Below are 105118 nucleotides of genomic sequence, written 5' to 3'. Positions count from 1 at the left end.
CCAACTAGTCAGTTGTACACCTTCATCTTCGACAATCATGTTGTGCATGATAATACATACGTACATTATATCAGCAATGCAGTCGACATGCCACAAACGCGTTGGACCCCTAACTGTCGCCCATCGAGACTGGAGCACACCAAATGCGCGCTCCACGTCCTTGCACGCCGACTCCTGTCGTGCCGCAAAGTAGGCCTTCCTCTCATCTGATGCGCATCGGATCGTCTTCACAAAGACGGGCCACCTAGGGTATATCCCATCCGCCAAGTAGTAGCCCATATCATGCCGGTTGCCGTTGGCGACAAAACTGATGGTCGGACCGACACCCTGGCACTGCTCGTTGAAAAGTGGCAACGAGTTGAGGACATTGAGGTCGTTGTTCGAACCGGCTATCCCAAAATACGCATGCCAAATCCACAGCCGGTAATCAGCTACGGCCTCGAGGATCATCGTGGGATTCTTTCACTTGTAGCCGGTCGTGTAGAACCCCTTCCAGGAAGCGGGACAGTTCTTCCACTCCCAATGCATACAATCTATGCTGCCTAACATCCCCGGGAACCCATGTTGTTCCCCGTGCATCCGCAAAAGATCATGGCAGTCTTCGGGGGTAGGGCTTCGAAGGTACTGATCACTGAATATTTCAATCACGCTCAGACAAAAATACTTCATACATTCAAGGGCAGTCGTCTCACCGATGTGGAGGTACTCGTCCCACATGTCTGCCGAGCCACCGTAGGCCAACTGCCGGATTGCCGCAGTGCACTTTTGAATAGGTGTGTGGCCGGGTCTTCCAACCGCATCGTGCCTGAAGCGGAAATACAGATATCGATGCTCCAAAGCGTTAACAATACGCATAAATAGGGCTCTGCTCATCCTCAAACGGCTCCTGAAATGGTTGGCATTGAACCGCGGCTCCTGTGCGAAGTAGTCTTCGTATATGCGCTGATGTGCAGCTACGTGATCACGATCAATCACTTCTCGGCGGTGGACCACTGGGCGAGGTCGAGGTACCGCCGGCTACAAGGCCCTCTGCATCCATCGATCAATCTCACGGTTCGTATAGGCCTCTAACGCTTCGTTCATTATACGATCGTACTCCTCAGCATCCCCACCACTACTACCACCGGCGTTACTCATTTCTTGGTGTTGATCTTGTACAGAAATTAAGATAGAGAGAGTACTCGTTAAAACAAGTGGTGCGAATGAAAATGACGTGCAAACCGCGTATATATAGTGTTTCGAAAATAAAAAAATAAAAATATAAAAAATTCCGCTCGGCGGTGCGCTAGGCGATCCGGGCGCTGCAATAGCGCCTAGCGGATCGCCCAGCGCACCGCCTAGCGCCGTGAAACCGCCGAGCGCTCGGCGGTTTTTAATTCCGAAATCCGTTGGGCGGTTGCAATGGACCGCCTAGCGAACCGCCTAGCACCGGCGCTCGGCTAGGCGGTGCGCTAGGCGGCATTACGGATGGCCTAAATGTCGGCAAATCGGCTAAGCTGTCTTTTCAACCGTTCCCACTGTTTCCGGCATTGCTCCGCGTTGTGCGCCTTCCCCCCTTGCGGTTTGAACTAGAGGTAGCTTTGGCTAATGCGTCACCACATCCGGTCGATGTGCTGGTTCGCCCCGACGTATGGATCCTCCACTACACTGATCCACGCCTTCGCCAGCGCGAAGCACTCGTCCATGCTCTAGACGGTCCTCTTGTTCCCGCTGGATCCCTCCCCCACCTCACCTCTGTACACCGGGACGCCCCGTCCCCTGCCCCTCATTCGCCCGGTCCTCCCTGCCCTCCCCGTCGCCGGTGGTGCGCTGGCGGGAGTATCCCGGACCGGAGAAAGCCCCAACTCCTCAAACGAGAATGTGTCGACGCCAGCGAACTGAGTCTCGAGAGGAGAGCTCGCCGGGTTGTCCGTCGACAGTAAATCCATAAAGGGCCGATAGACGTTGTCCACCGGCGATTGGGGGACCCCATGTCTACTCCCCCCTGCAGCTACAGGCGACCCATGCATCTGGGGCATCGTCCCCGGCCTCGCCCCGGGCATCTGGGGCATCATCTCATACCACTGCGGGTACATGTTGTAGTACCCGGGCATCATTCCCGGTGGCATTTGAGACTGGGGCGTCATCCCCGGCATTTGAGGCATCGCAGCGAACATCGGCATACTCCCGCCGATGGGAAATGGGGCGTCGGTGACTCGCTCGAGGCGGGGAATCGTTGTCGTGGTGCACCATTGTTGATTCAAAAGAAAGGTACTTTTAGATAGAGAGAGAAACTTGTTAATACAAGTGGTGCAAATGAAATGAAGTTCAACGGGATGTATATATAGGAACCGAAAAAAAATATTTAATGAAAAAAAGAGGAATTCCGCCCGGAATTCCGCGGGCGTCAACGCAACGGCGGACGTCCGCACAGAATTCCCCGCGGAATTCTGTATCCGTGCCTGGGACGCGCAATGGCGGACGTCCGCCACGGAATTCCCGCACGCCGGTGGGAATTCCGCGTGGACGTCCGCCATTGCTGATGCTCTTAGCTATACTCATTTTTCAATTAAAATAATTTCATAACTTAATTCTAGACGTATTATATATGATAGTTGGTCATGCCAACTAAACGGCACCTTATATAATTACATTGTACTCCCTCCGTCTGCGAATACGAATCTCATTTATTTCCAGCACTAGTTTTAAGAAATGTTAAGAAAAGTGGGTTGAAAAAACTTAGTAGAGTATTAATTTCACTTGCATATATTAGTTTTAAATGATTTGTGAGTGGAATGTAGAGTGTCTTTATAGTAATAATGAACCGAGACTCCTATTTGCGGACGAACCAAAATAGAAAAACTGGACGGTTATTCGCTCGCGGACGGATGGAGTATTATTAATTTGATAAATGGCAAAGCTTTGTTAACATAATGATTTTATTTTACTGAACTTCCTTTAATTACAAGTATCAGAATCTTCAGTGTTATGTATGCCGATCAATTTTTGGAGGAAAATGCGGAATACACAAAAATTGGGAAAAACGATTTAATATTTGGTGAGATGTGAGCAAGCGTAACTGAAGAGCGTGATGATGTTGTTGCGAAGCAATCCAATGGAAGGTAGACGCGGGCCCACTCCCCTCTTTTTCCTTTTTCCACTTTTCTTTTATGTATGTATTTAAAATAATCATGTTTAGTTTTCAAAAATATATATTGTATTCAATTTATGAAATTAAATACCACAATTTAATCTTATAATCAGTAGTCAATTCCACCCACTAAAATTATTTTATAATTTAATCTTAGATTATAAAGTATCTTGGTGCTGGTACTATTTTATCTAATAAATCGAATATTATAACTTTGATTTTTTCTCAAACTTGTGAGGAAATTTTCAGATACTACAACTTTTTCCTACACCAAAAATATGATTCATTTTTCATTGTTTGGGTTAAACGTGACAATTATCTCCACAAGAAACTCACAAAACAATTTATCGCACACGATTTCATTTTTGAAATAAAATACAAAATACTATATTTATTAAAATATCCGTGTAACAGGTAGCATATCCAAATCGTTACCTACATTGACACAAATTTTGCTAGTACAAGTGCTTCTCAATAGGAGAAATTTAGATATAGGAGACAACTACACACAAAAAGAGAACAAAATTATTATGTTCATTTAAATAAAAAATTGTTATTTTATTAATAGTAAACAGCAGCCACATGTCACTACCACATCATCGATGAACATGTATTAAAAAAAGTTACACACATAGGCAACACAATTGATCACGGAGGGGCAAAATTGCAATCAATTGTTTAATACTTCATCGTTACGAAAAATATGAACTGTTTCTTAGGTTGTCCTTGAAAAGAAATGACTTTCAAATTTTAGAATAGTTAAACACATTAATCCGCATCATTTTATTTATAACTTACACTTAGGTGTGCACACGGTTCAAAAACTGTTGGTTCCGGTTCGGAACCGGCGGTTCACGGTTCACCATTTCTATGAACCGGAACCGGCCCGCCAAGGGTCCCGGTTCAAAAAACCGCCGGTTTTTGGCTGAAACTGTCGGTTTTTAGCCTAAACCGTCGGTTCCGCAGTTCGAACTTTTGTTTTTTCCATCTCGTTTTAGTGTTTATTTCAACGAAACTACAAGTCACAAGTCACAACTTATAAGTTACAATTTACACTTAATGTTGGACTTGAGCATTTGAGTTGAAAGAGAGTGTATTGGATGATTCTCTTTTATAGCTACATGTTCTTGGATGTGTTGCTCTTTCTTTCATTGTGAGATAAAACTCCTTATTTATAACTACATGATACATCTCCATCATCTTTGTTTATATTAGTTTATATCTTAACTATCTTCTATTATTACAACTTAACAACAAATATAATTATATAAAGTATTATTCTTTAATTCTTTATCATTATCGATTTGTTTGTGTATAAGTTTATGTGTGTGTTAACTAATAAATACCATTATACACATTAAGAGAATAATTATTATACAAATTGTATTAATCTAGTGATAACTATAATATGAATAATTATTTATCTATATACAAATCATATTACTCAATAATTGTTTATTCTTATCTATCAAGAATATATTCACAAATAATAATTTTATTTATATAAATTATACTACATCTATTAGAATAGCAAGTATTATACAAAATCATACTATTAGTCTACTACTAATATATAAATATATAAACTATATTATACCACTAAACAAATCATTCTTTAGTTATCTATTTTTATCATTATTATACCAATTATATTAATTGTTGTTTTTTTCACATTTTAATCAATATATTGAGAAAAATTAGCAACATACTTACATTTAAATCCAATTATTTGAACACGTTCACATTCTATAAATATACAAATTATTAGCAACATGCAACATTCAAATTTAATTAAACTATTCTAGTTGATGCTATTATTATCTATAAATTTGTCTTAGAAAAAGAATCATAACAAAAATAAAGATAAAGTTAGTGAATAATAAAATGTAGTAAAAAATAAAGAAAAGTAGAAAACAAAAGAAAGTTTTGTATCCCACATTGGAAAAAGATGAATGAATTATCTAAACATGTAGTTATACAAGAAAATATTTCAACATATTTTGTCCCACGTTGAAAGTGAAACACAAAATATTCAAGGATGTCTCTATAAAAGAGAAACAACCAAGAATGGTTCTTAGAATCATAGGCCCAACAAATAAATATGGCTATTATGAAATTATTGTATTTATTTATTTGTGAAAATTGATTTATATATATAAAAGTTGATTTTTATAAATAATAATAATCTTTTTTAATGTTATGAACCGGCGAACCGCCGGTTTCGGTTCGCGATATTTCTGAACCTGAACCGGCCCGCTTGAACCGCCGAACCACCATCCGGTTCTAACCGCCGGCGCCGGTTCTAACCGCCGGCGCCGGTTCCGGTTCATGAGCCAGCGGTTCCGAACCGCCAGTTAACTGGCGGTCCGGTTCGGATTGTGCATGCCTACTTATACTATTACATTACATTACTAATGATGTGAAACCTACTCTCCACTAACACCATATTTTATTTTTTTTCTCTCTCTTACTTTACCAAATACCAACTATACATTAAAATATGTGCTGAACCAAATGTTCATACTTTTTCAGGGACGAATTAAATATTTAATTTACACTCAGTTACGTTAGTTTTGATTTTGGGAGTCGTGAAAAATTAGTAACAATATCAAAGTTCTTTTGATCAAATTTGAATTTGTAAAGGATATACAAAATTAGTAACAATATCAAAGTTCTTTTGATCAAATTTGAATTTGTAAAGGATATACATTTCGGTCAAAGTTCATTATATTAGCATATCGCGACCAGTTTATCTTATATGTATACACTCCGTCCGACCCAAAAAATAGTGCTATATTTCCATTTTCTGTCCGTCGAAAGTTATTCCCCAATTTATCACTTGATTTTTATTTTCTATTTCTCTCTTATATTTTACATACTTTCTCTGTTAATATCATAATTAAAATTCACGTCATCCATTAATGAAACAATTTTTGATGCACCGATTCACAGACTATTTTTGATGCACTTGACTCGATTCAGTATTTTTTTTGAGAAATGTTAGAATGTTAAATTAAAAATATTAAAAGTTAAATAAGTATAGTAAGGGCATCCACATAGGGGCGGCGCGCCGGCAGGCAGCGTTTGCCCCGAGGCGGACGCCATTTCTGGGGCGGAAGGCCCTCCGGCGAGAAGAGTGCGAGGAAGCGCCGGGTACGCCTCGCCGCGCTGGCCTATAGGGCGCCGGTCATTTTTTTTTCGAAAATTGTATTATAAATACCACTCCTTCACCACCCACCTACCCATTTCAAACTCTCTCCATTAATTCACTCTCTACGTTTTCACTCTCTAAAAATGCACGGTGGAGACGACGAATCACCCAGCACTGACGAATCGGGATATGACGGCTATCCTTCCCAGCCGTGGGGTTGGAGTCAAACTCCCCCCCTCCGTGGGGATCGAGTCCAACTCCTCCTCCATCTCAGTGGAGGTCGAGTCCCACGCCCCAACCTTTTCAGAGGAATTTGAGCCGCTCGGCGTTTGGAGATTACCGTTCCAACCTGGACGCGCTTAACTATCCGCGGCCGGAGACCCCTTTCCAATCCAGCCAATCTCCTTTCACCGATGCAGATCGAGACGCACTGGAGACGATGATGGGTCTGCTCAGTACGGGCGTACCGGATATGCCGGCAGCACGCGTGGATACGCCGGTTCCGACGAGAGTCGGCGGGTCCGGTGAGGCGGGTGGAAGCAGTGGCGGCGGGGGCGACGGAAGAGGCGGCAGTGGCAGTGTCAGCGGCGTCGGCAGCGGCGGTGGCGGCTCGGGCAGCGGCAACGAGGCAGCAGCGCCGGCAGCCGTCGGTGGACGGGCCACGCACTACACCAAAGCGGAGTCCATTGTTGTGGCGAGGGCGTGGGATGCCGTCACATCGGACCCCATAGTGGGCACCGATCAGACCGAGGGGAGCTTTTGGAAGCGCGTCCTGTTGGCATACAACGAGTTCAAACCTCGAGGCGCCAAACCACGTGACGGGGAACAGCTCCGCAAAAAGTGGTCTAGGATTCTGAGAGCCACCAAGAGGTTCGCAGGCATATACAAGAACAACCTGCTCAGTGCTGAGAGTGGCCGAAGCGAAGCTGACGTGAAGGCACTGTCTATGACCCAATTAAACACAGAAGGTTGGCCGAAGTTCAACATGTGGGAGGAGTATCTCGTTCTCGAGCACTGTCCGAAATTCAAGGTCATCTGTGCGCAAAAGCGGGCAGGAGCTCCTAGGGCGAAACGTACTAGACACACAACATAGCCGGGGACTACAGGAGCGGCAGCGGCTCGCAATCAATCGACCTCAACGACAAGCAAACCGAAGAGCCCTCCGCTACACACTCTAGGCACCCACGCCCTCCGGGCCAACAAGCCTCTATCCGAAGCGCTAGAGGGGCTGCAGGTGCCTCCCGCCTCTCGTCGGCCGCATCTCACAGCTCGCCTCTATACCGCCATCCATGGCCACTGGTTCCCACGAGGTCTTGAGGGCGAACCTAGATGTGCAGTTGATGAAACAACTGCAAGACAACTGCCGTTTCTACGAGACCGCAACCGACCCGATCACCAAGGGTATATACTACAAGCTCATGTGTCGGATCCAGAATCAGCTGGGTTGTCCGAGGATGCGCGGGGGGGGGGGGCAGCGGGGGAGGTGGCGGAGAAGAGGAGGAGGAATCCGATTCCGCCACCGAATAGACGGTGGCAGTGTTTTTATTTGTATTTTTTTAAAAATGTTCGTTGTATAATTTTCCCGGTTCCATAATACAACGAATATTTGGTCCCAATACTTTTTTTTACATTTCAGTATTACCTCGGTATCTAATTATTTACATTCCGATAATTTTAATTACAATTGATTTAAAATAAACGAAAAATGAAATACAATGAAAAGTGGCTAAAAAAGTGGCGGGTTATTGGAAGTGTCCGGGCTTATAGCTGCGGACACTTTTTTTTGTGGACACGAACAAATAAACTGGGGCTGTGGATAAAAAAAATGGCGGGGCTATTGGGGCTATGGACAAAAATTCGGGGCTATGGACAAAAAACTGGGGCGGGGCTATTGGGCGTGTCCACCTTATAGTGGACACCCTTATAGTGACATCCTTAAATTGCGAAATGAGTTATCCGCAATATCAGCAGAGTGGATTCCATCTGCAATTGCAGCAATCAAAAAGATGATCGCAACATTACTTTACACCTAACCTGCTGGGAAACTGAGAATCACTGATTCCGTCTCCCCAATTCTCACCGTCTCTCAAATTTCTCTCTCTAGGGTTTTCTCAACTGAAATTTTGCGTATCATCATGGAATTGGAGTCCGACGACGATATGCACGATGCCAATGAAGTAGCCTCGCTGGATGAGGATGATGACTACTACAGCGGCGGCGAGGACGACGACAATATGGTCGAAACTGGGGAAGACGAAGAAGAAGACTATTGCTATGACTATGCCGATGAAGAGGACGACGACGCCGCTGATTACGACTTCATCGCCAACTCGGATGACGGCGATGACGCACTCGTCAGTCGCTCGCAGGTTCTACTCGTAGAGCGGCGCTTGCCATGTTGTCTGATTGATTTATTTAGTTGCTGCAATGACAGACGAGTAGCTAATTCGTTCAATTTGCTTGATTCAATGTGATTTAAGCTGGGAACAATTATGTGTGTATGTACATTACAGTCGTGCAAGGTGAAAATTTGGTTCTTTACAAGCCAGTGTCTTCTAATTTTTTTTGGTTTTGTTGGGTGGTTACTAACGTATTTCTGCAGGGAGGGAGATAACTGTAAATTACCGGTTTTTTCCCTGCATATGTAAAGAGCGGGGTTTACTGCTTCCTTTAATCAGAAATGAGGATGTTTGGTGGAATAGAATTTAGCTATTGTGTTCTAGAAACAAGATTGATCAATATAGGAATAATAAGTAAAAACCAAAACTTGAGTTAATATTTGATGAGGTCCAGCTTAGCTTTGAAATTTTATGCTCCTAAACTTGATGTCATTGCAAAGAGTGAGGGTCAGAGAAAGTTCTGTTTTGTAACTAAGAACTTTGAATAATAGTTGTGCTCTTTACTGAGTTACCGTTTGCTTGAAATGCCTTTTTGTATTTATGTTTCCACCCTCCCACTTGAGAAACTCACTGTTGTATGTGCTACAGAAGAATTATACTATCTTAAAAGAGGAAGATATACAAGAACGTCAATTCGAAGACATTACCAAAATATCTACTGTTCTTTCTATTCCACGGGAAGCAGCATGCATACTATTGCGGCGTTATAACTGGTAACTGATTGTACTTTACTCGTAAAACCAAGTTTTTGTAAGGCTAAAATCAAGTTTTGCTAAATTTCCATTAACTTGGGTCTCGAGTAACTTAATTATTTCCTTTAAGAAAGTTGAGGTACCTGGTGTGGGAAAATTGTTTGAAGTGCTTAAATATTTGGAAAATGTCAGATTTTTTTTTCTGTAATACGTATGATCTGGTTGTGTTATTTCAGTTTATACATCTACAAACTATTTTACATTATTGTTTTCAGGAGTGTGAATAACGTGCATGAAGAATGGTTTGCTGACGAAGAAAATGTTCGTAGAGCTGTTGGCATATTGGAGACACCAGTTGTTAAGGCTCCAAATTTTAAGGAAGTAAGTTATCAATTAAGATGATTCCTATCTTTGTTTCCTTTCAGGATGTGTTTCCACATGTGCTTATCTTAATTTGTACTCTAGTAGGTGTCCTGCGGGATCTGTTTTGAGCGCTACACTATTGACAAACTACGAACTCTTGCGTGCTCTCACCTTTTTTGTGACACGTGCTGGAAAGGTTTGTCTATCAGTTGCATACTTCAACTGACTTATTCTTGTAGATACATCAAAAAGGAAAGCTATATCCATATCCGCATCTTTGCATGCCCTTTATTGGATCAATTCAACAGAATTCCCCTAAAGCTGAAACAAACATTTTATCAAAAGAAAATTTTTCTTTCTTTGCTTGTGTTGGAAACTCGGAGAGGGAATTTCATGATCTTCTAAGACACTTTCTTTTTTGATTGAAGCTGGGAGGGGAATTGAGTACAATGGAAAACTCTCAGTGGTTTTACAGAGGGGGCACCATGGCTCCTAAGCCCTAAGGCAATTTAGTATCTTGCCCCCCCCCCCCAGTGTGGTGTTATAATTTATTGACCAGGTGGCAGTTTGAATCCTTGATTGAATATGATTGCTTAACTTAGTTGCATATACATATACACATTCTGTGCAAAATAGATAAAACTGAAGATCGAAACCTGGTTTTGCAAGCAGAAATATAAAGGTGCATGTGAACTCGAAGCAGATATAAGTGTCTTGTACCATGCCCTATTTGGTGGGAACTTAGTTCTAACTGAGATCGGGACTTGCTCAGAGTATAGCTCTTAGGACTCATTAGAAACAATTTGATCGCTACTTATCAATGCTTCTGTTTGTAATTTGCATGTTGTTAATATAGGATAGAATTGATCTAACCAACCTGAACATCTATTAATTGGTATAGTTGCTTAAACAATTGAATGGTAAAGTTCTTCATATATTTCAAATTTGACCTTTATTGTAAACTCAACTATGGTATCATTTATTAGAAAGTTTACATTAGTGTTTGTGTAGAACACATTACTGACTAGGGATGTACACATTGATGTGCATATATTCCTTGGTAGCTACAAGACCCAATAATAAGATACTCCTACTAGTATAAATTATTGGTAGTTGAAAATATTGAACAGATTAATTCTTATTCTGGTAATTGAGGTTGGGTGATTAGGCTGATTGAACTGATGAGTTCTTAATCTGGTAACTGAGGATGGGTGGTTAGGCTAATTTTGTTTTGTTCTAGTGGGAGACTGGGATATACAAGTTGTTTATTATAGTGGAATATATTCAAAAGTTGCTTGGTTTTTGGTTTTGAAGATATGGAGGGTTATTCCTTATGTTTTGATTTCCTTTTGGTGATTTTCAAAAGTGAGCTGGTTTGTGGATTTCGTATGAGGGCTGAAGTAAACAGATTCAGAAGTACTCATTTTTATGTTTAAGGGGTAACCAAACATGATGCCTGAATGGATGCCTTAGAGGTGTTGTAATACATTCACTGTGGTGTCATCTGATAAATCTTTTAGTTTGTCAACCTTGTGATAGGAATGAACGTATTATGGCCAACTTTGTCTTTGACCTCTGAAATGTACACATTGGATTTATCGTCTCTAACGAGAACGATGTGATCTTTGTTATTTTCTGATGAAGTTTATCTCTGCAATGTGTCTCTCTCTTTGAGATTTGCATGTGTGAGTGCTAAATAGTTAAACATAACTGATCTATTACCTGGCTGTACTTTTAGCTTACCTAAGTACTTCCATCAATGATGGTCCTGGATGCTTGGTGCTGAGGTGTCCAGATCCTTCTTGTGGTGCTGCTGTTGGCCAAGATATGATTGACAAGTTAGCTTCCCATGATGATAAGGAGAAGTACCGCCGCTATCTTCTTAGATCTTATGTTGAGGACAGCCGTAAGGTAGACAGATCACCTCTTGAATCCTTGCTAGTCCTGCTGATTTCCGTATGAATCTTTAGGTTACTGCCTTTATACTTTAGATACTAAGTGTAGAAGAATTTATAGCATCATCTTATTGAAAATTAACATCCATAAAAGGCATCATTCTGCAAACTGTATAAGTTACAAAATTGTTACTGCTTCATCTTGATAATAGGCTTATTATGCCTTAGTTAGTTCTCCTCATTCATTTAGGAATGTATTTGGAAGGTCAATTTTCTCTTATCTTCCCTTACAGATTAAGTGGTGCCCTGCTCCTGGTTGTGATTCTGCTGTGGAATATGTTGTTGGTAGTGGAAGCTATGATGTCACTTGCAATTGTTCATATAGCTTCTGTTGGAATGTGAGTTGGGGTTTGTTATGTATTTTACCGTCTTAATTTTCTTCATGAGGATAAGTTATGTAATATGAGCTGTGCTATGATCAGTGCGCAGAAGAAGCTCATCGGCCAGTGGACTGTGAAACTGTGGCGAAGTGGGTTTTGAAAAACAGTGCAGAATCTGAGAACATGAACTGGTATACTACTTCTAGAACGAATCTGGTGAAACTGACATCATAAGTGCGTGTTCATGTAACTAAGATATTTTCTTGGTATGGGTATACATATCAGAGTGTTTATTTCTGAAATGCATGTGTGTCTGAATTTAAAGCAAAGAAGTGGTACTATCATGTGCTGTTAATCTCTAGTATTTTTATTTAAAAATAATCTTCTATTTGCATTATCAATTATCTTGAGTCATGTTGCAGAATATTTTGCGAACTATGTCTTTCTTAGCCATCTAGGTAACATAATTGATGATGTTGAGATGTTATTTGATATTGAGTCATGACTCATGTCAGATTTATACTCTTGCAGCCGGGGTTGTGTATCTCCCTATCAGTTATAGATGTAAATTATTTCTTCCTTAGATGCAAATTTTATGTTTCCTACCTGGGTCTCCATATGATAATTGTATAATGTATATATGGCGTATCAAAAGGCTAGCTCATTACTTTTTACTTACAAGAAGTACATACTTCTTGGTGGTGTTCTTGGCCTTGTAGTTTGTGTCCTCTTTAAAGTTGCAAGATATTATTTACTTATAAGATAGCATAAACGGCATTCCTCATGCTGATTTTGCCATTTTTAGGATATTGGCCAACTCCAAGCCATGACTCATGTCAGATTTATACTCTTGCAGCCGGGGTTGTGTATCTCCCTATCAGTTATAGATGTAAATTATTTCTTCCTTAGATGCAAATTTTATGTTTCCTACCTGGGTCTCCATATGATAATTGTATAATGTATATATGGCGTATCAAAAGGCTAGCTCATTACTTTTTACTTACAAGAAGTACATACTTCTTGGTGGTGTTCTTGGCCTTGTAGTTTGTGTCCTCTTTAAAGTTGCAAGATATTATTTACTTATAAGATAGCATAAACGGCATTCCTCATGCTGATTTTGCCATTTTTAGGATATTGGCCAACTCCAAGCCATGTCCCAAGTGCAAGCGTCCGATTGAGAAGAACCAAGGCTGCATGCACATGACTTGCACTCCACCATGCAAGTTTGAATTTTGCTGGTATGCTTCTCTACTATTCTGCATTTAAACCAAAATATTTTGCGAAATACATATTTCCCTTTGTGTGGCTCTGCAATGGCCCATGGCTGAATTTCTTATCTGTTTCAATCAAATCCCTAATCATAGTAACTACATTGATTTTCTAGAACTGTTCTGCTCATCGGCATTTTATACTTTTTCAGGTTGTGTCTTGGTCAATGGTCAGAGCATGGTGAGACAACTGGAGGTTTCTATGCATGCAACCGTTATGAAGCAGCAAAGCAAGAGGGAGTGGTGTGTAATACAGGCATTTATGTCACCACCATCTTCGCTACATGTCATTTTTTTATGTCAATGTGCATCGAATATTTGTATCTGATTGCTTTCTTTTGACTGAATTGCAAATTGGATCCAGTATGATGACGCAGAAAGGAGGAGAGAGATGGCCAAGAACTCCTTGGAACGATACACTCATTATTATGAGCGATGGGCATCCAACCAATCGGTATGCAAGTCAATTCACAGTTATCTCATAAATCCTAAAGGACATTGTTTCTGTAATATAATTGCTTATATTTAGTCATCAGCCTCTTTTGAGTACTTAGTGCATTAGCATGAAGATTCCAGTTGAGAGATAGGTTTTCAATCAGACCAAGGCCAAGCACATGAAAATAATTTACTCTAAAATTTAAGATAAAGAGGCTGTACAGGAAGAAGATGAAATTGTGACCACAAATGTGGAGATCTACTTGAATCTAATCATTTTTTTATTTTGTGTTATGGAAGTGCTCAGAAAGTCAACATCTAACTATTTAGCTTAGTCTTAAATTCTGATTGGCTAGAAAGCTATGTATCCTTCATTCCTTTGACCTATTACTATGAAGAAGCTTGGAAGAAATGATTTCTGTGATCATATGAAAGTCATTGTAACTGTTTGGCATTGACATTTAACTAGTTCAATACTATATGTGGATACTGCCCCCATTCACTAACATATCCCAATTTTCCATATCTTTCTTTACATTATAAAGTTCGTTTTGGGATGTTTCTTGGTGTGTGTCTCTGACTCATATTTATGAATGGACTCAATATGAGTAGTGATAGAAGTTTGGTATCCTTTTACCCAGCAGACAGTTTCTGTAGTGGGTTCTCTAGGTCTGCGCTCAGTTGGATCAATTGGGATTGGCTCACTTCCCTTTTGAAAACTACCTCCAAGTTTTTTTTTATATATTTTTTATTGTCACCTAAAGATTATCATAAGTTATTGAACCTATTTTGTCATTCCATCATCATCACAATGAACTTCCATGCTGTTTCCTTTTTTTGAGTCTTGAGTTATTTTTTCCTTTTTCTGCATAACATGCAACTTTAAGCAAATTCAATGCAGTCAAGGCAAAAGGCACTGGCGGATCTGCATCAAATGGAAAGTGTACATGTAAGGATTTCCATCCTCCATTAGTCTATCTGTCTATGTCTCCAAATGATAATGGATGAATGTTGTGTTTCTCTATCTGTCTCCATTATGATTGTTTAGAAAGAATAGTCATTCAGGATCTGCTACAAAAAGTGACATCAGATACTGAGCACTTAATCTATCTTGTAAAGCATTCCTGCTTGTTTAGAGGATGGGATCAATGTTGTCAATGGAATATGGCTGTCGGCATGGTGGGATATGGCAGTTGTTAAATATACAAATAAAAATATTATTAATGTATGTAAAAATAAGAAATATAAAATGCAAAAAATAGGATATGATAGAAACATAATATCTCAAATCTCAGAACAATAATTCAATTCTTAGCACAGTAATTATAGCCACAAACCAATGCATATTTGAATTCTTCTTCCATGGAGAAAACTTTTTGTTTTCCTCTTTCAAGAAAATATTAAAATCCTTCTTCGTTTGAAGCTAATGAAGTGTTGCCTAGGTATCTATAAAATTAACTCCTCAATTCTCCCTGTGGCCACCTAAAAGGAGGTTTTGATGACTACATTAAGTGAATGAGGAGTTCCCTTTGCTTAGTTTCCCTATCAAAGGACACTTACAAACAGTGGTACTCGCAGGAATTTCAAACTGGGGGCCCCAAATCACATAACACAAGAAAAATGAAAATATGTAATAATGGAGTGCTCATTTCAGTTGGAAGAAGCTCGGCTAGAAAGGAGTTCGGTAAGCTCGGCTTACCGAGCTGGAACTAGCCTGGAACTAGCCGAGAAGAAGAAGGCAGAAGTCGGTAAGCTCAGCGGTAAGGAAGCTCGGTAAGGAAGCTCGGTAAGGAAGCTCGGCGTTGAGCTGGAATGAGCCGAGAAGGAAGAGTTCGGTTGTAAGCCGAGAAGGAGTTCGGTCTTGAGCCGAGGAAGGAGTTCGGTCTTGAACCGAGGAAGGAGTTCGGTCTTGAACCGAGAAGGAAGAAGCAACCTAGCCGAACTAGCCGTTGGAGCAGCAGTTAGTTAGCTGAGATGTAGCGGTTATTCTTCTTGCTTTCTTGATTCTTCTTGTAGTTAGTTAGTAGCAGTTGCTACTTGATTGTAGAGCTTTAAATAGCTCACCGTGTATGTAGTTTAGAGTAGAGTTTAATCAATAAAGAGTTTTCCAGTTTTCTCTCCAAGATTATCATCTTCAATACTCAAAGTGTGAGTGTGTGTGTTTTCTGCATTGTGTGATCTCATACAACAGTGAGTGTGTGTGTGATCTTATTGAGTGTGTGTAAGCCTTGTGTGTGCGAATCCTAACAAGTGGCGCCGTCTGTGGGAAAGGGATATTGAAGTTGATTTGCAAAGGATCAAACGGTTTCAGAGATGGCAGCAAGGCTTGATGCAGAAAAGTTCACAGGCAAGAATGATTATGGCCTGTGGAAGATGAAGATGAAGGCGGTTTTAATTCAACAAGGCTTGGCGGCAGTTCTTGCAAAACCAGAGGAGAAAGGAAAGGCTCCAGTGCTTGATGAAAAAGCTCAGGCAAAGATGGAGGAGATGCAGCTCAAGGCACATTCTGCAGTGATTCTGTGCCTTGGAGATAAGGTCTTGAGGGAAGTTCAAGAAGCCAAGACTGCGGTGGAGATCTTGGACAAGTTAGATGAAGTTTACTTGGCCAAATCCTTGGCTAACCGGCTGTATCTCAAGAAGAGGCTGTATGCCTATAGTTTTTCTGGAGATAGGTCCATCATTGAGCAGCTAGAGGAGTTCAACAAGATCATTGATGACCTGGGATCTGTTGATGTCAAGATCTCAGATGAGGATAAGGCCATTCTCACATTGAATGCCTTGCCTAGCTCGTATGACCAGCTAAGTGATGCAATTATCTATGGAAGAGATAAACCTATCACCTATGCAGAAGTCTATTCAGCCTTGATGGCCAAAGAACTCCAGAAGACAGCCAACAGAGGCTCTGCAAGCTCCAATGTTCAAGCTGCAGAGGCCTTGAATGTGAAGAAGTTCAAGAAGCAGAACTTCAAGAAGAAGTTTGAGGGCCCTAAACCCTCAAGTTCTGATGCTCAGAAGGAAACCAGAGCTTGCTATTGGTGCAAGAAACCTGGACATTTGAAGAAAGATTGTCATGCATGGAAGAGAAAGATGGCCTCTGAGGGACACAATCAATCTGATTGTGTGGAGAGTGCTGATCCCCCGGCTCAACTCATGAATATCAGTGATAGTGGGGTCAGTCATAGGTGGATAATGGACTCGGGGTGCAGCTTCCATATGTGCCCCAATAGAAGCTGGTTTCATGATCTTCAAGAAGCATCGGGTACGGTTGTTCTTGGTAATAATCACATTTGTCAGATCAAAGGAATAGGGAAGGTAAAGCTAAGCCTACAAGATGGCTCTATAAAGATCCTAACTGGGGTGAGGTATATTCCAGAAGTGAAGAGGAACCTCATCTCATTGGGAATGCTGGAGCAGAAAGGGTTCACCATATTGATGAGTCAAGGAAAATTGTTTGTGAAATCTGGAGATGCAGTGATGATGGAGGCTGACAGAGAGCATATTCTCTATTATCTGAAGGCTAAGGCTGTTGATGGAGAAAGCAATGCAGTGTCAGATGATTCCATAATGCTATGGCACAAGAGATTGGGCCACCCAGCTGAAGGAAGCTTGAAAGAACTCATCAAGAAGGGTCTGATCTCTGGAGATTTCAACAAGATGGACCCCTGTGAGCAGTGTATACTTGGAAAGGCTAAGAAGGCACCCTATCCTACAGGTATTCACTCTTCTACAGCCCCTTTAGACTACATACATAGTGATCTTTGGGGGCCTTCACCGGTGTGTTCAATTGGTGGAGGAAAGTATTATTTAGCTATCATTGATGACTATACAAGGAAGTTGTGGGTATATATTCTTAAAGAAAAATCTGAAACACTCACAAAGTTCAAGATATGGTGTAAGGAGGTTGAGCTAGAGAAGGGTAGAAGTGTTAAATGCTTAAGGACAGACAATGGCCTAGAGTTCTTGTCTGCTGAGTTTGATCTGTTTTGTAAAGAGAAGGGTATGAAGAGGCACCGGACTGTTCCTGGTAATCCTCAGCAAAATGGTGTTGTGGAGAGGATGAATAGGACAATCCTAGAGAGGGTGAGGTGCCTACTTCTTGGTTCTGGTTTGAGCAGCAGATTCTGGGGTGAGGCTGTGTATACAGCAGCCTATCTCATCAATAAATGCCCATCTACTGCCCTGAAATCTGAAACTCCTGATTACATGTGGTATGGAGCTCATAGTGACTACTCAAAATACAAGGTGTTTGGGTGTGCAGCCTATGCTCATGCTAGGCAAAGTAAGCTTGAAGCTAGGGCTCTGAAATGTATCTTGCTGGGGTATCAGAGGGGTGTTAAGGGGTATAGGCTCTGGTGTATTGAGCCCGGTAAGCAGAAGGTCTTGGTGAGTAGGGATGTGGTGTTCTTGGAGGATCAGATGCCATACCTGAAAGATAAGCTGGACTCCAGTGAAGATGAGGGTGATTTCTTCAAGGTGGAGCCTGTGGGGGTTGGCCTAGGAGCAGGTGGAGTTATTGACTCAGGGAGTGAGTCTGATTCAGATAAAGAAGAGGCTCCAACTCAGGGCAACCAGGCTGGTGAGTCTATATCAGACTCTATCAGAGACTATCAGCTTGCAAGAGACAGAGTTAGAAGAGAAACAAGGCCACCAACAAAGTTCTCTGATGTTGTGTATTATGCTCTGTGTGCAGCTGAAAGTATTGATGGTGCAGATCCACTCACATATAAAGAAGCTATGCAGAGCAAAGATAGAGAAAGATGGATTGAAGCCATGAATGAGGAAATAGAGTCTTTACTCAAGAACAAAACATGGATTTTGGTGGACAAATCCAAGCTGAATACAGATGGAAAGGAGAGGAAGCTGATCAGTTGCAAGTGGTTGTTTAAAAAGAAGGTAGAGACCACTGATAAAGACAGAATCAGGTTCAAGGCAAGGCTGGTGGCTAGAGGCGTTACACAGCAAGAGGGAATCGATTTCAATGAAGTGTTTGCACCTGTTGTGAAGCACACTTCGATTAGGATTCTATTGGCTGTGGTGAATCAGCTTGACTGGGAGCTACAACAGCTTGATGTGAAGACAGCCTTCCTAAATGGAGATCTAGAGGAAACTATCTTCATGGAACAGCCAGAGGGCTATGTAAAGATTGGAGAAGAAGGCAAGGTGTGCCTGTTACAGAAAAGTCTTTATGGACTTAAGCAAAGTCCTAGACAGTGGAATAAGAAGTTTGATGCACAGATGAAGAAGATTGGCTTCTCCAAGTCAGAATATGATGATTGCATTTACATCAAGAAGGCAGGCAAGACCCCCATTGCCTACCTATTACTCTATGTGGATGATATGCTACTTGCAGGGCCTTCTATGACAGAAATTCAGAAAGTTAAACAAGATCTGAAGTCAAGCTTTGAAATGAAGGATCTAGGAGAGTCAAGGAAGATCCTAGGCATACATATTCAGAGAGATAGAGGCTGCAAGAAGCTGTGGATGCTGCAAACTGACTATATTGAGAAAGTTTTGCAGAGATTCAAAATGGAAAATGCAAAAGCTGCATCAACTCCTCTGTCCCAGAGTTTTAAGCTTTCAAAGGAGCAGGCCCCTAAAACTAAGCAAGAGGCTGATGAGATGGAGGCTATCCCTTATGCTAGTGTGGTTGGAAGTGTTATGTACACTATGATTTGTACAAGACCAGATTTGGCTCATGCTATCTCAGTGACTAGCAGATACATGGCAGACCCGGGGAAGGAGCATTGGAATGCTCTTAAGTGGATATTGAGGTACATGAAGTCAACTAAGGACTGGGGGATTGTGTTCAATGGCTGGGAAGGTGAATCTGAGGAGGTTGTGCAGGGCTATTGTGATGCAGACTATGCTGCAAACCTGGACAACAGAAAGTCCCAAACAGGTTTTTTTTTTTACCATGTTTGGAACTGTAATCAGCTGGAAGTCAGGGTTGCAAAGTGTTGTTACTCTCTCAACAACAGAATCAGAGTATATAGCTCTCACTGCAGCTGTACAGGAGAGTTTTTGGATTCAGGGAGTGATTTCTGACTTTGGTTTTGACCAAAAGACAATGGTGATTCATTGTGACAGCAGCTCAGCTATGTGCTTGGCTAAACATCCGGGTTTTCATGAAAGGAGCAAGCACATAGACATAAAGTTGCATTTCATTAGAGATGAGATTGAAAAGGGGAGAGTGAAGGTAATTAAGATTAACACCTTGCACAATCCGGCTGACATGCTAACAAAGTCTCTAGGTAGAGACAAGTTTGATCATTGCAAGAAATTGATCAATGTTTGTGCAAGAACTGAGATGAGCCCTCAGGTGGAGAATTGTAATAATGGAGTGCTCATTTCAGTTGGAAGAAGCTCGGCTAGAAAGGAGTTCGGTAAGCTCGGCTTACCGAGCTGGAACTAGCCGAGAAGAAGAAGGCAGAAGTCGGTAAGCTCAGCGGTAAGGAAGCTCGGTAAGGAAGCTCGGTAAGGAAGCTCGGCGTTGAGCTGGAATGAGCCGAGAAGGAAGAGTTCGGTTGTAAGCCGAGAAGGAGTTCGGTCTTGAGCCGAGGAAGGAGTTCGGTCTTGAACCGAGGAAGGAGTTCGGTCTTGAACCGAGAAGGAAGAAGCAACCTAGCCGAACTAGCCGTTGGAGCAGCAGTTAGTTAGCTGAGATGTAGCGGTTATTCTTCTTGCTTTCTTGATTCTTCTTGTAGTTAGTTAGTAGCAGTTGCTACTTGATTGTAGAGCTTTAAATAGCTCACCGTGTATGTAGTTTAGAGTAGAGTTTAATCAATAAAGAGTTTTCCAGTTTTCTCTCCAAGATTATCATCTTCAATACTCAAAGTGTGAGTGTGTGTGTTTTCTGCATTGTGTGATCTCATACAACAGTGAGTGTGTGTGTGATCTTATTGAGTGTGTGTAAGCCTTGTGTGTGCGAATCCTAACAAAATATATAGAGGAAAAAATAGAAATTATAAATCAACAGCTTTAGGAATCAAACTCAAGCCTTCAAATCAAATGATTCTACAAGCTATTCCTAGACCACATGCACTGAAACTAGAATACATAAATTTATGGATACATATTACCTATAGCTAAAGCTAAAATTGTTGGGGCTCCGGCACTGCTTACAAATGCCGATAATCTACCAAATATTTCATCATGGTATAACTGTTTGTGCATTTTTGGAAAATCAAGAGAACTAAACCAGTTTTAGGAGTTCCGTAGTCTTGTGCTTTCTGTGGTCTCTGGGGATCATCACCATTGCTAAAATATCCAAAATTGAATCATACGAGGTCTTATTCACCCCCTTGTATTGCTCTATAAATTCCCCCCACCCCCTTGCAATTTGGTTTTGTGATGTTCATTCATTTTCCAATCCAGCTTGAGAAGCTTAGTGAAGTTCATTCCCAGCCTGAGTCACAACTGAAGTTTGTTATTGAAGCTTGGCAACAGGTAAGTTCTGGACAAGTACTCTAAGTTAATAAGATACTTAATATATATATATCCATCTTTTCCTTTTTGTTTGATTATGAGAGTACATATTTAGTTGTGAATAGAATTGTTTCCAGCTCTTTGGTATCATTGTGTCTTGTCTAAATATTTTACATATGCAGTTAGAAACTGCCTCCATTGGTCCATTGGTGCCTTACTTGCTCTTGCAGCATAGTGTACTTTTCATGTGAACAGATGGTCCTTATTTTCTATATTACCTGGAAAGTTTTGTATCTGACTCTGCTTTCTCCGAAGGCATTATATTTTTCCATTTTTTGTTTAATTTCTTTTATGTATACTGATGCATGAACTTTGGACAATTGTGCAGATTGTTGAATGCAGGAGGGTTCTAAAATGGACGTATGCATATGGATATTATCTACCTGAGGTTGAACATACAAAAAAACAGTTCTTTGAGTATTTGCAAGGTATTTCTACATTCTCTTGTAACCTGTTTGTGCTTTTGAATGAACTCCTGGGTCATTTATGTGATTTTAATGTGACCACCCAAATATTTATATCTCTAGGGGAGGCGGAAGCTGGTCTGGAGAGGCTTCATCAATGTGCAGAGAAAGAGCTAATGAATTACCTGAATTCCGAGGGGCCATCAAAAGATTTTAATGACTTCCGCACCAAACTTGCTGGCCTGACAAGGTAGTTTGTGGTTGCATCAAGAAGTATGTGATTATTGATGTTTTGAGACTCAGAGCTGTGGCGTTGTCTCTTTGGGAATTCTTGCATGTCTGTCTTATGTTGAATTTTTCTTTGCCAAGTCGACAACCTCTTACTTGTCTAGATCTTAAATCTTAGTACTTCCTTCGTCCATAAAAATTTAGTTTATTCTCAATCTCCAGTCACTAGTTTATTCTCATCTCCAGTCGTTGTCCTTGTATATGCTGAGTTATCTAATTGAAGTTAAGACTTAAGATGACATGTTTTGAACTAATTTAGATTAATGTTTATGTGGTGTCAGTGGGAGCTTATTTTACTCTTGTAAGAGTGATTTGTTCTAATTTATACCCCCTATCTTCTCAGTGTGATGAATCTCGTTTGTTTATCTTTTCTTTCTAGTGTCTAATGCTTTCAGTCCATGAGAAGGTTGGAATTATGCATGTAACTGATGCCTTGTTTGTCAGTATAAGTTTTTACTATATGTATATTTTGAACGAGGATATGACTTTTTAGTTCGTTTTTACAGCGTGACACGGAACTACTTTGAAAACCTGGTTAGAGCACTGGAGAATGGGCTTTCAGATGTAGATTCACAGGCAGTATGCAACAAGATGAGCTCAAAAACTGCAGCAGGAACTAGCAAGAGCAAAGGGGGAAGAGGGAAAGGGTCTTCCAAGACGGGCACATCAGTCAGAAATGCAGATGATTCTGGAAGTTGGGCATGCGATAAGTGTACATATATGAATGCTCGATCTGCAGCTGCATGTCAGGTTTGTAACCACCGCAATTGAGTTATGCTCTGGATGCACCAAACAGAAACCTCCTCAGTAGCCTGTTTTGTTGGAGATGCACAGGATTGACGACAGTAGCTGTTAATTATTGGGTTCGGGAAAAATGTGTGGGGTGGGTGTTGTTTGTATATAGTCTGTATTATGCTAAAATGGAAGTTACCTTGTTGCATAGATACATTAGAGAAAAGAAAAAGAAAAAATAAATGTGACGATGTTCAGGCTTAATGATATGCTGCTGCATGATGATGTGCTTGTGATAAACTTAATTCTCTTTCCATTACTGTAGATTTGATGCTTCGCCGTCGTATGGTAGAAGCATTAGCTTCGCGGTTTGTTCTACTCCGGGGGAAAAATAATATCAAAGGTTCCCAATGTGAAACTTCTTGTTAGTTTGCAAATTTAGTAATAGTGCGTTTTAGACCCAAGTTTGGTGAACATGTTTTTGAAGATGAGATTGCTGAACCAGGATGAATCAGATCCATGGAACTACAAATAAGTAAGGCAGACCAGATCATCTCTCTTCGAAAGAGGCGATATTTGAGTTACAGACCATGCTAGATAAGAAGGTATATGACTTTATAATCCTACCCAAAGGTTGTAAAGGCATGGGGAGAAAATGGATCTACAAGTGAAAGCGAAAGAGAGGCCTTGATTGAAAGCACGACTAGTGGCAAATAGTTATACCCAGAGAGAAGATATCAATTACGAAGAGTTTTTCGCTGTTAGCTATGCTCAGTCAATACGCACGCTACTGTGGATATCATCCTATTTGGATTGATAAGTTTGACAAATGGATGTCAAGACAATTTTCCTTAATGCGAGGAGATCATCTAAATGAAGCAATTAGGGTACTCCAAATCAAAGGAAAAGAGCATAAGGTCTAAAAGCTCAAGTACATTTATGGACTAAAGCAAACTTCTAGATCGTGAAACTTATGTTTTGATCAAGTGAAAGCCCTATGGATTTGATAAGTGCCTTGATAGAAGATGTTTTAGACATAATGGTAAGATTATTCATTTAGTTTGAGATGAAGGATGTAAGATAAGTCAGACATACGAGATCCTTGGATCAAAAGATCACGAGGAAATGATGTGGTGTTTATCTTTGATAAACCGTATGCATATGTTCTAAGAAAGAGTTCTTACGTTTTAGACAAAAAATCACCTTATTGAATGACATGTGTCCTAAAACACTTGTTGAGATAGATAAGATGATGTGCATCAGGCAAATATCTTTGTTGTTGTTGGTATGATAGCGATCAGTCTAACTCAGGTCGTGGAGATTGGATTATGGTGAAAAAAAAAACATATTAAACAGATGAAATGACCAAGGAATACTATACGTTAGTTTACCAGACAAACAATCTATGTAAGTTGGTTTGGTTTACACTTGATTTATAGTAGCTCCAGTAATTGAAATTTGAAAAGTCTATTTTGTGTCTACTTTGGGAGGTGGAATGGAATCGTAACTGAGAGAAGTGTTAGGTTGAATTTGAATACATCACAATCTCTACCATGTTGAATATGTGATAGCATCAGAAGAAACAGTAAAAAAGGTTGTGTAGCTCATAACCTTTTTAGAGGATTTATACGTTTTTATTAATTATACCATCTTAAATTAGATCTTTATCTCTCGAATTTATCAATTGTAGTCATTATAACCATCAATAATTTATACCATATTCTAGAATATCGATGAATTTTATTTTTTTACCTCGCTAGCTACACTCAACATCCACACAAGTATGCAACCAACCTTCTAAGAGCATCTCCACGGGAAGAAGGTATATAGAAAATATATATTATGTATTTACCTTCTTACAAAGTGAAATATATCATTCCAAAGGGAAAAGGTATATAGAAAGATAAATTATTTTTAAAAAATAAAATAATAGTACAAAATGCATTAAAAAATATAAAGTGTAATACATTCTCAAATACATTTCTCCTCGGAGAAGGGTTTCTCATGAAAAGAAGGCAAATATGGTAGTTATAAGATTTTACATCTCCATTGATGGGGAGGTAGAGATACCTCTTCAAAAATGGGAAAAAGGTATAATACCTTCTCAAATACCTCCCTCCTTGGAGAAAGATTTTTCATGAAAAAAAAGATAAATATGGTAGTTATATTAGTTTATCTCTCCATTTACTTCTCCCCTTGGAGATGCTCTAACGAGTAAGGGATTTTGGAGTGCGAAAATGAACAAGACATATTCTACTAATTATCCGTATTTAAATGATTTTTTCGACCGTTGAAGACATTTTTGGTGAATTACATATAGTTCATAAATCCATAATTATGGAGTACTAACGATTTCCAAATTCCATACTTTTCATAAAGAATCTACAATCCAATATCTTGAAACATTTATAGTTTTTTTTTTTAATTTTAATATAATTGTTATTCACTTAATTTCAGTTTTTAGCATATCTTTGTTTGTACAAGTGCATCTAAAGTAGAGGTTGAATTTCATTTTCAAATTTAGTGGTGTGATCAATTGCTAACTCACTCCTTAATTGCTAATTACAACTAATTTAAAATCATGAGATTTTAAAAATCTAGTGGTCTAAAATTTGCCACATGTAATTTTCGGTTTTATTAATTAAATCGAAAAAGATAAAAAAAAACTACAAAATTAGGGTTTTGGATAAAAATGCCAATATAGTGTTTTGAAAATATCAATACAATGCTTTGAGAATGTCAACACATTGCTTTAAGAATGACAATTGACATTCTACATGTATTATATTGACATATTTTATATATTATGTTGACATTTGTTGTTTGTACGAAAAAATTGAAAAATTTCATTTTTTTTTTAAATTTTGACATCGGAACATATGCAAGTGAGGTCTCGTTAGAATCCTTATGAAATTATCTTTAATTTGATATATGTTGTGCGGAAAAATAATTTAAATTAAGAAAATTATATGCGTTTTAAAATTATAGGATATTTTTTAAAATTTAGTTACAACTAATTTGTTGTAAATTAACCTTAACACATTGATGTTTTTTATTGATCGTATTATCATTACGGGACTGATGATCTAGACTCTTAATTTGAATATCTAATGACTATTATTTAATTATAGTTAACAATTAAGTATTGAATTAATAATATAACACTCTCATTGGAATTCATATTCAAAATTACATGCCTTGAAATTAAATATGTTTGGAATTGGTTCACTGCATTATATTTTAATTTGTGGTCAAGTTTTAATAGTACGAAAAAGGACACGTGAATTGTTATTATAGCATCCACAATAGCGCCTAGCGCACCGCTTAGCCGAGCTCCGGCGCTAGGCGGTGCGCTAGGCGATCTATTGCAACCGCCTAGCGGTTTCCGGATTTAAAAACCGCCTAGCGCTCGGCGGTGCGCTGGGCGATCCGCTCGGCGCTATTGCAGCGTCCGGATCGCCTAGCGCGATTTTTTTTTCCGAAACACTATATATACGCGCCTTGCACGTAATTTTCATTCGCACCACTTGTTTTAACGAGTACTCTCTCTTGTACTTTTTAAAATTTTAATAGTATTATTAATGTTTCCCGTATATGTCTCGTAAATTAAATTCTGTATATTGTGTGATTGTTAATTATTTCATTTTTATATAATTGTTATTAGTGATGTGGCTATTGATGTGGCTGAGCTATTTATGATGTGGCTAGGCTATTGCTGGGCTATTTATGATGTGACATGAGGATTTTTAGTATTGATGATATGGCAGAAGGAGTTTGTAGCTAGGTTATGGCTGGGCTATTGCTGGGCTATTCCTATTTGGATACTCTTAAACCACAGCCACAAGAATTGGGATATGTGGTGGAACCAATATAAATGATGATGCCATATTGAGATTTATGCGTGTCATCCTTGCGCAGGGGCCATGCTAATCTTCGCAGGGGCCACAGAGAATTCATGAAATTATCTTTAGTAGCTTTACCTAAAAATGGAAACTACATATCCAAAAATAAGAATAGAGACTATGAAATAAAATACTATAGTAATGGAATTTAACTAGTGAGTATTCCACTTTCAATATTTTTAGTATGTCTCCTTTTTTCATGTTCAATCTTAATCTGATAGTTTCATTTTGTAAATTGTGACATAGGATTGTGCTATTAGTGCCTGAAATGAACGTCACATAGAATGTTAGTACATAAATTAGACATAAATACAAAACACATAAATAGACAATAAATAGAATAGAAGATGATTTTGCATTTAAGTCCAAAGAAAAAGACAGCAAGACAAAATCAAAGTATCCAACCTCACCCCAACCCAGCCAATCAGAATCCAGCATTGTATTTTATGTGGTGACCTCTTCACACATTTCTTATCTCTCCCCCCACTTCCATATTTTCTCTTATCTCTCTCATTCTATAACTCCATATCCCAAACAACAAAATACAAAAAAGAAAAAGAAGGTATAGTAGTAGTAGTAAAATCAATCAACAAAATTTGTTATAAACAATTCCATTTCCACCCACAAATTCTTCAAAAACAAAAATAAAATAATGTCCACCAACACCTTAAACTCCATATACCACCACTACCACCGCTCTCTCCGGCGGCGCCACTCCCTAGACTCCCCCCGCGCAACCTTATTCCTCCGCCGCACCACCACCACCACCTCGCTCTCCCACTCCTCGACATCCTTCGCCGCCACCTCCGCCGCCACCTCCACCCCCACCACCGACCCCTCCACCTCAAAATACTCAACCTCACTAGATCTCCTCCGGCAGCACCTCGCCGGAAAGGACCTCCGGCAGGCCGACGAGGAGACGCGCCGCCTCATCATCGCGCTCGCCGGCGAGGACGCCGTGAAGCGCGGCTACGTCTTCTTCTCGGAGGTCCAATTCATTCCCGCCTCGGAGCTCCGGGAAATCGACGCGCTGTGGCGGCAGCACAGCGAGGGGAAATTCGGGTACAGCGTGCAGAGGAGGATTTGGAAGAAACTGAACGGGGATTTCACGGCGTTCTTCATCAAGGTGGGGTGGATGAAGAAGCTGGAGAGCTCGGAGGTGGAGCAGTATAATTACAGGAGCTTTCCGGCGGAGTTTATGTGGGAGATGGAGGAGGGGCCGCCGGAGGGGCATCTGCCACTGACGAATGCGCTGAGAGGGACGCAGCTGCTCAGCTGCATTCTCAGCCACCCTGCTTTTGACGGAGAAGATGATGAGAGTGAGAGTGATGATGAGAGAGAGAGTGGAGCTGCGGTTAAGCCATTGAGTAAGAGAGCCACTCCCTTCCAAACTAATTACTCTTTCTGATTAATGTAATCCCATCTTCTTTTTTTTTTTTTTTAATATAATGCTTTTATATATAAAAGGATTCAATAAATTCATTACCTTGCCTTTGGAATTTATTTGGGTCTGTAATACTCAATTAGTTAGTAGTATTAAAATTCATATTGTCCACTAATTAGACAGTTTTATATGGACAAAAGGGAGATGCATTTTTTTTAAATACTATAAGTTTGGATATATTTTATCCAATCACTATTAATAGTGCTTGTAAGTAAAAGTTAAAATAATTAGAGTATTATGCTATCTGAATTGAATAATTGCAGTAATATTTCAAATTCCTTAGAGAAGGAATATTTCAAGGAGTTTGTATGGAATAATTAGAAGAGTAGAGGTAAAATATAATAATAGAATAAAGATAAAAGTTACTCCAAAAGTACAAAATTATATGCATTGTTTATAGAAGAAACACTGAGGTAAGCAGTCTGTTTAATTGATGTGTTGACTGCTTTTGTATGCGACTCTAAATACAAACAAATGATAACTTTCCGTTACTCCAAAATTTGCCGTTATGGATTTCGACTTTCGGTAAATCCAATGCACGCTCTCAAAAACAATTTACAATTCTTAACTTTTGTTAAACTGTAAAGAGTTATACTTCAACTCACATCCATCTTAGGAGTATTAAATTTTACTTCATCCGTCCATAAAAAAAAGTAGTAGTATATCTTTCTATTTGCATCGACAAAAACTAATCTCATACAAAAAAGGGCAATCCAATAAATAGAGTCTACATATGCTTATATACAGCATAAGGTGAGCAGGTGTATAATAATGGAAAAGAAAGTGAAATTCATTGAATGAGGCAGATGGTATGAGATATGTAGAGGCACGGAGCCTCCCCATAGCTGTTGGTTTTTTAAGAATTTAGCTACAGGACATAGCAGTTCATCCATAAATCATTTCACATTTGATCTCCTCGGAAGAACATGCCAACAACCTGCTATAATATTATTTGTACATCTTGGCAAACAATCTCAAGACTTATAGTACATAAAAGCCATTGAAATGCTCGGCTTTATACCAATAATTAAGATCATGCAAAATAATTTGGACTTCCACTAATATACTCCAACTCAAGATGCCTTTTGATTGCTCGTCAGCTTCAACAGTTTCTTCGTTCTGGTTAACTGTAAGCGTCTACAAGCTGGCGTGCCACCGCTTCTGCATCTTTCACAATATTGATTAAGCATTGCTCCAAGAGATGGCTAAACCTGGCTTTAGAGAGAATATTGTTCTGAAATTCAGAGTCGGAAAACACAATTGGCAACCAGAGATGACTAGCGGCTGTCAATGTGGACAAAACGACGCTGTTTCTTCTTTGAGGTGAATTCATGAATTTAGCCAAATAATATGGTTTTGTGACAGTTTGTTTGGGCCCTATAAAAGACTATTTTTTTTTAAAAAAATATGCTGCTGAATTATTGGGCTAAAACTGTCACAAATTCATATTATCCTGCCAAATCAGAGTATTCCCCTCGAACATGAATTGACACCTTCCAGTTCCCCTTCATGTTTTCAGATGATGAACATCACTGTAAAGCTAAAATTATTCAAAAAATAGTCATTGGGGCTTAAAAAAATGTATTCAAGATTTATTGGACTAAAACTGTCAGAAAAATATATCATCGGCCTACAACAATGTATTTTCTCTTTATTTTATTATTGTTTCTTATTAATTATTCATTAGGTATTAGTTACTGTGGATTGTGGGCTCCTATCTAAGCCTGATAAAGTTGAGACTTGTCTAGGACTAGGAGATTGATCAATCAGAATTGTACGCTTGGGCAAGAGAAGTCTACCTCTTGATTGTGTGTTTCCTTCCATTCAACTCATTTTCTAGTTTATTATATTTGGTTCAGTTTATTACTTGCTTGTTCTTTACTCTATAATATGGTATAAACCCACTCATCAGAGAATTGATTGGAGAAGATACACAAACATATGCACAATCATTATACATGCAAAAGCACAAAAAAAATCAGCACATGCAGAAGCCACCTACTGTGTATACCATCACTCTCACATATATTATCAGTTCTCACCAATTTCAATGTGTGTTGACAGTTAGAAATAAAACTAAGTTTACTAACTGAATAAAATCTCAGCAAAGCATATGCATAATAAAGATGGTAGAAAGGATTGCAGGTCATTTCAGAAGACAAGGTAATGAATGGTACTCACCCTACAAACTTGGTTTGTTGTGGTTTGAAAGCTGCTGCCTTCTCTCTTCGAGTTCTTTTAGATTATTACGGGTCATTTGAACTTTTGATGTTATATGATCAGTATGACTTTCAACATCTTTCATGAGAATAAGTAACTGCTCCCTATATGCTGCACTCAGACGTTTCTTTACCCTTATTTCAGCAGTTAACTCCTGAATCCTTTTGTCTTTCTCATCCTACAATTAACATAGTATTAAACTCGAGAGATTTCAAATTGAAAAGCAATTAACTCGAGTAATTCCAGATGACTAATAGACAAAAGAAAAATGGTTGAAATAACAGAAATTTTACAAAGAAGATTTTCTCAAATAAAGAAAATAGAATCAAGCATACTTCACCCTCGCTGACTTTACTTAAATAAGTAATTTTTACACAAAATACTAAGGCCCTTCTTGGTATGATGGATTGGAATGTGATTTCTACTTCTGTTCTATTCATTTGCTTGGTACAATAGAATGAAGGAGGAAATGGAATGAAAATGCAAAGAAATTGTCATTCCATTCCTATCTTCATTCCATTCCATCGTACCAAGAAGGGCCTAGGGCACTTCTTGGTATAATGGAATGGAATGTGATTCCTATTTCCATTTTATTCATTTGCTTAGTACGATGGAATGAAGGAGAGAATGAGATGAAAATGCAAAGAAATTGTCATTTCATTCCTATCTGCATTCCTTTCCTACCTTCATTCCACTCCACCCAATCATACCAAGTAGGGAATAAGAGAAGGAAGCTATTAAATGAAATGGCATAAATGAGATATATTGGTGACGATTTCGACAATAAGAGACATAAAGGGAAATCACAAGCAGTAAACAGCATCATTAGTTGAAGTAAAGAAATGTTTGTTTATCATATGTATCACAAAATGCTTATAACCATTACACAGTTCGAGCAGAAATGCCAGGACCGACAGAGAATTTAATATTCCTTGGCCAAAAAAAGAAAGAAATCTCACTCCATAGCTATCATCTTTTAGTATAACCATGTTCTTGAACACAGTTTTAAACCAATAGTGATGTCTATATTTATGCCATAACATATAAAGATTACATGAAGAACCTGCATAGGATCTCAAAATGAACTATTGTGTCAAAGTTTATTCCATACCCCCTCCGTCCGCCATTAGGAGTCCCATTTGAGTTCGGCGCGGGTTTTAAGAAATGTAGAGGAAAGTGGGTGAAGAAAGATAGTGGAATATGGGGCCCATTTTTATATATTAATTTTATAATAGAATGTGAGTGGAATGAGTTAGTGGAAAGTGATGTGTACCTATCATTTATAGTAAAAGTGAACCGGGACTCCTAATGGCGGACGGACTAAAATGGTAAACCGGGACACCTAATGGCGGACGGAGGGAGTACACATTAACACTATATGAGGAAAAACTCAAAACTATGAGACACCAAAATATCCCTTGAAAAGCAAAACTGCCACAGCTTTGAGCGAAGCGATGAAATAAAAAGAACCAAGTTCTTGAACTTCAATTGACAGTTTATTTGGTTCTTGGTAGTCTATAGGGCTACACCATTCTTTCATTCGGTATGTGAATTGTGATAGAGGTCGTTGTCTACTAGGTTTCCCTACAATAGATGTCTCATGCATTCCTTGTACTCTACTTAGTTGTTAATTGTTGTTTATTGTGGTTAGGAGTCTTGTTAAGTGTTAACGATAGAATCTTATAGATAGGTATATCTAGTAGAGTTTGAGTACAAGTGGAGTCTTTATGTATGATAGGGAGTGATAGGCGGAACCGCGGAAGCACTGTAAGCATTCACCAATATCTCAGCATACGAAGCATATGGTACGATTTGCATGATAAATAACAAAGAAGTTTAACCAAAAAGGCAAAGTCCTAACCATAGTCTGCAAAACAATAACTCTGGACACTAACCTAGAATAAAGCCCTATCTATAAGACTACAAAAGACTACAACTTAATGAAACTCTAAAAGATAACCCTATTTCTAAGACTACTAACAACAAAACTCTTGATAACAATAAACAATTAAATAACATATAATAAACTAAAAGATAGCTCTACTGCAGATCGATATCAATGTAATTGTCATAAATAGCACCTCATTAGATCTATTAGTATAGAGTTTTTCGATTAGGAAACGTTTATAGTCTATTTTATGTCCCACTTTTCTTTCTCTGTGTTTGCTTTTTTTTTTATCATATGTTCTCGTTCCAGTCCAGCAGTTATCCCTTTACACACCTTTTACTCCATATCAATTGGTGCGGTGAATGATGGCTACCTCAAGCAAGCTCGGTTCAACTAATGGAGGAGAAACGATATTAGACAACTCACCCCCCTTTCTTTTTCTCAATATAGGAAGAGGTTTCGGATTTCATTTGGATATTAAATGGATTACCATATATAACATAAAATTTCTCCGCCGATTCCTTCTAGTCGAGCTTCCCGATCTGTCATTATACTCTGAGAAGTGGAAATAATTACAATCTCCATTCCACCTAAAATTCTAGGAATTCGTTGAGAGTTAGAATAGATTCGTAGACCAGGTCGGCTGATGCATTTAAGATTTAACATTTTTAAGGAAAGGTGAAGGCGGTGGAACAACTCCTCGATGCCAAGTCCAAAACATCGATGCCAAGTTTGAAGCAATCATGCAGGAGATACGGATTCGCCAGTCACCCACCCATGTTCCTGCATGTTATTATTATTTATGCCCACTTTGCACAGTCTTGCACACCGTTATTGCTTCATGGTTGTTGGTTCATATAAGTGCTTTACAGAAAAACCTAAAAAAAACAAAATCCACCTACTATTGCTTATACTCTAAAATCTATTCAAACGCAAAGGTATGTATGGGTCCTCTCAACTTTCAGGAGAAAGCAATAACCTCTAGTTGAGCAAACATAATATACTAGGTACCAAAAACAACAAGTAAATAGTGCGATCTTATTGTAATGGTTAGGAGCAGTATGAGGAAACAGGAAAAAACATAAAGATAAAACTTATGTTTGTAAAAAGATCGAAGATGCATGAATAATCAGGGAATATCCAGATTTAGTTACTTACAAAAGTAGGGCATCTCCTGGGAAGTGAAACTACCAAAGGATGGTTGTGGTCTCGCACGAATTTCTTGACAACCCACCTCCCTCCATTCTCTCGTTTTACTAAGAGTGTTGCAGTACAACCACCCCTTTGTTTTTGTCCACCTTCATTTGACATATTACCTGTCTTTTGGCTAGTAGGAATGTTTCTACAACCAAACCCACGTGATACGAATGAGCCATCCCCCTCTGATTTACAGGACGATATAATGCGGGTCAAAAATCCTGCTCGGCCAGCATATTCATTGTAGTATGCTCTAGCAGCAGCTTCTGTTTCAAACACCATACCAACATAAGGTTCTGCATTTCTCTCAGCTTCAGGTGTCGTTACGTCCCCTGGTACCGATGCTTCCATCAACCCATTACCACCATCGAGTGCTGCATCTGCATCCACTGAAAGAAAATACTGCACTGCATAAGTCCAACCATGAAATTCAACAAGCATTCCATAAGAACTATAGATATTGCACATCGCACCCACAACGGACAGATATTCAAACTGAGATTCTAGATATCATCTCTGTAACTACTCTCAAAAGTGTGCACTAGCAGTTATAGAACTATAGTTAATAAAAGAAACTTGGTAAAAGTCTTCACCCTTGCAGGAAAACATTCCACAGAAGAAACCAAGCTAAAACTTTTCCAGAGAATGAAAATTTTAAAGCAGAATTATTAGAGCAATAGACTACTGAAACAAACTCAATTACACATTCATAATTTGGGAAGAAGCAAATCTAATGCTTCATTTTCCTTCCCTACTCAATGCATCGTTTCTTATTGGTAAGCGAGCTTCTTCTTAGTCGATCAAATATGAAATAATTTACATTGTAACTAGCAAAACACGACATTTGCAGACTACCCTCTTTTATACAACATCTGCTCCAATTTTTTCAAATTTTCTTAACAACAACGAGCACCACAAATGGAGTCGAGTTTCACGAAATTGTACAAAATAATAAAATTCTGGACCTAAATTCACAAAAAAAAATTTAAAATTAAAAAGGGCACTCCCATACTACAGAATCCCGGATCAAAATTACTAGACATGGAAACAAGATTCGGTATTATTAAAGGCATACTCAAATAAACACTAGAAAACGTGGAAAGAGAGTAAAAGAGAGGGTTTAATACTGCTGAAGCTGCTGCTTATCTCAACTCCCAATTTCTTGGTTTTCGACTTCTCAAAAAGTTCTGTTTCAGCTTCCAAATTTCTTTCTTTCATTTCCTGATCGACGTATTAACCAAATAAGTTTAAAAGAATAAAAACACAATATACATAATAAAATTAATCATTTTCTATGTGATAAGTTTCTTCCTGGTACGATGGTTTCAGATTACTATCATTATCAGTATAATAATCAATCTTTCTCATTATCTTTCTTCTAATTTATTAATTTTATATTAAAACTAATATCATTTGCTTCTTAAAACTTATACTCCCTACGTCCTCAAAGAATATGTGCACTTCGGGTTCAACACGCGTTTTAATACAAAATTGTTAAAGTAAGATAGAGGTAGAAAGAAAAAGTAATTAAAGTATTATTAGTGGAGAATGAGATTTTCTAAGATTGGAAAGTGCATATTCTTGTGAGACGGATTAAAAATGAAATAGTGCATAAGGGAATATTAACCACTATAATACTCTTACTAAATTTTATGTTGGGCCTATTGTCTTCTTATTTGAAAACTAGTAGTATGATCCAACAAACTTATTCATCAACTACCAAAACTAAAAGTAAAATTTTATGTGCGATCTGCTCGAAACATACTTTTCAGTATACCAATCTCGTGTAATTGCCCTGGCCACACTGGCCATCGTGCAACATTGTTGATCATCCAGCGTGAAAAGAATCAAACAAAGGCAATATTACAACTTAATTGAAGATATGGTGAATACGAACAATAAGAAGAATTATGTTGAAGAATTATAAGAACTATAATAGGAATTGTCGATAATTGTTAGAATGGATACACTGCAGCGAATCACCAGATTCTTGCTCTACATTTTTTTTTATCATGCAACTCTCATGAATAAATATTCCATTCATCCTATAAAAATAGGCACTCCTCCACGTCCTCAAAGACGATGCAACACTTTATGTTCTTACTCATATTCCTATCAAGTGGTATACGAATGACCAATGCTGCATTATCCCAACTATATTGTGCAGCTTGCACCGGAAAATAAGGTAATGGAATGGTACTCTATTGTTTGTTTCAATCTGGCAAGTAGAATTAAGCAATAGATGCAAGTACCTATAAGGTGGAAAGTCCTCATTTAACGGCTCATGTAACATCCCAAAAATTACTCTAGACGGAATTTGTTATTTCAATTGGAAAATCGAAAGAAGTTATATTAAGGTGTATCATAAAATTAGAAACAAATTGGGGAGAAACTAATATAAAAGGAAATTAATAATTTTACATAAATTAAAACTATTTTACGGAGTACTAATTAGGCACGTTTTTGTTAGTGTAAGGAGACCTTGAGACGTCTAGTTTTGTCTTGAATTTAGTGGAATAATCTAGAAAAGAAAGTAAGATGTGTAAAAATATAGTGACACTTGTACACTTTATTTTTCTCAAAAATTTAATAATGAATTGAAGACTTCTATATAAACTAGAAATAACACTATTCATACTCTCTCTCTCTTCCCTAAAAAACCACGAACTGCAATCCTCTTCTCATTCCTGATACTAAGCCTAGTGAAAAGTTGCTGAAATGAATGAATTAGTAAGATCTACTATAATTCTCAATCTTTCTGATTATGTGATTAGAAAGGTTGTATCCATTCAGTGATTCAGTCTGTCTCTGTTATGTGGACAAAACTAGGTACTCAACACTGAAACTTCCATGTCTTCAAAAATTGTATAAGTTCAAATTGGATCTTTCTAAAGATATTGATGATAATATTGTTTTTTTCCAAAAACTGGTGCAAGACATCAAGAGGTTTGGCTATAAGACCATAGATGTGTATACTAGTATTGCCCTTATGAACTCTATATGATGCGGTCAAGGAATGAAAGGTTTACAAGAGAGGAGAGCGGGAAGTGGTTTGGCCGAGTACTAGTGGCTAGAGAAATTCTTGACCAAAGTTGTTAGCAAGAATATCTCCAGTAGTTAGGCTGTTATTCAATTTCCTATTTTTATGTTCTTTGAATTTGTAATTTGAATTCATAGCTGCTAGGTTAGTCAACAAATAGGGGGAAGCCAAAAGAGAAGAGGATCTCAGAGGCGATCATATTTTGGACGACTTTGTCGTAGAGCCTCCTTATGAGGATTGTGTTTCTTTCCCAATTCATTCCAGTAATAAAATTCCAACTTTACTTTCCTTCCAATATGTGTGATCATTAGCACAACTCGTGCTAATTCTATTTGAGTTGCCTTTACTCTCGGGCGGATTCGTGCCTGGACAGTTTGGAGAAGGCTATTGGGGATCTTGAGCAAAGCAAGATCTCGTTAACAGCAGCGGTCACCGAACTTAATGCCCAGTTCCGTCAAACCAACGAACTGGTGGAAGCTTTAGGGTTGAAATTGGACGCCATGTTTGAGGAGATGCGTGAGGGTTTTATGGCCCTACAACTCAAGTCCAAACCAGGACCTGAGGACGTCGGATCTTCTGAGAATTTGGAGTCCAATTCGGTGGGTGTGGGGTGCAAGTCGCAGTCACCAATGCCGACCTTCGAAGGCACAGATGCCCTCGCCTGTCTAGCAAGGGCAGAGCAATACTTTCTAATCTCGAAGACCCCAACCGAGAACCGGGTGGGCGTTGCCATGATGGCTCTGGCAGGCCCGGCCCTGCCGTGGTACCAGTTGTTGCGCAAACAGGTTCCAAATCTCTCTTGGACTCGGTTTTCGCGGGAGTTGATGAAGCGATTCAGTGGTAATGGGGCGTTGGACGAGTATGAAGCTTTTGCCGCAATCCGTCACACCGGATCCCTAGCGGATTACGTAGCGTCGTTCGAAGCATGCCTCGCACAGGTTCCGGATATCTCTTGCCATCAATACCTGTGATTCTTTATGGCGGCCCTTTGCCCTGAGGTTCGGCTCCAAATGAAGGCGGCAAAAATCACTACTTACGAGGACGCGATTGAACTGGCTTCCGCCTACTCGCCAAGACATCCACTGGGCAGTCTATCGCGCTGCCGGCCACACTGCCCAACCAACCAACCAGGTCTTTCTCCAAAGGACCGTTCCAGTCGACTTCCCAATTCTCCTCAACAGGCTCTTCTCAGGCGAAGCAGTCGCGTTTTTGAAGCATGACTACGGAGGAATATAGGCGGCATATCGCGGCGAGTACTTGTTTCCGCTGTGGCCTGAAATACGTACCAACCCACATATGTCCTAAGACCCCCAATGTTTTTATCTCCAAGGACAACGAGGGAACCGAGGATGACAATGAGCTCGAGGACGCGGAGGAATTGGACGCAAAAGTGGAGTTGCATCAGTCCAAATTATCTCTAAATGGGCTTGATACATCCAACACCATGATGCTATTCGGGGAGATCGGTTCGCGGAAAGTTAAGGTGATGGTGGATAGTGGCGCCAGTCACTGTTTTATTTCTGAGCAGCTCGCGCAGCAGCTGCAGTTACCCATTACTCCCACGACGCCACACTCAGTTATACTGGGAGATGGGAGCACTCGCCGAGTAGCAGGGATTTGTCGAGGAGTATCGCTGGTCTTGGAAAAGGAAACGTTTGCGGTATCTTGCTATGTTTTTCCCCTTCGGAATATAGACGTCATCTTGGGAGTATCATGGCTCGCTTCCCTCGGTAATGTGATGGCTAATTGGCAGAATTCCTCTATGATTTTTTTGTAGTGTAGGGACGTACAGTCTCCATTACAGGCGACCCAACTCTTATGCGGCATGCGTGTTCAATGCAGGATCTCCGATCCCTGGACGTAGGGGACTGTTGCTGGGTCCTCCGGTCTATCGAAACGGAAACGACGCCCGTCCTATTCGGGATCGACGAAGCCTTGCCGGCTGGAGCTCAGTCACAACTGCTACAGCTCGTGTCAGAATTTCCCTCGACCACACGGACATCAATCGGCATTCCCCCCAACCGCAGCGTAGACCACCAAATTCCCTTGCTGCCAGGTACGGAACCCGTCTCAGTCAGGCCTTATCGCTACAATCACCTGCAGAAGGATGAGATGGAAAAGTTGGTTACTGAAATGCTAGCGTCGGGAGTAATCCAGCCGAGCACCAACCCATATTCTAGCCCGGTGCTACTCGTCCGCAAAAAGGACGGCTCATGGCAATTTTGTGTGGATTATAGAGAACTAAACAAACGAACCGTCCCGGATAAATATCCCATCCCGGTAATCAAGAGTTGCTTGATGAATTGCATGGCGCCCGTTGGTTCAGTAAAATTGATTTGAAAGCGGGATACCATCAAATTCGCGTGGCTGCCGCTGACATACATAAAATGGCATTCCGCACTCATTCGGGTCATTATGAGTTCTTGGTGATGCCTTTCGGCCTAACCAATGCCCTACAACATTTCAGGGTTTGATGAATGATATATTCCGACTTACCTTGCGGAAGTTCGTCCTGGTTTTCTTTGACGACATTCTCAATTATAGCAAATTTGGGAGGCTCATTTGCTACATCTGCGGCAGGTATTTCAAGCTCTATACACCCACTCGCTCGTGGTCAACCCCAAAAAGTGTCTTTTGGGGCATACGAGCGTAGTGTACCTTGGTCACATTGTTTCCCATGAAGGAGTAAAGATGGACCCAACAAAAATATCGATCGTTCTACGGTGGCCAACTCCCTCTACTTTGAAGAGTGTCCGCGGATTTCTAGGCTTAAACGGATACTACCACCGTTTCATCAAAGATTACGGCAAAATCGCAGCCCCCTGTCTTCCTCTTCCAAACAACCATGGGTGTGGCCGCCCAAGGCAGCAATTGCCTTGGACTCCCTTAAAAAGGCGCTGACCTCGGCGCCCCTTCTGCGCATGCCGGATTTCACCAAGGATTTTTTCATTGAATGTGACGCGATTTTGATGCAGGAACGCCAACCCGTCGCCTATTTCAGTAAAACAGTGTCACCCCGATGGCTCGCCAAATCCGCCTACGAGAAGGAACTCATGGCTCTGGTTCTAGTTATAAATCATTGGCGCCCTTATTTACTCGGCCGCCGGTTTGTGGTCCATACAGATCAACGGAGCCTCCGTCAACTTTTTGCCCACTCGCTTGCGACACCGCCACAACAAAATTGGTTGGTAAAGCTACTAGGATACGACTTTTCCATCGTGATTCATGTATAAGGAGGGCCGTCGACGCCCTCTCGCGTCACGATGAGACCCTTCTCGAGCTCTCAGCCTTGTCGCGAGCCACCTGGCGGGAGTGGTCTTCCGTTCAAGCCTCCATCACGGCTGACCCAACAATGTCCAAGATAAAGGCCGATTTGGAGGCGGGACGCCATTCTTCTCCCCACTGAGCTGGTTCATGGAACGTTATTCTACAAGGGCCGAATCGTAGTTCCTTCCCAGTCGCCTTGGATTCAGAAACTACTTGCCGAGTTTCATGTCACACCAACCGGGGGTCATAGCGGCACTTATCGCACATATCAGAATTATGTCTAATGTGTATTGGCGTGGAATGATGCGACATGTCACTGCCTTTGTCGCGGCATGCGCAACGTGTTAACGCCACAAGACCGAAACCAAAGCCCTGGCGGGTCTCCTACAACCCCTGCCAATTCCGGAACGAGTGTGGGAGGATATTAGCATGGATGCCGTTTCCTAATTGCCCAAGGCTGGTGGTTTCGACTGCATTTTCATCGTCATCGACCGGCTGCCAAGTATGCCCACTTCATCGGGCCACGCCTCCCATTTTCATCTCGCCAGGTGGCAGAGGCATTCATGACTGAAATTATCCGCCTCCACGGCATTCCTCGCTCAATTGTCTCCAATCGCGATCCCTTATTCCTGAGTTCATTTTGGAAAGAACTTTTTCGCGCCACGGGGACCAAGCTCAAGATGAGCTCCGCTTACCTTCCTGAAACAGATGGCCAAACGGAGGTGTTGAATCGATGCCTACAAACGTACCTTCGTTATTTCTCGTCGGATAGACCAAAGCAGCGGCACAAATAACTCTCTTGGGCCGAGTACTGTTACAACACGAGTTCCCATTCATCTGCGGGGACGACCCCATTCAAAGTGGTGTATGGTCGGCCTCCCCCGACTATCCATGCCTTTCTTCCCTGTGAGATCAAGGCTCAAGGCAGTAGTGGATACACTTCGCTCTCGCGACGAAGCTCTGGAACTGTTGCGCCACCACTTTCAACGCGCACAACAATAGATGACCGCCGTGACGTTCACTTCAATGTGGGCAAGTCAGTTTTTCTGAAGTTCCGGCCCCATCGCCAATCCACTCTGTTTACTGCGCGCAACAGGAAGCTGGCTCCTCGCTACTTCAGCCCATTCCGAGTCACCGCGCGCATCAGCAATACGGCATTCCGTTTGGACCTCCCGGCATCAGCTCGCATCCACCCGGTCTTTCATCCACCCAGTCGGTTCTATGTAATGCTTTGCAAAAGAGAAATAAAATTTCACAACCTGGATAGACTTTGGCTACCTACCGTGAAAGATTGCAGTGTCAGTAGCATGTTTCCTTCTCCTTTAGGCCTCGTTTGATTGGTTGATAGCCAAAGATAGTGCCTCCTATCTAGGTCCTATCTTGTTTTTGGTTGGTACGATACACAACCTTCATGATCCGGGAAAATAAAACGGATCTCTAACTTTTCACGATTCTTGTATTTTATTTTTAGATGACCCTATATTCAATGCAGGCAGCGATAGAAGTTATCTACTTCTTCCCATTAGGCAAATTCAACTACCCATGACCTTTATACCCCTCCATCTCCATGTCTCGCTAGCTTGTTGTCGTGGCTTGAATTTGCGCTGTTTGGCCCCAATTCATTGTTTGAATTTTTACCCCAACCCACAGGATTAACATTCGGCATATTTTGGAGAGCCACTGATTAATTGAGGAGACGCCATGGATGGACAAGAAGCAATTCGCAAGGTATGTCTACTCTCATTTGCACACATTTGTACAAGTCGAACTATCTTCAAGCTTCCTTATGGGAAGTGCAATTGGGATTTAATTATGACTTTTACAACCTCTGAATTTACCGTGAGACAAATAATTTTTCTGTAATTTAGTGTTTGAATTAAGCATACGTCTTTGCGATGGAATTGGACGAGTTTATTTATCTGAAATTGAGAATGGTATTGACCCCCGTCATGTGCAAGAAAGCTACGTCGTAATTTTAGGAAGTTCTGACTCAATTCATGAGTTTTGAATGGAGAAATTGCAAACAACTGCTTCACAGTTATGTTTTCAGTTTTGTTGTTGTACTTATATAATGTAGACATCAATATTCATGTAAATATTAGTGTTGATCCTCGTATATAATAGGAGTGGTGAACTTGTTTATGGGGAAAAGGAGAATGAGATGCTTATTTGAGATATATGTAAATTTTGGTACCTAAACATTTGATCTAGTTTGATATTGTTAAACTCCAGATTTGCTCATTGTCAATCATGATCATCTGCGTAATGGCAGATGCAAACCTTTATTTGACTATAGTTGATTGGGAACATATATATATATACAAAGTGAGGTAAATCATATTGAATCTCAGATGATTACATGGGTGAATGATATTGAGGGTTGTTGTTTGGTTGTTAGGTGGTCCGGTGATAATCTACAATGTTTCTCTTCTGTAAAATAAGTTAATGGTTATGCTGATTTGCATTGATTTAGTTTAAGAAAGAACCAAGACGCATAAGCTCAAGGCAGACAAATTCAAGTTGATTGAAGCTTGTTGTGTCTGATTTTGCTAATATATCTACTTTGATGTTGGACATATGCTTTGATGTGTTTGGGATAGTCAAGGAGAAAAAGGATGCTAGGAAAATCCAAGGCAACCGAGAGCTTATTGATGCATTGCCTGAAAAGAGAAGGCTAGAGGATGGTGGCTACTCTTCTAGTGATGGTGAAGAGTCTCTGGCCTACAAGAAGCGCAAGCAGATGGATAAACGGGATCACGACGATGAGTGGAAAACGACTGTTTTGAAGTCCAACAAGCTTGGCAAGGCTCAAGCTACTGCCAAGCTAACGTAAAGCAGACAAGACAGAGCAGACTTGATTTTCTAAAGAAGGCTCCTGAAACTTTTCTTGGCTCCTAAACCTTTTCTTCATATAATATTTATCAGTTTAATTGTCTGATTTCATCTTTCGATAGTGTTGATTTGCAGTCCGAAATCCTTGTGCGGGTCGTTGCCTGTGAAAACAAATTCTCTCGTTGCTCAGTAGGTGAATCTGTGAGGGCGGGATCCAGGTGAATATGCACCAAAATAGGATTCAATGAGGACAAAAATGTCTTAAACAAAAACTAATGAGGTTATTTTCAACAAAACATATTTGTATCCAATGTTTAAAGTATCTCAATCAAACAAAGGTTAAGCTAAACTAAGATTTTTGACATAGCAACCAAACACTAGAACAAGATAACTATCTAAGACTTAATCATGCAAAATTGGATTCCACCAACCCTATCATATCATATACTAACAGGGCAATCAAACGCACCCTTAGGAAATAAACGACACTGGGGTAGTATAGCACCGAACGAATCCAACAGTGTGATAAGTGTTTCTTGGCTATTTACTGAAGACGGGGTCTCAGCGATTGTTACTTCTTAATCACTGTTAATATAACATTGAGTACACGATATTAGTTATGCACTACTTTGACTTATCAATAGGTCGATTTTTTCATAACCCAAGAATCCTGACATCTTGGTTAGTGTTGATATCTAAAGGTACTAGTATTGTTATTGGAATGAATTGTGCGCTAGGTGACTCTAGCTTGATAATATCTTCATGAGGTGTTCGAAATAAAGATTTACTGTATTATTCAAGAAACTCGGTCTGTTGGAATTTATTCCATGAAAGATAAATATATTTTTCGAACTAGTCCACTATTGGAAAAAGATGTTAATTAATTAAAGTCAGTAGAAAACTTAAATTAATTAATAGATATTTATATTTTAAGCGTAGGAAATAATATATTAAAGAGGAAAGCCATGAATGCTCGTAATTTAGGATTGGACGGACAGTCAATATTATTCTACTGTATGGCTGATTATAATATTCTATTTGGGCTTAAATTAAATTAGAGCTCAATTTAATAATTAGAGGTCAACTAGGTTTCACCCAAGTCCAACTTTCATAGATCTTTGACTAGCCCAACATAACTTTATAAATAGATGAATAGATGCGAAATAGAAATAGTTCTTCTCAATATTTTCGTCCCTCACTCCTTTTAGGAGATATTTTTAAAGATAACATAGTTGATCGCCCATAATTTATAAATTAATTTGCTTGTGCAATGGAGTAGGAAACTTTGTTAATGAATACGGATAATGAGTATTAGTAAGAATTAACTTTTATTGTCAATCTGAATTAACTGCAAACCATTCACATAGAAAATTTAAGAGATCTTATCAAAAAAAATTCAAGTGATGCACTCTATATTTTGATGAAATGCCAAGTGAACAATAGGCATATGCTATAACAATTTATATACATAGATTTGATCATAATTAAGCAAGGAAAAAAAAAGCATAGAGTTAGGAGGAAGAATTGCAAAACAGAAAAACAGAAAGAAAAAAGGAGAGAAATGTTATAATTACTATACTGTGCAGAGTAGAAGGAATATTAATTCACATTTTTGTGAGTTGGTAGAATGAGTTGTGGAAATTCTCATCTTTAAGTTTCTATTTGTATACGAAATATTTTCTTTGGTTAGCATTGTAGTATATCATACTACAAAGCTGAGACAATGTTATTTCACATTTTGTGATTTTTTTCAATTGCTAGTTATTTGAGTTGTCGGGTTTTTTAGCTTTGAATTTTGATCATCTACTTAATGGAACAAGGTTTTCTCCAAATAGTCATAGGTCGTTAATGCTATATTTCGTAGAGTAGAAGTAAAATATTGTTCATGAAAAAGATTTGTGTTATTTTTTTTACTTTTATTGAAAATATAAATAGTAATTAATGCATAAATTTAGTTTAAAATTTGAAAACTAAGAGAAGAGGGAATTCTTATAAAAAAATGAAAATAGCATAGGAGGTTAATAAAGTCATTTTAATTTATCCACTAACTATAATTAATATTTTAATATATAAATTATACTTCAATTTACTAATATAATCTTGCTTGGATGACCATGACTATTTAGCACAACTGTAAGTCTGTAATACATGGCAAATTGAAAAAAAAAATCATGAAATTTGGTTAAATTATAGTTTATCCAGCAATTTTAAAAATCGGTCAATAAAACTATATATGAACCTTTGGATTTGTTCTCAATTTTCCATGTTTTGTTTAAATAGTACGTGATTTGGAAGCCGAAATCATAGTACATGAATGTTAAGGCCGATAAATTAAATAATGTTGTCTATTTATAAAAAAATTCATTATGTTGATGGAAGAATGTAAATACTATATACATAGGTGACTTGAATAGGATGATTGAGAACAAATTCGAACTTTATGATTTTTTTGGTTGATTTTGAAAGTTGCATATAAATCAGAATTTAACTAATAATTCGTGATTTTCTTTTGCAATTTTCCCTATAATAGTACTATATAAGTGCTCTCTAGACTCAGTACGTCATTTCTTAAGTTGTTTTTCTTCTCTCTCAAATATGCCTTTTCAATTTTATAATGAGTAGAATTTCTTTCATAGCTGAAAAGTAGTATTTCTGAAACTAGGCACAATGTTTGTTTTTTGTCTTATTCGTAAAGATAAGCAGGCAATTATGGCTCGTGCTTGTGCATAGAAATTTATTATCCAGCCTCCACTTTATCCTAGCTAGTTTGAACTGGAATTGGCTGCTTAACTTGCGCCTAATAGATTTTCTTGTCATGGTTTCAATTTAATCATCTTAATTCATACATATATATGGTTTTGAGTAACATGGATCCCCATTTTTTTTTTATTATTACTCTTAATTAGTACTAGTAGTGAATAAGAATGCATGAAGATGAATAGTTGCAAAAGAGATGATTGTGATTTGTGATAATAAAAGAAATTAAGTGATGGTACAAAGAAAGAGAATTAAAGTGATTGGGAAGCCATGGCAAGGTCGAATTGCTCCAAAGAGATGGAAGGAAATGAAAGAATTTCGGAAGCTTTGAGATTTTCCCAATTATTAAGGCAGCTGCTCCTCCTCGTTGATCCATCTAATCCTATGTGCGTTACGTGCTTCACGTCTGTTGGAAACCCTATTTCCATCTCCATCTCCTTTTCCATCTGCTCCATTTCTTCCTTGTAAACTATACTCATCACCACAAAATCCACTATTTAATTTCTCAACTAACCCAACTAAATATGCATGTTACTTGTACGCCATATGTACATGACTTGTCACCTTCACTAAATTCATTTCATTTCCATTAACTCGTTACATTCTATTCATTCAAATTAATTTCAAACATAATCACTAAAAAAATGCATAATTAAGGGCCTATAATTATATTTACCCTTTTTTTTTCAAACCACTAGAAATAGCATTTGCTTAAGGGCCTAAATTAGTAAAAATATGCATAAATTAATTAAGGGCTTAAATTAGGTACTTGTAGTTGAACATTTGCTATAGCCCCACCCACCACACACACACTCACTTATTAATAGAGTCGTGGGTTTGGTATCATGGCTCCCAACCCAAGAACACAAATAGGAATAATTTACTAAGACGACAAATTTTAGGTCACGAGACTTACCAAACTCATTTATTTTATGGAAATATTCGACGCCTAACTTACTTAATTCTCATTGCCATCTACTCTATATTAAGCCTACTTTTATACTGTATTAAATTTTTTGCATTATTTGATTGAAATGAAAAGCATGGCCATATATCACAAAATTAAATTCCATAACATAAAATTTTGAATTTAGAAAACTTACCGAAGAATTGAGAGACGCGTCTGATTAATCTTTGTAACCCTTCAGACAATGCCGCTTTTGAAATAATCTGATTTTTAATAGTATTATTCATTTTCAAGCTCTCCTCGCCGGTCTTAACTCCTCCTGCAAATCAGCCAATTGACTTAATCAAAATGAAATGAATTCACAATGTGCAAACAGTTTAGATTAAATTAAGAAAGTAATTTCATCACTTTAACTAAGTTTTATTAGCTGAGAGAGAGAGAGAGAGAGGGATGATACTAGTTTTGCGTTGTTGTTTAGGAGAGGCGGTGGTGGCGAAGGCGAGAGCAACGCTTGACTCGGAATCGCAGCGGGTGGAGAAGGGAATGAGCACAAATCTTTCGAGACGCCCACCTCTCATTATCCCAATCTCGGATTTATATGAAGAAAATATTGTCAAGATATAATCACACTACTACTACTTTCACTAAAATGTGACCCTAACAATAGGCTACATTAATAGTGAGTGAAACCCTATATATATGTGTGCGTAAACAACAAGATAAAATGATATTCACTATGAAAAATGGAAGAAGAATAATGAGGTGTCTGGTTACATTATTATGGGAGTTGGATGAAGTGGTTAGAGAGTTAAACTGAACAACTCAACCTACTGTTTGCTAATTAATTAAATAATTTCTGATTATTTTTGAGCCCACATTAACCTACTTTCGATCATTTGCTTTCCTTATTCTATTCATTATATCTAAGATGAACCACTTTCTCTTCAATGCTAATGATGGAGTACGTACTAAACAAGCCCAACAGCAGTAAAGCCCATCAGCCTAAAGCCCAAGAAAGAGTATCAGTCCGGCATGACTAAAGAGTATCAGTCCGGCATGACTAAAGAGTTCAGTTCGGCACAACCAAAGAGTTCGGCCCCAGCCTACAGCTCGGTAAAAGCCAACCAATCAAACTCTGCTCTCAGGTCGGCATCAAGCTCTACTCTCAGATCGGCAAAAGCTGCTCGGCAATAATTCAGTAGTTCGGTCTCAGTATTCGACCGAACTAGGAGATAGTGGACTCATGCAGGATTTCCACCTCCACTACACCCACGATCTATTTAGTGGTGTCAAGCAGTCATTAACTCATGCAGGATAGTGGACCCATGCAAGATCGCCACGATCTCCACGACATCCACTACCTAGTAAATGGCTGCATGCCACGATCTTGGTCCTTTGTATAAATAGAACCTAGATCAGATAGATAGGGTTAGACTCTCTCGCTTTCTAGAGATCAAATACAAAATAGCAAGTCTGTATTGTAAGCTGTAAGAAAACAGATCAAGCAATACAACTCTGCCCTCATTTCTTCCCGTGGACGTAGATTTACCTCAGTAAATCGAACCACGTAAAATCTCTGTGTCGTGATCTGCATCTTCCTGCATTCACTAACATCAGAAATTCGCGTACCTCATCACTGGCGCCGTCTGTGGGAAACAGAGAACCAAATTTGTGATAAAGCGAATTTTTGACCCTTTTTCCACCCCAAAAAAATGCATACCAGATCACATAACACCCACAATACCGTTCGTGATAACCGTGAGGAAGCTAGTCCAGCTCGCAGGTCTGAAAAACGGCCTCGGGAGACATCTACCTCCGGTTCTCACGAAGAAGGCACAAGCCACTCCAGGAGTCATCGCACCGAGTCTTCCCAGCAGCCCGATTTAAATGAAGCTGTCAAGCTGTTCTTGGCCGAGAAGCAGGAGGAGTTCTTAACCTTCCTGCAGAAGAGCCAACAGCCGGAGAAGACAATGACGGATTCTCCCTCCTCATCCAGACATGAAAGTCACTACCGCAGTAGTGACGTGTCTTCCAGGAGAAAGAATCCTCAACCCCGACATGTTCCTGTTCCTCCTCGGTACCGGAACCACAGGAAAACTCCATCTCCTCCGTACCGAAGAGATGTCGGGTTCGCCATGTACGGAGCATTAAAGACTCCGTTCTCGGACGATATCACCCGAACTCCTTTGCCGCGGAACTACCGGACACCGTCAATGACTTATGACGGGCTAGTGGATCCTCATGACTTCTTGGGACGCTATCAGTATAATATGGCGAACCAGGGTCTCAATGAGGTCCATATGTGCAAGCTGTTCCCCGAGCTGCTCATCGGGAACGCCAGAAGGTGGTTCGACAGCCTTCCTCAAGGCAGCATTAGATCCTACCGAGATCTAATGGATGCTTTCCACAGGAGGTTCTTTCAGAAAGCGGAAGCCCGAATTACTTCGGCTCAGCTGCTTTCTATACGTCAAGGTCGCGACGAAAAGATCAACGACTTCCTGACGAGATTCCACAAGGAATGCCTACAAGTAGATGATCTCAACGATCTACTTGTCATTTCGGCATTCCAAAATGGAATCCTGCCCGGAGCTCTCTACAGAAAGCTCGTGGAATGCAGTCCGCAAACAGCTCAAGAGATGTGGGACATTGCGGACCAGTACTCCCGGGCCGATGAGGCAGACCGTCGCAAACGGTCGTTAGACAGCTCATCGTCCCGAGGAGACGGAAGGAAGCCCGATCATAGCGATCAGGGGCATCCTCGCCGGACTCCATTTGAAAGAATTCAAAGGGCTCCGGTGCAAGACAGATTGGGACCCCGTCTCAATCCCGAGAAGCCGCCCACTCAGTTCGTACCGCTGAACAAGTCAAGAACGGAAATTTTCGAACTACATTCCGATATGTTCGAAAGACCAAAGCGGATGACGAAATCAGCCGTGCGACGACCTCAGGATCAATATTGCTCCTTCCATCAAACCCACGGTCATGATACCGAGGAGTGCCGAAATTTGGCTGCAGGTATTGATGTTCTTGTGAAAACAGGAACGTTAAAAAAATACCAAAGCAAGCAGCCGAAAAAGAACAAAAGACAGAGAGGTGCGAACTGCAATCCTCAGGATCCGAAAAGGCATGAGGATCCCGAAGACGACGACGAGCCGCAATATGATGGAGTAATCCTGACTATTGATGCTCTCCCTGCCGGGAAGACTAAGTCGTCCCTAAAAGCAGAACGCAGAGGTTCCAATCAAAAGGAGCCAACACATAAAAGGCTGAAGAAAGACGAAGTGATTACATTTTCAGATGCCGATCCCGTCCCAGCCATCTCTCCTCATCAAGACGCTATTGTCATTCAAGCCGGAGTGGCAAACAAACTGATCCACAGAGTATTTGTGGATACAGGAGCGTCAGTCAGCATTCTTTTTAAAGAATGTTTCGATAAAATGGAAGTGGATCCAGCTCGGCTCAGTCCGGCTCCACTTCCTCTGAAAAGTTTCGCCCAGGAGGACACCCGCCCTGAAGGTATTATCAGCCTTCCGATCACGGTGGGAAAAGCGCCTACAAGCTCCAATACGATGATCGAGTTCTTTGTGGTGAAAGCTCGGTCCCCGTACAACATCATCCTGGGGAGAGACTGGCTCAACACAGTTCGGGCCGTTTGCTCTACTTATCACCTCACCATCAAGATCCCCACTAAAGGTGGGATAGCGGTCATCCGAGGTGATCAAAAGAGAGCAAAAGAATGTCTGCAGATTGCGCTTAAAAGTGCCGAACAATCAGTTCGGCACCATCAAGCATAGCAATCACAGCAACCGGAGTCAAAGGCAAGCGAGATGACCGAAGTCACTTCAGAGCCGAACTCAATGACCGTTCAGTTATACGAAGATGATCCATCCAGAACGGTCAAGATCGGCTTCGCAGGAACGCCTCTACTCCGGGAAAAGACCATTCAGCTCCTCAAGGAGTACAAAGATGTCTTTGCATGGTCTCCGTTGGACATGACCGGAGTGCCCCCCGAGGTAATCACTCATCGGTTAAATATTGATCCTTCAATCCGGCCAGTAAAACAGAAGCAAAGACTCTTTGCGGCAGAAAGAAGCCAAGTCATCCATGACGAAGTCCGCCAATTGCTAAAAGCGGATGTACTATTCGAGGTGAAATATCCTTCTTGGGTGGCCAATCCTGTGATGATCAAGAAAAAAGAAGGAGGATGGCGGATGTGCATAGATTTTACCGATCTAAACAAGCACTGTCCTAAAGATTGCTATCCCCTTCCGAATATAGATAAAAAAGTAGAAGCTTTGATCGGCTTCGAAATTTTCTGTTTTCTTGACTTATACAAAGGATATCACCAAGTGTTGATGGATGAGAGTGACGCTCCGAAAACAGCTTTCATTACCGATTTCGGCATTTTCGCTTATAAAAAGATGCCATTCGGTTTAAAGAATGCCGGAGCCACTTATCAAAGGATGGTAGACAAGCTTTTTCGGCACCTAATCGGAAAACAGGTTGAGGTGTATGTCGACGACATAGTTGTCAAAAGCAAAAGCACTTCGGAGTACGAGCACAACCTCAAGTCCACTCTCAACGTGCTCAAGAAAGCCAACCTCAAACTTAATCCCCAAAAGTGTACCTTTTTGGTAGATTCGGGAAAGTTTCTGGGTTGTTGGGTTTCAAAGGACGGACTCAAGGCAAACCCCTCAAAAGTTCAAGTCGTTCAGAACATGGCAATGCCGAAGTCCATACATGACGTGCAAAGGCTAACCGGGTGTCTAGCCGCACTGAATCGATTCCTTTCCCAAGCAGCCGAAAAGCAACTGCCGTTCTTCAAAGTGTTGAAAAAGGCACCAAAATTCGAGTGGGGAGCCGAGCAGAAAAAGGCCTTTGACGAGCTCAAAAGTTATCTAGCCGAGCTTCCTATTCTCTCTGCTCCAACCGAAGCCGAAGTAATATTCTTATACTTAGCGGCATCCGATCAAACCATTAGCGCGGTGCTTGTACGAGAAGAAGGCCTAAAGCAGTTTCCCATCTACTTTACAAGCCGAGCATTAAGAGGTCCAGAAACAAGGTATCAACCTCTGGAAAAAATTGCTCTGGCGTTAGTAAATGCAGCAAGGAGACTGCGGCCATACTTCTATGCTCACAAGGTATGCGTCTTAACCGATCTGCCTCTTCGGCAAGTTTTGACCAAGCCAGAAGCATCAGGCAGAATCGCCAAATGGGCCATAGAGCTGGGAGAACACTCAATCGAGTATCTACCTCGGAAAGCCATCAAGGGACAAGCCTTGGCAGATTTTCTTACAGAAGCAAAGTTCGATCAAGCAATTCCTGTTATTGCCGAACAGAAGAATTCTGCCAATGCCGAACTAGCACAGCCCTTGGAATCCGAAGTAGAGCCGCCGGACTGCTGGAGCGGATTCGTAGATGGAGCTTCGAATAAAACGGGAAGTGGAGCTGGTATTCTGCTTATCGCTCCCGACGGACACGAGGTAACCTACTCACTTCGATTCCTATTCCCCACTACTAATAATGAAGCCGAGTACGAAGCCCTCCTGGCCGGACTCCAGTTAGCGCAAAGTCTGCTCGTCAAATCTCTCAAAGTCCATTGTGATTCACAAGTCATAGTAAATCACATGTTGGGTACAAGTGAAGCTCGTGACGAGAGAATGAAGAAGTATTTGGACAAAGCGCAAAGCATCAGCCGAAGTTTCTCCTATTTTCGGATAATCCGCATTCCCAGAGCGGAAAATAGCCGAGCAGATACCTTAAGTAAGTTGGCCTCAGATCCGAGCTCAAAGGCGGAAGAATTAATGCATCGAAGCATTGATGAAGCTGAGGTACATTCAGTATCCAACTCGCCGAACTGGATGACGCCGATCTTGCAGTATCTGGATCAAGGACAATTGCCCGAGGATAAGAGAGAAGCTCGGAAGATCACGTGCTGAGCACTTCGGTACGAACTTCATGAAGGAGTCCTCTTTAGAAAGTCTTACCTCCAGCCGTTATTGCGGTGCGTAGGACCAGAAGAGACGGACTACATCCTCAGAGAAGTTCATGAAGGATCGTGCGGCAGCCACATCGGAGCTAGAGCTTTAGCTAAAAAAGTTCTAAGATGGGGATATTATTGGCCAACCCTGGTACAAGAAGCAGTGCAGCTCGTCAAGACCTGCCCGAAGTGCCAAATCCATGCAAATATCCCAAGGATGCCGCAGACCGATCTATCCACTATGCAGAGCCCTTGGCCTTTCATGCAATGGGGCATAGACATAGTGGGACCACTTCCTCAAGCTCCTCGGCAAATGAAATTCCTAATCGTTGCCGTGGACTACTTTACGAAGTGGGTGGAAGCTGAACCATTAGCTACGATAACGAGCTCGAAGGCATTGGATTTCGTCTGGAAGAACATAGTGTGCCGATTTGGCATACCCCACATCCTCATCTCGGATAACGGGACTCAGTTCACCGACAAGACGTTCAAGAATTGGTGCCAAGAGCTGAATATTCAACAGCGGTTCACTTCGGTCTCTCATCCACAAGCAAACGGACAAACGGAGGTAACAAATCGTATCCTGGTGAAAGGGTTAAAAGCTCGGTTAGAACAAGCCAAAGGACAATGGGTAGAAAATCTCCCTCAAGTCCTATGGTCCTACCGAACTACACCCACAACCTCCAACGGTGAAACTCCGTACAGTCTGGTGTACGGTACTGAAGCCGTGATTCCGGTGGAGATCGGAGTACCCAGTCCCCGAACTCTAAATTTCTCCTCAGAAATGAATGACGACGGACTGAGAGCCGAGCTAGATCTTGCCGAAGAAAGAAGAGAATTGGCATGCATAAAAGCAGCCAAGTACAAGGAGCAAGTAGCCCGGTATTACAACCAAAGGGTGAAGAAGCTGCAATTTCAAGTGGGAGATCTCGTCTTGAGAAACAACGAAGTAAGCCGAGCAGAAAAGCTGGGCAAGCTCGAACCCACATGGGGAGGTCCGTATCGGGTGTCAGAAGTCCTCGGCAAAGGGTCTTACAAATTGGCTCACATGTCAGGAGAACAGGTACCCCGAACATGGCACATTTCCAACCTCAAAAAGTTCCATTTGTAAGAGACAGTCCGGTCAGTCAGTCTTGAGTCCTGTTCAGTCAATGTGCTTTATTTGGTTTACTTGGTCTTTATTTGTCTCTGTGCGTTTTGTCTGTGTGTTTTGTCTGTCTCTGTGCGTGTCGTCTCTTACAAATGTTACTGAGGTATCTTGTTCTTCGAAGGCTGATCCCCTTCTTAGAACATATACAAGCCAATGATTGTGAGTCAAAGCTTCTACAGAAGATACAAGACCACAATTTAGCTTAAACAAGCAGTTCGTCTGAAACGAGCTGCAACAAGCCAACGATTGTGAGTCAAAGCTTCTACAGAAGATACAAGACCACAATTCAGCTTAACAAGCAGTCCGTCTGAAACGAGCTGCAACAAGCCAACGATTGTGAAGTCCAAGCTTCTAAAGAGGATACAAGACCACAATTCGGCTCAAAAATCAAGCACTTCGTCTGAAACGAACTGCAACAAAAGTCCGATTCACGCGATAAAACTTGCCTGAATTAGGACAAGGGAAAGTCCGATCCACGCGATAAAACTCGCCGAATTAGGACAAGGGAAAGTCCGATCCCCAAATTAGGACAACGGAAAGTTCGATCCGAGCGATAAAACTCGCCAAATTAGGACGCAAACCAAGTCCGGTCAAAGAAGAGTTCACTTCATCAGACCGAGGACAAACATCAACTTACCCCGTACCTTTATCCAGAATGCCGAAGTAATTCACTTCGCTTTCCGGGGGGGGGTAGTGATGGAGTACGTACTAAACAAGCCCAACAGCAGTAAAGCCCATCAGCCTAAAGCCCAAGAAAGAGTATCAGTCCGGCATGACTAAAGAGTATCAGTCCGGCATGACTAAAGAGTTCAGTTCGGCACAACCAAAGAGTTCGGCCCCAGCCTACAGCTCGGTAAAAGCCAACCAATCAAACTCTGCTCTCAGGTCGGCATCAAGCTCTACTCTCAGATCGGCAAAAGCTGCTCGGCAATAATTCAGTAGTTCGGTCTCAGTATTCGACCGAACTAGGAGATAGTGGACTCATGCAGGATTTCCACCTCCACTACACCCACGATCTATTTAGTGGTGTCAAGCAGTCATTAACTCATGCAGGATAGTGGACCCATGCAAGATCGCCACGATCTCCACGACATCCACTACCTAGTAAATGGCTGCATGCCACGATCTTGGTCCTTTGTATAAATAGAACCTAGATCAGATAGATAGGGTTAGACTCTCTCGCTTTCTAGAGATCAAATACAAAATAGCAAGTCTGTATTGTAAGCTGTAAGAAAACAGATCAAGCAATACAACTCTGCCCTCATTTCTTCCCGTGGACGTAGATTTACCTCAGTAAATCGAACCACGTAAAATCTCTGTGTCGTGATCTGCATCTTCCTGCATTCACTAACATCAGAAATTCGCGTACCTCATCAGCTAAGCCATTCTCTCGTCCAATAGCATTGCATGTGCCTTAAAAGTGTAATTAAAGCAACCTTGCAATTTGGTCTAGTTTATTTTTATGTCTTCAAATAGAAACTGCTAATACATCACCTACGTCTAAGTATTCTTGTTACAAATAATTATTGGATTTGGAGTCCAAATCAGATAACTACTACATTAAATTTCTCAATACTTTTAAGGTGCATGCCATGATTTCTCAATACTTGTACTAAGTCTAGCTAAATATATACCTTCATCACAAACTCTCGTATTACTGGTAAAATTCACTTTGAGAATGGTGAAAGGTAGATATGTCGAAAATTAAGAACACTTACTAGTTACTATATACATGTAAAATAATATTACGGTGAATAATACTAATATACTTTAATAGTATTCCAAACTAGTTACTCCATGTCTTATTATTATTTCTTCGACTATTTGAAAATTTTTTTTTAAACTATCGATTTAAAATCAATTGTATTATAATTCCATTTTCCAGCATAGAAAAATTGATGTGGATCGCGGACTATCACTGTACGTATATGTATCTCATATGTTATTTATTTAATTAGAAAATCATAACGGCACCCACAATGGGGCGCCCGATGGCGGCCATCGTCCTCGGGCGCGGACGATGCCTCCATTGTGGGTGCCCGCCATCGTTCGCGCCCTATGCCCACGCCCGATGCATCGTCCGCGCCATCGTCCGCCCCATTGTGGGCTCGGCGGATGATGGCCTATCGTCCGTGCCATCGGGCGCCCCATTATGGGATCGGCGGAAGATGGTCGCAGACGATGGCACGAGTTTTTTTTATTTTTTTGTCTATTTAAACCTCGTTTCTCATTCACTTGTTCATACGAACATCTCGCCTCTCTCATTTCGCTCATCTCTCACATTTCTACCTCTCTCACATACCAAAATGAACCACGACGATGACACCTCGAGTTCTAGCTCCTCGGAGTCGGGTGGTTCGACCTCAGAGACCTCGGAAGCCTTAGATGCAGCCGTTGAAGAGGCCATGGCAGAATGCTTAGTCGAAATGCAGCGCGAGGAGGCGGCGGCGGCGGAGCAGATCCACAGGCCTATTCGACGTCGGACGTCTGTCCGACGCGACCACGCGGCAGCTCACCAACATCTGGTTGAAGACTATTTTGCCGATCAACCACGGTGGGGACCGACTGTTTTCCGCCACCGGTTTAGAATGTCGCGTTACCTATTTCTCAGCATTGTCCGGACGTTGTCGTCACGTGATGAATACTTCACGTATCGGGAAGACGGCGTCGGCAGACCTGGCCTTACATCGTTGCAAAAGTGCACGACTGCACTCCATCAGTTGGCCTACGGCACCACGACAGACATTTTCGACGAGTACCTCCATGTCGGGGATACAACAGGCCGGGAGTGTCTGAAGAGATTTTGTAGGGGAGTTGTGGAGGCCTACGGCAACACATATTTGCGCAAGCCGACTGCCACTGATTGCCTGGGCCTGATGAAGATGCACGAGACAGCGCACGACTTTCCTGGGATGCTAGGGAGCATCGACTGTATGCACTGGGAGTGGAAGAATTGTCCGACGGGGTGGAGAGGCCAATTCAATAGTGGATACAAGGGCAGCCACCCGACTTTGATCCTCGAAGCCGTTGCTGACCATCGACTCTGGATCTGGCATGCGTACTTCGGCGTAGCCGGGTCCAACAACGACATCAACGTCCTCAACTCATCCACCCTCTTTGTCGAGCAATGCAACGGCAACAGCCCAGCCATCGAGTTCACTGCCAACAGGCGCCGATACCACATGGGGTACTACTTGGCCGATGGCATATACCCATGGTGGCCTATTTTTATGAAGACGATCAGCTGCCCAATGGGTGGGAAGAGGGTTTTATTTGCGCAAAAGTAGGAGTCGGCGTGGAAGGATATTGAGCTGGCATTTGGTGTGCTCCGATCACGGTGGGCAATTGTGAAAGGGCCGGCTCGTCTCTGGTTCAAGGAAGTATCGCCGATGTCATGTATGCGTGCATAATCATGCACAACATGATAGTCGAGCATGAAGGTGGGAGCATCACTGAGTGGAACGATGATAACAGTGCATCTAGCTCGTCCAGCATGGCGACCGAGCCCCCCGCTAGAGGATTACCGCTGGGCTTCAATAAGGTTCTATCTAGACATGCCTCAATGCGCAACCAACAAGACCATGCTCAACTCATGAACGACATGATTGAAGAAGTGTGGGCCCGTAATCGCCGTCGTTGAGTTTGCGTATTTTTTTAATTCGTATTGTAATGTATTAATTATTATATATGAAATGAAGTTTTTTCCCAATTTTTTTAGTTATTCAAATATTCAAATAAAAGAAAATGCATAGGGCGCGTCATAGGGCGCGCCTTAGGGCGCCCCATTGCAGGTGGGGGTAGGAGGATAAAACTGATGACGTGGGGCGCCCTGTGGATGCCCTAAGTATCACTAAAAACTTAATTTTTTATTCCTAAACTGTCGATTTTTTTCCGTTTCTCTGCATAGGTTGAAGCTCTCTCCTCGTCGTTACCTAGTTCCCTAGAGTTTGTTCTGCGTGCGGTGCTGCAACATACAAGACAAATTTGTTTTATCTTTGAAAATGACAAGCCAAATTCGATAACACTACCTGAACGTATCTCGTCTTGCATACAAAAATCTTCCTCAACTCGGCTAAATTCCTTCATTCTAGTTTCTGCTAGATTTGTTTAGTTTACTTTCCGAATACTATTTTTTTTCCTTCGGATTTCTTTTGATTTGTATTACACTCAAAAAGTTTAATTATGTAATTCAAAATAACTGTGGACAGCATTTAATTAACTCGCACACTATATATGGCCAATATATAAAAGTAAATGAATGTGAAATTAATATTATAAGTATAAAAGCGAAAACTATGACACATATGCTAAGTATAAAAGCGAAAACTATGACACATATGGCGCAATTAATATTATTGGTGTGAGTTTTTCACAAGTTTACGCAATTAGCAGAAAATCAATTATATTGTATTCAATTAATATTATTGATGTGAGTTTTTCACAAGCTTACGCAATTAGCAGAAAATCAATATTGTATTCAATTAATATTATTGATGTGAGTTTTTCACAAGCTTTCGCAATATTAGTACTACAAATTAATGTACTAATATCGTATAATTTGTGAACTACTCCCTCTATGTAAAGTACATCCATATATAGCGATAGCAGTCACAAAATGTACTGCTTGTCTATTTGTAAAATCAAGCATGAGATGAATCCTAAAAAGAATTTAACGTTAAAAAACGTTAGACATTGATACGAGCATTATTTAGTTAGTTATAAATTAGAGATTTGCGTATCTTTTCCACATCTTTATTTATTTGTGTATCTTTTCCATATCTTTGTTTTCTTGTTAAGTAAGTTAGTTATTAGCATTATAAATAGGAGTTATTGTAATCATTTGAAAAATCAATCAAGAATATCAATATTATCGTTCATTCTCTTCTCCAAGTGAGAAAACCGTCGTGCTCGACGGGCACTCGCCCGCGCCAAACATTTATCGATCGTCGATCTATTGACGCCGATCAGCCCAATAGGAGGTTTATCCTATCAAATTGGTGCTTTCATCGCGATCTCACCTTCCAACACGCCAATTGAATCACAGCTATGTCGCTGCCCGACGGGAATCCACCGCGCACAGCAACTAGCCACACCTATCGAATCATAGCTACGTCGCTGTCCGACGGGAATCCACCCGCGCACAACAACTAGTTATGCCTTCCCACCATCTCGAACCGAAGTTGCGCCGCTGCCCGACGGAAGATGTTCCGCGCACAGCACCAGATTTGGTTTCTGATGTTTTCGACTCTCTTCATTGTGTCGTAGTTCACACCTTGAGGACAAGGTGGATTTCAACCGTGGGGGAGTTGATACGAGCATTATTTAGTTAGTTAAATTAGAGATTTGCGTATCTTTTCCACATCTTTGTTTATTTGCATATCTTTTCCATATCTTTGTTTTCTTGTTAAGTAAGTTAGTTATTAGCATTATAAATAGGAGTTATTGTAATCATTTGAAAAATCAATCAAGAATATCAATATTATCGTTCATTCTCTTCTCCAAGTGAGAAAACCGTCGTGCTCGACGGGCACTCGCCCGTGGCAAACATTTATCGATCGCCGATCTACGGACACCGATCAGCCCGATAGGAGATTTATCCTATCAAATTGGGATTCATGCTTGTAATATCAGTGACATTCAAATCCCCACTAAATTCCGGAGCAGTATTGAAGACAACATGGTTTGCAGGCATGGGTAGCTCTATGCGAAAGGTCTCCGTGGCAAACAAGCACTTGATTACTTCTTCATGCGGAGGCTCCTTCTTGCTATCACGTAGATCCGGTTTTGTTATCTGCAGAGCAATAAATTCTCCTTTTTGATTGCTGAGACTGACACATATACCAGGATCGAATGCGTGCACGGTGATCATTTCAATCATCTTAAGTATGTCACTATCTTCATCGTCTTTACTCTCAACTAAACCCTTCGGTCCCATCCCATTCTCTTTCCATTTATCTTCAACAATGTTCTTTTCTCCCACAACATCATGAGAACAAGACACAACTTTATTTATCAAACCATACTCACCAGCCTTTTGCATATTCATTTGCCACTCCTTTGGCCTCGAGCTCGGGACAGCAGCTTGCGGAAGACGATTAGTGGCCAACAATGGAGCTGCCTCCGGTAGCTGTTGCAAGGGCTGGAGAGGGCCTGGAGTGGAGTAGGGCGGCAGCTCCAAGGGCTGTGCTGGACTCGACTGCGGCAGGTGATTTGATCGCGGCAGCGGCAGTGGCGGCTGGTAGGGTTGGTGGATCTGGTCTACAGCAGGGGTGGCCATTAGAGGGGGTTCCCAACACGAAGGCTGACGCGCTGGGTTTTGATCGGATTTAGTGCGGTGGCATGGTGGAGCCGTTGATTCATTGGGGACTAAATGCGAAAGCCCAAAAGAAGCCTCATTATTTCTTGATGGAGGATATGCCATCTTTCGGAGTGGTGCAGAAACATGGGGCTGATCAAGATCGGGCTCGGGCTACGGTAACGTTCGGAATTTGCTAAACTGGCTATTTGTGGCATCGAACCAAGTTTCTATCTTGTCAAATACTTCCAATAAGCGGTCTAACTTTGCGTTAATCGGGTCCTCCGCTTTGGTTGCTGGACGAGGGTGATATTGAGGCTGCCACGGGCGATATCAGGCGTAGGAGTTTCGCGGCTCGACGTATGAATCCGGGACCATACCTGGATCACGATACGGTGGTGGATAACAGTTATCGGTTCGTTGTCGGGGCGGATCCCAACAAGTGGAGCGGCGCGTCTGGACAGACCCCATTCGGTGAGGTTGCGGCGGACCGTAGGGTTCACGCATGTACCTGGGTGGTGGCTGATCATAGGACAAGCGTTGATAACGGTTATTATTTAGTTAGTTAAATTAGAGATTTGCGTATCTTTTCCACATCTTTGTTTGTAAAGGACCTAAATCCCTAACGATCGGTAGAACGGAGAACAACGATGAAGAGATAAATCCGGCGCCCGTGAGGGTCGGCGGAGGAAGAATCTGGGTGGTTGTGCGCGGGTTTCAACCCGTCGGGCAGCGACTGCAGATCAGGTATACGTCCCGGCTGTGCGCGGTGAGATTCCGTCGGGCAGCAGGTGGCGTAGGGATTAAGGATTCAACGTATTATGCAAGGGAATTGGCCAAAATAATATATTTATTGAATCAATTTGATAGGATAAACCTCCTATCGGGCTGATCGGCGTCCGTAGATCGGCGATCGATAAATGTTTGTCGCGGGCGAGTGCCCGTCGAGCACGGCGGTTTTCTCACTTGGAGAAGAGAATGAACGATAATATTGATATTCTTGATTGATTTTTCAAATGATTACAATAACTCCTATTTATAATGCTAATAACTAACTTACTTAACAAGAAAACAAAGATATGGAAAAGATACGCAAATAAACAAAAATGTGGAAAAGATACGCAAATCTCTAATTTAACTAACTAAATAATGCTCGTATCAGACATTTAGTCTTGTTTGTAAATTGTGGAACGAAGGACAATCACATTTAAGAGATACTGTAATTATTTGATTGTTACAATACAACGTACGAACAATGATTGCATATTAATCTTGCTGATATATACATAAAGCAAAAGGCAAGCTGTCACTACAAAATAAATAATGTTTACTGAGCACACCGAGCACCAAAGTGCTCGAAAAATTGGGAAGTACCGAGCATTTTCCGAGCAATACAAGTGCTCGGCATTTGCTTCGTCGGAATATTTATCTGAGCAACGATAGTGCTTGCCAAACTGGTCAACACAACCTTGTGCGATCATGAGTTCTTTCTTTTTTTGTTCTAGGCTAGCAATAGAGTTCCATTTTAATGAAAGAGTGTAGTGTTCTTCCGACTTAGGGAGTGACGCATAACTGTTATGCGTCATTATTAATGAAACGCACAACCCTTATGCGTCTTCTGTTAGTGACGCACAACCATTATGCGTCGTTAAAGACGCATAACTGTTATGCGTCTTAGTGTAATGAGGCATAACGGTTATACGTCTTTCAGTCAAGTTTTAACAGCAGAAGGCAGAAGCAGCGCACAGAATACACTTTCAATTCCTCTCTCGATTTCATGTGATTTCCTGCGATTTCCGGCGATTTCCAACGTTTTCTCCATAAGATCCGGTAATTGTTCTTCAATTTATCTACATTCATCATTATTCATGTTTATTTTGATTTCATTTGTTAGTTTTACCTAATTTATTAAATTAGGGCTTGTAGGAAAAATGTCCATAATTGTTGTTTTTTTAAATGTTTTTTATGCAGAAATCATGCAAGTATTTGTGAGTTTGTATTAGGGTGGTAGAGTAGTGCAACTACCACATATGAGTATTGGTTATGAACCACCTCGTGCGAGGAGCTCGATCATATTAAATTCATGTGTTTCTTATTCTGAATTGGTAGCAATGATCTGTGATGCGAACTAACACACAATTGAATTATTATGGAGACAATGTATAGTCTTTGCTTCCGGTATGAGTTATACATCTTCTGTGATTTGCAATGATTAAATTGTGATGTTTATGTTCAACAATGCTCAAAATTCAAGTGGGTGTATTGAATTATTCGTTGAGTATTCACCTTTGAGGAGTTCAAAAATCCCACCAGTTATTGATTATGGTATTGGATCATCTGCGAGGGTTGAACAAATGAGTTTTGACTGTGGTATTGGATCATCTGCGAGGGTGGAGCATATGAGCTTTGATCGTAGTATGAATGAGCAGAGAGATGTTGCAGATGTTGCTGATGTTGGTGTTGGATTGAATGATGAGGTAGATGTTGCAGATGATCTTGATGAGCCAAGACCACTATCTGAGACAGAGCCAGACCCCGATCTCAGTGATGGTGATGGTGCTGATGATGTTGATGGTAGTTCTGATGATGAGATAGTAGCATGTAAACCTGTTATGCAAGGTGAACAACCACTTCCGGAATACAATCCTAGGGGTTTAGATTCTTTCTTGAATTACCAAGCCGTCCGTTTGGAGTATCTGATGATGTTGTTGATAATGAACACAGCCTTTTGTATTGGAATGAGAACGAGCCGCATCGGATTGTGTTGGGAACAAAATTTGATTTCAAGCTACATGTGAAGACTGCTATAACTATGTGGAGTTTATGGAATGAAAAATAGTTTAAGGTCGTCGAGAGCAAATTAAGAAGGTGGCATGCCGTATGCAAATTTCCAGCAGGAACGACAGTAACAGGGGCAGGCATCATCAGCACCACTGACGCTGAAAAGGCGAGGGAATGTAAGTGGGAGGTTTCAGTTACACAAAGGTCCCATGACGATATGTGGGAAGTTAGGAAGTGGAAGAATCAGCATACTTGTGTAGGCCATCGTGCTAACAGAGATCATGCTAACTTTTCATCGGCAATGATTGCTCTGTTGATTCGACACCATGTGCGACAATGTGCCGATTTCAAGGTCTTCTCAATAATAGTTGATGTTCAAGACAGATTTGGTGTGTTAATCAGTTATAAGACGGCATGGTATGCAAAGAGAAAGGCTATGTTTTGTATTGACATTTTTGTTGAATTGCAGGAACTGCTGACAAGAGAGGGCATGACGTCGAGGATAAATGTTGTTGATATTTGTGTTTGGGGCATATTTGATGGATCTTATTTGACAGCTACTATGTTTATGTATCAACATTTGTGAGATGTTGTCGACAGTTATTATGATTTTTATTGACGTTTGTTGATGGTTGTTATGTCAATATAAACAAATACCAACATATGCCCGACAATACCAACTTATGCCTGAAACTTGTTTCAACCCATCAACAATGTTCAAATATCAACATATGACCAAAATCTGTTTCAATATAAACAAATACCAACATATGACCAAAACCTATTTCCCCGAAGGCGTGAACTTTGTTGGGGCTTTCCCTTTGTTCTTCCTTGTTGAAAATCCCCTGAATACATTGTGCATAGCCTTCCCAATCTTACTTGATGAACTCTTCACAGTTGGTCGTGAGGATCCCTCGGTCGGTGGTCGAAATATTACTTCATCATCTTCTTCCCCGTCCTCTTCTTCATGTCCCTCTTCTTCCTGGCCCTCTTCTTCCCCCACAGGATCCACAAATTGATAATTCTGGAAGTATGGATCACATCCTGCTAGAGCTGCATCCCAATCAGACTCACCGCCAATACCGAGCATATTTAACTGTGCTTGGTATTGGTGCTCAGTAAATAGCCTTTTTTTTGTAGTGTGTTATAGATTACTATTGAAAATTGTAAGTAACAAAAAACAAACATAAGTTTACCATAGTTTTTCTATATTAATGAAAAAATGCAATCTTTCAAAAGCTACACTGGTCTACTAAAAAATAACTAAGTATTTGTTTAAATTTTATAAATAGCTTAGGAGGGTTTTGATCCATGCAAAACCATTCTTAATACAAAAATGCAGAACCAAGCATACAAAAGTCATTTTTAGGTCATTGTAAGCTTATTTTTACGTCATTATAGTAAGGATGACATGAAATGATCTTAACATGACCTCAAATCCAAAGTTTATAATATGACCTAAAAATGTTTTACAATGACCCTCTGTGTTTTTGTTTAATTATTGACCATTGGATTGTCAAATCTCATGGTCAGGATTTGGTCTGGATTTTGTATTGAGATCAAGTTTTGTATTGATCATTTTCCTAGCTTAGGAATTACAATGATCATTTTTAGCATGTCCGGATTTTTAGAGGGGGGTTTTGGGACTGTCATATAGTATTAAAATAAATCATGTTGATTTAAAAAAAAATTTAAACTAGTATATGGATAATGGATTCATGACATGGCATCAGACGTTATTATACACATGTATAAACCATGCCACATGACATCTGACCTTATCATACACACAGTGTAAACCATTGTTACAAAAGGTTGTATCGCCAACCCCAGGCGCCCCCACCCCCGGCCCGACATCAGTGAGGGGAGGTAAATCACGATACTCAGCAGCCCACTAGAGGGGAGAGTTCAACCCACTGTCCCACCGGAGACCCACCTCCACAGAGGCCTCACGCTTGTGCCCGAGAGATGGTAGCCTCCTAACGGTGGTAGTGGGATTCGAAGCTTAAAGTAATAAATATTGTAAACTTGCAAGAGAATAATCATACCATTGACTATTTGATATTGTTAATTTCTACTGAACTATGTTTTTTGAATCTAGTATTTGTTAAGTTCTTGATAGTAAAGGGTGATTACAAGGGTAAAACCACAATAAAATCAAGAAAAACATTTCCATGTGTAATATCTGTGAATCTGTGATTGATGTCAGAAGAGGACCATGGCGTTAATTGATCCTGATGATAAATATATGTGATCCTGTTTGCTTATTTGATACTCCCTCCGTTCCCTCATAGTTGAAATGAAATTTTTTAGCACGGCGTTTAAGAAATGGATGTTGAGTGTGTTAAATAAATAGATAAAAAAGTAAGAGAGAGAAAAAAGTAAAAAAGTGAATAAAGTAAGAAAGAGTAAAGTAAGAATGAGAAAAAATGGAAATGACTCAACTATGAGGGAACTTTTCAAAATATAAAAATGACTCAACTATGAGAGTACATGTAATGCTATATTTTACTGAAGTCTGCTCAGCTTGAAATAACATAAGTTACATATTATGACTGTGAGATATCAAACATAAGTTACATAACAGGTGATAGACTGTGCAACTCTCAAAACCATGATATTAATAGGAATGATTAGGAAGATTGAGATCACTCAGTGAACTTATATTCTAAGCAATTCACTGAATTTCTTTAGCAGTCACCCTGATGCATAAAAAAGAGATCTGGTAAGTCACACTCCTGTAATTGGTGGGAGTGATTTGGACACAAATATACATATAACCTGTACCAAAGTATTTATCCAACACTTAGAATCTGCTGCAGCCTTATAAGCTGTATGGATATTGGATAATGTGTGTGGGTTCATTGCCTTTTCTTTTAACAAGAAAAACCATATACAAATGTGTTATGTAAAACAGGAACAAAATTGAATTTCGATCCATATAAGTTTTGAGACTAGAGCGTGTTTCATTTTCTTTTTCCTGCAATCTTGGAACAGGCCATGGGTTAACATTCCTTTGATGCCGCTTGAAAAATTGTCGATCCTTGAGTATATGAATGGACGGAATGGGAAACATGGGCACAAAAGGAAGTCATGTGTGTTGGTGGTTGGAAAATTCTATAACTTGCATGTATATGTAGCCTTGATTCTTCAAATTAAATAATGAATCTGGGTCGTTGGAAAGAATGATGCTCGAGATTGAAGGACGCACAGTGATTAGTGAGTCTGTGCCAAATAGTGATAGCAGTCATACTGACCTGTGACTCAGCAGATGGTTCCCTCCAAATATAAGACCATATGTAAGAAAAGTTGGAATCAGGAGAAAAATGCTCCACTTATTGGTGAACACCATACATGTTAGATACCAAATTCTTTGTGCTTTGTACTTCAAATCATTTTCTCCAAATCCACACCAACACCTTTGGACAAACGAATATATTTTAGATTTGATCGTGATCAACCCAATTATAAATATATTGATGGATCAAAAATATTACTAGTAAGTAAAAAGTAGTACGATGCATCCAAGCTTGATGAGTTAGTTCTCAATTGGAGTTAATGTGCATATAGTGTCACAATTTTAATTATCAGATATTTGGTTTCACATTGTATTAGTTCATAGGAGTATATAGTAATGATAAAATGCTACTGATTTCCGTTATATGATTAGATTTGAGAAAATGAATGTATCTGAATTGTAACTTCCAAAAAATCAAGATGTTGAATGCTAATTGTATTTCGATGAATTTTCAAATGTCATGTGCCCAGAACAAAACATAAATAAAAACAAATACCTCTTACATCATGATATAAATATATGAAATAGTACATTTTTTACAGAAAACTACAAAATCATAACCTCTGATATTTGTATTAGGCAAACCGATCATTTATTACTAAGAGATTAAAAAAACCATTTATTAAGAGACACTCTCATGTAAGCGCAGCGATTAACATGCCAAAAATCGTTTTAATTAACATTTATTTATATTAATTTTAACTTAATCACTCTTATTAATATATTAACACATGTAATTAATGAATTTTAACTTCAAATATAATGAAGAGACAAATATACCCCCGAATCACCATTCTCATATTTAAATTTAAATTTAAATATTTATAAAATAAGGAGTAGGACAGTCATAATCAGACGAACGACTTGTGCAGCGGAAAGTGAGAAACAGAGAAAAAATGGAGTCGCGCTTCCACTCTCTCCTTCTCCCGCCGCTCCTCATTTTTCTCTATCTATACCCAGTCTGCGGAAGCGGCGCCGGAGTCATCAAAGTTAATTACAAATTCGCCGGCTCCGACGCCAGTCTCAGCGCCCTCAGAGCTCACGATGATATCCGCCACCTCTCCATCCTAGCCGGCGTCGACCTGCCCCTCGGTGGTACCGGTCGTCCTGACGCTTCTGGGTACGCTTTTGTTCTACTTTACTCCTTTTCATTCCCTTCTCCGTTTTCGCGATTGTTTTTGAGGTCTGGTTATAATTAGAATGGACAATTTCGGTGGTTTGCTACTTGAATGTGGTGGATAATGTTTCTCATCGTGAATTGATGCTTAGTTTCTGTGTAATTCGTGGAATTGTGGCTGGATCTTGGCATATATTAGTAAAATTCTCGTTTTAATTTGTTTTCCAAAGTTTTTAGTTTCCGTTGTTTAATTTTACTCTTTAGGAAATTGCATGTTTCCTCGTTAGTATGTGCTTCACTGTTCTAGTGTCAAATATATGTGTAGCGATTAGTTAATTCAATCTTGGATTTTGTGTATTTACATAAGGTGGATTGTTACTTCGCCAATTGCTGGGAGTTTATGAAAACTGTGTTTATGTTTCGTTCCTGAATTCGAGGAATAACTGGATTTTAAAGGGGGTCCTAGTTGGAATGTCATACTATTTACTTTTGGACGCAGTAATCATCTTTGCATGTGTAAGTTACTAATCACACTATACAATGATGCATCGCTGTTGATGGATTCTACTGTTACTTAGAAGTCTCAAGGTTTACTAATCAACTAATCATGTGTAAGTTATGTATGTATGCACTAATCATGTTTGCATGTTTGTATGGTATGATTGCCCTATCTTATCTTCAGATCAGCTCCATTACTTATTTCTGCTTTTGCCTTGTAATTTATGCCCACCCAATTTAGCAACAGCTATGCCCACATATGTAGAAAATATACTCACGAACCAATATCGATCTTATATGCCAAGCCATGGTGTTTCAAGTCCACTTTCGGTTATGCGTTTAGGGTGTTTTCTTATTTACTATATAATTTCTAGTCTAAATTCTAAATTCGTGCCGGGTCCTCGGGAGTTTTCTATATCATGGGATTGGTTAGAGATTTCTGGTCCTAAACGTCAGTTTCTCATGAATCACTCACTCTTATCTGTAAATAATGTGAACAGATATGAGATACCCTACATGTGAATGTAGTCATGTACAATATTATTTGGTCTCACAGAAGCATGCTCGAATGCAAGTAGTCAGCTTTCCACTAATAAGATGCTAACCCTGGCAATTAATGTTTACTATTAAGTACTAGTACTACTACTAATCAGTTTGCAAAAGTATTATGTGATTCACTGATTCTTCAAGTTACTTGAAAAGTTGTTATTTGTTCGTGGTATGTGATTTTTTGAACCTTCTGCTGCTACTATAAAGAGCAGATTTTGGATATGTGGTTATTTTTTTAAACTTTCTCCTGCAGAATGATAATGATGAAACACAACTGGTTATAATTTTAAGGTTCCGCATATGAGTGTCAAATCTCACATCATTCTTCTTGCTTGTGTAATTGATGACACAGGCTCTACTATGCTAAAATAGGCATTGGAACACCGTCAATAGACTATTATGTACAGGTTGACACTGGAACTGATATAACTTGGGTTAACTGCATTCAGTGCCATCAATGTCCCTGGCGAGGTTACCATGGTGTATGATCCGACCTCATCTGTTTCTTATGTACTTTTTGTCCAGGATGAGGTTTTAGTGGTCTTAGTGCAGTAGAGATTCCTTCATCCCTGATTATCTTGTGCTTGATTTATGTTTTGGCAGATTGAACTTCCCCTTTACAATCCAAAAGATTCTCTTACTGGAAAACTAGTGTCATGTGAGCAAGATTTTTGTAAAGAGGTCGGTGGAGGCTTATCAGGTTGCAATGCTAATTCATCATGCTTGTATACTGAGGTTTATGGAGATGGGAGCTATACTATAGGATACTTTGTTGAGGATGTTGTTCAGTATGATCGAATATCTGGGGATTTGCAAACAAAATCAACAAATGGAAGTGTTATTTTTGGGTATGTAATTGTTTTTATAATAATGCTAATTATTATTATTATTGTTACTACTATTATTTAGTGAGTACTTCTATTACTGTGTATGTCTGATTATTTGAGTGGCTGTTTAAACTCAAGCATTTGACGTGCATTGCAATAGCAAGAATGCCTTTGACACATATCAATTTTACTAGCATCAGGGTCTACCCTAAGTGTGTCAGTAGAGGTATGAAACCATAACAGAAATTAGAGTGGTGTTTCCACTTAAAAGGTTAGGTGCTTTTAGAATACAGAAGGTTTAGAATCATTCCTTTTCCTGGTAAACTTGCTGCTTGTTAGTTTAAGATTTTGTAAATACTTGTTCCATCTATTATAGCTATACTTTGTATGCTAATCAACACTCTGAATGTCATAATTTGCATGCCTAGAGGCTGCAGAGTGACTATGAATGAGTTAGCTGTGACAGCATGTTTACATTGATTGCCTTTAAAATGATTTCGAAGTTAGTTCATGATTATTTCATTTTTTATGCTCTCTTCATAATTTCTCCTTCATCTCATGACTCTCTCTGCTGTATATGGTTCTTGCTCAAACTGTTATGCATATGATAGGAAATTATGATTTCATCATCTGTTGCAGACTTGCAGTTATGTCTCGAAATAAGAGTCGAGGTTTGTAATAATTTCATCTCATGGCTTTACATGCAAATGCTATAAAACAAAATGTTGTATTCTTATCTTTGTTGGTTTTTGAAGGTTTCCTGTATTTTAGAATTATTATGTTCTCATTTAATCCAATAATTGAGTGAGGCCTTTCTGAGCAGATGTGGTGCCCAACAATCTGGAGATCTGGGGCCATCAGATGATGCAGTTAATGGAATATTGGGTTTTGGAAAATCTAACTCGTCAATGCTTTCACAGCTAGCTTTGTCTGGAAGAGTGAAAAAGATGTTTGCTCATTGCTTAGATGGTGTCAATGGTGGAGGTATCTTTGCTATTGGGCATGTTGTTCAACCACTAGTAAATACAACACCCTTGGTGTCAAACCAGTATGTCAGATTCATTGCTATAACATATGCATTTTTTTGTCTTTAACCTCCTTCAATACATTTTGTTAAATAGTATGCTGTTGATTTTCTGTACTTGAGTCTTTTTTAGAGATTATCATGTAAGATTTTAATTATATCTAATAAAGATCATGGAGAGTGAGGTTGAACTGGCAAATGATTCAGTGTATCTGTTTGCTCAAAAAAAGCTGCTGGCCATGCATATTTTCGTACAACTTCTTGCATTCTCAACATAGTACTCCCTCCGTCCCACCGAAAATGACCCACTTTCCTTTTTGGTTTGTCCCAACCAAGATTACCCATTACTAAAATGTAAACACATTTATCTCTACTTTATTTCTTCTCACTTACTTTATTCTCACCACTTAACACACACAATAAAGTCGCATAAAATCCCATGCCGAGCAATGTAGAGGAGCACATCCTCAAGAATAAACCAAATATAGGGATGTGGTTCAGTCTGAAAGATTGTTTTGCAATATCTTGTTGCAATATTTTAGATTTGTTGATTAAGACAATTCTACAAGTGATACATTCTGCAATGGTACTTGACTGTGTTCTGTTGTTCCGGTATACAAAACTTTGCAGTTACTGTTATCTTTATAATGTTAAAGCCGCCTCTTGTGCAGTTATTTACTCCATTCTCTTATAGCAATTATTTAATGAAATTGTAGGCCACATTACAATGTCAATATGACTGGAATCCAAGTGGGTCATGATTTCCTGAATCTGACTTCAGATATCTATATGGCAGACAAGAGGGGAGCAATAATTGACAGTGGTACCACATTGGCATATCTTCCACAAATGATTTATGAACCACTAGTAAAAAAGGTATCTTTTGCAAAAGTTTCATTATACGCACTTTGATTGCCAAATTGGATGAAGGGAAGCTTACCTTTTTTTGTCCTTTATAATTGTTAGATACTCTCCTGGCAGATGGATCTGAAATTGCAATTGCTTCACGACCAATATACATGCTTCGATTTTGCCGGAAGGTAGCATCCATTGTTAATACTGTCTTGAATGAGTCAAATACCATTTGATGCTAGTGGTCGTTATTTGGCAATTGGTAGTGATTATAGGGTGGCTGTACTTTATAGCTCTTAAGTGGCTTATCTCTTTCTGTCTCTGGTCACTTGACTGTAATTAATTTATACCTCTCAAATTCGTAATTTCCTTTGAATTGACCCTCTACGCTTCTAACTTGTTCACATTCCCCTGGCATATTATATATGATCTTTATTATGTTCTGTACGCTTGTTATTAGCTAAATGCTAACGTTCTGATCCATAATATATTAAGCATCCTGCAAAATTAGATGTATTTCTATATTGTATACACATTTTGGTTTGAAGAATTTAAATACGGTAAGTCCTTGTTGTATGATTGTATTCGACAGTTTGATGGTTCTCATTTCAAAATGATGCATTATAGATGAAGCTATCTGCAGTCCTATCTTTGATCACTCAAAAAAATATACTTTTTTATTAGCTCTCCTTTTAGGTAATGCTTCTTTATAACTGTATTTTCACCTTTTGTAGTGTTGATGATGGATTTCCAATTGTGACCCTCCATTTTCAAAATTCACTTTCTCTGAGGGTTTATCCCCACGAGTATCTGTTCTCATTTGTAAGTACATCATTCTGTTATACAAGTACAGCATGCCTATTATCTTTTATTTACTTTAATAAAATATTTATTACTGTATCTGTATAAATATGTGTAATACAAATTGTTTTTTAAGGCTGATAGTTATAATTGTAACTGACATTTTACTTAAAATGCTAGCGTTGTCATTTTCATATTATAGCAAGGAGAGCTTGCACAACTTTACTAGCAAAATTAACTTCTTGGCTATATTTTCTCGTGGCGGCTGTTTCTTCCAGTATTGAGAAAATACCAGGGGTAGATTGCATCTTACTTTGGAGTTATCTTCTTTAGTGCATGTAAACATCTCTGCCTCAATTTAACCGTCAAATTAACAGTTACACTTAGAGAGATTGGTCCTAGAAGGCAAGCGACTTACTAAATGCATCAGAGCTTGAATTCTGGTGGACAAACATTTCAATGGTTATAGTTTTTTACATTTCAAGTGATTGAATTAGATATAGAGAATGTCATTTTGTACTTCTTGAAACTCTGGAGTTTCCACTAAAATGATCTATTTACATTTGCCACTGAAACAATATATTATCATACTCTGAAATTTATTAACCTCACTACTCCCTCCGTTCCACAGTAGTAGAGTCATTTCATTTTCTGTGCTCGTTTTAGAAAAATAATTATAAATAGTTAAAGTAGAGAAAGAGTTAAGTAAGAGAGAGAATACTATAGATAAGATTCTTCTCTACATTATTCTCTCTCTTACTTTACTCTCTCTCCACTTTAACTATTTATTACTCCCTCCGTCCCAACTAAGTTGAGTCAACTTTTGGGCACGGACTTGAAATTGTGTTTATAAGTAGGAAAGATGAAGAGAGAGTCAAGTAGGTAATGGATTAAAGTAAGAATGATTGGATGTTTTGGTTTTTGTCAAAAAGAGAAATGATTCAACTTAGTTGGGACATCCCAAAAAGGAATACGACTCAACTTAGTTGGGACGGAGGGAGTATCATTTTTCGAAAACTAGTGCAGAAAATGAAATGACTCTAATACTGTGGAACGGAGGGAGTAGTTTGTTTTTCCTTGACACATCTTATTTTCTTGGTTTGTTGGCAGTTAGTTATATTCTGCAAATTTGTTGTGTTTATATTTGTTTTATTTTTCTTTGAGAGGAAAGTTTCTCTCTTAACTATTTTTATAGGTCTGCAAGTGCAAACTGAAATCTGCTTTTTTACCCTCCCCTTGTCTTGTTATTTCTGGGCAGGAAGACTTGATGTGCATTGGTTGGCAAAACAGTGGCTTGGAGTCCCAGGATAAAAAGAATATCACAATTTTAGGAGGTAGGACCTTGCAATCTTTAATCACCATTCTGTTTATTTTAGAAGAAAATATTTATTTTGTTCATCTCCCTCGAAGGAGCACCCTAATCTTATACCTTCAGATAAATTTGTCTCCCCGTCATTAGTAGGCCTCTGGAGCTCATAAACTTGTTCCTAACTTTTTGACACAAAAGCTGCTCGATATAGCATAGAATTTCTGAGCCACAACAATTTTCCAACTTCCAGATCCCACTAAATTTTCATTTTGTTGTTTGATCTGTTGCTTTGGCACCATGAAATACTGAAATCTCTTGCATCCCTTGCGAAATATGAATAAGTTTACTGCATTCAAGTTTCTTGGGTCCAAAGGTTACTGTAGTCTTCTATTCCTTGTCATGATGCCGGTATTTTATTTTTGATGTAGCAAGCAGCATGACATAAGAAATTTTCTCAATTATTTAGCAGCTAAGCTCTTTTGCAATATTGCAGTTTTAACTTCCGAACTTTCTTAACCAAGATTCCATTTGTCACACTAGTTTTGGAACTCTTGGAAAATTTCTACATATTAAATTGCTTAGCTCTGGTCAATACAAAACTATTCACAATTTGAAGAGTGTTATATTTTCTGGTAATGTTTTCAGTTTTGAATTTAGCTTGGTCTAATTTTGGCAGATCTGGTTCTTGCCAACAAGCTGGTCCTTTATGATCTAGAAAAACATGCAATTGGATGGACTGAATATAACTGTAAGTGTTATAGAACATTCGTTATCATCATTTTGAGCCTTTGGTTTGACCTGGTCTTGAGATAAATATTTCGTCCTTTGTGATGGTTGCTCTCTTGAAAATATTTGCCAGGCTCGTCAAGTATCCAAATAAAGGACGAAATCACTGGTTCAGTGCATCTCGTTGGAGCTCACACTCTGTCTTGTGGTTGGGAATTCACCCCCCCTGTTGTATTCATCTTACTGATGATGGCTGTGTTGCATTGTTTTATACAATGACCAGTGACCACAAACAGATCAGTATAGGAAACACTGAAAAGTGGAAGGAGTAAATGACCACAAAACTTCATCCCAAAATGTGTATAATAATCTCAGAAATTGGCTAAGCTTACAGTATAATTACAACACAGAATTGTAGGTCATTGCTAGTACGATTTTGCGTTTTTGTAGGCTACATTACATGGTGTAAATAGTTTGTACAGATGAGAACATAGTGTTATTATTTCCACAGATTATGGAGGTTATAATATATGCATCCTATCATATTGAGATGTAAAATTCCAGAAGGTCATGGATTGTTCTGAAAAAAGGCCTGGGTGATTTTATGATGAAAGTTCTGCCATAATTTGAAAGGTACGTTTTTATGTAAGTTTCGTTCTATAACTCCAAATCTGTAATGATGAATCGTTGATGCATGTTTTGGCTTGCATTGGTTACATTAGGATGTCATGTCAAAATGGAAGTTGTCTATTACTTCATGTATAATGGTTTTGGTTCCTGTACAAAATTATTGTTTCAGCAAGTCATACTTTTACTTTGTTTGGGCACTTATTAACACATCTTTCATCCTTCAAAATATGCAGTCTCTTGCCATTTTTCTTATTTTTCCTTGCGTCTCGTTTGCCTTCAAATCCTGTCAAATTAGTACCCTTAAGTTGGTGTTTGGTTTATTAGATTCGGTTTGTAAGATTGTATGTTGAGATTAAATATATAGTGTGCTTGGTTCATGAGATTGAATCTCACAACTCAATTCTATATTATATCTTGGTACTATTTTATCTAGGAAACTGAACGCCACCAAAATAGTAGCAAGATATAATCTAAGATTAAGTTGTGAAATTGTTTAGTAGGAGGGGATTGGTTATGACTAATTATCACATGACTATCTATCTAGAATTAAGTTATGAGATTCAATCTCACGAACCAAACATAATACAAATTTAATCATGGGATATAATCTTGCAAATCGAACATTCTCTTACGTGCTGATTAGTTCCATTAGGAGCACAAAAGATGATCATAACAAATGATACAAATCAACACATCACCTTTGTAGATTTTTAGATCCAAAACAATTCATTTTACTATGCTACAAACAACGGCACATACATAGGCAATCAATTCTAGAAATCTACCACACCCAAAATAATAAAAACGGGACTAAAATGTACTCACTCCGTCCCATAGAAATAAGTTATATTTCTTTTTTCGTCCATCACATAGAAATAGTCTATATTTATTTATGGTAACCCCTTTCTCATTCTCTTTTATACTTTATTATTTATAGATCTCACCATCTATTATACAATTTCAACTTTTTTCTTCTTTCTCTCTTACTTTACCAATTACGCATTAAAATTCGTACAAACTCTAAATGACCTACTTATGGGACTGAGAGAGTATAGATTAATTAGAGAAAATCATTTAATTTAGAGATAATAGCAACTCGAGATTTTCCTTGGTGGCGTGTCTGATAATCTTGATTATCAGACTCATACCTACTAATTACGAAGTAGGTAGTTTACATAACATAATGATTTAGGTGTTTCAAAATAATTGGAAGTCTTAAGTATGCGTGCATTTACATAATTACATGTTATTGCCATATTCCACACAAAACATGAAGCATTATTATGGAAGTGAAATAAAAAAAGAGTGATGCTAAATGGCTATAATGTGGCCGGCCATAAAGAGATAATTTAGTCCATTTACATGTATAAAAAAATTAGAATTACCGATATAAACTTATATGTGTGTGAATGGACTTGTGAGTTGATACTTGTCTTTGAATTCCATTACGTAAAACACATTAATATCACGAATTACTGTATACGTTGAGCAACAATCAAGAAATGACAGTAGTAATAAGTTGAGCAAAAACTACGAAAGAGCAACACTAACATGTTGAGCAACATATAATGAAGATGTAAAAATAAAATCAAGTAGTATTAAACCAAAAATTTGAAAAAAAATTAATTTTTTTATTATTTAATTAATTTATAGCTGGCCATAATGTGACCGCATAGCATTATTCATAAAGAAATTATCAGCCAAACATTGATAATGACAGGTTAAACGAATGTCCTAAAAGGGTCCACGTAAAAATCTTAAACTATTTAATTCCACAATCACAAGATCTTCTGTTTAGAAATTCTCAAATTTATTAGTATTATATAAGGATGGCGTGGTAAGTAGGATTATAGATTTTGTCGGTCTACTTTCAAAACTTTTGACTCTCATTTCATCTAGAATGTTTTTTGGTGGGATTCCTCTTTTATTTCGATTAGTCGAAACACCTTATTTTATCTTCTTTTCTTAGAAATCATTTAATTTGATGAAAGATCTAGAAATACAACATTGTTCCAGAAATAAATCACTTGGGGGACTTGTAATACTAGATTTCAATTAATTTAAATTTCGTGATCCAAATAGTGAAAATGGTGCTCATTTCTTATTTAAGTAGTGTACTTTTTCTTGTGTGTATAGTATAGAGGGAAAAACTACAATCAGTTTACCAAAAAAAGAAGTGTAAAAACAAGAAAGTAAAAAAGTAAAGTTTAAAAATTACCATCATTTATTTCCATTCACGTTCTTTAAGTTATAGAATGATTATCATCACATTATATAAGAAGCTTATCATAATTAACCTTGCTCCCCTTTAAGTACATGTAATTATGGAAAAGCAAGCAATGAAAAGGTAGTGTTTTATTTCTTACAAGGAAAAGGCTTAGTGCTGACAATTTTTTATATAACACGGACCCATACGAAGTTAACACGACATGAACACGCACGTTTAGGATTTGGGTCCTTATAGGGTCGACCCAATAAGAACCCGAAGGTAACGGGTTGGGTCGGGTTAGTGTTATACGTTAAGAAAAAAATAATTACTTTTTATTAATTAAAAAATATTAAACTTTTAATTTTAGTTATTTTTGTTGATTAAAAAATATTATACTTTAATTTTAATTAATTAAAAAATGCTATACATTAATTTTATTAATTTAAAAATATTAGTTAATTTTTTATGAATTTTAAGAAAAATTTATGTTTAAATTTTATTAAAATTAATTTTTTTTTAATTATTTAATTTTACTATTTAGATTTAATATTACTATACTTTAAATTTATTATAATTAAGAAAATAATTATTTTAATTTGATAGTTTTTTATTTTATCGTGTAATATCATTTTAAATCGTATAATAACATCTTGTTTTAGTCGTTATCGTGTCGTGTCAAGCTAACTGACTATCATTAACAGAGGGTTGACTTTTTTTGTACATGATAACACGCACGAATCCGACACGAACCCGTTGGGTTGGGACACGATAAGAACCCGATGATTTCGGGTTGGGTTGGATTTTGACCTTATGGGGTTGGGTCGATAATGAGTTGACACGGGAAAAGAGGCAACCTTCACTAGTTTGCCAGGTTCACAAATTCGACAATCACAAATTTTTATTGTATTGGTGTATGTTTTATTTAAATTCGAAAAGATTGTGAATATGTCGTTGCTACCAAGTAATCCCATCAAAATATAGTACTATTAATTAACAACTAGGATAGATTTTTTCAAATTTGAAATTCAACAAATATAAATACTCATAAGATGAAAAATGGCTCAAAAAAGGAAAAACAACCACCAATTAAAACAAGTCTTTCTTTCCACCACAGATTTTTCACATATTTGTACAAGCAAAATTTATTACTGTTATCGATTTAAATTACATTGTAACGTGCAATCATGGTCACCAAACTACATCTGCAGCTCTGTTTTTGTGTTTAAAAACTATGAGTATTTGATTTCTAAATTAATGTTTTTCTTGTGGTTGTGTCAAAAACTAAGTTAACAATTTTACATGGGAACCTTTTGAGGAATTTGTCTCAATTTCGTTTTATAAAATCGCCACTGTAGTCTTATTAAATTGCAGCAACTATCTTTAATGAGGTGGATTATGGAGTACTCAGACTGGTTACCTTGATGATTACTACTTTCCTCGCATTATTATTATTATTATTATTATTATTATTATTATTATTATTATTATTATTATTATTATTATTATTATTTACTAAATTGAGTTTCTAGCAATGGTAAAAAAACGTTGATACAATTTTTATTAGCAATAAAACTCAACCGCAAATGGGGAATGTTATTCCCTAATAACTGAAGGTTTGTGCATGTCACATTTTTTTATATTCGTCCTACAGAAGATGTCACAGTTCATCATTTGAAAGAAGTTATCTTCACGTACTGTAATATATTTCTCTCTCAGTTTAACACATAAAACAACTATCTCCTAAAATCTTGTCTCATTGCCTAAATATGACATGACCTAATAAACAAAATTAAATAAAAATAAAGATCAAAATCTAGACCATTTATTTCCTTGTCTCTTTTGAATTCAACGTCCACTTATAACTAAATTAGTACTACTATTAATCTTTGAAAAAAAAAAAGAAAAAGTAGTGGTTGATCACAAGCTTAATCCAATTTCTGTTGGAAATCATGGAAGAAATCAAGGGATATTCTATAAAGATTGCATGAAATCAGACACGAAATTGAGAAGATTTCTAGATGATTGATTAGGGAAATAGATTGAGAAAAATCTTACCTTGTATAACATCTCCTTAGCCTATATATCGTGTATCATTGTCGTTGTGAATAATATAACAGAAATATACCTTTCTACATGGCATCAAGAGCAGGTTTAAGGCTCAGAAACAAATCATCATAGCCCAGAAAATACCCTTCTCGACCAATACAGGCGAGAATCTGTCCAAGGAAAATGTCAGAAAACAAACCCGATATTGAACCCATAGCCGAAAAAATCAGATCAAGTAAGAGCGTCACCATAGCCTTCAAATTGAATGGCTCGAATTACTCACTATGGGCACGATTAATGAAGGTGTCCATTGGCGGCCGAGGAGTCTACCGCCACATCTCCGGAGTACCGTCCCCACCGAAGCCGGGGGAGAACGGATTCACAGATTGGGAAGAGATAGACTTGATAGTCTTCTCTTAGATTATCGACAACATGGAGACGAATCTCATAGCCGACTTCGCACACCACCAAACAGCGAAGTCCCTGTGGGATACGCTCGCGGTGACATTTGCGAGTTCATCGGACTCGTACCTAATTTATGACCTGCGAGACAAGGCGAGTAAGATTTTGCAAGGAGATTCAACGCTAGAAGCGTACTGGAGCCGTTTACACGGTCTCTGGATCGATATCGATCGGTGTTCACACAAGACCGTGAATTGCTGCGACAAAGGAGTGGAACAATACCCATAAATCAAATCAGAATTGCGTCTATTCAAATTTCTCACCGGACTAAACAAGAAGTATGACTGGATCCGACGAGAGATCCTCAAAGAGGATCCCTACCCCTCAGCCGACGTAGCGTATGGATGGGTGAAACGGGAGGCAGCTCGACTCAAGATCATGTCACTGGCGTCCGATTCAACATCCATCACTGTTGGGAATGAAGCATCATCGGGGGTCGGATTTGGATTTGGGGCAAGAGAGTATCGTCCACAACAGAAACAGAACCGAGGTCAGCCGACGCCGACACCACGTTCGGCCACCAACCGCCGGGGAAACAACCGGCCAAACAAGTCAAACCTCTGGTGCTCCCATTGCGGAATGCACAAACATACCAAAGAAACGTGCTTTCAATTGGTAGGGTACCCAGAGTGGTGGGAGGAAGAGAAAGCCGCCAAAGCTAAGGTTGCCGTCGGAAACAATGGCGGAGGGAGAAACCAGATTGAAGGGGGTCAAGCCGTGACGGGATTCCAGGAGAGGAGGACCGAAGCCGGAGGTTTCTCGATCGGCGGTGACGGCCGCAGTGAGAGCAGCTGCGACGGTGGGAAGACCGCAGAGGCGATGAGGGCCTCTCTCAGAATCGACGACGGCGGAAATGGAGGTACAGGGCTGGGGGATGAAAACCCTAACCCATTTAGAAAAGGCCTTGCAATTAAATCCCCAACTCCTAGGAAATTTGGTATTTTACCCCATTCTGGTGGTTATAAACATGGACCCCCCCAGAGTTTTGATAATTCCAAAAACGACCCCATCATCTGCAAAAACATGTTTTCACCCCTAGAAAATCTATCTTATGCTTTTGAGGCCCAGGATTGTGGTATTGTTAATGACACGGGATGGATCTTCGATTGTGGGGCCACTGATACTATGTCTTACGATTGGAATGATTTTTTAGAAATTCATAAGACCCCAAAATCACACATAAAAACTGCAAGTGGGGGGATAACACCAGTTGAAGGGGCGGGAACTATAGAAATTTTCCCTAATGTTCACATTCCCAACTGCCTCTATGTTCCTAAACTGTCCCAGAAATTAATGTCAATCAGTCATATGACGAAGAATTTGAATTGTTCTCTGCTGATGCACCCGAACTTCTGTATGTTGCAGGATATCCGGACGGGGAAGATTATTGGACGTGGCACTGAGCATCGTGGGCTCTACTTTGTGGACGAGATTGCTCGACAAGATGGTGCGGCGATGCTTGCTCACGGGTCCACTAATCAAGATACTTGGCTCTGGCACCGTCGGATGGGCCATACCTCTCCGGGTTATTTGAAATCCTTATTTCCTAAACTCTTTGTTCCTAAAATTTTTTCATGTGAAGCTTGTGTTTTGGCCAAGAGCCACCGAAACTCTTTTAAACCAAATGATACTCGTGTTGACACTGTTTTTTCCTTGATTCACTCTGATGTGTGGGGCCCAGCGCCTGTAGGAACTAGTTCTAGCTTTCGATATTTTGTGATATTTGTCGGTGGAGCTACTTGGGTTTATTTCATGAAACATAAATCGGAAGTATATGATAAATTTGTGATGTTTTATAAAATGATTCGAACTCAATTTCAGACGTCTATCAAAATCTTGCGATCTGACAATGGGGGGGAATTTTTAAATAGCTCCATGACAAAATTTTTCAGTGAAAATGGGTTAGTACACCAAACTTCTTGTTCCCACACACCAGAACAAAACGGGGTAGCAGAACGAAAAAATAGAATCATCCTTGAAATGACCCGAGCCCTCTTATTTGACTCTAAGGTACTCCCATCCTTCTGTCCTGAAGCTATAGCCACCTTCGTTTACCTTCTTAATCGCCTTCCCACTAAAGTGCTAAACCGAAAGACCCCTCTAGATCATCTATCTACCTTAACTAAAGTCCCATCAGCCTTATCCTTACCCCCTAGGACTTTTGGTTGCTCCGTCTACGTGCACGTCCCAAAACATGAAAGACATAAATTCTCTCCTTGTGCAATTAAGTGTGTTTTCTTGGGATATGGGGTTAACCAGAAAGGCTATCGATGCTATGAACCCAAGACCAAACGAGTCATTACCACCATGAACTGCAACTTCCTTGAAATCGAATTTTTCTACCACCTTGGGACTCAGGGGGAGAGTGTGAGACAGGGGGAGCCGTCTGTCCAAAATGACTCCCTTCGGTGGTATGTGCCAAGTACCTTTGATTCGGACCCAACAGAGCAAGTTGGCACTGTTCATGAGCCGATCCCATCTACAGAGACGATCCCGACGACGCTTCCACCGCGCACCTCTGATCCAACCGTAACGGAATCCGAGGTAATATCTAGTAATCCTGAAATTTCAGATATCACCCCTAACTCACTTGATACAGAAGACGAGGAGGATACCACTATTGATCAGGATACAGGGCAGTATGTACTCCCTCCTCGGAGTACGAGAGGAGTTCCGCCAAAGAGATATTCGCCAGAACGAATAGGAAGGAAGAGCAGGTACTCAGTAGCAAACTATGCCGAAGCCAACATATCAAAAATGGCTAGAGCGTTCCATACGGCACTGTGCGAGGAGGAGATCCCTAGAACCTTTGAAGAAGCTGTCAAAGTTAAGCACTAGAGGGAGGCAATGCAAGTCGAGATGAGGGCACTGAAAAGAAACGGCACCTGGGAAGTTAGCCCGTTGCCCAATGGAAAGCACACAGTTGGCTATAGGTGGGTCTTCACAATTAAACGGAGACCAGATGGAAGTATTGATCGATACAAGGCTCGATTGGTAGCAAAGGGCTACACACAGACTCAGGGAGTGGACTATTCGGAGACATTCTCCCCAGTCGCAAAAATGAATACTATAAGGGTCTTGCTATCAGTTGCGGCAAATAAAGACTGGCCACTACATCAGTATGACGTCACCAACGCCTTTCTTCACGGAGAATTAAAAGATCCCATCTATATGGAGGCTCCACCCGGGTTCACAGAAGAATTTGGAGAAGACAAAGTGTGCAAGCTGAAGAAAACACTGTATGGGCTGAAGCAGTCCCCGAGAGCTTGGTTCGGGAGATTCACAGAAGTAATGAAGCAATATGGCTATCAGCAGAGTAACTCCGATCACACGCTTTTCATCAAACAGAGGGGAGAAAAGATCACCTGCCTAATCATCTATGTGGACGATATGATCATTACAGACGATGATGCAGAAGAGATAAAGGATCTTAAGGGACACTTGGCTACAGAATTTGAGATGAAGAATCTAGGAGATCTCAAGTACTTCCTTGGGATCGAAGTGCTCAGATCGGGAAAGGGAATATTCATTAATCAACGAAAGTATGTTCTCGATCTCTTAACAGAAATAGGGATGCTCGAGTGCAAACCCGCAGATACTCCTATGGTGCAGAACCATGGCCTTCAAATAGTTAAAGGAGTAGCATCAACCGATCGAGGAAGATACCAAAGGTTAGTAGGGAAACTCATCTACCTATCCCACACTCGGCCGGACATTGCATATGCAGTTGGAGTTCTGAGTCAATTTATGCATAACCCACAAGACGAACACTGGGAGGAAACACTTAGAGTAGTGCGCTATCTGAAGGGAACCGCTGGACATGGAGTGCTGTTCCGAAAGAATGGACATCTCGACATTCATGGATACACTGATGCAGACTGGGCAGGGAACCCAGTTGATAGGCGATCAACAGGAGGTTATTTCACCTTTGTGGGTGGGAATCTGGTAACTTGGAGAAGTAAGAAGTAAGAAGCAGAAAGTAGTAGCTTTGTCAAGCGCAGAGGCCGAGTTTCGAGACATCAAAAGTGGACTCACTGAAATACTTTGGCTTAGGAGAGTGATGAAGGAACTAAATCTCGAGTCACAGAAATCTTGCAAGCTACTGTGTGACAATAAGGCAGTAATAAGTATCTCAGAAAATCCTGTGCAACATGATAGAACCAAACACGTCGAGATTGATCGACACTTCATAAAGGAGAACCTTGAAGAGAAGATAGTAGAAATCCCATATGTGAAATCCGAAGACCAACTGGCAGACATCTTGACGAAGGCCGTACCTGCAAAGAACTTTCAAGAAGTTTTAGGCAAGTTAAGTTTCGGAAATCCCGTCACTTAACTTGAGGGGGAGTGTTGGAAATCATGGAAGAAATCAAGGGATATTCTATAAAGATTGCATGAAATCAGACACGAAATTTCTAGATGATTGATTAGGGAAATAGATTGAGAAAAATCTTACCTTGTATAACATCTCCTTAGCCTATATATCGTGTATCATTGTCATTGTGAATAATATAACAGAAATATACCTTTCTACAATTTCGTATAGTGAGGTTTTATATCGATTTTGTCTGTCATCACACTTATTCTGAAGACTGGATTTTTGAACTGCATAGAATAGACGGAGCGGATCTGCTCATTCACATAATACACCATTTCATACTACACTAATAAAATAATGACATGTGGATATTTATTAAATTAACAAAATAAAAGACTAAAACATTAATTATCATCTTACATATCCTCATACACCAACTTACTCAAACCAATAACAGATAATAACACTTCCAATTCAATCTTGTTGATTTTTATCTCTGCGTATAAGTACAAGGGTTAGACATATAAGCTTATATGAAATATGCTAAGGCAACAGGTTTTGGAACTCGCAAAATGGCCGCTCCTTAATTCAGTCTGCCTCTCTTTCTCAAGTCTGTCTAACTCCTCCCCCCGCTTCTGCAAACATACATAAACACAACTAAGCCTCAAAAGAGCTCTTCATATGCTTAAGCATGTATTTGGTTGACGATATAGCTCAACCCATAGAGGCAATTAAAATACCTGCACATGAGTGTGATATGTGTGTAAGGTGTAATTTTTATAAAAGTGTGTATTTGGAGTCTGAATAAGCCATCATAGTGGCAATTAAAATATCTGCACAATCTAACAGAACAGGTATTTTAGAAAATCAAGAACGAACAAAATTTAGGAAACTTATGCATCAACAAAACTATGAGATCCAAGCACCGTTATAGAAGTGTCTCAATCAAAACTCCAGTAGAACAACTCTGTGCTACACTAAATTTTACATTGGCAATACTCAATGCATTCAGTTATAGAAAAATAGTTTCAAGGCATCTTAATGAACATCAATACATGACCACCATAAATATACCTTCATCAAGTCATATATAAGTAGTAGCCAGAGGCGCTCTTCTTAGGTGAGGACATAACTTGAGAGCAATAAAATTCATTGTATTTGTCCAGATAGTCCAAAGTAAGTAGTGACAATAAATGCGGAGTAAATTTTCTTTATGCCTTAGTTGCTCAAACTTGGGGACTATTCCTAGAAACCGAATGCCTAAAGGAATAGATGTCTTTAATATACATTTGTAGTTTGAGAGACGAGAATAATAAACAATTCACAATCAGAAAAATAACAAATAAAATTAGTCGACTTTGAGAGTTTTTATACTCAGAACCTTGCAGACGGCAATGAAAACTGATTACCTCACAGATTTCGTAAGGAAAATTGAGTTGTACTTATACGAAGAAATAAAAATCAACAAGATGGAATTGGAAGTGTTATTATCTGTTATTGGTTTGAGTAAGTTGGTGTATGAGGATATGTAGGATGATAATTAATGTTTTAGTCTTTTATTTTGTTAATTTAATGAATATCCATATGTCATTATTTTATTAGTGTAGTATGAAATGGTGTATTATGTGAATGAGCATATCCATATGTCATTATTTTATTAGTGTAGTATGAAATGGTGTATTATGTGAATGAGCATATCCGCTCCGATAGAATAGATGATGCCCAAATACATGTTTTAAACAACTCCATAAAGGACAATTTCAACCCAGTTACGTGAAAACAATTTAGGTTGGTTAAATTGCAGTTTAGACAAAAGTCGTTTTCCAGAAATATGTTGTTGTGTAAAGGAAAATCAGACACCTAAAACGTGATACCTAAGTATACAGCCACAAAACGCTGGCCTGTGGACCCATTTATTCCCCATAGGCCATAGATAGGGATGTCAATATAACCCGAACCCGCGGGCTGACCCAAATAACCCGATAAAAATACAGGGTTAGGGTTGTAATTTCGCAGCCCGAATTTAAAATCGGGTCATTCGGGCTGATCCGTTCGGGTTACGGGTCGGCCCGTCGGGTTGAAGGCTTCTGCACAGCGAGCAGTTTTTGTAACGGTCATAACTTTCTCTACAAAGCTCCGATTGAGGCGTGCAATATATCCACGCGAAGCTCTTTCGAAGACGAAGAGAATGATATGTATTAGAGGTTTATCAGACTTCAAAATCACGAGAAACATTGACTCAAACAAGGCTGCTGCACATCCACATATTTTGTGTACATTTTCTAATCCATTTTCTATCATTTCTCAACATACATGTAAACATACCAAAATATAGAAATATAATCAAAATAATCCAAGACAACCCTCTAAAACCATGCAAAATCCAAATACGTCAACCGACTATATAAGATCACGAAAAAAATCACTATGTGGTTCATGGATTCATAAATACTCGTATATAAAAGCTTTCTTTTAGTATATTTCCAATATAATAGTGCAAAGTGTTTTGACGTTGCTTCGTCATTGAATTATGCGTACTTTGATGATTCTTAAAACAAAGATAAATTATTATTTGACTTATTTACAGCTGGAATAAATTAAATTTGACCAATCACAATTCAAGAAAACTTAGAGTTACTCCAATTAGCTAGCATCTTGATAATTCACTCTTTAACAATTCAAAATATTTTTGTTACATCTACGATGCACCTCTCACGTTATGAAAATTTTATTTAATATTTTACGAATTGATTTATGTTTGAATTTTGAAACAAAGTGTTGATTTATGTTTTAAATACATAAACATAAACATACTATTGATAGATATTTTGTAAATAATTATGTAATGAATAAGTTATTTAAATTTAAATAACTTGATCTTTTTTAAAAATATTAAAGAAAATTAAAAATATGTATTTCATTGTTGAATGATTAATTAAAAATATGTATATAATTAAAGAAAATTTAATATACGTATTATTTTTTAAAATTATTAAAAGAATTAAAAATACGCATTGGCCCGAATAACCCGGTGGGTTAGCCCGAAACCCGAAGGGTTAGGGTTAGGGTCGAACTTTTATAACCCGAAAAAATCATAACCCGAATAGCCCGTACCCGAGTGGCCCGATAACCCGAACAGGTTGGCCCGATTGACATCCCTAGCCATAGATACGCATCCAATCTCTCTTTCCCTTCACTATAATCTCTTTTCTCTCTCTATCTCGCCCACCGCCAACGCTAGGCCGCAGCCTTCTCCCTGTCTCTCTACCTTTCCTATTCCTATAGCTTGCTTCTTATAGTGCTTCCACTGTTTCTCTTCGCTTTCACTTTCTTTCCCCTTTTTCTCAGGTAACTCCAACTTCTCTGCCGCTCCCATTCTACATATTTTACACCCTTGAGTTTTTCCCTTATTTTATTTTCTTGCCTTTTAAAGTCGAATGAAGCTCATTTTGTTTGGGCGTTTAGTATCTATTGTGAATCGGCTCCTTTAATTTTACTTTAGCAGCTCAACTTGTTCAAGTTTCCATCTTGGAATTATTTTCTTATTACTTTGTACCCACCCGATCTTTGTTTTCTGTGATTGTATATGTACATTTTTTTGTTTGCAATTTGGACTTTTTTAATTGAAAAAAGTGATGCCTTAAATTTGTGTTCTTCTTTCTATGATGTTGGTCTAGAAAGATAAGTAAACGATGTCGTTCAATCGGGGTGATCAACAGTACTACACGGTGGATGACGATGACCTGGTGGATAGTATGGATGGAATTGATGAGGAATCCCATGCTGCTGATGATGCTAATCTTGATGAGTATGAGATGGTTAGTCACATTCTTGGACAAATGTTACTTGTCCTGCTTCTCCTTTCAAAATTAATATGGATGATCAAGTGTATATGTATGATTTGGCTTGATTTGGATTAAGCAGATGATGAAAGTGACAGATACATCTTCCTCACAAGCAAGGGAAGGAAAAGACATACAGGGTATTCCATGGGATATATTAAATATTACCAGAGAAAGCTACCGATTGACTCGTCTTGAGCAGTACAGAAATTATGAAAATATACCTTCATCCACTGAAGCTGCTGATAGGGTGAGGAATTTTAACTCTTCTTTTCTTTTCTGTACATGATCAAGTTTGTGGGTTAGGGTAGGTTCCATGTTGGTAACCTCTCTTTTTCTATTCTTGTAGGAGGGCAATCCAACAGATAAAGGAGGTAGATACTATGAATTCTTTCATAATACAAGACTTGTCAAGCCTACGGTCCTGCATTTTCAGGTTGGTTCATCTTTTACGTGTTCCAATTGTCAATGGATTGACTAGCCATTAGCCCATTTCTCTTTTTCCCTGTCTCTGATTATTGAATTTGGCTGTAACAAATGAAATCTGCCAGAATTTTATTATCTTCTATGAACCCTTGCTTGTTTGTACTGGCTTTGTGGGACTAGCATGCATCTACTCAGTTTCACCGAGACTTACTCGAAAATATGTTTAAAATTTGACCTTTAATGTCTTGAAATTTCAACTCCCTAAGATACTATTTTAATGCCGTTTCGTCATTGTTATTTCCATTTTCTTTTTTGCTAGTCAGACTAAGCCATAAAAGCTTAACTAAATACTGTTGTTACACCATCAGTTCATATCTCATTCCAATGTAATTGTTTTGTGACTTTCTACAACACATTATTTGAAAATTCTGTTTTGGAGTTTATCAGGACTTGTGACGTGAGATTTATATGATTCATTTTTGCTATGAGCTCCTAATGTTCATTGTTATCTAACACTGACCTCAGAAATGTGAGGGTCCAAGACCCAGATAAAGGTAATGGATAATATATCTCTTTAGTTCCTCCATCATTGTCGTACGAAGGACGAGAATTGAAATGATGACGTTAAACTTTCTATACCCATGTACTAATGAAAATTAACCTTAACTTCTGCGTGCATCAGTGATTTTCAATGATTTGGATATTCGGAGTTCTACTGCTGATAACTGGATGAATATGACATTACATCATATCCAGTCACATATGCACTATGTTTGTTTTTCATCTCTGCAAACCACATTTTTTTGGTGGTGCTTGGTTGTACTTGTCGATGTATTTGGGTTTCTAGTGTACTTGAATCAACTTCATCTGGTGTGGACTGTTAAAGTTACCCCCTCAGAAATAATAATCCCCGTCACAGAGCATAGCATATATCTAAACTGGCGGCTTTCCCTACTGTCCCATTTCTGGCATGACTGCTACCTGTCCAGAACCATGACCTGTTTCTATCAGCAAGACTTCCATAACTTGATTTGTAAAAGACAATCCATGAAAGATTCAATTCAAGGATCTCAACCTATGATCTCTTTTGTACTGTCAACTGGTCACATGGACTGCCTATATATCACTCACTGTACATGAATCTTTAGCTAGGACAATGTTGCTTTGGATCTTTAGCAACAACAATCTTGCTTGAGGTTTCTTGTGCTTTTTACAGGTCATAGAATTTTACACTTTACAGTGTGCTTATTGCTGAATATGCTGTGCAGTTGAGGAACTTAGTCTGGGCTACATCAAAACATGATGTTTATATGGTTTCAAACTATTCGGTTATGCACTGGTCGTCATTACTCCAGAATTTGACTGAAGTACTAAACTTCTCTGGGAATATTGTGCCGACAGAGGTATATAGATTTTGTAGAGACTTTCTTTATTATTTTGATTGTAAATATATTATCTTTTGCATGTTCTATTTGCATTTAGATATTCTCATGTAGTTTTGCATAGATCCATCTGACACCTGTTTGTTATTCTATTTCACCAATTTTACTCTCAATTTTCCATGTAGAAATATCCAGGGACCTTGCTGGAAGGATTTACACGAACACAGTTGAGCACACTGGCCGTGAAAGATCATTTTTTGGTGGCAGGTGGCTTTCATGGAGAACTTGTCTGCAAGGTGAGCAGATTCATTGTAACTTTGAATGCCCTTATCGATCATTAGTTTGAAACAAACCGCAAAATAAATTTGACCCCTGCCTTCACAAAATCATTACTTTATTCGCAAAACTTATGTTTCATACTCACCGTTCTCATCATCTCATGGTTGATCTGTATTTCTTTGAGCTCGTAGTCCTTGGATAAACTGGGCGTAAGCTTTTGCACAAGGACTACACATCAAGAGAATTCTATCATTAATGCCATTGATATATATGACAGCTCAAGGTAACACAATCATTGTTATTCACCTTTTTATTTGATTTTCTTCTCAATTTACTGATTTGAATTGTTGATTATCATGCAGCGGATTACATTTCATGACGTCCAATAACGATTGTGGTGTAAGAGAATACGACATGGAGAGGTTTCAGCTCCTTAACCACTTCCACTTCCCTTGGGCAGTCAATGTCAGTGTCTTTTCACGCTCTACGTTCATTTGTTTTTAATTTTGTGCTGTGTGCTAATACATTAGCTGCATATAATCCCTGGAAACCCCATTTATCAAGAAATGATTCAGTTTAGATCTCGTGAATTGTTGTTGATTGTTTGCAAGGGGGGAATTGTGCTATAGGTGTTATTGATAGATCAGAATGTTTGAGGAATTATTTATGTAATGTGTATAAGATAACTTATATTTGGAGCATCTTGCTGAGAGTTGTGCTCTAATGCAGCATACATCAATGAGCCCTGATGGAAAGCTTCTAGCTGTCGTTGGAGATGATTGCGATGGATTACTTGTAGATGGCCGAAATGGAAGGGTAAGTCTTATTGCAACTCGGTCTTACAATAAAATGTTTTCAGTTTATTTGGATGTAAGGAGAAGGATATTTTTGCTGCCAATTAGCGGAACACAATATGTCGCAGAAACAGAAATGAACATGATCTGAAATTTAAAATTTAACTCTAATGTCCATGCTCTCTCTCTCTCTCAGAAAGTAGCTTCTGTAGCCGGTCATCTAGACTACTCATTTGCCTCTGCTTGGCACCCGGATGGGAGGATATTCGCCACAGGGAATCAAGACAAGACGTGCAGAGTGTGGGATGTGAGAAAATTGGCATCTCCAGTTGCAACTCTCAATGGAAACATTGGTGCAATCAGATCAATACGTTTCTCAGCAAACGGACAGTTTCTGGTGATGGCTGAACCGGCAGATTTTGTGCATATATACGGCACTAGAGAAAACTTTGAGCAAAGGCAAGAGTTGGATTTCTTTGGGGAGATAACCGGTGTGTCTCTGAGTCCAGACGACGAGTCCATCTTTGTAGGAATCTGGGACAGGACGTACGCGAGCTTGCTGCAGTTCAACAGAAGGCACACCTATGAATATCTTGATTCCCTTACGTAAGTTGCGCTCCCTACATGCTACCGACGAACACATGACAGGTTAGAAACATCGTTATTGCCTGCTCTAGGCTAGTATGATACGGTAACGTGTACAGTTTTTAACATGCTTTTGAAAAAAAGAAAGCTTTCTCTATCTTGAAATGTAAAGAAATTTCTGTCTGGGCAGTTAGCTGAAACTAATTGGCTTTGTACAGAGACGATTTTGGTGAAATATTTGGACTGGTTGTTTTGATTGATGTAGTGTTAACTGTTAAGAACTAACCATTTTAGGGTGAAGGAACAAAATTGTTGGGAAACCTGAATTAATATGCATTGTCCTATTTTGAAGCTGGAAGTGGTAAAGTTCTGTTATGCAGGGGAATTGAAGAGATTTACACATCCTTACTGGTTAATCATTGGTTGGTACTTGAAACTTAAATTGCTGAACAAAATTGCCAAAAATAAAGCAAAGTAGCTAAGAGGTCACTTACAAGTATCTTGTCAGAATGTTAATTGAAAATGGAGTAAAATATTTTTGGAAAGATGAAAACTATTTAATCTGTCATGAGTTGAAGTGAGTGAAGATTGGGGTGGAGAAGATTTGGCAGTTATCAAAATTATTTTGTTTGAGAATGGCATGTGCATGTGATTGAGCTGAGAGTGACAAAGACCAAACAGATTGGCAAAGGCATAAAACGACAGAAAAACCAAAAGGTTCAATTATTTTTTTTCCCTCTTCTTCGAGTATCAAAATCCATTTGTTATATTTTGAATTATGAAGAAGAATGAAGACTAGGCGAATGATGAATGACCAATTAGGGATGCACCACAATGTAGAAATTAGAATAATAGTGTACCATATTCCATGTTCAAATAGCTTTGTGAATTTATTACACATCCATCCAAAATTGAATTGAAGTAAATACCATTTCAAATCTACCATTTGTTTTCATTTACTACAAATAGAACATCATACTAAAATGAAGTATGGCTTTATTATGTTCCACCCTTGAATAACAAATAATGCAAATGGAATTGTAGCTCTGGGTCGCAAATTATTTGTATGGTGTGCGCTATAATTGTAAAGTTGAAAGTATAAGGAAAAAATTATCTCTGATTATATTATTCATTTTACTTATCCATACATGATACAACTCCATCAAAAAAAATAGACTAGTTTTATCATTTTGGACCATCCACAAAGTTAGACTAATTTCTAAATATAGAAAGTATTAAACAATTAAATATGGAGTATTAATAATATAGACCTCACAATCTACTAAAACTACTTCCACCATTTTTTTCTCGTTTCTCTTGCTTTACCAATGATGTAATAAAATATATGTCATTTATAACTTAGTCTATTTTTTTAGACGGACGTGGTGTAAAAGTAACTCCCTTATCCAAGTGTTATGTAAAGCCCAACTCATTACGATAAACAACCCAATACCAAGTATCCTGAGCTATATAATTATTAGATACATTAATCAGATGTGTAAGTATTCTTTAGAAACGTGTCAACACTCAATACTTGATTAAGTAACCACCCCAAAAAGCTACTATAGATTTCAGTAAACTTAGTGTGATTCGAAATATTCCACTAGTCTAATATAGTTGCTATTACACATGTGAGACAAATCATTATCGGAGCAATTAATGCCATGCAAAAGCCTACTTAAATTTGGGAATAACCTGGTAATAAGGTCGTGAATGCTATAATATATAGTGTATGGAAAAAGATATAAAATGAATTTGATTATGAATATATAGGTGGGCCATATGGGTTCATCCCGTGACTGCCCATCTGCATCATGTGAATCATCTTTTGTCATCACTTGAAAAGGTGCTCAACACAATATTGGAGGAGTAGTAGTATTATTTAATTTCTACATATATAAAAGGTTTTCTACTTTTTCAGTTATATGTATACACTAGTACTCTTGTTTTAGTACAAATATGATTTTCTATGTGTGCATCATAATTCATAACTCGTGGTGAATGTGAAGACAAAATATGTAAATTCTTTTCAATTGATTGCTTGCTTGCTTGCTTGGATGAGTATTACCTGACTTATTTCAATCAACTAATGAGTTGAAGAGCAGTACAACAAACAGCTTGGTAATTGTGCGACAAGAGTGACAGGAAAATAACATAAAAATATAAATTTTGAACTTATGTGGGATTGGAAGTTAAAATTCAAATTCCGATTCATTATGTGAAGAAACAACAAACAGAAGCAGTTAGAGTAGTAGTTGCTACTGAAAATTGTTCACTGATTAAATATCACAGAAAATTAAAAGGAAAGTGCAATCCATTTCAAAATTCATCAGTCCCCTACCCCTTAAAATGTGAAAACTGAGAAGCAAATGACATAATAAACGACACAGAAAGAGTCGAAATGCTCGTATACCTTAACTATGCAAAATTTGCATAAATTAACTAAATATTGTATAATATATATTTGAAATATGAAACATCGACATTTTCAATTTGCCTTGGGGTATTTCATATTCTAGTTTATTTATTTATTTATTTATTTATTTATTTATTTATTTATTTGGTACAATAGTATTACCCAATGCGCACGTAAAAAATGACATAATATCTTCAAATAGATAAATCAAGCTATTCATTTTGCAACAAGTCCCTTTTGAGCTGAGATATTAGTTTAATTCACATGTACTCAATACTTTAATTTAAAGTAAAAAATTTATTACATATACAACATATTATTGTACATTAAAGATTATTGTACTCAATACTTTAATCTCATGAATTTGTTAAAAAATTTATTAACACATACTGTACAACATATTATATCCATATCGATTTTTTTTTTGAATTGAAAAAAGCTTAAAATCAGAAAATAGCAAGCAAGATCAATCGTACAAACCGAAGTTCAAAAGACCAGCAAAAACTGAAAAATAATTGGCAAAAATAATATACTGAAGAATGGCGAGCTAAAGGTCGCACAAAACCTATCAATAAGAAGACCTAACAAACCACTCAAACAACACCAAAAACACTCAAGCAACAAAACACCTCAAGAAAGCAACCAAGAGCAGAAGTAGAGAAGAAGAAAAGCATAACTCTAGACTTCACCAAGCAATATACCTGTCACTTTTTTAGTCTCCATTCCAATATTTGAACTTCAAAAGTGCTCTTCAAAATCATAAACTTTAATAATGGTACCAAATTTTCACGGTGAGTCATTCTTTAAACCTGACATATTAGGTTATAGGACACATATTATTCAACGCCGAATTCAAGAATTAGGGTGTCGAAACTCTGTCGTCTTATTTATAATTCAGACTAAGTCACATAGATTTCATGGCAAGTCACGAAGGATCAAAGTATGTAAAAAAATCTATTCGGTTCGAAAAGAGGAAATTACATATTTTCAAAAGTTTATAAATTTTTAAGACTACTCTCAAGCTTCTTAAAAAATATTCCCTCAATTTCATAATAGGTGTCATACTTTCCTTTTTAGTTTGTCCCACAAAATATGCCACATTACCTTTTTTGGAAAAAATTCTCTCTCACATTAATATAAATATATTATTTTTTCTCATCACTCAACACATAGAACAACATCTCCTAAAATTCTGTGCTATTATCTATTATGGGATGAAGGGAGTAATATAATGTACTTCAAATTTATACCATTATCCCTATAATAATATACTTGAGTAATTTTATCATAAACCAAAATAAAGTCAATGGAAATAGAATGAAATAACTAATACCAGAGGTGAAATGAATTATTATTCCATAAAGATATGAATAGTGATTCGATTCCTAAGAAACAATAGTACCAAATAAATTAATGGAATAACGGTAAGAAACTAAGAATCATCATTCTATTTCCATGTACTTCATCGTACCATGGCGCCAAAGAATTAATGTATTTATGATGAGAATTATCATGGATTACTTATGAGACACTTAATGAGATCAAAATTTATAAATTGATCACATGCCTAAATTAATAGGACATTCTTAAAAAAAAGCTCAGATTTTGATATTATGATGACTTTTTAGCTTGAATTTATAATAATTATAAATATAATTGACATTATTGTGCATTTTATAGTTCAATTAGAAAAACTTACAATTTGACATTTAAAATAAAGTAATAGGATTATAGAAGTACCAATATTATCACCAACTGATATTGTTAATCATTCTAAAAGCAGGAGCGAGGAAGCGGATATATTTTATTTGCACTAATTGATTGAGAGCTATAAAATGTACAATGAATACTAAGTAGTAGTACTATAAGTTATATTTGCCGTTACTACGAATTTGGACTAGATAGTCACCAAAAAATTCTTAAATTAATTATAATTTTTATTTGAAAAAAAAAATCAAGAAAATTTACAATCCATCAAATGACAGGAACGTAGATGAATTTACAGGGTAAGTGGGTTACGATATACAGTAGAATTAGAACAAATTTATTATTACTTCAAGTTTAACCTTTAATAAATGATTTATGATAGTACAAATTATACTTACATACAGCATGTTCATAAATAAAATAAGAGAAAGAAGTTAAAAACATGACTTCATTCATTAAACACTTGCTCAAACGGGAGAGCTGCAATTCAAACCCTTCATCTCTCTCATCTCATCCAATAACAAATGGATACCTAAACTCTTAATTCACCTCTCACACTCACTCACCCAAAAATGAAGTATCACCGCTACGCCTTACTTTTACTCCTCCTCTCATATCTCTTCCCGCCGCCCTGCCTTTGCGCCGACGTCCTCCTGCTCAACGACGACGTCCTCGGCCTCATCGTCTTCAAAACCTCCTTCCTCGACCCGCACCAGTCCCTCTCCTCTTGGAACCAGGATGACGCCTCTCCCTGTGCATGGAAATTCGTCCAATGCAACTCCGCCAACGCCCGCGTCTCCGAGCTCCACCTCGACTCCCTCTCCCTCTCCGGTAAGATCACCCGAGGCCTCCAGAAGCTCACTTCCCTCAAGATCCTCTCCCTCTCCAACAACAACCTCTCCGGTCCCATCTCCCCTGACATCGCTCTCATACCCAGCCTCGACCATCTCAACCTCAGCCGCAACTCTCTCTCCGGTAGCGTCCCGCCCTCTCTCGCCGCCGTCCAGTTCCTCGACCTCTCCCACAACGCCCTCTCCGGCCCCCTCGCCGACAACATGTTCGACAACTCTCTCTCTCTCCGCTTCCTCTCTCTCGCTGGAAACCGCCTCGAAGGGCCGCTGCCCGCCTCCCTCTCCAAATGTGTAACCCTTAATCACCTCAACCTCTCCAGCAATAGGTTCTCCGGCGGATTTCCACTAGGGATTTGGTCGCTGGCGAGGCTCCGGACTCTAGATCTTTCTAGAAACGTCCTCTCCGGGGAAATTCCGGCGGGAATGGCCTCCGTACACAACTTGAAGGAGCTGGATTTGCATGGAAATCAGTTTTCTGGATCCCTGCCTTCTGAAATCGGTCTCTGTCCACATTTATCCAAAATCGATTTCAGCTACAATTTCCTAACCGGAGCAGTTCCTGAGTCTCTGCAGAAGCTGAACGAACTCACCTATCTGAGCGTATCCAACAATTTCATCACCGGCGATTTCCCTCAGTGGATCGGAGGAATGAGCAGCCTCGAACACGTGGATTTCTCCGGCAATGCCCTCACCGGCTCCATTCCTTCATCAATTGGAGAGCTGAAATCAATGAAATTTCTTAATCTAGGCTATAACAAGCTGATCGGAGGCATTCTGAGCTCTCTGGGCGAGTGCTGGAGCTTATCCGTGCTTCGATTGGGCGGAAACAGTTTCAACGGCACCATACCTAGCGGTTTGTTTGACATGAAATTGGAGGAATTGGATGTTTCTAGAAACGAAGTGACAGGTTTCGTTCCTCCTCCGTCAAGCAAGCTTTATGAGAGCCTTGAGATACTGGATCTGTCAGGGAACAATCTCGTGGGAGATATTCCGCCGGAAATGGGGCTGCTGAGCAAGCTCAGGTACCTCAATTTGTCTTGGAACCATCTGGAATCGAGAATGCCGCCGGAGCTAGGCTACTTCCAGAATCTCACCGTATTAGATCTCCGGAGCAACGCTCTCACCGGATCCATCCCCGGCGATATATGCGATTCCGGCAGCCTCACCATCCTTCAGCTCGATGGCAATTCATTTGTAGGCCCCATTCCTGATCAAATCGGCAACTGCTCTTCGCTATACTTGCTATGAGTTTTCGGACTTGAAATCATGATCAGTGCCTCTCTCTGTCTCCTCTCTCCTGATTGTGATTATGATTTGTGATTTGCAGGAGCTTATCTCACAACAGTTTGACAGGGCGAATACCAGAATCAGTGTCATTGTTGAGCAAGCTGAAGATTCTAAAACTGGAGGAAAATGAATTAAGCGGAGAGATACCGCCGCAGCTGGGGAGGCTGGAGAATCTCCTCATCGCAAACATCTCCCACAACAGACTAGTGGGGAGGCTACCGGCAGGAGGCATCTTCCAAACGCTAGACGCAACCTCAATCGAGGGAAACCTGGGTATATGCTCGCCCTTGGTCAAGTCTCCCTGCGTCATGAATGTCCCCAAGCCTCTAGTCCTCGATCCCTACGCGTACGCGAGCCAGCCCGGTCGTGAAGCCCGCTCGCCCCCACGCCGCACCTTCCTCAGCGTGTCCGCCATTGTGGCGATATCCGCTGCTGGCTTCATCTCTGTCGGAGTGCTGGTGATAACCCTGCTCAACGCTTCGGCTAGAAGGCGTATCGCCTTCGTCGACAACGCGCTCGAGAGCATGTGCTCCAGCTCCACCAGGTCAGCCAACATGGCTGCAGGGAAACTGCTCCTGTTTGACTCCAAATCTGCTGCGGAAAGGCTTAGCAATGTAGATTTGGATTCTGTTTTGAACAAAGCAGCCAAGATTGGAGAGGGGGTGTTCGGAAGCGTGTACAAGGCTACAACGGAAGGGACGACGCTGGCTATCAAGAGACTGTTGACGAATAACACGGTGCAGTACCAGGAGGAATTCGACCGGGAGGTTCGGATTCTTGGGAAGGCAAGGCACCCGAATCTGAACCCGCTGCGAGGCTACTACTGGACTCCAGAGCTCCAGCTTCTCGTGTCGGACTATGCTGCTCAAGGAAGCTTACAAGAGAGGCTGCACGATGCCTCTCCGGCCATGACATGGGCGGAGAGGTTCAAGATAGTGGTGGGGACAGCGAAGGGGCTGGCCCACCTGCACCACTCGTTCCGGCCGCCTATCATACACTACAATCTGAAGCCGAGCAATGTGCTGCTGGACGAGAATCTGAACGTAAAGATATCGGATTTCGGGCTGGCGAGGCTGCTGACGAAGCTGGAGAGGCACGTGGTGAGCAACAGGTTCCAGAGCGCGATGGGGTACGTGGCACCGGAGCTGGCGTGCCAGAGCCTGAGGGTGAACGAGAAGTGCGACGTGTACGGGTTCGGGGTGATGGTGATGGAGGTGGTGACGGGGAGGAGGGCGGTGGAGTATGGAGAGGACAATGTGGTGATACTGAGTGATCATGTGAGGGTGGCGGTGGAGCAAGGGAATGTGGTGGAGTGTGTGGATCCGAGAATGGGGGAGTATCCGGAGGAGGAGGTGCTGCCGCTTCTAAAGCTCGCACTCGTCTGCACATCACAGATACCTTCCAGCAGGCCATCCATGGCTGAGGTGCTCCAGATTTTGCAGGTCATCAACACGCCACTGCCCAACAGAATTCATCCACAATTCTAATGTAGTCTCACTATCACCTCTCTTTTTTTTTCCTTTCATCAACTGCACTTTCTTTCATCTTCGTAATTACTCTGTTTTTCTCAATACCTATATTCCAATTTTATTTATATTTAGTTTTGTTTATTCATCTTGTGCTTTCGGGGACAATGGGGTTTCGTCCTATATTTGTCATAACTACAAACCATGATATCGTAAATGCATATACAATTCATGTAAATTGTCTTTTCTCAAACATAAAATCATCAAATACGTATGCGTATGATGGATATATTGTTAGTAATAAGATACCCAAATCAAGCAGAGGAAAGATGCCAATTTCATTACTATTGGAATGCCCATGCCAACCTTCCGATAGAGCAAGATGACCAGAAACACTTACTATGCTTTAAACTTGATGGAAGTCTATATCTATACGGCCACCTTCAATGTAACAACCACGAAGCCAGATGGCAATGATATGTCCTTCACTGGAAGGGATTTTTATTGTTTTTTTTATAAGGTATCAGATGAGATGATAATTGGACGTGGTACTAAACACCGGACCGATGAGTGAACCGGCAAAGCTACTGCTTTATTGTCTCTACTCTCTACTATGTAGATTGGATAGCTCAACACGACAGTGTTACATCGACTCATGGAACTATGGATAGGGAAATGTGATTGTAGCATCGACGATTAGGTCATCCCTCAAGTGGTTACTTGAAATGTTATTACCTAAACTTGTTAAAATTTAAACTACTATTATAGCCACAGACAGTAGTATTATAAGCCGAGTAATGCTTGTGTAGTCATGTTGACTCGCCTTTTGATTTATTCCACTTATGGGATGATGCGTTTGCAAAATTGCATTCCGAATTAAATATGTTGTGTGCTTAATTCATAAGATTCAATCCCACAACTCAATCCTGATAATCATGAGATAATTAGTCATAGCAAACTCCTACCTTATACAAGGTGAAATGCAAGTCTTTGGAACACTTAATTTAATCAAATTTAATTAGACTGTGTTTTATCATGTAATTGAGAGTTCAAATTGAATTAGATTGTATTTTTCTTTGGTATCATGTAATAGAGTTTAAACTCAGAATGAGAGTCTTCAATTCCAATTCTTTGTTTAGTACTGCAAAATGTAATTAAATTTCAATTTCAAATTCCCTCAATTTTACGCTACAGATAACACACAAAATACACATTGCCAAAAAAATCATTCAGTATCTAATAGTATTTCAACTTACCAAATAAAAAATTGAAATATTGCCTACTAAACAAAGAATTAAAAATGAAATTAAATTATTATAACTTCAAGTTCAACTCTATGAAATTATATTATATACTCCATCCATTCCGGAGTCATTTTGCATTTTGACATGTTCCATAGTAGTAAAGTCATTTTCTTTTTTAACAAAAATCAATGCATTTCTTCTCACTTATTTTACTTTCTCTTCATCTCTCTACTTTTATTCATTTCCTATTTTATTTTTCCTTTACTTAACTCACATAATATAAGTTTTCTTAAATCACGTGCCGAAAAGAAATGACTTCATTACTATGGAACGGAGTAATGGAACGGAGGGAGTAGTAGAGTAATAATAACACAATTCTACTTTCACAATACCAAACCTTGTACTCTATATTCTCGAGGGTATCCATCAACTAATAGAGCAGGCCAAAATAAAATCCGTGTGCTACAGTAGAGATGGACCAATAGAAAATACTCAAGAAGATAACGGAGATGATAAGGTCATAACGTAAAAACAGTATACATACACGATTTAGCAACCTCGATCCAAAATCTTAACATCAGAAAATAAAATAATCGATTAACAAGATCTTCTATACCTCAAGGATGGCATTGTCATCCACAAACAAGCAGTATCTCATAACCATTATGCCAGGAATTTTCCAAATATTGAACCTTCATGCTGCAGAACAATTCTCACCTCGTCTGCTAAGCTACAAACAACCATGAGCAACGATAGAATACCACGTCCCGCCACAGGGGCGCACCCTTGTTTACTTTTCATGTAGTGCCTTCATCAGATACAGTCTGCTAAAGCTTTGGCCAGCCACTCTGAAACCCACATCATTAAAACAAAGTTAAATGTGACATTGAAAAACATCAAAAGTTAACATGCACTCTAGCTCTGCAAATAGGTCCTTCTGAAACACACAAGAGATATTGTATGTCAAAGATCAAAAGGAAGAAATGAATGGGAAATAAAATATCACAGAATCATATTATCTTGAAGAGCCTAGCAATCCATAAAATATTGGATTACTAAACAATGATATTTTTACAGCATGCAACATACAAAAAACTCAAATCAACTTGCAGAAGTTTTATGCTATACCCATTGATTTGGTTGCAATAATTTGCAATTTGATTTGTTACAAGGAAACTATCCAATCTTGATGGCTCGGGGATAGGCTTGAAGAGAGGGTTTGTGGAATCCTCCTCAGGTAATGGCTCTTCCCCTGCATTCTTCCGCGCAGCATTTTCAGCCCTACAAGGAATGAAATTATGTATTTGTGACAGAAACCTCCGCCTTGTAAATCTTAGAAGGAAAGAGCATGCTCAAATAACTAACTTGGATGTATAGCATCACATTACCTTCTCTTCTGAAGCCAGGCCTGCTTCTGTGCTTCCTGACGAGACAGATTCCTGTAGTAGAATTGGAACTGGAGAAGAAAAGGTCATATCATGTCACTGGCCAAGCATGCAAACAAGAATAGATACTGACCTTTTGTTGTTCCATTGACAAGTCATCCATGCATTCTATTAGAAACTCCACATTTCTCTCTAAAATTGGACTGGTTGATAATTGCAATCTATCAAAATCACACTGACAAAATAGAATGGGAATTAATTATTACTCACTTAGGCAAAGTAAAAGGATTAACTATGTGGAACTAGATTACCTGGGTGACTGGAGTATCTGCCTCAAGCTCAGTCATAAATGCGCTGATTAGAGCAGAATTTGAAACCTTAATCTGAAAAATAGAAAGACCGGAGAATAGTTTTAAAGATTGCTAAGAGTGTCGTCTATCTGAAACTAAAAGCTATTTACATCTAGCAATAAAAAATGTAACATTTTTATTCCGTATAATAAGGTAATGTGTATGGACCACAGAAAATTTCACAAGGAAAGAAATATAAGTCTGCCAAACTTAACCTTTAACACCAATGTTTAAAAATTCATTTTTAGGAGTGTCTCAGTGCGGTTCAGCAGAATATCGTATACAAGGCAGCCTTACCCTGTTGGGAGATAGGGAGCACACCTCGCAACCCTGCGTGCAGTGTTAGTATGTCCAGATTTCATGGGCTTAATTTAGATGGCCTGTCCAAGGGTTTAATGAGCTGCTAGCTTAATCTAAAAAATAAACACCTAGCAGAAAGTCCCGCTCCTGCTCCGAATTGCCCCATCCCTTCTCCATCTCATTCTCCATCACTTTTCAGAAGACGACACACAGGCATTTTCTTCTTCTTTTGATTAATGACTAATAATTATCACTATTTGATTTGAATTTAAGATTTTAAAGACTCATGGGCGTATAAGTAGTTAATATCATGTTTTTGTGTGTTATCATACACTATTTGCTGCATGTATATGTGTTTTATTATGCTGGTAACAATTAAGTGTTTTTCTTGATTAACGCCTAGAAAAATGTACTTTAACACATTGTTCAACACAGCATAATGTCAGCCTCAATGGTGAACTGGTTACTAGATTTTAATTGGTCTGTCAACAAAATTATGGACAAGAGCTTGTACATATTATTCATATTTCAACACCAATAATTTTGAAGGGCCAAATAATTTTGAAGGAGTCTGGAATATCTAAATTAGGTATTCGTCACTTATACCAAGGACTAAGCTTTATCTCTGTTGGACCCTCGAAGTAGAAATAGATTATTAAACCAATTTTATGTTAATTAAAGTTTCATTAGATTCTTAATAAAACATGTTTCTTATCAAGAATTAGAACAACAAAATTATAAATGAACAAATATACAATCTTAGTCAAACTTGATACTTCAAGCAGAAATTAAGAATTAAAAAAACTTACAGGAATCTCTTCAAAAATATCCACAAAGGAAAGATTTTTCTCTCTCAACCTGTGAGGAAAGCAAACATAAGATACAGACTGTGCATTTGAGCTCATCAAAAGGATGAATTTTAGAATTTTTAAGGGTATGAAATCATGTAAGAACATACTTCTCCCCTTTGAAGTTATTTGTACGATAGAGCTCCATGAAGGTATCAGAAAGCTTCAGCGCCTTTAAAGCTAGGACACCTTGATTAGCTCTTGAAGGGTCATAAATGATGCAGACACATCGTCTTATATTTTCCTATCACCAATATAACAACACAAGTTAAACAAGCAAACTAAACACTATCAGCAAACATGCAAAAACGAATAGCAGCTACAGCCAATACCAATGGCAGGAGATGAAGAAAAGCACTACATGATTTAGCATAGGTAAGGGACTACCTGGTAATTCATAAAAGTCTCTATCAATTCCCCAGTCTGGAAAGAGCCAAACAAAGTTGATTGATACCTAGAAAGATGATCTCATTAGAATGTAAGGAAAAAAACATTCAGATAACATTGTATATTTACCAGGTTTCATTTATTGAAAAAGTCATATGACTATTTCCCACTGAATGCTTGAAGACGTCATTCAAGGATGAAACTTACAAAATACAAGAATAGCTGACGATCAATGCACATCAGCAACAACATTATAATCCATACTTCAGAGATCACATTTTAACTCTGTATACTATATTCTACGCCCGATGAAACTCCTTTTGCGTGACTGTCAGACTAAGTAGTAGAGTGAAAGAACTGGTACTTAGATAAACAAAATGTTATTCTGTTGACATTAAATTAGAACTTCGCACTGCTGACTCACTTGATACGGTCACTCAAAAGTCAAAGCTAGCCTGGAAATCATATTAGAAAATACACCAAGTAGCAAGCTAGATACAAAAACAATGTAAATATTATTGTGACAACTAACAACCCAAAATTACAGCTTATTCTTTCAGAAACATAAAAATGATGTGTGCTAGCTTCCATGGCATATAATCTGGAAATGCCCATGATTGTGTTGGACTTTAGCAAAGAGAATACTTACCAACCAACTGTGTTGTTGTCGACATTAACCTCCCTCAGGCATCTCATCATCTCAAGCTGATAATTAGCACCTTCGGCTTCAACCTCTTCATCTTCCTCACGAATCTGCAACATTATACGCAGGTCGTTTGAAAACATGATAGTTATTATAATATTCAGTCGTGCAATAAATATGATCAGCTGAAGCAACATGCTCACAGGGAACGGGAAGCAATTAGTGACTTCGAGAACACTACCAACGTCCAAACCAAGAAGCTGCCCAGTAACCAGAGCCGGTGATAACTCCTTGCAGTGCTTGATTATCTTCAAAATAACCTGAATTGTGTATTACAAGCATAATAACGTATAAGAAAATTGTATCACTACGCCACTTGAAAGATGGTATCACAAACGCCAGGCAATTCAAAAAGAGTAGCAGCCATTGAATTTGAATCAATCTCATATGTAATTGGGAGGTCTAAAGAATATGACAGTTGAATCTTTTGTCCAAAGGTTACCAACAGGATAAAAATCAATCTGCACTTGCTGCTATCCCCCATCCCCACCCGACAAAGATCTAAGGAAGTCCCAATATCTCGCCCAGTTACATAAAACTGTCTCTTTTGAATAAAAAAATTGCAAATAAACCTAAATACAAAGCAAATACTTAATGTGCAATATTCTACTACTCGAATGTAATTATTTTTTCGATGAAAAACATACCAGTCCTTCGATCTGGACGACTCTGAGCGGCGGTGTGGCCTCCTCTGTAACCGCCACTTGCAGAAAAGACCTTGTTGCAGCTGCATAGCAGTAAAGCCATCAAAATTCGTCAATAATTAAGAACACTTTTAAAATTAATGAACAGGCGAAAATGATAGACGAGCATACGCACTGTTCGCCATGATTCGAGTGATGTGAGAGACGAATCGGAGAGCCTGAGTTGTTCCGATAACAAAACACAATACAGAAAACCCCTAAATTCAAAATTTCCGAATATAGCTTCCGACAGATATTATGTGCAATGGGCTGATTAAGTAGCCCATGTTCCTTCTCCTTTTCCTCTTTTCTATTTTTTAGATAATCACGTAATTTAAGCTATAAATATTTCTTTTTTTTCATTGTTCTTCTAATTATATTCCATAGGATAAACTAGGGGAAGAAGCCCTAAAAAATTTTCCTATAATGTATTTCATATTGAAAGAAGCTAGTGCTCACATAAGTCATACAATGTAATAGCAAATCAGCTATAGGTAGAGTACAAAATAGCCTTTATGATGGTAAGTCTCGACACATTCGTCGGCTATATAATATCGTAAGAAAGTTGATCACAAGTAGTATTATCGCAGTGGACTATGTAAAATCAGCGGATAACTTAGAGGATTTGTTAGCAAACTGTTAAAACCGTGATAAAATGCATAAATTGCTAAAAGGAATGAGACTGAAAACCATATCTTAAAAAGATTATTATATTGATAACCAATCATACGATTAGAGATCTTATTGGCTTGGTTCCATGAGACTCTCCTCTACATTACTTTGTCTCTTATTTTATTTTCCCTTCACTTTAATTATTTATTATGATTTTTTTAAACACGTGCAAAAAACGAAATGGGTCATCTTAACTGGGACAGAGGGAGTACTTGATTTATTGTTGTGGGATTTTATGGACCATATCAGATTTATTTGTGTATTGGGACACTATGTGTTCAGCCCAATGATTAATTAAATCTGAGCCCAAAGCTCTGGACCGGTTGGCATGCGGGTCTCTTTACTGAGCCGCTAGATGGCTGCCACATTGCTACTCTACACGGATCACCTCTCAGGGTCGTTGGATGTTATGTGTGTTTGTTGAGAGAGAGGTAAATGAGTCGCTCGGTTTTCCTTCTCTCATTCTATTCACTTGACTCTCTCTCTCTCTGGCGATTCGGGCCTTCGTCTTCGATCTTCGTCTCCGATCACTTCTCTAGTTTTAGTGAGAGTGTTTAATCAGT

At 39.1% G+C, this 105118-nt stretch overlaps 8 protein-coding genes and 1 pseudogene across 13 annotated transcripts; 5 read left to right on the top strand and 4 right to left on the bottom strand.

Moving 5' to 3' along the window:
- The first annotated feature begins 8241 nt into the window (after positions 1 to 8241).
- Positions 8242 to 22922, top strand: LOC121758876 (probable E3 ubiquitin-protein ligase ARI8). Its single transcript, XM_042154302.1, has 15 exons — positions 8242 to 8650; positions 9269 to 9393; positions 9648 to 9753; positions 9841 to 9931; positions 11474 to 11646; positions 11924 to 12028; positions 12113 to 12201; positions 13141 to 13248; positions 13431 to 13521; positions 13643 to 13732; positions 14615 to 14662; positions 21088 to 21159; positions 21527 to 21626; positions 21726 to 21852; positions 22397 to 22922. Exons 1-15 carry the CDS (start codon positions 8417 to 8419, stop codon positions 22659 to 22661), a joined length of 1824 nt encoding a protein of 607 aa, XP_042010236.1. The 5' UTR covers positions 8242 to 8416; the 3' UTR covers positions 22662 to 22922.
- A 3572-nt stretch (positions 22923 to 26494) lies between these two features.
- LOC121759769 lies at positions 26495 to 26561 on the bottom strand (annotated as a pseudogene).
- A 459-nt stretch (positions 26562 to 27020) lies between these two features.
- LOC121757085 (tetrapyrrole-binding protein, chloroplastic-like) lies at positions 27021 to 28027 on the top strand. Its single transcript, XM_042152570.1, has one exon. It carries the CDS (start codon positions 27177 to 27179, stop codon positions 27930 to 27932), a length of 756 nt encoding a protein of 251 aa, XP_042008504.1. The 5' UTR covers positions 27021 to 27176; the 3' UTR covers positions 27933 to 28027.
- A 707-nt stretch (positions 28028 to 28734) lies between these two features.
- LOC121757270 (protein FAR1-RELATED SEQUENCE 5-like) lies at positions 28735 to 34625 on the bottom strand. 5 transcript variants are annotated; one of them, XM_042152799.1, is made up of 4 exons: positions 34401 to 34625; positions 33235 to 33662; positions 30150 to 30366; positions 28735 to 29508 (listed from the first exon to the last, which is right to left on the bottom strand). In XM_042152799.1, exons 1-3 carry the CDS (start codon positions 34489 to 34491, stop codon positions 30151 to 30153), a joined length of 735 nt encoding a protein of 244 aa, XP_042008733.1. In that variant the 5' UTR covers positions 34492 to 34625; the 3' UTR covers positions 28735 to 29508; position 30150. The 5 variants fall into 5 exon arrangements, with proteins under 5 accessions (XP_042008733.1, XP_042008734.1, XP_042008736.1 ...); XM_042152800.1 differs by having other exon boundaries at positions 28735 to 29500; XM_042152802.1 differs by having other exon boundaries at positions 28735 to 29183.
- Positions 34626 to 45354: 10729 nt separating this feature from the next.
- LOC121758118 (CRIB domain-containing protein RIC4-like) lies at positions 45355 to 46847 on the bottom strand. Its single transcript, XM_042153552.1, has 3 exons — positions 46534 to 46847; positions 46273 to 46395; positions 45355 to 45638 (listed from the first exon to the last, which is right to left on the bottom strand). Exons 1-3 carry the CDS (start codon positions 46652 to 46654, stop codon positions 45421 to 45423), a joined length of 462 nt encoding a protein of 153 aa, XP_042009486.1. The 5' UTR covers positions 46655 to 46847; the 3' UTR covers positions 45355 to 45420.
- Positions 46848 to 66439: 19592 nt separating this feature from the next.
- LOC121757185 (aspartic proteinase 36-like) lies at positions 66440 to 73932 on the top strand. The gene is made up of 10 exons (XM_042152701.1): positions 66440 to 66700; positions 68097 to 68226; positions 68348 to 68592; positions 69395 to 69619; positions 70312 to 70471; positions 70562 to 70635; positions 71182 to 71269; positions 72507 to 72582; positions 73234 to 73305; positions 73417 to 73932. The coding sequence occupies exons 1-10, from the start codon at positions 66477 to 66479 to the stop codon at positions 73560 to 73562; spliced, it is 1440 nt and encodes a 479-aa protein (XP_042008635.1). The 5' UTR covers positions 66440 to 66476; the 3' UTR covers positions 73563 to 73932.
- A 12223-nt stretch (positions 73933 to 86155) lies between these two features.
- LOC121758015 (uncharacterized WD repeat-containing protein C2A9.03-like) lies at positions 86156 to 90520 on the top strand. Of its 2 annotated transcripts, none has more exons than XM_042153454.1 (10): positions 86156 to 86296; positions 86630 to 86766; positions 86873 to 87040; positions 87140 to 87226; positions 88485 to 88619; positions 88784 to 88894; positions 89069 to 89160; positions 89240 to 89342; positions 89607 to 89693; positions 89868 to 90520. In XM_042153454.1, the coding sequence occupies exons 2-10, from the start codon at positions 86641 to 86643 to the stop codon at positions 90279 to 90281; spliced, it is 1323 nt and encodes a 440-aa protein (XP_042009388.1). In that variant the 5' UTR covers positions 86156 to 86296; positions 86630 to 86640; the 3' UTR covers positions 90282 to 90520. The 2 variants fall into 2 exon arrangements, with proteins under 2 accessions (XP_042009388.1, XP_042009387.1); XM_042153453.1 differs by having other exon boundaries at positions 86626 to 86766.
- Positions 90521 to 94820: 4300 nt separating this feature from the next.
- LOC121758017 (probably inactive leucine-rich repeat receptor-like protein kinase At3g28040) lies at positions 94821 to 98221 on the top strand. The gene is made up of 2 exons (XM_042153456.1): positions 94821 to 96474; positions 96558 to 98221. The coding sequence occupies exons 1-2, from the start codon at positions 94952 to 94954 to the stop codon at positions 98002 to 98004; spliced, it is 2970 nt and encodes a 989-aa protein (XP_042009390.1). The 5' UTR covers positions 94821 to 94951; the 3' UTR covers positions 98005 to 98221.
- Positions 98222 to 99716: 1495 nt separating this feature from the next.
- On the bottom strand, positions 99717 to 104175 carry LOC121757082 (eukaryotic translation initiation factor 3 subunit H-like). The gene is made up of 12 exons (XM_042152568.1): positions 104020 to 104175; positions 103848 to 103927; positions 103344 to 103460; positions 103147 to 103250; positions 102498 to 102564; positions 102221 to 102354; positions 102072 to 102120; positions 100924 to 100995; positions 100746 to 100847; positions 100616 to 100683; positions 100356 to 100508; positions 99717 to 100075 (listed from the first exon to the last, which is right to left on the bottom strand). Exons 1-12 carry the CDS (start codon positions 104027 to 104029, stop codon positions 100018 to 100020), a joined length of 1014 nt encoding a protein of 337 aa, XP_042008502.1. The 5' UTR covers positions 104030 to 104175; the 3' UTR covers positions 99717 to 100017.
- Between the last annotated feature and the right edge of the window lie 943 nt (positions 104176 to 105118).

Source organism: Salvia splendens, chromosome 12 (assembly GCF_004379255.2).
Source record: "Salvia splendens isolate huo1 chromosome 12, SspV2, whole genome shotgun sequence".
NCBI classification, from domain to species: domain Eukaryota; kingdom Viridiplantae; phylum Streptophyta; class Magnoliopsida; order Lamiales; family Lamiaceae; genus Salvia; species Salvia splendens.
Note: the sequence above shows the minus strand (reverse complement) of the source record. Positions and strands in the feature narration are given on the sequence as shown.

Coding starts and splice junctions, on each gene's coding strand:
- LOC121758876 (XM_042154302.1), top strand. CDS start 8,417: ATGGAATTGGAGTCCGACGACGATATGCACGATGCCAATGAAGTAGCC. Junction 12,029..12,112: donor CATATAGCTTCTGTTGGAAT/GTGAGTTGGGGT, acceptor TGCTATGATCAG/TGCGCAGAAGAAGCTCATCG. Junction 21,160..21,526: donor TTATTGAAGCTTGGCAACAG/GTAAGTTCTGGA, acceptor ACAATTGTGCAG/ATTGTTGAATGCAGGAGGGT.
- LOC121757085 (XM_042152570.1), top strand. CDS start 27,177: ATGTCCACCAACACCTTAAACTCCATATACCACCACTACCACCGCTCT.
- LOC121757270 (XM_042152799.1), bottom strand. CDS start 34,491: ATGAAAGAAAGAAATTTGGAAGCTGAAACAGAACTTTTTGAGAAGTCG. Junction 33,663..34,400: donor GATAAGCAGCAGCTTCAGCA/GTATTAAACCCT, acceptor ATTTTCTTTCAG/TGGATGCAGATGCAGCACTC. Junction 30,367..33,234: donor CCAGGAGATGCCCTACTTTT/GTAAGTAACTAA, acceptor TGTTAATTGTAG/GATGAGAAAGACAAAAGGAT.
- LOC121758118 (XM_042153552.1), bottom strand. CDS start 46,654: ATGAGAGGTGGGCGTCTCGAAAGATTTGTGCTCATTCCCTTCTCCACC. Junction 46,396..46,533: donor TAAACAACAACGCAAAACTA/GTATCATCCCTC, acceptor GCTGATTTGCAG/GAGGAGTTAAGACCGGCGAG. Junction 45,639..46,272: donor ACGCGTCTCTCAATTCTTCG/GTAAGTTTTCTA, acceptor TGATGAGTATAG/TTTACAAGGAAGAAATGGAG.
- LOC121757185 (XM_042152701.1), top strand. CDS start 66,477: ATGGAGTCGCGCTTCCACTCTCTCCTTCTCCCGCCGCTCCTCATTTTT. Junction 68,593..69,394: donor AATGGAAGTGTTATTTTTGG/GTATGTAATTGT, acceptor CTTTCTGAGCAG/ATGTGGTGCCCAACAATCTG. Junction 70,636..71,181: donor TGCTTCGATTTTGCCGGAAG/GTAGCATCCATT, acceptor CACCTTTTGTAG/TGTTGATGATGGATTTCCAA.
- LOC121758015 (XM_042153454.1), top strand. CDS start 86,641: ATGTCGTTCAATCGGGGTGATCAACAGTACTACACGGTGGATGACGAT. Junction 87,227..88,484: donor CTACGGTCCTGCATTTTCAG/GTTGGTTCATCT, acceptor TATGCTGTGCAG/TTGAGGAACTTAGTCTGGGC. Junction 89,343..89,606: donor ACTTCCCTTGGGCAGTCAAT/GTCAGTGTCTTT, acceptor GCTCTAATGCAG/CATACATCAATGAGCCCTGA.
- LOC121758017 (XM_042153456.1), top strand. CDS start 94,952: ATGAAGTATCACCGCTACGCCTTACTTTTACTCCTCCTCTCATATCTC. Junction 96,475..96,557: donor TGCTCTTCGCTATACTTGCT/ATGAGTTTTCGG, acceptor TGTGATTTGCAG/GAGCTTATCTCACAACAGTT.
- LOC121757082 (XM_042152568.1), bottom strand. Junction 100,509..100,615: donor GCCTGGCTTCAGAAGAGAAG/GTAATGTGATGC, acceptor CATTCCTTGTAG/GGCTGAAAATGCTGCGCGGA. Junction 100,076..100,355: donor TATTGCAACCAAATCAATGG/GTATAGCATAAA, acceptor TGTGGGTTTCAG/AGTGGCTGGCCAAAGCTTTA.